Source organism: Pipistrellus hanaki, assembly GCF_964339955.1.
Source record: "Pipistrellus hanaki genome assembly, chromosome: 14".
In the NCBI taxonomy this organism is placed as follows: Eukaryota; Metazoa; Chordata; class Mammalia; order Chiroptera; family Vespertilionidae; genus Pipistrellus; species Pipistrellus hanaki.
In genome coordinates this window covers 30,070,062-30,195,102 of record NC_140516.1, presented here as the reverse complement: position 1 = coordinate 30,195,102, position 125,041 = coordinate 30,070,062, and the positions used below count along the sequence as shown (strand labels likewise).

At 41.0% G+C, this 125,041-nt stretch overlaps 2 protein-coding genes and 1 long non-coding RNA gene across 6 annotated transcripts; 1 reads left to right on the top strand and 2 right to left on the bottom strand.

Moving 5' to 3' along the window:
• Positions 1 to 6,607: 6,607 nt before the first annotated feature.
• On the bottom strand, positions 6,608 to 23,901 carry LOC311632254. 2 transcript variants are annotated; one of them, XR_014796747.1, is made up of 7 exons: positions 23,795 to 23,901; positions 23,189 to 23,294; positions 19,573 to 19,666; positions 11,278 to 11,332; positions 8,180 to 8,264; positions 7,160 to 7,256; positions 6,608 to 7,057 (listed from the first exon to the last, which is right to left on the bottom strand). It is a non-coding gene; the product is annotated as an uncharacterized lncRNA (long non-coding RNA). The 2 variants fall into 2 exon arrangements; XR_014796748.1 differs by lacking the exon at positions 11,278 to 11,332.
• A 43-nt stretch (positions 23,902 to 23,944) lies between these two features.
• Positions 23,945 to 59,837, top strand: ATAD1 (ATPase family AAA domain containing 1). 3 transcript variants are annotated; one of them, XM_084903465.1, is made up of 11 exons: positions 23,975 to 24,129; positions 28,067 to 28,242; positions 32,686 to 32,784; positions 33,942 to 34,062; positions 37,341 to 37,541; positions 40,747 to 40,853; positions 45,415 to 45,504; positions 49,168 to 49,218; positions 52,998 to 53,131; positions 55,198 to 55,339; positions 58,781 to 59,837. In XM_084903465.1, the coding sequence occupies exons 2-10, from the start codon at positions 28,081 to 28,083 to the stop codon at positions 55,316 to 55,318; spliced, it is 1,086 nt and encodes a 361-aa protein (XP_084759591.1). In that variant the 5' UTR covers positions 23,975 to 24,129; positions 28,067 to 28,080; the 3' UTR covers positions 55,319 to 55,339; positions 58,781 to 59,837. The 3 variants fall into 3 exon arrangements, with proteins under 3 accessions (XP_084759589.1, XP_084759591.1, XP_084759590.1); XM_084903464.1 differs by having other exon boundaries at positions 58,708 to 59,837; XM_084903463.1 differs by lacking the exon at positions 58,781 to 59,837 and having other exon boundaries at positions 23,945 to 24,129; positions 55,198 to 56,872.
• Positions 59,664 to 119,898, bottom strand: PAPSS2 (3'-phosphoadenosine 5'-phosphosulfate synthase 2). Its single transcript, XM_084903445.1, has 12 exons — positions 119,711 to 119,898; positions 84,214 to 84,331; positions 81,454 to 81,689; positions 80,572 to 80,710; positions 79,339 to 79,457; positions 79,094 to 79,207; positions 77,106 to 77,217; positions 68,362 to 68,567; positions 64,866 to 65,001; positions 63,326 to 63,594; positions 61,859 to 62,088; positions 59,664 to 61,479 (listed from the first exon to the last, which is right to left on the bottom strand). The coding sequence occupies exons 1-12, from the start codon at positions 119,735 to 119,737 to the stop codon at positions 61,338 to 61,340; spliced, it is 1,848 nt and encodes a 615-aa protein (XP_084759571.1). The 5' UTR covers positions 119,738 to 119,898; the 3' UTR covers positions 59,664 to 61,337.
• Between the last annotated feature and the right edge of the window lie 5,143 nt (positions 119,899 to 125,041).

The following is a 125,041-nucleotide window of genomic DNA, read 5'->3' as shown; positions in this document are numbered from 1 at the left end:
AATCCCCCTTCTCCTCCTCCTCCTCCCCCCGCCCCGTGTCCTCAAGGTGTCAGACTTAGCACAAAGCACAACCCCCTATTGTGTCTTCAGTGTGCACCCCCTTTCCCTACTCCACCTCCCGCTTCCCCGGCCGCTCGGCCCTTCTGCCCCCCAAAAATGAAAGCTCCCAGGGGAGCGCGCTGACTGTGAGCACATCCTCCCTGGATGTCTAGGTTCCCAAAGGACAGCTGTCGGGGGGGGGGACTGAAAGCGGATCCCTAGGGTAGCTGCACCCCGCCGCCCATGCATTGCCTCCAGGAGGGCCGAGCCCTTGCCCCCGATGGAGCTCGGGTTCGGTCCCCAGCTTCCGCGCCCCGCCCCTTCCCCTTAGGGCCGCGGTGGAAACGCGAGCGGGCGGACCGCCCCGGGGCCGGGCTCCGCGCCGGGGGCCGCGCCGGGCGGGCGGAGGGCGCCGGGGGCCGGGGCGGCGGGGCCGGAATGAGAAGTGCGCGGCGGCGGAGGCTGCAGCCCGGCCGGAGAGTGGGCGGGGCCGGGGAGGCCGCGGAGGGTTCAAAAGGAGGTGGAGGGATCCCCGGGCTGCGGCCGGGACTACTTTCAGGTCACGTGTGCTCCTAGTTGGGGAACTTTCCAAATTCCCACTCCCCTTAGAATAGCTGGGGTGGCGGGCGGTTCGCTTCCTCTGCCCGGGGTGCGCCCGCTGGTGCAGGCTGCGGGACCCCAGGGCCCCCTGGTTCCCGCGGGGGGGAAACTGGCTGGGAAGGGCCTCCCGCCGGAGCTCTGGGGGGTGGGGTGGTGTTTGACGGCTGGGAAGCTGGTTACACAAGCACCCACATCCAAGCACGTGCCCCCGCCTTCCTGCACCGCTGGCTGAGGCCGCTGCTTCTTGCAGACCTAGGAACGAGAGAGTTCCCAAGCTGCTCCCACCCTCCTAGCTCTGGATCGGCTAACCCTGCGCACTACCTAGTGCAGGGGAAGGGGCTGTGCCCCCGGAGGTCTGTGTCTGTCTCTGTCTGTTCCTCGCTAGTGCCCTGCCCCTGAGGGCGAACCTTCCTGGTGCCGTGCTCTCGGGCAAGAGGGTAACTTTTGCAGCGGCCTGCTGCTGCTGGGATACACCGATGTTGCAACAAACTTCCAGGCACTAACTCTGAGCTGGTGAGAGCGCCCCACCTACTGTAAACTCGGCAAGTGGCAAGTGACTTATCTGGTCGGAGGACCTAGTCAATGGCCGTCAGCCCAGAACAAACCTGTCAAGTCTGCTTACAGCCCCATTTGCAGACCTATCCCTGTGAGAGAGCTGGTTCTGGAAGCTTGAGAACTGGAGCACTTTTACCGGGACATGGATCAGCTGCAAAAACGAGTTGTCCACCTTCTGCCTGGAGAAAAGAGGCATCCATCAACACCAATCTAGGAAATGTCCTCCTTTCCTTTCCCCTGGGAAGTAGAACTCGAGGAGACAATTGCAGTCCAAAGATTGGGTTAAGATTTAGGCTGAGGGGCACTGGGAGAATGGAGATCCATTTGTATGTGTGTTGCAGTAATTGGGAGTAGGCGCCTAGGAAGGCCTAAGGAGATTTCTTCAGTGTATGAGAAAGAAGATTGTGTATGAGCACATCATAGTTGCAGGCAGCCCCTGAAGACTAGAAATCTCAAGAGACCTAGCTTAGAAGCCACGGGCCATTACCTAACTCCAAGGCTACTAATTAGACCTTACAATGTTCTTAGCAATCTCTGAGGCTCCATAAATCTGGTAATTTGAATACAACATCCTTTTAAGATGGGTCTACAAGAATTAGCATCCTGCTGAGCCTTTGGTGTTGATATTTACTGAAAGCTGGTTTGGTGCATGGTTCTGGTGGGCCTGGGGGGAGACAAGGATCTAAGTTAAAAGAGAATGGAGAACAACCTGGAAAGAGTGGGAGAAAAGACCACTCCTGCTTTGGTTTCCAAAGATGAAAATCCTGTCCACGCAGCCTAGTGTGAGCTAGAGACTTCTTCATTTTACAAATAACCAGGGACAAAGAGGCCCTGATTTCTAGATGTCCCGCTAGATTTCATTGTAAGAACCGGAGCTGTGCTCAGCTGAATATCCACCACTGCTTGGTGGGGAAAGGCAAAGTGAAAATGAAGCTAAATGAAGGGAAGTGAATTGGGGAGGAGTAAAATGTTCCACTTTAGTTTCTCAGGATGCTGAGCTTGTCCCCAGAGTCCCTGGCGCCTACTCGTTGTGAGGATGGCTTTTCCCGCATCTGAGAAGCTCTGAAATCCACACGTGGGAAGAAAATGGGTTCGTTTGTGCCCTGTTGGAGTTAGGCTTGAGGAGAGAGGATTCTTTTCAATCCCCACCAGTGATTCTGGTGCAGAGAGGGTGTGCATCACCAGCACTGAAGTGTGGGAATATGAGTGGCCTTCAAGCATTTCCATCAGCTAAAGGGAGAAAATGGGAAATATTTTAAACTCTAAGCACTGGGTCTCTGTTTTTCTTGAGGCATGAATGAAAGGATCACCAATGTTGGCAGATATTTGGTCAACCAGACAGCAATATCAGGTAGTTACTAGAAGTTGCTGAATAAAAATCTCCTCCCCTTCCCACCGTTAAGCAGGTTCCTGAAGGAAAATATTGATATATCCCTTCTCAAATTTTGTTTTTCTTCTTTTTTCTTCTACCCAATAAATCTCCTAACCCAAGTGGGAGGGTTGAAACCTCTATAGAGCTGACCCTATCTATCATGTACCGAAGTTGTTTTTTTTTTTATGATTTTAAAAATTCAATACCTGCTTGTCTGTACCTTATGTTAATTTCCTGGTTTTGATAATTAGTGTATGGCTCTATAAACTATTAAGATTAGGCCAGCTGGGTATCCGAAATGTTAGAAGAATATACATCAACTCTGGTTCATTTTTGCAAGTTTTTTGTAAGTCTAAAATTGTTTCAAAATAAAAATTTTAAAAGCTAATTTAACGGTGTGTGTGTGTTTTTTTTTTAAGTTAGAGTTCCCTCATCACCTTTCCAACTAATGCCCCAGTCCCATAGCCTGTACCACGTTTTAGATTTTTGTTATGCCACCATCTTACTGTATGCTACTACCAACTTTCACACATCAGTTTCTGTTACCTAGTGTGTATAACACACTAACCCAAAATGTAGAGCAACAGCCATTTCCTTGCTCACCATTCTATCATATAGACAGGACACCATAGTGACAGCTTGTCTCTGCTTCATGTGGTGTTGGTTGGGGATGGCTTAACTTGGGCTGGAGGATTCAACATGATTTCAGTTGCATCTCTAGTGTCGCAGCTGGAATGATGGGGATACTTGGAGGCTCGCTAAACCTAGCTCCTTCTTTAGTCCCTTTTCCTCCAGAAGCACTTCGCCCCTACCAGGCCTTTCTTTTCAGCAAGGCAGCCAAACTTCTTTACGTGATTATTCAATTCCAACAAGAGTCCATAAACTAGTCTCCAGGTCTAGGCCCAGAACTGTAACAGCATCACTTTTGCCTCATTCTATTGGCCAATCCAAACAACAGAGTCTGTCAAGATTCCAGGGAGGAGAAACAGGCTACATCTCTTGGTAGTAGCATACAGCAAGATGGAGGAATTATTGCTGGTCACCTACCACAATGACTGTAGCCCTCTCCCCTATCAATGACTATTCAAACATAATTTCCCATGGTCAATTCAGCCCAGTCTCTTTAGCATTTAAGAATCATCACTATTGGCCGGAACCGGTTTGGCTCAGCGGTAGAGCGTCGGTCTGCAGACTGAAAGGTCCCAGGTTCGATTCCGGTCAAGGGCATGATACATTGGTTGCGGGCACATCCTGGGTGTGCAAGAGGCAGCTGATCAATGTTTCTCTCTCATCGACGTTTCTAGCTCTCTAGCTCTCTCCCTTTATCTCTGTAAAAAATCAATAAAATATATTAAAAAAAAAAAAAAAAAAGAATCATCACTATTGGACGAAACCGGTTTGGCTCAGTGGATGGAGCGTCGGCCTGTGGACTGAGGGGTCCCGGGTTCGGTTCCAGTCAAGGGCATGTACCTTGGTTGCAGGCACGTCCCCTGTGGGGGGTATGCAGGAGGCAGCTGATTGATGATTCTCTCTCATAAATGTTAACACTCTATCACTCTCTCTTCCTCTCTGTAAAAAATCAATAAAATATATTTTAAAAAATCATCACTATCAGTTGACAATTTGATTGGCAGTAGAATGCTTTTAGTTTATTACTTGTTCTTCTTTTAAAGTATTTTTTAAATATTTTATTGATTTTTTACAGAGAGGAAGAGAGAGGGATAGAGAGTTAGAAACATTGACGAGAGAATCATTGATCAGCTGCCTCTTGCACACACACACACACACCCCCACTGGGGATGTGCCCACAACCAAGGTACATGCCCTTGACTGGAATTGAATCCAGGACCCTTCAGTCCGCAGGCCGATGCTCTATCCACTAAGCAAACCTGTTTCGGCTACTTATTATTTCTTAATCCTATAATTTTTTCATTTGCTCACTCATCTGTTTTATATGTATAATTCTACCCTAGGATTAATATATGTCACAAAAGAGTTCATTAAAATAGTGCAATAAAACAAAAGTGATAATACATACATGTGTATATGTGTTTGCATAAATACATGGAAAATATCTGGAAGAATAAACGAGAGAGAAGATAGCATGGGTTACCTCAGGATGGGAAGGGGGGGCTTCAGAAAGAAAAATTTCTCTTTTCATATATTGCTTTCTGTATGGTTTGAGAGTTCTCTACTATGATCACTTATTATTTTCTTAAGATAAAAAACTTATTTCATCCAGTAGAATCAATGCTAAATATAAATAAATGACAATTATCAAAAGAATATCAAGTAAACCAGGGTGAGAGCTCAACTCTTATACAATTTTTTAAATAAGTGAGCATACTAAGGAATTTCCAGTATTTAAGAATAAAGATCTGCTTGATGTCTCCTGCAAAAAGAATTACACTAGGGGTCCAGTGCAGGAATTCGTGCACCTTAAAAGGAACTGTGGGCTGTGAGGCTAGGGTGGGCACAGGGGCGGGTCTGGGCCCATCCTCCACACCCCCGCCCGGTCCCTCCCACCGGCAGCAGGTGTGAGCAAGCAGCAGCTCCAGCAGGAGCTTTAGGTGCAAGTGGGGCTAGCACAGGCAGTGAGTGCAGGTGAGCAAAGAATTTTCAGTAACCACCACCAGCGGCTCACCCCAATAACAGAGACTGGTGCCCTGCCTTGTCTGGGCCCGGCCCCTCCCCCCCCCCCTCCATCCCACTGTGGACTGTGGCTGATGTCCACCATATTCTGTGCACACCCGCTAGCAGTCAGCACATGTCACCGCGATGGGTTCTTCAGCTGTTCAGTCTATTTGCATATAAGCCTTTTATTATATAGGATAAGAATATCTGCCCTAAATTCCAGTTAGTAGAGATGGTGAGTAGTAGACCAGTTGTATAATATCTTACCCTGACTACCCTCTCTCCCTAAATCAACGGTCTCCACTAGATCTACTCTTCACTCTTTGTACTACAATATTTAAAGAAAGTTTCCTCCAGAAATAATCACATAGGGTCACTCATCACCACCACCATTCAGGACAATGGCAGACTACTTTATGATCCAAGAAACCGCAAAGATCCTTTAGTTCATTCATCCCTTTTTACAAATGGAGGAACTGAAGCCTGAAGGGTTTACATGTTTAGATTACGTAGTTATTTAGTAAGGAATTGTGGATTGGAGCCTGGGAAATTTCCTTGGCCTCTCTTCAGTGAATAAGGTTGGGAAGAAAACATTACTTTTATAGAAACCTAAGTAATTTAGAGAAAAAATTGACTAGAGAAGGCTTTTAATGGCATTTTCAAGACTTGGACAAGGATGATTGAAGGGAACAAGAAGACTGACTAAGTAGAAACAATAAGTAGGGAGTAGGGAAAGCCAGGGTTCAAGTAAACAATACATTTACTGATGTTTACACTCTGCCTTTAACTGTCCAGAAACTAGCCTCAAAGATCAAAAATGAAAACATAAATTGCTGCATGTTGCAAATGTCTCCTCCTCAGTTCCTATGATCAGTTGGAGAATATCTTCCAAACCAGGATGTAAAGGAGTTAGCCACTATATGTAGAGATAGAATCATGTAAAGAAGTTTGCTGAAGAGAAAGGCCTGATATGGGTGATGTGCTTCTGGACTGAAAAAAAAAAAAAAGGAGAAGGGACCATATTCTTTTGAAAAGAAGGGAACACCAAAGCCACTGGGAATAGAGGGGAACACTGCCACCTACTGAAGAGTTGAAGTCAATAAAAACGGTGCCATGCACAAAGCATCTTCAGCAGAGTTCAAAATCAGTTTATCTATTTGCAGTCTGAGCAGGTCGGTGCCAAAAATTTAATTCTAGACTCCTTCAGGCTAATTTATGCTGGAGAAAGGTAAGTATGCTTCTGGTATGGGGGCAGGGGAGAGAAGAGGGAGTGGGTATAGGCCCGCATCCCTATTTCCCTTTCTTACACGAGTAGTTGTGCCTATTGATTCTGAATTTCCCCCCCAAACCTAAATCTCAAAATAATAAAATATAATTGGTTAACACTAAATAAAAGTGATATGAGAAGAAGAAGCAATACAGAGAAGTTTATTCTTGTAATACATGCATGTGCTTTAAAATTCACAGGGGCTCACCACCACCTGTCCCCAGATAAATGTCTTTTTTTTTTTTTTCTCCCTCTTTCCATTTCTTCTTCTTCTATTCATTTACAAATATACATACAAACAAAGGACAATTATCACAAGAGAGGGCTAGGAGAAAGTTGCTAATCCTTTGTGTAAAACCTCAGTCTTTGGTTTGAAGGTTTGTGCCCCCTGCTTCCTCCAATTCTTGTGTTGAAACTTAACCCCCAAGGTGAAGATATTTGGAGATGGGGCCTTTAGGAGGTGATTAAGTCATGGGGCAGAGCTCTCAGGAATGGGATTAGCACCCCTTCCTCCACTCCGTAGGAGGCCCTCCCTAGACACAGAAACTGATGATGCAAGCACCTTGATCTCAGGTTTCCAGCCTCCAAACCTGTGAGAAATAAAATCCCAATTGTTTAATGCCACCCATGGTATTCTGTGACAGCGACCAGAATAAACAAAAACATTTCTGTTTTACCATCCTTCTACTTACCTTTCTCCTGTCCTCTTTCTTGCCATTTTCTTTCTTCGCATTCCCATGTTCCTCCTCTTCACCTCTATGTTTAAAGATTCTGCTTAAGGCCACATGGCTACGTAGAGTGAAAAAGCAAATGCATGGGTGTGTGCTGGTCACAAAGCAAGGGAGGAGCAAGAGAACAAGAGAGAGTAAACTCTTCATCTGGGCATTTTAACTTCCCAAGATTTCATGAATTTCTGATGGGGTCTAGTCCCTAGACCATCCACTGTTCTCCAGGCTAGGCTGACAGACCAGCACCTTCCCTAGTCACCCTGACTCCCCTGTATGTGAGCTCATCTCTCCCTTTGTTCGGTCCCTTCCCCCAGTGATCTGCAGAGAATGGAACTGAGTTTCCTGGGGAGCATGAAGCCGTAGCTTCCTGGAGAAGCTGCCCAGATGACCATGCTTGCAATGTCCGGCCTCCTCTTTGCTCTCTTCCTATATTAATATTAACTAGCTAATTATGACTATAGGAGGAAGACTGTTATTAAGATGTACCTTATTATTAATGTGTTCTTATGGACTTACTGTCAGATATTATATTTTATTATTAAGTCTTTATAATGATTTTTAAAATAACTTGTAACTGTAAAATAGGATTGTCTATGTTTCAAATCTTGTTTATTTCATAATGTTCAGGCAATCTGTCCTATTCACCAGTTAACTTTTCCTTATTTAAATTTAGCATATTAAATCTTTTCCGTCTTTAAAGGAGAATTCTCCTGCCTGAGAATGGCCATTATTCTATTTTTGAAATGTACTGTCCTTTTCAACTATACCCAGAAATTTCCAAACCAGAAAAATTTTTGCCCTAAGAGTAAGCTACCTAAGTATTTTACTTACCTTGGTAGCTTACTTGGCTTGGGCTTGCTATCAAAATCTAGGTCAAGCAATCCTGACTCCTAGTTTTCTCAAACTGAACAAACTACTTGTAATAATCTTCTCCACTAGACATCTGTTTGTTTTACAATTAACAGAAGTTTTAAGAGGCCTTACAGAGATTTTTGCTTCAGGTCACAGAATGCAAATCAAGTACAGTGCTATCTTTATGCCATCTTGGTTGATGTACACTAAGGATGCCCTTTAGAGAGAAAAAGTCATGAATGAAAATACTTCCAGAGATTGTCACAAAGCACATTATAGAACTAAATTAAGTATATCTTAAAACTCTGGTGGGTTACCACTCATTGGTCACCAATTATTTAAAGAAAGTGACCAAGGTCTTTTCCCAAATTTAAAAACCTCCCATGATTCACTTAGACGGACATTCAGAGGGACTTCTCCTGAGTCCTTGAGAGATAAAGCAATGTCATCAGTGATGCTGGTTCCATGAAAGAGGCACACAGCTTAGGAGACTCAACACTAGCAATTCTTTTACTTGAAAATGAACCTGAGTAGTGGTCATCAAACTGGAGAACTGAGGAACTCAGAGAGTGTTAAGGAGATCAATTCCAGGCCTTTAACTTCCATCTATACTCCCTCCTAAATCTCATTTACCTGAGAACCAGTGTAGTTTAGTGGCTTTCATGGTGGGGCTAATCCCCACCTTCTCTTCCACCGACTTTAAAAGAGAAAGGTATTGGTCTCTCCTTCTGAATGCTATTATAAAATAATTTACTGCTCCAAATTGTAAAAACCTGCAAGGAGCTAAAGAGAAAATCTGAAACAATGATATGACACTACTGAATAATAATCCCTTTTAAAAGTTAGATTGCTTAACATTACTAGTTTTCTAGTAAATTGAGGGAAAACCTATTCAAATGGTCCACTAATAACCACTGAAAGTGAGATCACTAAGAATTGTATAGTATATAACTTGGAAAGCTTTCAACTAAATAAATGACATCACTAAAACAATTCAATTGTCATCTACTTACTTCTGTAAACAATATTCCTCAGTGTTTACAATATAAAGCAAAAACTAGAGATAAATGGATGCTAGAAATAAGTAAAATTAGGGGGGGCAATGTTAAAATATGTACACAGATAATAATTTAATAAAAAAAAATAAAAAAATAAAAAAAATAAAAAAATAAAAAAAATAAATAAGTAAAATTAATTTATGATATGCAAACCAATTTCTTCAAAGCTCCATTGATGTTTTTATGTTAAACATTTGTCAATATTTAAAATTATTTAACTGATAAATTATGAACTAGGAATAATTGATGACAACTCTATTCAGAAGAATTGTTAGCAGGAGTAGTATGGTCAATGGATTTTACATAATTTAATTTAATTTTAATTTCTATATCAAATTTGTTGCAGAAAAATATGATAGAATGATTGACCAGACATTCACACATAATGTATGTTACATTTAGATAAAAATTTGTGGCAGAAGTGTGAAGAAAATTCAAGTCCAAAGAAAAAAGGGAGGGACAAAAATTTCTCACTGTAAGCGAAGAGCTCGTTTATGTTGTTAATATTTTGATGGATAATGGTGAGTCGCAAATCACTATGACATTTATATTCTGTAGGATGCCTTTAAGAATTCTACTTTTAAATGTTAATGTTTACATTATAAGGAAATTACTTCCTTAATAACTACTTAAGTTTATGATTCAAAAGTTTTATTCTAATTCTAAAATGTGTAAGGAGGAAAGGTCCTTCCAAATTGTTGCTAACAAAAAAGTTTAAAGTCCCCTGTGCTAGTGGAACTTCCATACGTGTGCATAAGAAAACATGCATATGAATGTTCATGGCAACAATATTTTCAATAGCAAAAAGTTAGAACTTAAATGTCTATCAATATGATGTATAAAGAAAATGTAATATTTTCATGTGGTGGAATATTATATACTACGTTGAAAGGAATAAATTTAGATCAATTTATCCACATGGAAATATCTGAAGATTTACCAGAGCCTAGTTAGAAATCTCATCCTCAGAATTATAGTGAGTTCATCTTTCTCCCTTATCTATCCTCTCACAACAAAGAAACCAGTTCAGGAAGCAGGAAGTCCACAGGCTGTGTGACATCATCCATACCTTGGCCCTGAAGCAGAGAACTTTGAATGGGTGTGTAATATGATCAAATCACAGTTATGACCATGAACACTCCACAGTCATCTGAGGCATTTTAATGACTACCCAAGCTGGGAGTGGAGGGGATATTAAAAAGTATAAGAGACCAACGAGAGGAAAACGATTTCCTCATTATCTTTTTGAAATCTCTACTTATGTAGAAAGAGGAATTAAGTATTTATTTACTTTTCTAGGAAGGATGGATAGAGGAAATAATGATCTAGCAAATATCCAATGCTGAGATAAGCAGAAGTGACTCTTAGAAAAAAATTAAGTCTATGATAAGTAAAATCAGAATTTAGGAATTTATTTCTACAGGAAAGCAAAATCCATAATGCCCAGTAAGGACAATTAAGTTTGTTGCCCATACATATGAATTTCATTCTTCTCTTTCTGTTTAGAGAAATCTACTTAAATATTTGAATACTTTGATGGTTAAATCCTATTTTGTTAATGACCCCAATATAAAAATTAGTGATAAAAAAAAAATGGAGAGGTAATAAGAGCAATGATGTTATCATTTCTGCAATTTTCCACCACCAGGAATTTTCTCCCTAAGTTCCCAGTATTCTGCAGGTACTTTCCCAGAAGACTCATCCCATCTGTTCACCAGACATGTCCTTACAGGCCCAAACTTCCCTGGTGATGCAGCCTTCATACAAGTGCTTCCACCAAAGGGAGAGAGGAAATGTTGTGGATGGGTTGCATTCATCGACCCCCATAATGTTTATGTCAAGGGAGGATGCAGGGTGGTAGCCCTGGACATAAAGTTAAATTTGACTACTATTAATTGATAAATATTTCCAACACTTTGCTTCATTTAATACTTTCCTGTTACTCCAGTCTTTTCTTTTGAGCACACATTAAAGCATTTCTTGAGTTTATTTATAAGAAACACTTAATCTGAGTCGCTTTAACTTCTCTATATGCTACTTCCCCACTGCCTTACCCTGAAAGAAAGGTAGTTCACATATGAATTATATTCAAATCATAAATTCCTAGAGAGGTTATTTAGCATGAAGTCTAGAGCCAGATTGTCTGCTTTCAAATTTTGCTCTGCCACTTACCAATTGTGAGGTCTTTAGCAAGTTATTTCATCTTTTTGTCTCAGAGTGTCCCCGTCTGTAAAATGAGGATAATAATAGTGCCTATCTCATGGAATTTGGGGATTGAGGATTATATTACTTAGAACAAGCCTGGCACATAGTAAGCACTATATAAGTACCAGCCGTTAGCTGTTTTTGAATGCAGATACTAAATCTTATTCAATTTTTCTTTCCTTGTTACCATCTCTGATACCTTGCATATTGTTCGACATATGGTAAGCTTTTAAGTAAATGTTGAATGAATACTGAAGCACTATCAACAACTGCAAGGTAGAAGATGGTAGGATAATAAGGATCTCCCAGTCCTTCAAGATGTCCCCAATAAACAGTAGTTTTTGAATAATTTTATGTCCTTTATGGATATAATCTTATGTCATACCAGTGTTTCAGTTAAGCATTTTAAAAAGCTGCAATAGCCTAGACTAGAGTCAAGACTTGGTAATGAAATGGCCCAATCACATTGACATGTTTCTCTTAAGTCACATGTCCAACATTGTGACATGGGCAAGAATGCACACAACCTTCCTTTCCCACCTAGTCAAAGTTCTCTGAGGGGCCAGGCTCAGGAGATGTCACCTCCCCCATGGACTAGATAGCTTCCTGGATAATGTCCCCTGCAAATTAGAAGGATGCTAGTCCCAACTGACCTCTACAAAGGGCAAATCTGTGCTGGCTTCTCAAGAACCAGCTTCATTCACCATTGTCAGAAGGTATGGTGACTCTTGGGATCAAAACTTCATCTAGACTCTCTGAACAACTCCTAACTATATCTCAGTCTTCGCTTAGTGAAGCTACATACACTTTCCCCTGAAATTTCTTAGCGGTTAAAAAAAAAACACTCCCCTTTGTCCTTTTCACAATGCCTAGCTGTTTTTTACATATCAGATAAACATTCAGTTAAGTATTCATAAACTCAATGACTAAAAGACTACACAAGCTTTCAAACACATTCTTAAATATACAAAGATAACTTACCAGCTGAAATAGTAATTCGGTCCTTAGATAATATCATACATATATTACATTACATTAACATGTCATGTTATATAATCCTTTTCTTTCTATACTTTGTTATGGGATATTATCTGGAAAGACTTTAATCACAATTTCCATCTTTTGTTTCCCAAAGAAAACATCAACAGAGGAAATGTCAAACTTAGTTCATATTCTGGGCTCTGAAGTGGGGGTTGGAGAGGTTAGGGGGTGGGGCTGGAAGAGTAAAGTGGGAGGGGGAGGAGGGGGTATCTAAGGCCTTTTTAATCACAAAGCAAAGACAAGATGTACCTTTTTCTCAGGAGTAGCATAAATAACCAAAATCCCCCAAAATGTGGACTCCTAATTTTAGATGAAGTGAACTTGTCTTTTTAAAACAAGTTTTGACGGGGTTATCATTTTCTAGTACTTCTCCTTTAATTTTCTCTAAGATGAAAATAGCCAAATCACCACTGAGGTTTAATTTCACAAATTATTCTTATTAACTCTGGGACAAAATGATGCTTTAATGAAACTCTAGTGTGGGAGGGGAAATTACTTATTCTAGAATAAGTAATATCCTTTTTATTCCTGAGTGAGCCAAGCAGCATTGAGCCATGTCTTCCGATCAACAGTAGCGGAACTATAATAAAGCACAGCTCTGAGGAGGATAATATGGAGAGATGTAACAGAAAAGGGAATGAAGCAAGCACACTAGGAAAAGATGGGAGACTGTGGTCCATAAAGGGATCAGCAGCTTCTTGAAATCTTGCTCTATTGATTAACCCAAGCTCATAGATGTTAAAAAAAAAAAAAAAAAAAATGTGAAGAAGGGAAAAAGAAAAAGGAATGGATGAGATGGAAAAGATTAGTGGGGGGAGGGGAAGAGAAAAAGAAATCCATTTGGTAGAGAGCAATAGAGCATAACACAAAATTGCCTTAGGTAATAAAGCTCACTGATCTATTCTAGAGTCTTCAGCCCACTTAAGACAATAGCCTAGTTCTAGTCTCATTCCACTCCAATTATGAGAACTTGTTCTTTTCTTAAAATTTCCAAGTACTTATTTACAGAAAGTACTCAGCTCTTATCTAAATCATTCAAATTATATATATATGTAATGCCACTCAACTTACGTGGGCATAAGCTATCACATTCTAATTATTTTAGAAAAGCTATTTAAAAAAAGCAGAATGACTTCAAACTCATATATTTGGCTAATGAAAATACCTTATTCTTTAAAAATTCATATTTTGCAGCAGAATAATTAAAGCATACTTCATGATGCTATCATGGTAGGCTATGAAGTTAGCTTTAGGTAAAACTGTCATACCCTTTCCTTGGCAAGCTGGGCTTTTGATCTTTCAATATGTTTCTTTTGAAACAAAAAGGGCTCCTTGCGTTTGCTGACACCAATAGTATCCAGATCAATCAGGTGGATGTGAGAGAACCCACTGAGCAAGAGGATCTTGAGGTGCTGAAAGCGGATGCCGCCCAGGCCCATCACCAGCACCCGGCCCAGCCAGCTCCCCACATCCTGAAGGCAGGATGACCACTTGTCCTTCATTTTTGGTGGTCAAGTATTAATAGTGGTTTTGTTTACTTTTGCATATGAATTTATTTAAAACCATTATCTGCAAAAGATAAGCAGCTCCTTTATTTTCCTTTTGGGCAATACTATTTACTCAGTACTACTCTCCTTTCATATATATATTTTTGTTTATTTGTTTTAGGATTTTTTGCCTTTAATATACTTTTATTGATTTCAGAGAAGAAGGGAGAAGAAGAGAGAGATAGAAACATCAATGATGAGAATCACTGATCACCTGCCTCCTGCACGCCCACACTGGGGATTGAGCCTGCAACCTGGGCATATGTCCTAACCGGAAATCAAACCGTGACCTCCTGGTTCTTAGGTTGATATTCAACCTCTGGGCTAATGCTGGCTGGACTCATTTCATATATTTAGCATGCTGTAAGTAAAAGAAATAGCTGTGGGCTTCTAACCATGTGTTTTATGAAGTAAGTCCCTCAAAGGCAAAAAAAAAAATTTTTTTTTTAAATAGCCCAAATAGAAGTTAGGTCACTTAGCCTTGAGATTTATGCAGTGAAACATTAAGAAAATTTAGTCAAGGGGACCAAGGACCAAACAATCAATTAGTAAATTAATTCAAAACATAGATATATCAAAAGATATATTGGAGGTGTCATAACTAAACATTATTTGGATTACTAAGGCTACCAGTCTAGTTTTGGGAGATTGTTTTTGTTGTTGTTGTTTTGGTCTGTGTATTTCAGCTAGTATAATTGTTAATAAGTCTTGTGGAAAATATATTCAGGTATAACTATAGGGGAAAGTGGTGATTGAATTGGAAATATGTAGTCATGAATTCTTTTCATGACTATTTTGGCAATTGTCTTTGTCTATGCCATATAATACCATAGACTTGGTGGCTTAACCATCAGAAATTTATTATCTCACAGTTCTGTAAAGTGTGAATTCCAAGATGAAGGTGCTAGCCTATTCAGTTCTTGGTAAGAGCTCTCTTTCTGGAGTCAGATGGCTACCTTCTCATTGTGTCCTCATGTGGCAAGAAGGGAAGTTGGGAGGGAGAGAGAGTGAGTGAGTGAGAGGACTTGTGTCTCTCTTTTTAAAAAAAAGTGTGTTTTTATTGATTTCAGAAAGAGGAAGGGAGAGGCAGGGAGGGATAGAAACATCAAGGATTAGAGAGAATAATTGGTCAGCTGCCTCTTGCAGGTCCCCTACTAGGGATAGAGTCTGCAACCCTGGTATGTGCCCTGACCAGGAATCAAACCATAACCTCCTGGCTTATAGGTTGATGCTCAACCACTGAACCACACCAACTGGGCACTGTGTCTCTTTTTATAAAGGCATTAATACTACCACAAGGGCCCATCTTCATGACCTCATTAACTCTAGTTACCTCCGAAAGGCTTCATTTCCAAATACCATCATATTAGAAGATAGGGCTTCAATGTTTGAATTTTGTCCATAATAGCAATTAAAACATGACATATTATTCTAGTTCTAGGTAAGATGATAAAAGCACACTCTACTCTGTCTTTCCCATTGAATGTAACTATAAAACTTGAATGAAACACATGGAACAGCCATGTGAGGAACCTGGAAGTAGCAGGTGGACTGGGGAAGATGAAGACCAAAACACCACTGAATCAGCAACGAGTTGTGTGTGTGTGTGTGTGTTTCTTTCCCACCAGCAACCCCTGGTCTAGGCTTAAGGTACCCTGAAACTCAGAATGAACATCAGGCCACAGACAGAGAAAGCTCCAAGAGAAGCCTTCCAGTTCTGGCTCAATGAATAGGGAAAGCATCTCCGAATGCTCAGAGAGGGTATCATGGAAATCTGATAGTTTCTGTTCTTTTCAAGAGAAAAGATGCATGTGTCTCTCCTTACTCAGTGTTGATTTGTTACTTCTCTGAGAGAGATTAGTTCCAAACTAATGAACTAGGATAGCAACAGACAATGAAATTAACAATAAATTGGACTAGGCAGAATACATATAGAGTCTCTTACTCCTGAATTTACTTCCCAGAGAGTAACATTAAAAAAAAAAAAAAAAAAAAGGTAAAATGTTTTTTCTCTTAATAAAAATAGCAAATAATCACATTAGTACCTCCCCATTCTTCCTTTTTGGATAACTCACAATTAAAACATGAGTCCTGGGAATCTATGTGAGTGTTTTCAGAATTTGTTACAGTAATCTCTCACCAACTGGGAGTAGTGTTGGTTACATTCCTGAAAAGTGCTGTGTTAGATAAAACCTTCATTGGCAAGTTCAAGGTTTCACAGAAAATAGGGAATTTACAAGAAAATAAAATTGCCAAGTAAACAGAAAAGAATAATTTCCCTCAGTTGTTCAAGAGCTCATGTTCTGAAAACTATCATCTGCTCTGGAAGATGGGGCTTATGTTATATTAACCACACTTCTTTTTGTCAAGTTCTTGATGCAGCCCTTTCTGTATTGGCAAATAATGCTTTCTTGCATTGCTTTCTCATTGGTATCATTTAAAAAAAAATTTTATTGATTTTTTTACAGAGAGGAAGGGAGAAGGATAGAGAGTGAGAAACATTGTTGAGACAGAAACATCAATCAGCTGGCTCCTGCACACCCCCTACTGGGGATGTGCCCACAATCAAGGTACATGCCCTTGACTAGAATCGAACCTGGAAACTTTCAGTCATCAGGCCGAAGCTTATCCATTGAGCCAAACTGGTTAGGGCATCTCACTGGTATCATTTTTGCAAACCTTGATATATTCTTAGTAGCCAGTTGATCTTTCCAGAAAAGAATGTCATGGTTTTTCTATGCCTGATCTCTGACTGGTACTCTTTTTTAAAAAAATATATTTTATTGATTTTACACAGAGAGCAATTGAGAGGGATAGAGAGTTAGAAATGTCGATGAGAGAGAAACATCAACCAGCTCCCTCTTACTACCCCCCCCCCCCCCCCACTGGGGATGTGCCTGCAACCAATGTACATGCCCTTGACCGGAATCAAACCTGGGACCCTTCAGTCCACAGGCCGACTCTCTATCCACTGAGCCAAACCGGTTTCGGCTGACTGGTACTCTTTATTTAGAATAGCAGACCTCCTCTACCATCTGATCATAAGATTTGCACAGGGGTGAAGATGAGGGTAGGGATAATTGTACTTAAGTCCTTTGAGATCACAAATTTTTAAATTTAGACATATAAATATGAAGCCACATAGTAACAAAACTATGATTGGCAAGATGGTAGTTGACAAGAGATTATATACAATAATAAAAGCATAATATGCTAATTAGACCAGATATCCTTCTGGACATCCTTCCAGAAGAGCTTCCTGACAAAGCTGAGGCTGCGAAGGAAGCCTGGGTCCTGGGTGTCAGAGGGAAGCCAGTGCCGGCAGCCTGGGAAGGCAGGCCTATTCTTGCATGAATTTCATGCGTCAGGCCTCTAATTACATATAAGTTCTTAGAGAGTGTTATACCTTTTTATTTTTTAAATATATTTTATTGATTTTAGAGAGGAAAGGAGCGGAAGAAAGATAGAAACATCAATGATAAGAGAGAATCATTGATTGGCTGCCTCCTGCACTCCCCCTCCTGGGGATCTAGTCCACAATCTGGGCATGAGCCCTTGGCCAGAATCAAACCTGGGACCCTTCAGTTCGCAGGCCCACGCTCTATCTATCCACTGAGCCAAACCAACCAGGGCGCTTTATACCTTTTTAATATTGTAATGTATGCTCCAAAACCTAGATTTCAAATTCAGCATTCATTAGTTGGATTCTAAAAGGAGGGGGGAAATCCAAAGTCCTCCTGTGCTCAAGTCAGAAAGAACAAGTCATAGAACCATGAAATTATGAAGTTGATAGAACTCTCCCAATCTCAGAGGAGGAAACCCAGAAAGGGCTGCCTAACATGTGACAGTCCCAGAGCTGACCTGCTCAATTAATACTGTCTTAAGTGTGTTTCTCACATACTGTCCTCAACTACTTCACAGAGGCTGTTTGTTCTTCACCTACTTGTCACGCTGTACTTGGCAACACTGTTGGTTACAGAAACAGAATTAGGGGATGATCCATAAAATGGAGTGTCATGGACCCCACCTTTCTATGGTGTGAGGAGGAAATGTTATCCCCCTGCAGAGGAGACTTTTAGTTGTCCTCCGTTGTTGGCCTATGAGTGTGAGTGAGTTCATGTGTTTGAAATTCTTATGATTCACTCAACTGAAGAAATACACTTATTCACTCTCTTCTCCCACATCCCTCCAAATAACAACATCCACACAGAACAAAACAGTCACTATATTTCATGACTTCAGACACCATTCACTTAAACTATTCCTTTTTACTTCCAAAATTCCCAAGGAAAGGGTAGGGGAGGGCACTTTGAATACTAAAGTGTGAGGACATCATGATAACAAAGTACAGAAAGCCAGTTTATCTAGCATTAAGTAGAAAGGAAGGATGTTAGAATTCTAATGCTGCTTTTATCTGGTTAAGAATCATTAGCATCTCCAGCTTTTTGCAAAACAGCGTAGGGAATGAAAACACCTCAAACTTTTTGTCTCCTTTTCTTTACCACCCCCTTTTTCTGAACCCTCCTTTACCTGAGAACTCAGAAGACATAAAGAAATGGGTGTGGAGCATGCCTCTGGCACTGGGCCTTATATGGCATTGAAAGCTCTCAGAATGGGTCTGCTATTTAAAGTTAATAAGCAGCAGACTAGAAAGTGGAAAGGTTTGTGAAACTCTATCACACATGCTATTGTGAAGTTGAATGGAACTTTGAGCACTGCCAACTTAGTATACTTGATTTGTTTCCTGCACCTCTGTAACTCAAGTTACTGGCTTTTCTTGTTCTTTTCTTTCTTCCTTCCATTTCTTTTTCTTTTTCTTTTTCTCTCCTCCTCCCCCACTCCCACTTTTGTTTTGCTTTTCTGTTTCCAAAAAAAACGGTAGGGAGAGTGATTTTAATGTTAGCTTGCTAGTGCACTACTTCCGGGCCTCTCTCTAAGGCGAAAGAAGATCTAATAGATATTTCATCCTTCACGACCTAAAAACAGCAAGTTTTGCTCTTGCCTTTGCCTTTGGAAGCCTGTGCTCAGTCTCTCAATGGGATATATCATTTCTTTGGCTCAGTAAAATTCCTTCAATGTTAGGAGCATTTCCGTGAGTGGCACATAGTCAATATTTTTAAAAATGTGTTGTGCTCAAATGAATTAAATCTTATAGGAGGAATTGTAGCTGATGTTCTGAGAGTCATGTGTTGCCCCTGTCATCACATGGAATCTATAGGAATGAGTCCTGAAAGACCCCATTAGATATGCCAGATTGGGGGGAGGGGTGTCAATTAATTAAAATATTTGTTAAGCCCCTCCTATGTCTGAGGCATCATCTTTTCTCAAGAAGTTCACATCTGATAGAGAGCAGAGAAACTTAGACCCCAATTATAATGCTGTGAGATGAGTACTATGCCAATGCTAAGTATCGTGAGTTATGGAAACTAACAGAATGGACACCGAGTTTAGTGTACTTTAGTGTGGTTAGAGAATAAAAGATCTCTACTTTTTATTGTACATTTTAGTTTTACTTATGCTTCAGGGTTACAAGTTATTCTGGTTACTAGAGAGACAGGCTTTCTGCAACCTCAATTTTTAAAATGTTAAGCACCAGCACACATCATTTTCCAAATACTTTCAAGGGCATTTTTCTAGAATCAGGTAAATGAGAGCAAGCAAGTGACCTACTTACAGTAAAAATGCTCCAGGTAATAAAGGTTGGGAAGCCAAGTGCATCCTGGAAACCACAGCATCTGGTCTTGTTTTATGCTTCATCTATCAATCTGCTGTTACAGGAATTGAGAATTAATGTTTCAACTACAGTACTGTTTCTTCTATTTCAGTTGATGAATTTATACCTTTCTTATTCTTACCCAATCCCTCCCATCTTCTCTCCCATTAAAAAAATAACAACAACAAAAACAAACCATTTGTGCCCTGCCTGGTTTGGCTCAGTGGATAGAGCGTCGGCCTGTGGACAAAGGGTCCTGGGTTCGATTCCAGTCAAGGGCACATGCCCGGGTTGCGGGGTCTGTCCCCAGTAGGGGGCTTGCAGGAGGCTGCCAATCAATGATTCTCATCATTGATGTTTCTATCTCTCTCTTCCTTTCCCTTCCTCTCTGAAATCAATAAAAACATAGTTAAAAAAACAACAAAAAACAACCATTTGTGAAGGTCCCAAACAAATCCTAGGGAGGTTACTCTTTACTCCTTAAAACTTCTTCTTCTTTTTTTTTTTTTTTTAATATATTTTATTGATTTTTCACAGAGAGGAAGAGAGAGGGATAGAGAGTCAGAAACATCGATGAGAGAGAATCATCGATCAGCTGCCTCTTGCACACCCCCTACTGGGGATGCGCCTGCAACCAAGGTACATGCCCCTGACCGGAATCGAACCCGGGACCTTTCAGTCCCCAGGTCAACGCTCTATCCACTGAGCCAAACCGGTCCCAGCAACTCCTTAAAACTTCTGATGATAAGCTACACTATAGTAAGGTTAGCAATTCCTTGTTTTGACCAATCCGGATTTTCCATAAATGTTATCATTTGAACAGTGTATTTTCAGTACTGTATTAAAGCTAAACAACAAAATAGTGCAGATTTAAAATAAATAAGTTAAAAAATATTTATTGGTAGCATTAACTGTAAAAAAAAAATAAAAAAAAAAATATATATACACACACATACACACACAATTGGCAGCAGTGCCTGAGAAAAGAATTATGTAGCATTGTAAGAGTGTGAATTAGTGCTGTCCCGATAACATGATAAAATTACATACATGCTCATTTTTACATAAGCATTTCAAATTATATGTAAAGTTGAAAAACATAAAAGCATGAAAAGTAGATTTATAACAGTATGTTCTTTGGACTTTGCTGTTGCATCTTTTGGCTCTCTGTGCTTTTTATAGACTGGAGCTATAATTCTTCTTTCACTTCTTTCAATCTGTTGAAATTTTAATTTTCCATTATTTTTGCCTTGTTTCATCTTATTTCAATGGGAGCTTCAAGCATTTAATCTTGGTCTTTCTTACTGCTTTCATGACTTCAGGTACAGCTTCATATTCTTGCTTTACTTTGTTCCTCCCATTCAATTTAATGACTTGTCAAAATACTAATTAAGGTTATTCTTTTCTGATGAAATATTTTAAAAAGAACCAAGGTTACCAAGTGACTATTATACTAACATAATTACTGCTATATAATTTTACCTATTTGTTGAAGTTCTATTCTTTCTAAATCACTGTCAAGCAGATCAGTTCTAAGGAGTAATAAATAGGGTCCAAAAATTTCAGATTTGTCTTTCCTTCCAGAGATTTTATTCCCATCATGAGTCTTCCATGCTTTTGAGTTCTAGATGAATCCCAGCTGACTTGATGGTTTAGCTGACCGGGTAGGCTTTGGAGCCTGAGGCAATAGAGATTTTTATGAAAATAACATCTGAAATTCACTGACTAGGGTAGGATTATTCGAAGTGTGGTCCAAAACTATCTTTATCCAAATCATCTCAGGGGCTTATTCAAAATGCAAATACCTAGGCCCAAACCTAGAGCAGTTAAATGGGAATCTCTAAGGCACGAACCTGGAGATTGGCCTTTTTCTAAGTTGTCCAAGTCTGTATAGATCCTTGGTGAAATTTGAGAACCCCTAAATCTAAGGAATCCTTTCCCATTCAGGGTCCAGTGCATTGAATGACCTTGGCTACAGAGTAAACTAACCACACTCTTAACCAACTAACAAAAGCAAAGAAGAATTTAGTTCTATGGGGAAGTAGGGGGTTGAGGACTGGGGAGAGAAACTTCCATAAACTGTTTTAAGAGGCATTCATTAAAAAAAAAAACTTTTTACAATAAATATAATAATTATTTTTAATATCTTGATTCTAACAATCACAAAGGGAAGGCCCAGAAAGTCTACCAAAAAAAAAAAAAAATCTGTTGTTATAATTTCCTGATTAATATTACACCTAATGAATTATTTATTGAGCCCCTACTGTGGGCCAAATATGTTGTTTTGTGCTGCCAGTGATTATATAAAGCTATCCTGGGATGAAAAGCATATGTTCACTCTGTTCTATTCTAAAAGAACCTACTTGACTTAGTGATTGCTGAAAATAAACATGTACGGTATGTGGAAAGGCAGTAATTTGATGTCTTTGGGCCTAGACAAAGGGGGCTTCCTAAGGATTTGCTAAATGAAAATTAGGTCCAAAAGGTATAGCTATAGGTATAAGACATCCTCCGAAAATAAGACCTAGCGCAACTTTGGGAGCAAAAATTAATATAAGACACTGTCTTATTTTCGGGGAAACAGGGTATATAGGCCCGTGGTTTTTCAAGCCACTGAAAAAGCAATGAGAAGCAGCATTTATATTGGGGACATGTAGACTATTTATGGTCAGTTTTTGATTACTTTATCCAACAATTTCCTTTCCTAAATAATCATACCCTAGTATTGGACAGATGAATAGGATATAAAACATGAACCACTTACAATAAATTCCATTCTGATTGTCAGTTTTTAAACTTTCACTTATCCATGTGGCCGGCCAGTGTGCCTCTGTGGTTGATCTATGGACCAGGAGGTCACACTTCAGTTTCCAGGTCAGGGCACATGTTCTGAGTTCCCGTCCCATCCCCAGTAGAGGATGTGCAGGAGGCAGCCTACCAGTGATTGTCTTTCATCATTGATGTTTCTATCTCCCTCTCCCTCTCCCTTCCTATCGGAGATCAATACAAATATTTTAAAAAATATAAACATTCACACATCCCTATCATTCCATCCTTTCCCTTTAAAGCCTCATAATTTCGTCAGTTCATTTTAACTCATCTAGATTTTAAATTTTAACAGGTATTAAATTACTGTCTCAAAGACAGTATATAAGTGTAGGGTTTGAATTAGACAAATCTAAGTTCCAATGAAAGTTTGCCCCTTTTTAGATACACACAAACTTTGGGAAGTTTATCTAAGTTTTAAAATTTGCTCATCTATAAAAGGAAGAAACTGATGGCTATTTTTAAAGGATTGTTTTGGAGAGATTTAGATTAGGGATGTGACTACTGCATGAGACCTAGTACTATCATTCAATAAACTGTAGCTATCATCCTCACTACAGTATCACAAGCTTGTAACAATGACAGCATTCACCAACTTCAACTATCAGGCTGCAGTATTGTAGCCATCAAAGGTGATACCTACAACTGAGAGGCACAAACTGCTTTTCTTAAGGGAGGGTAGGGAGAGGAAAGATCGGTCTCAACACTTCAGCCTCATGGCCTCTATCGGAACAAGTGATGCTTCTTATACCTGAGGACAGTGTCTAATGTCATTCCGCCCCCCGCTGGCAGTATGTTTAGGAAGCTCTGGCTTTCGGGTCTGCTCCCTGGGGACCTCTGGTGTCACGTCTCTCATTCTGGAAAGGGGAAGAAGGGGTGAAGAAAAAGGGAAGTCACCGAAATGCAAAACCGGTCACCAGATGCCCGGTTCTGCCCTGACTGCCGGGGCCTGCCTGGGTGGGCTGCACGGTCGTTCCGCTGAGAGGTTTACAGGCGCCACCCCCAGGTGCAGGAGGGTGAGCTCACCCCAGAAACCGAAAGGCAGATGGCGAGGGTTGGCCGAGCGCGTCGGCGCTTTGGCTCCAGCACAGCCCAGGGGCGTGCGGGTTTGCACGAGGGTGAGGAGGGGGGGGGAAAGACGGGCGGGAGTAAACGTTAAAGCAGGACTCGGGGAAGAACTTCTTTGAGGATGACACAGAGAGCATTTCTTTGCACGCTTCATGAAGGCTCCCCTCTTGGTCTGTGCTGCGCCCGGAGCCCGCGAGCGAGCAAGAGAAGGTCTTTATGGGACCAGCACCTTCCCCAGTTCCATAACCCAGACTCAATGGCTAAAAACGCAGCGCCTTGGCAGACACACCGGCTTCGCGGAAAGCCTCCGTCCGGCAGTTCGCGGGTTAAGCGGCACCTGCGCGACCTCGCCGCGGCCCGTTCCCAAACACCGGAAGCGCGCCCCTCCCGGCGGACGGCCCGGACTGCGCATGCTCGGCGCGAGGGGGCGGGCCGCGTCCTGCCGGAAGTGTTCTCTCCCCGGCGGCGTTTCCTTCCCGTGTGACACTAGCGGAGGGCCCGGGCTGCCGGTGTTCTTGCACTGGGGTTAGTAGCGGGTTCCGGCGGGGCCTCGTGGTGCGGACGCGGGATCCCATTAAGTTCCTTTCAAGGACCGGCTCGGAGCTGGGAAGCCCAGCAAGAAAGGTCAGCTCTCCTTCTCCCATGTCCCACCTCCGTGTCGCCCCCCGGGTCTCCAGCGGATTAACCTCCAAGGGCGTCCCCGGCCTCGCCTTGGCTTCCCGCCCGGCCTAGGCCCTCGGGTCTCTGCGGGAGCTGCTCCCAAGAGTTATGCCTTTTCCTGCGGGGAATTCTGTAAGGCATCGGGGTCACTGCCTGGGCTTGGGGTCGTCCCGGGCGACCTCAGATCCGGGGTCCTTAAAGGCAAAGGCGGCCGGAGTGAACGGGGTCTGCTTGTTGCAATGGCACTGATACCACCTAGCTATAGTGCAAAAGCGGAGGTGATTGATTCTTAGGGCCTGGGCACACTTTCGCTGAGGATGATGTTAATTATAACCTGTCCTTTTAGGTGAAGGTTGGCAGTCTTTCACTGACATAGCCATGTGCTCCTTGGACCTTGATGTCTGCGAAACTGGGACTTTGGGGTTGAGAAAAACTTTGTAAAACACCGCCCTGAATCGGGAGAGAAATACTATAGTGTGAACACTTATACCCAGTCCTCAACCTTGTCAGTAAACTGGTCATTGGTCAAGGTAGTGCGATTTCAAAAGGTTTCTACCCCGAAATGGAGAAGTCTTTAACATGAACAACTATCCGGTGCCATGTTTCCCTAGCAAATAACAGAATTACAGTGTTTTGCCATAGTTCTTAGTTGTACAGAGCACCATCTAGGTTTAGATACATGGATGTGTGTCATTGTCGTTGATCCTAGTGTTTATACAAGGTTGAAATACATTCCCTACGGCTGTATGCCTATGCAGCTTTTATTGTCAACTCTGCTGTAATGGTATTGTTACTATAATGGTATTGTTACTGTAGCGGTCTTACCTTGCAGGCATATCAATGTCATATGAATGATAGATCAGTGTGCAATAAAGTGTATACAGTTACAACCTACAAGTAGAAGTTTCAGTTTCATTTCAGGATTCTGAGGTCATTTTAAAAGATGGATGACTATTTTAGAAATGACCATAGGTCTGGACTACTGTATGACAGCTAATGATTTAATTATAGGAAATATGTAGATAACAGAGGTTTTGCATCTTAATGTTTTTTATAGGATTAAAATTGTTTCTATCTTGGTGATTGGGATTGTACTGATAACTGTAGTTATTCATGTAGTTCAGTGAACATCCAGTAGATGGCAGTTTTTTTCACTACTAAATTTAACTTGAAATAAATGAAAACCTCTTACTCAAACATCTTTAGTTTTCACAGATTGTTAAGTTAAAACCCTTCTTTTGCCTAGTGGTTTATTTTCATCAATGAATAGTGTCCTGCATAATGATACCACATATCCTATCCAACTGCATTTTCAAATTTACTGTTGGAATAAAGGCTAAAGAAGTCAAATTTTCACATCCTATAAGAAGGGGAATATTATTAGCCTATTTATAGAAATTTATCCTGATGGAAAAAAGCACACTTTATTATAAGAAGAGACATTTTAACTAGGTGGCTTCTCCCTAGCTCCATTAAAAAAACAATGAATATAATAAAACTGCGCGTTCCTTGAGTAAAGTAGTTGTAACTTATCTGTTATTATATGTCCAGTATGTAGTAGGCATTATATGTGTTTAATAATTGCTTTATTGTATGAATTAAATCATTTAACATTTCTAGGCCCTAGTTTCTTCCCCCACAATGAAGGCTTTCAATTATTTAGTTAAGTTTAAATGAAATAATGTCATATTGTAAAGTGAATGGCTTCTAGTAATGGAGAAGTTAAGTCAATGGAGCCCTTGGCTTCTCTTTGAAAGTCATTAAGAAATTGGGCAGCAACTGTGTTGGAATGATTGAATGGGAAGTTTTATGCAGTTGCAATTTATTGGTTAAGTAACTATTGAATAGCCTCTTGTTTTTGTATGTGACAGTTATTAAAATGGGTAAAATATAAATCTTGTTTATAAGGATTTAAACTCTAGCCGAAACCGGTTTAGCTCAGTGGTAGAGCATCGGTCTGCGGACTGAAAGGTCCCAGGTTCGATTCCGCTCAGGGGCACGTTGGTTGCGGGCACATCCCCGGTGGGGGGTGTGCAAGAGGCAGCTGGTCGATTTTTTCTCTCTCGTCGACATTTCTAGCTCTCTATCTCTCTCCCTTCCTCTCTGTGAAAAATCAATAAAATATATTTATATAAGGATTTAAACTCTAGTTGAGCAGACGCAATATCGCATAAGTTAAATAATACAACCAAATGATTAACATAGAGGATTAGTGTGATCTGAAAGCCTTCATGGAACATGTGAAGTTTTTAAAATTTGGATAGAATTTGACTAATCCTAGTTGAATGGGGAGAAATGGCCTATCCAGGGCAGATAGGCTGGAGGGATAATACTTGGGGCATTTTCAGATCCTATTGATACCGACTATTGAGAATTAAGAAGCGGTAAGAAGTAAAATGCTTAAGATAGTCTTTTGGGGCTGAGTTAGAATAGTCTTTAATAGTTGGTATTCCTGTAAATCAAGGGAAAGATTTTAGGTCTTTTTATTAGGGAGGAGTATATATACTCTTGAATGGAGGGAAGGTTTCTAAAAGGAATTTCAAAATTGTGGGCACTATTTTATTTATTTATTTTTATTTATTTATTTATTTAATATATTTTATTGATTTTTTTACAGAGAGGAAGGGAGAGAGATAGAGAGCTAGAAACGTCGATGAGAGAGAAACATCGACCAGCTGCCTCCTGCACACCCCCTACCGGGGATGTGCCCGCAACCAAGGTACATGCCCTTAACCGGAATCGAACCTGGGACCTTTCAGTCCGCAGACCGACGCTCTACCACTGAGCCAAACCGGCTTCGGCATGGGCACTATTTTAGAGGGAGCGACATGAAGTGGATTTTTAATTGAATAGTGATGATGAGAAGAGAAATAATTTTTAGAGCTGGAACGACTTGCATTACCTAATTTTTACCTGCGGCTGAGCCATTTGTACAAATTCTGATTTGTTCCCTTTCACATGAGTGCAAAATATATATTCTCTTTGTATTTTCCCCCCTGGCCATATAGCACTCAGCACATTTCTGTGCTATGAGGGTATAAAGCGTTATTTGAAGCTGAGATCCCATCTCCCAAAATGTGATAGTCACATTGTCCCCAAGGATATTCTTCTGGGTAGGCATTGCCTTTGACGGGTGTGCATGCCTTCTGTACTAGTAAGCCTGGCTATGACTGATGTAACTGTTCAGAGATACAAGTAAAAATAGGTCCATTGACCCCACCCTCCTGGGTTTGGGCTGTATTTTTTGTGGTTCAAAAATATTTGAAGATTCTGTTGCTTCAGATTTAGCTGGGTTGTAGGAAACAATAGTATATATAGCTTAAAAATTGACACTTATTAAGGAAATGGCATGTTTAAATTTAAGCAGGCCCTGAGGACCTTTAAAAGTAAATATTAGGAAGTAGTGAGCTCACAATTTGAATTTTACTCAAAAATTATCTGGTTTACATTATACTTAATGGAAGAAATTCTCACATTAAAGTATTTCATTTTTGTGCTGCCTTTCTATAGTTAGATTAGCGTTATAGTCATTATTTTTCTAGACTCTGAAATTATAGTTATTTTAAAGCTGTTTGAAGAATAAAAAACAAAGATATTTATTGTATTTTTCAAGTATAATTATTCTCTACTTAAATTATATAAGCTTTTAGGGAAGTTCATTAAAAATTCTAGTAAGTTAACCTCAGTTTCTAATTCGTCCCTTTAGTTTCCAAGGGGAGCTTAAAGTGTGTGTGTTTACCTAATATTTAAAAATCCATTTCTCCTTAAAACAAAACACTTTTTAAAGATAGGTAATGTTGAATTTGACTAGCAATTCTTGTTGCTCAATATAAGGTTCTTACCAGCCTCCCAGTTTTTATGACTAGTTATTATTTATTAAAATTTCTATTTGTTTTTTAAGGGTTAACTGTCAAGATGGTACATGCTGAAGCCTTTTCTCGTCCCTTGAGTCGGAATGAAGTTGTTGGATTAATTTTCCGTTTGACAATATTTGGTGCAGTAACATACTTTACAATCAAATGGATGGTAGATGCAATTGATCCAACCAGAAAGCAAAAAGTAGAAGCTCAGAAACAGGTATGAGCAAAATATTTGTAGATCATTTTTTGGTAGTTAACAAATATTTTTCCATAAGGCTAAGGATGTAGTAGAATTATAAGTTAAAGAGAAATTCTGTAAGATTGACATTAAAATGTTTTTGTCATATTTTGTTATTCCTAAAAATAATTTTCTCCAATACTTTTTGATATATAAGCAACTTTTGAACAGAAAATTATGAAGAATAAAAATATAGCATTTGGTTTTGAACATTCTCATTATATTATTTTATATCAGCTATTTATTTCCAAAGGAATCTATGTAAACATAACAGGTTAAACAAAATTTATCTTTAATAAGGTGTATATTTTGCTTTGTTTGACATTTGAAATGTGGAGAATACTGACAAGTATTCAGTCATAAATTTATAAACTACACTAATTTCTAATTAAAGAATTGCTTTAAAAATGTTAATATAAGTTATAATTTTATTTTTCACCTATTGCCTCTTGTGGTCCTTTTCTCATTATTATGATATATTTGTTTTGGTTCCTGTTTTTCTTTAAAAAACAAAACCTTCAAGGAGTCTTTCAAATTTTTCTTGCTGCTTGGGGGCAAGATGTTTTATTTATGAATTTTTAGATTTCTTCCGTGAATTTTTATCCCATTGCATTCAATAAATCTTTATTGAGCTTCTAGCAAATGCTTGGTGCCAAGGATAAAAGATGAATAAATCTTGTTCTTTCAAATGCTGTAGGCTGGTATGAGAAAATGGGATGCAAAGAAATTACTATTTCACAATGCTATGCATAGCTCTTAAATCAGTGAAAACTATACTTTTATAATTACTGTTTATTGTATGCTAGAGACCTGGTGCACAATATTTGTACACGGGGGAGGGTGTCTCTCAGCCCAGTCTGCACCCTCTCCAATCTGGGACATCCCTCACAATCCAGGACTACTGGCTCCCAACTACTTGCCTGCCTGCCTTCCTGATTGCCCCTAACCGCTTCTGCCTGCTGCAGAGGTTTCTCTCTTTTCCGCGTCCATCACAGAAAAGGAAACAGTCCGATTGCTGAGTGGAGGAGCTGGGGATTAAGAAATTAAAGAAAGAGAGCAAGATGTAGAAATAGATTTATAAAGCTGGGAGCTAGGTGGGCCGCCATTCTCTATTATGGAGCCATGCAGCAGGTTTATTTTATAGGATCAAAGCAGCTTATTTGCATTCTTAAGTAAGTCCTAGCATTACTGGATTTACATATCTAGACTCACCCCTGCCGGCCGACACCTGGACAAAGGTAAATCAACTGAATAACACCCCCACCTTCTTGGGTGTAACCGGGGACATGACTCTGCCAATGCCTTGGACTCAGCTGACAATTTAAAGAAATGTCCATTTGCCTTCCCAGGGGCCCTATACATCTCACCCTTTTTTGTTTTTTAAGCTACTATAATAAAAGTAAAATCTAAACATTAACCCTACCAGACCTGAGGCCCTGAACCTAACTGTCCCCTATACCTGGGCTCCTGAGCATTAAAGTGAAAAAATCAACATGATATAGAAAAATGTTAGTTACATGGAAACAAGTGGTTAGAATAAGATGGAACTTGGAGACATTGTAGAAAATAGGTCTGCCTTTCATCCAGCGCCAATATTCCACCAGCAGGATGAGCCTTGTCTCACACAGAGGTACTTCTTACAAAGTGAGCACCAGATGTTGCTCTTCACCTTTTTGTATGGATTGTCTTTGTAAGACACTCCAGGATTTTGCTTGTTGTACCTGGAGTGCTTTTCCATGCACACAACACAGATATGATTAGACGATGTCCCAGGGGGAATCTCAGGAAAATGATTGCCTGGGGTTATCCGTTGAGGGCAGGGTTCCTTTTGTGGGTGGTGGTGGGCTGATGTCCTGTATTCACAAATAAGTTTCAGGCACAGTTTCTGAATATATATGATGAAATAAACTAGCTTTTTTTTTTTGAAGCAGCTTGCTGCTTTGAAGCATACAAGATATAAGAATTATAACTGGCCCACATAAAAAATTTTATGAAAAGCCGCCAGGGCCAGTGGTAATGATGACGAGACCAGTGAAGGCAGGTCATCTGGTCATTTTTGTCACAGCCATCTATATATTTATTATAGTCCTTCATCAGCTGTGGCATCTGTATTTCTTGCACATTCATCTTTATTTCTTCTGTTTATTACTACATTTTGGGCTGGATTGTGATAATTCAAAATAAATGTGATGGGCTTTCTATCCTGCCAAACTAAACATGTTACACTTTCTTGACATAGATAGCGACTGTCACCCCTAGTAAGTTTTTTTTACACTTTCAGCGACTTAGGAAACTGCTTCCTGTTTTGCTGCAGGTTCCCACAATTCCTATGTGTAATTCTGACAGTGCATATTTAGCAAGGGTTACAGAGTTGTAGAACTGTTCCATGACAAGCACATGAGATTTATTTTCCATTGCACATGAGGTCTGGAGACGAATGACTATATTTCCTACTGCGCCCAAGTCTTTTATAGGCATTGATACAGCACCAGTGTAGATTTCTGCATTAAAACTGTAGCCAGTCCCACCTTCACAGAGAAGGAAAGACTTGAGCCCCACTTGGTGGGCTTATCCTTGGTATACTGCTTTATGGCCAAACGGTTTTTTGTCGGGATCATCCCCTCATCTAGGCTCAAATGTTGCTTTGGCAGATAGAAGTGGAGAAACTTGGGGATCAGACTTCTAAGAAAGGCCTAACTTTATATATTCTATCTGTCTTATCAATATCAATTATGTGTAAAAAACTCCAAAGGGCCAAAATCTGTCTCGAGTTATAACATTTTGAAATCCGGGAGTAAACCCAACAAAGTCAGAGCCTTCATTTGTCCAATAATCCTGATAGCTCGGCTTTATACATAAGTATTCCATATAGATCCTCAGTCCAAGAAAAGCCTTCATTTCTTCCATTGTGGCATCCTTGAAATTTTTAGCATTGTATGTAGGAGTTGGGCTTTGCTAAATGCAATTGGTGGGCCCGGAGGTTGGTTTTCTCTGTCAAATTTTGCCAGAAAATATCATCCAAAAACAAGGATAAAAAGTCAATCGGTTCACTCTCCTCTGTGTTAGATCCAGGAATGTTCACTGGTCCTTTTCCATCCTCCATACCTCTGTACTTCCGCAGCTCCTCTGAGTCTCAGTGTGTTTTTCTCTTTCCTTCTAGTTGTAGAATTTCCACTCTGCCAGCCTTCCTGTGGTTCTGGATGATGTCCATTTTGTCTTTTAGTTGTAGTTTTGAAGTTGTTGTGCGAGGCAGTAGTTCAGGTGTTTACCTATGCTGCCATTTTGGTTTCTCTGAAGCACATTGATTCATAGCACTTTAAAGAGTGCTGTTATTACTACGACATGATCAACACACATTTATACTAATCCTTTAACCACTCTATAACTAGAATGCTGTGTGATTTGGATTTCCTTGTAGAACAGCAATACCCCTGACAAACATCAAGATTTTATATAATCACAAGTGTTTTAGGAAAATGTAACAAAAATTTAGGTAAATTCATGACTTAGCAGAGCACCATCATTTCTAAAAATGTTAACTTACTTGAAATTTGAATATTATTTATAGATTATTTAAGACTCCTTAGTGATCATAAACTTTTATCATATAATTGGGGAAACCAAGGTAATATGTTTGGTGGTTAGAGTATGGGTTCTAGTGTTGGACTGCCAGGATTGGTATATTGCCTCTTTCATTGGCTCACTTTTAATCTAAGACAATTACTTAGTCTGAGCTAAATTTCAGTTTCTTTTTTCATTATGGGGAAAAATTGTGTCTATCCCATAGGCTCACTCTGAGGATTCAATGAGTTAATCTACCTGTGGTATTTTGACATAATATTTGGCACACTCAGTAAATGTTTAACTGGTTACCTACCATCAGGAATTGACATTATGGGAGAGCATCTCAGAACAGTTTAAAATTAGATATATTTGAACACCTATTGTCGATACTTGAGTAATTTGAAGGAAGTTAGGTACCTGTTTTTAGATATTCTGTTAATTTAAATAAATTCCAGTTTTTTTGATATTCTTAATTCCTCAGTCTTTCATCTTGAGGTTTCATCTGTACTTATCATGATCCTCCTACTAGGAACGAGATGTCAAGTTGGACCTTAGAGTCTCATTGAAGCAGTGTGAGGCCCTGTATATATATCTTTAATTATGTATTCTATTTTCTCACTTCCCCTCATTTTTCACAAGCTGGTTTAAATTGTTCTTGTTTCTGTGGAGTAGACCCTCAAATTTTTCTTTACCTAAGGACTTACAACAGGCCAGGATGAGGTCAAGGGGCCTAGAATATTCCTGGAAAATTCTTGTGTATCTGTTTATTGCCTTTTATATTTCACAGATGCCTCTTTTGAAGTGCCAGTGTCTAAAAATCAAACTAAAGAAGGTTGCTTGTCCCTCTTTTCCCCCCAGGCGGAGAAGTTAATGAAGCAAATTGGTGTGAAAAATGTGAAGCTTTCAGAATATGAAATGAGTATTGCTGCTCATCTTGTAGATCCTCTTAACATGCATGTATGTACCTTTAATTTTATTTAATATTTTTGGAGGGGTCTAGAATTTGTGTCAGTGGTCCCAAGGGCCATACTAGGTCTGATGATTCTGTAGGAGGAATCACAGCATTCAGCATAGTGGTACTCACAGACTGATCCATGCTGTCTGGGCAAACTGTGTCTATTTTGAAAGTATTTGTTCACTATTTACTATTTATAAAGATAAGTTTTAATACTATTTTACTTTCAGTTAATAAAATTCAGAAGTCCATTTGGGTGGTATAAGCCTTTTTTCTAAAATTCACTCCTATTATGCTTGACAGCATCATACTAGTATATGAATTAGGTACACTTCTGGTGAGCCCTTCCGGATCAACAGTGCTGAATTAACTGAGCTGGTTGTCAGTCTTCTCGGTAGGGTGAATTCAGCTTTTAAAGTCCCTGCAGAGTTTTGAGTGCCAGAGCTAGTGTTGTTGTTTTTTTTAATAGTAGGTAGTTGGGTATTAAATTCCTTTTTGCAGTGTCACACTACTTTAATTTCATTATTACTACGAAATGTCTTTACCCCCATTAATATGTAATTTTAATCTTTTATTATTTTGTGTAATTATCAGAATAAATGTTGCCATTTGGGGGAAAATTTTTTATTATTATTATATATTTTATTGATTTTTTACAGAGAGGAAGGGAGAGAGATAGAGAGCTAGAAACGTCGATGAAAGAGAAACATCGACCAGCTGCCTCTTGCACCACCCCCCACTGGGGATGTGCCCGCAACCAGTGTACATGCCCTTGACCGGAATCGAACCTGGGACCTTTCAGTCCGCAGACCGACGCTCTACCACTGAGCCAAACCGGTTTCGGCAATTTGGGGGAAATTTTAAAAAATATATATTTTTTATTGATTTCATAGAGAGGAAGGGAGAGGGAGAGAGAAAAATTAATGATGAGAGGAAAAAAAATCAGTCATTGATTGGCTGCCTCATGCACGCCCCCTTTTGGGGATCGAACCCACAACCTGGGCATGTGCGCTTTACTGGAACTGAACCAGGGACCTTTTGGTCCGCAGGCCAACAACACTATCCACTGAGCCAAATCAGCTAGGGCTGGTGGAATTTTTTTTTACTTCGGTGAGTAAACATCAGTTGTAAAATTCATGTTGATCTTACTTTTTACCAGGTTACTTGGAGTGATATAGCAGGTTTAGATGATGTCATTACGGATCTGAAAGATACTGTCATCTTACCTATCAAAAAGAAGCATTTGTTTGAAAATTCTAGGCTTCTGCAGCCTCCGAAAGGTAAAGTATATTTGCTACAGCATTAAAAATCTTAGAACCATTGAAACTTTGTCATTACAGAATTGGTGGATTTGAAGTTAGATATTTTGAGAGAATGCTGAGATCCAGTAAACTAAGTTTTCATATAATTGCTCATTCTGTGTGTGTGTGTGTGTGTGTGTGTGTGTGTTTTAATTTAATAAATCTATTCAAATTATTATAATTGTTCCTCTTTTCCCCCCCCATTGCTCCCCTTCACCCGGTTCCCACCCCACCCCTGCCCTTACCTCATCCATAGGACACTCATCCCAGTTCTTGAAAAACCTTATAACCGTGGTTTTGAACTCTATATCCAGTCGTTTGTTTTCTTCCATTTCTTTTGTTTGTGTTCTGTTTCTTTGTTTCTGCATTTTCGCTGCTTCCCTGCTTGGTAGGGTGGCTTTGTATGCTAGGTGTCCTATATGGCCCAGTGGGTTGGCCTCCCAGTTATCTGAGGTGGACACTCTTGATGTACCCCTTTGTGGTCTGTGTGTACAGCCTTGTTGTAGTTAAGTCTTGATTGTTGTTGGTGTCACTGGGAGGAATTGACCCCCAGGCCAATTGGCTGTGAGGACCCACTGTGTTTATAACGGAAGAAGTGCTGTGCTGGAGACATACTTATGGGGCAGGACATGTTTCAGTGGGGCTTTGGTGCTCACTGATTCTGCCTCTTGAATGTATCACTTAAGGATGTGAGTAGTTGAAATCTGGTGTCATCTCACACTGACCACTAGATACTCTAGCTTCTGGATCTCCAATGGGGTGCATGTCAGCTACTTTCTGAGGCGACCCAGCAGGAGCTACAGTTTTCTCCTCTTTGCTTGGGTCTGGAGGTTTTGTAGCTGTCTGGCCAGAGCTGCAGTTAGGTTAAGCTGTGATAGGGCAGGTCATTTATATGCAAAAGCCACTGTGTGGAGCTTGGGTGGATTTGTAGATTGTCACTAGGCTAGAGCGTGGCAAACAGTGATGGCTGCTAGTCAGCCATCTCTGCATTTCCATGTTTCCAAGTCCCTGCATCCCATGCCCCAGCGCAGAAAACAATTATTCCTGTGCATACCTCTGCAAAAAAGCCGCCTTCACTTTTCGACCTGATGGCAGACAGTCCAGCTTCTTCCCATAGGAGTTTGGGTCTCCAGCATCTCCCCAGAAACTGGAGTTCAGAGTAATCAGGAGCTTGTCTCCCTTCGGCTTGAAAAAAGCAGTGCACCCACCTAGTTGCCTGCCCCCAGCCCAATTCGTGTGCCTTGGTACCTCAGCTTTTCAGTGCTTGGGCACATCTCAATGATCTTTTTCTCTTTCCTTCTAGTTGTAGAACTTCCACTCAGCCAGCTTTCCTGTGGTTTTGGATGATAGACGTTTTGTCTTTTACAATAGTTGTAGTTTTGAAATTGCTGTGCGAGGCAGCAGTTTAGGTGTTTACCTATGCCACCATCTTGGTTTCTCTCTTAATTGCTCGTTCTTTTTTTTTTTTTTTTTAATATATATTTAATTGATATTTTACAGAGAGGAAGGGAGAGAGATAGAGAGCTAGAAATGTCAATGAGAGAGAAACATTGACCAGCTGCCTCTTGCACACCCCCTACTGGGGATTTGCCCTCAACCAATGTACATGCCCCTGACTGGAATCGAACCCGGGACCTTTCAGTCCACAGACCGACGCTCTACCACTGAGCCAAACCGGTTTCGGCTAATTGCTCATTCTTTTTGTGTGTGTTTTTCTTAATGTATTTAACACATTTATTCTCTTAGTGGGATGTTCTCTCATTCTCCTAGAGTACAGGTATTTAAAGATTAGAGCTCTGGGATAACATACTTCCCTTTGTGCTCTCAGGTAATTTCCTTAACTCCTCCATGTAGGTCTGATGCAGCTTCTCTGACTGCTCCATTGCTGGGTTCAGAGTGATGAATTGGGATTGGGTGGCTAACAGCAGTGTGAATAGGTTTTAGATATTAATTGCTCATTCTTTAGTTTCCCAAATTTAGATGATGTTAACATTGCAAAATAATCCTTTTATTTCTTTAAAAATTATATATATTTTATTGATTTTTTTACAGAGAGGAAGGGAGAGAGAGTTAGAAACATCGATGAGAAAGAAACATTGATCAGCTGCCTCCTGAACATCTCCCACTGGGGATGAGCCCGCAAACCAGGCACATGCCCCTGACTGGAATCGAATCTGGGAACCCTCAGTGTGCAGGCCAACACTCTATCCACTGAGCTAAACCAGTCAGGGCCTTTTATTTCAAACTCATTTATTATTTCCAAGTAAATGGAAATTGGGAAAATCAAGGTTAAAAAAAAAAATCCAAAGTCCCAATGTGGTGGTTTTTTGTTTTGTTTTGTTTTGTTTTCAAGATAAGACTTTTAAAAAAAATTAAATTTATTGGAGCAACATTGGTTAATAAAATTATGTAGGCTTCAAGTGTACAATAAGATTTTCTTTTTTGTTGTTTCACAATTCTAGCGACTTTTTTCCTTTTAATTATTTCCACTTAATTATTAAGTACACCTTATTTTTAAGGGAAATGTTTCCTTGTCCTTTGTTAGTAATTACTTTGAAAGTCTTGGAACTTAACAATTGAGTGAGATGCCCAGCTGTGTTGTGGCTCAGTGGTTGAGCATTAACCTATGAACCAGGAGGTCATCATTCAATTCCTAGTCAGTTTACATGCCTGCATTATGGGCTCCATCCCTAGTAGGGAACTTATAACTGCATCCTTAAATGTAATGCCTATTGGGAATTGGGCCTGCAACCCGGGCATGTGCCCTGACCTGGAATTGAACCGTGACCTCCTGGTTCATAGGTCGACGCTCATCTACTGAGCCATACCAGCAGGCAGAAAAAAATGCCCCTTTTAAATAATACTGCTAGAATCACTGATAACATGCCAGATGAGAAAATATGATTAGTGGAATGTAACATATATAAGGAAATGGGGATAAAATAGTTGAATGAGTAATTATAACGCTAACACTTATGTAATTATCACCCAGGTCAAAAAGTGAACATTACCTGACTGGACATTTTTATTGAAGAGAGGAGGCACAAGATGCTATAATCCAAAATACTTGTCATCACTGATATTGAATATAGAATATGGCTTCTTCCTTTTCTACTATTAAAAAATATGAATAAAAACAAGTGAATGTTGGGAAAAATTTTACTTTGGCTAGAATTAATATAATGTTGATTATCACAAACTAAAGCAAGTATCTTGTTCTCTTAAAGGAAATAATAAAAGTACATGTTTATTTCCAGGTGTTCTTCTCTATGGGCCTCCAGGCTGTGGTAAAACGTTGATTGCCAAGGCTACAGCCAAAGAAGCAGGCTGTCGATTTATTAACCTTCAGCCTTCAACACTGACAGATAAGTGGTATGGAGAATCTCAGAAATTAGCTGCTGCAGTTTTTTCTCTTGCCATAAAGCTACAGCCTTCCATCATCTTTATAGATGAAATAGGTATGCTATGTTTTTTATGGGAGCATTTTAAAATGCCATAGTTAAGGTTGGTATTTAGATGACCAAATTGAGTTTTGTTTTTGTGGGGTGTTTTTTCAATATATTTTTATTGATTTCAGAGATGAAGGGAGGGGAAGATAGAAACTTCAGTGATGAGAGAGAATCAGTGATCAGCTGCCTTCTACACGCCCCCCTTCCCCCCACTGGGTATCGAACCCAAGCATGCACCCTGACTGGTATCGAACCATGATCTCCTGGTTCACAGGTTGATGCTCAACCATGGAGCCATGCCAGCTGGGCCAAATTGAGTTTTTGACAATTTTTATGCCAAATTATTAAAAGCAAAAGCGATAACCATCCTATTATGCTATGCATATTTTTCTGTGTTGCAGAATGTGTCTGTTCATTATCCTACTGGATAGCTTTTTCTGTGTTTTCTCTCTTACAAACAGAATGCAGTAGACATCTATGTACATGTTGCCTTAAGCACATATGTTTGTCCAGGGTAGATAGCAACTAGTAGTTGAAACATTAGGCTGTGTGCTGTGTTTATCTTCAACCGCATGAGGATGACCAGTTCTTCAAAGTGGTTATACCTGTTTTCATTTTTCTGTAGTTTGTATCCCTAGATACTCCCTAAAAATTTTTTTGTCAGATATTATCATTACTTTTTGCCAACTTAAATAACATAAATTATCTCATTATTATTTTAATTTGAATTTTCCAGCTTACTGTTAAATTTGGGCATCTTTTAACATGTTGATAAGTCATTTGGATTTCTTCCCTTGTAAATTATTGGGTTTATGGGGTGATTTTTTTAAAATTATATTTTTATTGATCTCAGAAAGGATGGGAGACGGAGAGAGAGGTAGACATATCAGTGATGAGAGAGAATCATTGACCGGTTGCCTCCTGCACACCCAACACAGGATCAAGCCTGCAACCCAAGCATGTGCCCTTGACCAGAATTGAACCTGGGACCCTTCAGTCCACAGGCTGACGCTCTATCCACTGAGCCAAACCAGCTAGGGTTTTTTGGTTTCTTGTTGATTGTAGGGGCCTGATGTGACAGGGGCCAAACATGGCAGGGATCTCCCTTTCCGTGTCCAGTGCGGAAAGAGAGATGAATGAACTGGTTCTAAGTGGAGGAGGCCAGGGATTGAGAAATAATAGAAAGAAGATGCAGAAATAGATTTAAAGCTGGGAGCTGGGTGGGACGCCTTCCTTCCTCTCTGATGGAGAGGCTGTAGCAAAGACCCGAGCCACACAGCGCATTTATTTTTATAGGCCTAGATTTACATATCTACTCCCGCCCCTGCCGACACCTGGGCTGCTATGAAGTCAGAAATGATTAACATGTCCAGCCTTATTGGGGAAGCATGTTCCCAGGGCGTGGCTCTGCCTACACCCTGAGTTCAGCTGACAATAATTAAAGAAAATGCCCATGTGTCTACCCAGGCAGCCCTCTACAGTTGATGTTCATTATCATTGCTGGATTTTATGGTAAAACTATATTTAGCTTTGTAGGAAACTACCAAACTATCTTCCAAAGTGGCTATACCATTTTGCAGTTTCTTCAGTGATAAATAAAAATAATCTGTTGTTCTGCATCTTCTTCAGCAGTTTAATTGGATTGTATTATACAATAAGTTTTATTTATTTTAGCTATTCTAATAAGTTTGTAGCGGTGTCTTATTGTTCTATTAATTTGCAATTCCTTAATGACATGTTATTGAGCATCTTTTCATATGCTTATTTGCCATCTGTATCTCCTCTCTAGTGAGGTGAGGTGGGTATCTGATGAGATATTTTTGGGTTTTTCTATTTTTTAATTTTAAGAGTTTATTGTATATTTTGTCAAATATATGTTTCGTAAATACTTTCCCCCAGTCTGTACTTTGGCTTTTCTCTTAACAGTGTCTCCCACAAGGAAAGATTTTTAATTTTAATAGATTCCAACTTCACTATTTTTTCTTTGATGGATTGTTTTTGGTGTTGAATGTGAAAACTTATCATCATGCCTTGTATAGATTTCTCCTGTATTCTAGCTTTATAGTATTGTGTTTTACACTTAGATCTGTGATGCATTTTGAGTTAATTTTTATGAAAGGTATAAGGTTTGTTTCTAGATCTTTTTTTTAAGCATGTAAAAATTATTGTAGCAACATTTATCAGATATGCATTAAGTTTTTACAAAAATACTTTATCCAACTTTTTAAATAGTATTTACATATCTCTTTTGCCATCCTTTTCACCATTCTGAGCCCTTATATTTAAGTATATCTCTTGTAAGCACCACACAGTGGTGGTTAAGTAGGCAGCTGAACTTAAACAATTTAACTTTAAAAAACAAATTTTACTTTAAAAAATAAATAACTTTAAATGATTAGATTTTATCATTGTCTTTTTTTTTTTTTTTTTTTTTTGTGAGCTAGTTTGATACATCGTCCAACAATGGATAGATTATACAAAATTGGAACTGTATAAGAAAATCCAGGATTTACTTTTAATGTCTTGTTTATTCTTAGGATGTATGTTTTTTTTCATTCTAGGAGGAAAATGCTTCTCCGCTTCTTTAAAAAATGAACATTTCATGTTCATTGTAGATAATTTGGAAGACAAAATAATTCAAAACAGGAAATTAAAGTTGTCCTTAAGTATTTCACTGAGCAATAACCAAAGATACTTACATTTTGTTTAATTTTTTACCATGTATAACATCATATACATGTGTGCTAGCTTGTGTGGTTTAAACCATTTTCTGTCCTTCATTTTACCACTTAATAGTGTTTTGACATTTTCTAATGTCATTTTATTTATTACCAGGAAAAGGCTGTGACCCCATAATTAAGAGCACAAAGGTTACAGATAATCTGGAAATTTATGGCCAAACTACACAGATTTTCCTCTTAAGACACTACTTGATCTTTTTCTAGCCTCTCAGTACCAGATCCTTTACTTCTTTTATATATGTTAGCATAAATGTATTTTAAGGAAATAAATGAAGGTTGTGAATTGATTGTGTGTTTTTTAGTTTGTCCAATAATTTGCCAAAATTGTTATATCAGAATAATGTGTGAAAAAGCATAGTAACCCTTTTTCTTGTAATCTTTCAGGAAGTTATTAGCTTTTGGTTAAGTGATTTGAGATTATATAAAGAGTAAATAATAGTTAATTTCTAACACTCAGGACCTTTTCTTTCTAGACTCCTTTCTACGAAACCGTTCAAGTTCTGATCATGAAGCTACAGCCATGATGAAAGCTCAGTTTATGAGTCTCTGGGATGGATTGGATACTGATCACAGTTGCCAGGTATTTGAAGAAATGTGCCTTAAAGTTGCAGTGTTGAAGAGAAAAATCCCAGGTGAAGCCTCTCCTTGGAATTTTTAGGATCATGATGCCAAGAAAGAGGAAGTGACTAGTGGCTCTGGGTCTGTTTTTATCCTTGCTTAACTCCCTACTGCACTGTCTTCACTACTGGCCTCAGCCTAATTTCTTTAGCTTTTTTGCAGTTTGTCGATTAATTTATCTGAGTTTTGTAAATACTTTATTATTTATGTATGTTTTGTAAACAGAGGGGTAAAGGATCTCCTTTATCCACCATGTTACCATAGATCAAAAGAAAGAGAAGAAAACACAACAGGTGAATTTAGGTGACAGTAACAGAAACCATTTTTTAAAAAATATATACGTATTTTATTGATTTTTTACGGAGAGGAAGAGAGAGGGATAGAGTTAGAAACATCGATGAGAGAGAAACATAGATCAGCTGCCTCCTGCCCACCCCCCACCGGGGATGTGCCCGAAACCAAGGTACATGCCCCTGACCGGAATCGAACCTGGGACCTTTCAGTCCGCAGGCCGATGCTCTATCCTCTGAGCCAAACCGGTTTTGGCACCATTTTTATTAATAATTGGTTCTGATAAAACTCTTCAATGGAACTAGTTTACAGGTTTCCAAACTAGTATTCTCCTAAGCAACAGAATTTAAAGTACTTAGACAATTGAGTAGGTTAGGCCATGTAAGAGGAAGTAGCTTACTATCATATTCTATCCTATCATATTATAGTTTCAAAAGCCGTGGAAAGAGCGATTATTGGATGAATTTTATACTCCAGATGCACTTCAGAGCTCCACAGCCTGGTTCTGATATAGACAACTGAAACAGTTTTCAGAAGCAGGATTTCTGATCACACTAATAGTGCTTACTGTTTTCCTTATGCCAGATTTTTATTTGAGGGAGCAAATAAGGATGTTACTTTTTTATTTAACCCCAGCAACATTTTATTTAACCTTTTTAGTGTTGAGAGCATTAAAATTGATATTAATTTGAATAACAATTTTAAACATACTTTTATCTGAAACAGTTAGCCTTTCTCTAAAATTGTCTGTTCTATGACTATGGATGGAATTCAACACCTCACATAGCTTTTTATAAGTCTGAGATGGCCACAAATGAAACAAAAATATTGGGTCGGCAGCTAAGTAATTGCGGATTTTTTAAAGAAAATCAAAGACAATTTTTTCATGGAACTAAATAACTTTATTCTGTAATGTATTGCCCATTTTGATCAATGACCTTTTGCCATCTTTCAGGCAGCATCATAATCCCACGTTCAAAAAACTTCTGTTTTTTATTAGCAAAAAACTGAATCAGGTACGATTTGACATCATCATCATTATTGAAATTTTTACCATTCAAGGAGTTTTGTAAAGATCGAAACAAAAAGTAATCAGATGGTGCAAGGTCAGGACTATATGGTGGATGTGGCAAAACATCACAACCAAGCTCCATTAATTTTTGCCGAGTGACCAAAGATGTGTGTGGCCTTGCATTGTCATGATGGAATACAACACCTTTTCTATTTGTCAATTCGGGCCACTTTTCTTCAACTGCATTGTTTAATTTTGTTAGTTGTTCAATGTAGACATCAGAATTGATCGTTCGGTTGGGTGGTAAGAGTTCAAAGTAGACAATTCCTTTGTAATCCCACCAAACTGATAACAAAACCTTCTTTTGATGAATCTCAGCTTTTGATGTTGTTTGAGTTGGTTCACCTGGCCTGCTCCACGATCTTTTCCGCTTGATATTGTTGTAAACAACCCATTTTTCATCGCCAGTTATCAGTCGTTTTAAAAATGGATCATTTTCATTACGTTTCTTTAGCAAATCGCAGCTGCTAATGCGTTGCGTTAACTGTGATTCTTTCAGTTCGTGAGGAACCCATGTATCGAGTTTTTGAACATAGCCAAGTTGTTTTAAGTGATTTTCAATGCATGTATGTGATACATGAAGCTTCTCTGCAATCTCACGTGTTGTACTGTGACAGTCCGAATTGATTATTGCTTTGATTAGGGCCTCATCAACTTCAACTGGACGACCAGAGCGTCTTTCATCTTTGAGTGAAAAATCACCAGAACGAAATTTGGCAAACCAATTTTGACACTGCCGTTCTTTTAAGGCTTCGTCACCATAAACAGCACATAACTTTTTATGAGCTTGTGATGCGTTTTTCCCTTGCGGAAATAAAAAAGCAAAATATGACGAAAATGTTCCTTTTGATTTTCCATTTTTCAACGAACGCCAAACAAAAACTACAAAACAGATCAAAAAACTTTTTTTACTGATTAACAGCTGAATAGCCAACTATCAAATACAAAATGTGTTTTACATTTGTACTACGTCTGCAAACCTAAAAATTCAACTGAAGCCATATGTGTGTGAAACCCGCAATTACTTAGTTGCCGACCCAATAGTAGAATGACACCATACCAGAAATCCAAGTTAACTAATGATGTTCTTCATCTTAAGAGACATGAGACATAAAAGACTACAGTGTTTTGAGGATAGTCATTGACCTAAAGTTTTGAGGCATAAATTTAGATCTGATTATTTTAAATGTGAAATGATAAAAAATTTATCTTGCTATTTTGCCTTAAAGATTTTTAAAAGTCTTAACTAAATACCTAAAGGTGCATTAATTTTGTTGCTTAAATGCTAAAAAATTACTGTTGTTTGCCATTTTTTATTTTAATTCATTTACAATATATAATGGTAAGTGTAAAGGTTCCCTACCAGTTTTTGACGCTTAAAATTGCTCCTTAAAATTTGCTGCTTAAAGTGAAACTAAAAGTGGTTTCATTCACTCTTGCTTTTTCATCATGAATATTTGTTATTATTTTATAGGTATTTATTAGTCATGTTATATTAGAATTATTTGGATTCCTTGATCCTAATTTTAGCATTCCATCTTCTATGGGGTTTTTTGTTTCATATCTCTCTTTTAAGTATTTGAAATACTTAATACTGTATCTCAAAATGTACTTTCTTATATTCATCCTCTATCTTGTGCAATTAGTTTTTTTGATCACTCCAAGACTTTTTTTGTTTTACATGTAGTAAGAAATTTACCTTTCTTATTAAATTATAGAATTGTAGATAGGCAGTAAAAACAAACCACAAAATAAGAGCATTAATATTTTGTTTTTTTAAGACCTCTTAACCCAAATGCAATATTGCTTTGTAGAACTAACATTTCTCAAATTTGTATTTGTACTTATATTTTCCCCCTCTAGGTGGCAACCTCTCACAGTTAATTGAAAGTAATTTGGCTCTTAAATATAATTAAATGTAAAATATAAGATTTAATGGATTTTTCAACATGGTCTGGAGTTAGACTTGTAATTATTTCAGAAATCTAAAACCTCTTAGGCTGAAATAAAATAATATTAAATAAAACTTGCCATTAAAATACCAGTAAATTTCATTTTGGATAGCTAATGTGTGCTGTTATTAGATTATACAGAAATATCAACAGTATTGGTAATATTGAAGCCCTTCAGAAACGAACATTTATATATCTTTGTCTTTATTCATGTTGATTTTTCATCTCGACATCCTTTATAAATTAATGACATTGACCCAGAAGTTGGCAGGGCCACCAGCATTTTTTAAAAAAAATTCTACCCAGGCCCTAGCTGGTTTGGCTCAGTGGATAGAGCATTGGCCCGTGGACTAAAGGGTCCCAGGTTTGATTCCAGCCAAGGACACATACTTGGGTTTCCGGTTCCATCACCCCCACGCCCAGTAGAGGGCGGGTAGAAGTCAGCCAATCAATGATTCTCTCTCATCATTGAAGTTTCTATCTCTATATCCCTCTCCCTCTCTGAAATCAATAAAAATCTTTTTAAAAAATCCTACCCAGAATTTTGATATTTACTTTTATTCTGTTGCCCTTATTTAAGGTTGAATTGTTTGAGGTATTACTAGTATTGAAAAGCTGTCACCTGTAGTGCTTACATATGCCACGAGATAATGATGTGAAATATAGAAGAAAATGTTACTTTTACCAGTATACTTAGACTTAGGGGAAACGATTCTTTCCTTAATATTATTATTAATATCCCCTATATACTCCTATAATATAAATGGCTTTAACATAAATGGCTTTTAGTTATTCAACATGTAGCAATTGAGTAACCATATTTCATAAATACAGTAATTAAAAAAAACATTACCAGCTTTGTTATCTCCTGATCTGTTTAGGAATAACTTCAATTTGTATGTATAAATATTTGAGAAATACATACTGGATTAATGTCAGGTTTCTTACTGAATACTGATTTTTGTACAGAGAGGAAGGGAGAGAGATAGAAGTTAGAAACATCAATGAGAGAGAGTCATCGATCAGCTGCCTCTTGCACACCCCCTACTGGGGATATGCCCGCAACCAAGGTATATGCCCTTGACTGGAATCGAACCCAGCACCCTTCAGTCCCCAAGCCGACGCTCTATTCATTGAGCCAAACCGGTCCTGGCTTAAAAGCATTATTATTGGTGGGTTTAATACCTTTGCTTTCTTTATATATTTAGGTCATAGTGATGGGAGCGACTAACCGTCCTCAGGATCTTGACTCAGCTATAATGAGAAGAATGCCTACAAGATTTCATATCAACCAGCCAGTAGGTGCTTTTGATTGATGTTATGAACAGTTAAATATTCACTTTCTAAAGGTCTTTACCTGTGATTTCAAGAAAGGAATGATTTTTAAAAAATAACATTTATTTCTGACAGGCAGGGGAAGAGTAGGGCAACAATCCACATAATTGTTTCTTCTTTCTAGTCTTGCTTTCCTTTTCTTTCTGTCTTTCCTATGATCCATATGACTTGCTTCTGCTCAATGTGTGTAATTATCTTATGTTTGCCTAGATACGTTAGTGGTTTTCTTTAGACTGTTGCAAGTTATCTATGGAAGATACATACAAAAGTCTAAATTGTAGTTTTGGTTTTAGGGGTTGGGGTTAAAGAACTGTTCTGTTCAGAAGTCCTGACAGGATAACAACCAGGATTTATTTGATTAATTATTAGCAGCTGTAATAAGCGCTTTCCTTTGATAAGATTAATGGCTAACCAGTAGTTAAGATATTAGACTTTAACTTAATGGGAATATGTTGAAACAGTACTATATTCTTTTATATATATATATATATATATATATATATTTTTTTATTAACTTTTTTACAGAGAGGAAGGGAGAGAGATAGAGAGTTAAAAATATTGATGAGAGAGAAATATCTATCAGCTGCCTCCTGCACACTCCCCACTGGGGATTTGTCTGCAACTAAGGTACATGCCCTTGACCAGAATCGAACCTGGGACTCTTCAATCTGCAGGCCGACGCTCTATTTACTGAGCCAAACCGGTTAGAGCAGTACTATGTTCTTTCTAGCATTCTTTTGTTAAGAAGTACCCTCAAGTAGATAATAATTTATTGATACTCTGATTTTTGCACAGAATATTCAGAACCTGAATTTTCTCTGAATTTAGATCAAAGAAAAAAACAACTGTTAGTAACAGAAGATACGTACTATGCAATCGGCATCTTACATGTATAGCTATTCAGAGGAACTTTTATTCCTTTTAAATTTTGAAGTAAATAATAATTCACTTATAATCTTTGTCCCACTTTACATTCTGCAACTTAGCAGATCTGTATGTGGCAATAAACCTGTCTCCTAAAGATTGATGTTTGTAGCCTCTATAAATTTACTCTGCTTTGCTATGGCTACAACCTCTGGTACCTCTGAGCGTATGCATAATTTTATCCACTCTGGATAAATTTATCAGGAAATTTATCAGGAAATCTACCTGATAAATCAGTGAAGAGAATTTTTTTAACCTGATATAGGAGACTCTACCACTTACTTTGTATGACAGTATTCATTAAGCATTAAGATGTGTCAGACCCCCGCAAGAATCTGGTGAATGGAACATAGCTGCTGTCCTCAAATAACTCTGTGTTGCAGTGTAGTTAGACACGTAAATAAATAATGCAAAGTGTACTATACACGGGTATGTTTAAAGAACTGTGAGGACCTGAGATGATGAAGAATACTAATAATTCTGTCTGGGGAGTTGATGAAATGTGCAGACTTAGCCCTGGCCAGTAACTCATTTAGTTAGGCAACGGTCGCCAACCAGTGGTTCATGAGGTCTGAAAGGTTGGCGACCACTGGGTTAGATCATTGTCCAGATACTCCATGGTTGTGGTTTTGATCCTCCATCAAGGTACACATGAGAAGTAACCAATGCATGCATTAATAAGTGGAATAACAAAGCAATGTTTTCCCCTCTCTAAAAAATAAATAAATAATAAATAAGAATTAAAATTTACAGAATCCACCTGGGCATTGAAGGGTGGTAGGAAATTATGAAGTAAGAGAAGGCTTTCCTGCCCAAATGAATAAAGGCAAGAAATTTCTGTGTCGAAGCTCATGTTTAGCTGTGACTTCTGGGGTACTTCTGTTAGAGCATCAAGGAAAATAGATCATGAGACTGCTGCCAGGTTTAATAAACTTTGGATGTCACACATAATTTCTGTTTTATTTTGTTAGCTAGATATCCAAACCTTTTTTTTTTTTTAATTAGTTTACCTCAGTGGTTTGAAGACAGAGAGTATATTGATAGAATATCTACTTGTAGTCCAGTAGAAAATAAAGAATACAGTAGAATAGAACATAGGATACATAACATGGAAAGTAGACTCTACTAAAGTTAAATTCCCCCCCCCCCCAAGATTTATATATATATATATATATATATATATATATATATATATATATATATATTTATTTATTTTATCTTGGGGGGGGGGAGATAGAGAAATAAACATCATTCGGTTGCTTCTGTAGGCACCCTGACTGGGGATCAAATCTGAGACCTTCAGATGCACAGGACGTTGCTTCAACCAACTGAGCCATACCGACCAGGACTAACGTTATAAGTCTAATATATTGATTTTGTGAGTTATCAAAATGAGTCGTAATAGATTTACAAATTTGTTATAAATTCGAAGACTGATATTGTAGAAACTGGTATTTTATAACCCTCTTTCATTCTGTTTATAGAGAACTGGAGGCCTGGTGCACGAGAATTCGTGCACTGTTGTGGGGGGTGGTTTCCTCAGCCTGGCCTGTCCCCTCTTACACTACAGGAGTCCTCAGGGGATGTCCTACTGATGGCTTAGGCCTGCTTCCCTGCCTAAGCTGCAGTCTGGCCTCACTCTGCAGGAGGTGACCTGGCAGATCACGGGAAGGTGCCACCCCCATCACCCCACTGCTGCTGCCACTGCTGGCTGCCATGGCTGCTGGCCCTCCTCAGCCCTCGCAGTCACTGTGGCTTTGTCAGGAAGGACGTCCAGAAGACGTCTGGACTATCCAGTCTAATTAGCATATTACCCTTTTATTAGTATAGGTAGGGTAGTTTTTTTTATTGCATAACTATGACATCAAAGTGTATGATTAACCTTACCTTAAAACTCCTCTCCAAGTTAAATGTTTATTTTAAAATAAAAAAAAATAGTTTTTGGACATCACCTGACACACCAAGTTAACCCTCATACTTAACATCCTTGAATTACACAAACAGCAGGGTTAGTTTTTGCTTTTCAGGTAATTTGTTTTTATATTTATTGTCCTCAGGTCTGTTTTTTTCCAGTGGTTATGGGAATAGGGATGAGTTCAGCTATAATGATTCTTAAAAGCATTTATACTTTCAATATATAAGGTATTTTATACCACCTTTTATTCTCTGATATAATAGTAAGATGCATCGTTGGGGAGAGCATGCAGGCATATGAACGAATGTGCTATCATCACTAAATAAAAATTCACTCATGTAAATTAATAAAAATGGAAGTTATATGTTGAAATGGAGGAACTGAAGGGTTTTTGCTTGCCATCTCTTCAATTACTGGTAAAAATTTATGGCAGTGGTGTTTTCAGAAGTTTTCTAAATGAAGAAAATGAGATTTACAGAGTAATAGAGGAAAGTCATTGATAGTCATAGGTCATCTACTCAAGAAATATTTAAGGGCATGTTTCCTGCCAGACACTGTGCTAGGCAGTAGGGATTCAGAATAAGAAGATATAGTTGGGTAGGACAACCAAGATCTTGTTTTAATCAGTAGTTCCCATGACCTCTGTCAGAGTTTCTGTCATTTCCTATAGGGATTGTCAGGTAATTTACAGGGAAGAAATATTAGGAAAACTAGTTGATTTCCCCCTCATCCCCCCCTTTAAAAAAAACAAAAAACAAAAAACTAACTGGAAATTATCCTGTTTTAGGCTCTAAAACAAAGAGAAGCAATCCTGAAACTCATTTTGAAAAATGAAAATGTAAGTAAAAAATTACAATTTTTCTCTAGCCTATAAATAGCATGTTTACTAGGTGTACTGGTTAATAATGCGGATTTTTTTTCAATAGATGAAGTTACACATATGTTGATATATATGCGATTTGATACATATGCTATTTTGTTGTATTGACAACAAGCTTCAAAACTTCATCTGTCAAATTTGCTGAAGGTGTTAACATCATAGATATTTTTACACTTAAAAATGTCGATTTTCATGCCAATAAAAACAGCATTTGCAGGAAGTTATAATTCATTATTTTGAAAAGTGCTGCTGAATACTTCGGGGAGCTTATGGTGAACATCCTCCATCTCAAGATACTTGTGAACGCTGGTTTAAACAGTTTGAAAGTGATGATTTTGATGTAAAAGACAAAGAACGTCCAGGTCAACCAAAAAAGTTTGAAGACCAACAATTATAAGCATTATTGGATGAAGATGCGTGTCAAACTCAAAAACAACTTGCAGGAAAATGAAACATTGCTCAGCAAACAATTTCCTATCATTTACAAGCAATGGGAAAGATTTTAAAGGAAGGAAAATAGGTGCCACATCAACTGAACCAAAGACAAATGGAAAACCAAAAAGTCATCAGTAAAATGTTGCATCAATGGCACAAAAGTCTTTTTTACATCAAATTGTGACTGGCGATGAAAAGTGGACTTATTTTGAGAATCCCAGACCCACAGAATCAGAGGCTGATCCATCGACTGCAAGGCCAAATTGCTTCGGAAAGAAGACAATACTCTCCTTTGGTGGGATCAGGAAGGTGTGGTGTAGTATGAACTTCTAAAACTAGGTGAAACCATTAATACTGATCGCTACCGACGACAAATAATCAATTTGAACCATGTTTTGATCACGAAACGACCAGAATGTGCCAGAAGACATGGCAAAGTAATTTTGTTTCATGATGACACACCATCACACACTTCAAAACCAGTTAAAGACACGTTAAAGATCTTGCCTGGAAAGTATTAACCCGCCCACTGTATTCACCAGACCTTACTCCTTCAGATGACCACTTGTTCCTATCAATGGCACACACATTTTCTGAGCAGCACTTTAAAACATACAAAGAAATGGAAAATTGGGTCTGTGAATGGTTCAAAACAAGAAAAGGTCTATTGGGACGATATCCACAAATTACCTGAAAGATGGGGAAATGTGTAGCTAGCGATGGACATTACTTTGAATAAAGCACTTTTGATGTTTCTCTTAGAATTATCTTGTTTTCTTTGATTACAGAATCTATCATTATTAACTGGTACACCTAGTATATCCTTAAGTCATTTTAGAGAGAAATGAAAAAGAAAGCTGAAAATAATGTAGCTTTGAACTTGATATAAATTATTAAATAAACTCTTGGCTGATCATGTAACTCAATAATTATGGTATACTTGAACTACGGATTAAAATCCTCAAATATCTTTCACTGTTTTTCAGGTATACAAGATATGTTTATCTTTGTACAGAAATGTGGGGCTTTTGTTTTTTTAATTGTAATATATTTTTTTAAAAAATATTATTTTTTATTTCAGAGAGAGGAGAGGGAGAGAGGGAATAGAAACATCAATGATGAGAGAGAATTATTGACCAGCCACTTCTTACACGCCCCCCAGTGGGGATCGAACCTCATCCTGGGCACTTGCCCTGCCCTGGAATTAAACCATGACCTCCTGGTTCATGAGTCAGTGCTCAACCACTGAGCCATACTGGGCTACACTTTTTTTTTTTTTTTTTTTTTTTTTGGTATAGTCTAATCTTGTCTTTTGCCAATCTGGTTTAGTCTGTATTATGATTACTCAAAAATTTAGATTCATTTATTCTTTCCATGTATCATGCTTTTTTTTTTTTTTTTTTTTTTTAACTTTCCACCTAACACACCCCACCCTGTGCTCTTTAGTGTTGCCTTTATATTCTTTATTCCTCTTTTCCCCTTTTCTCTGCTGGTTTAGAAGTGACACATTCTCTTTGTGGCACCCTTCAATAGGTGTGTCCTCTTTTCAATATTATAATTTTAAGATTTCAGAATGCCTTAATGTAGATGTCACTTGTGTAATACATTTTCTTATTGTCTAGTATATTAGTTTTACATGGTTTCTTTACCACAAGTTATTATTATTACTGTTTATATAGTAAAACCTATATAGATTTATCTATATGCTTACTATTTTTTATTTTGCTTATTATTACTGTTTGCCTCCCACCTACCTTCTGAGTTCACTTTTTTTTAAATAAAAAATATGTGATTTCTCTTTATTTTTTTTTTTTTAAATATATTTTATTGATTTTTGTACAGAGAGGAAGGGAGAGAGATAGAGTTAGAAACATCGATGAGAGAGAGTCATCAATCAGCTGCCTCTTGCACACCCCCTACTGGGGATATGCCCGCAACCAAGGCACATGCCCTTGACCGGAATCGAACCCGGGGCCCTTCAGTCCCCAAGCCGACGCTCTATCCATTGAGCCAAACCGGTCCCGGCAGATTTCTCTTTATTTAACCCCCACCTTTAGAAATTAGAACACTGTCATGTGAGGTCACAGTTACAGGGCAGACAATAGACCCCATGTCCTCTCAACTCCAAGTCTCTTGGCCTTGTGTAAATTTGCTCTTCTTACTTAACACATTGCCGGCGGATCACAAGCATTCTCATGTTTTCATATTACACAGTGTTTTACATAAATGTTAAAGGCACACTTTAAATACCCATTGCATTTTGAAGTTATTTATTAAATGTTCTTACAAGCTACTATCTTTTTTATGATACTTTGTAAAAAAAATTTTTGTACTCATTCAATAGAAACTTATCTGGCCACTGGGTAAAGCTAGCAGTCAAACTACTGGTGCACAATGTGTTAACATTGGGTCTTCCACAAAAACAGATGGGAATTTAGTAACTAGCCAATGTAGCACTGCAATCAATGGGGAAAAGTAAATGTTAAGACAAATGGTTAGCTCTGTGGGGGGAAATATAGCTGGATCTCTGCTACATTGTGTTCAAATCTGGCTTTGGCAATGGTGTGACCTTGGGCAATTTATTTAACCTTTCCAGGTCTCACCTCTGAAAATGAATATGAGAATACTTAACCTGATAGGATTAAATGAGAATAATATATTTAAAGTGAATGACACATAATCATTTAATAGATGGTAATTATTATAACTTTCTTTGCTTTTCCCCCTCTTCATCTATATATACAGTTTGTATGATTATATTAATCCAAGTCTATTATGTGCCAATACAGCCCTTTAATTGGTTTGACTATATAAACTTCTGTTGGAGAGCAAAGACTGTGTTGAATTAATGGTGAGGTAATAGAATACCAAAGGATGTGAGAGTATTTCAATGGAATATGTTTTTTTGTAATGGACATGAGATTTAAATAACCCCCACCTTTAGAAATTAGATTGTTTGTTAACAAATCAGGTTGTTTGTTAAGTATGTTGTCTATATTATAGAAAAGTATTAACTTTGGACCTTTTAAGAGCTACTGAAGTGATTCCAACATTGTTTGAATGTTTTTTTTTTTCACTATCACACCATGATATATCTACTGAGACTTACTGGTCATAATGACACTTAATAAAAATTAGATTTCAAATTTTAAGCTTTTATAGTTAAAACTCGTTAGTGATTCTCTTTCCATGCTGTTCCAATATGCTTGCCATTATTTATTTCTAAGAAGAGTATTTGGCTACTCCTTTGCAGTATATTTTGTGTTTGTTTTCTAAGTGTGTTTTATACATATTGGTTTAAGGTGGACAGACATGTGAACCTGCTAGAAGTTGCCCAGGAAACTGATGGGTTTTCAGGAAGTGACCTAAAAGAGATGTGTAGAGATGCTGCCCTCCTCTGTGTCAGGGAATATGTTAATTCTACATCAGAGGAAAGGTATGTGTGTATAGAGTTGATCTCTAATATTTATCAAATCCTTTTAGAGTTTTTAGGTTAAGTTTTTTTATTTTTCTTTATAATACAAACTTTGTGTATGGAATAAAAGGTAAATTGGCATTAACGATCTCCCCAACTTTATTTATTGTCTTTTTTTTAAAGGTGAGTTCTGAAAATGGTTGTGAGGAAGGGGTGTTTTGAGGAGAGTCTAAAATGAAGAGGTAGAGATAAAAAGCCAAATTTATACTGAAAATCCATGGACTGGTCACAGAAAGCTGACAGAAACTTAGGTTTGCCCATCTCCACTAGGAAAGTAGGGTCCTCTAGTAATCCTGGATTACTTTGCATCTTAAAATCCTAAATTTCATTTTATATGATAATGAGTACCTTGTGTTACAGAAATTTTACATGTAAATGGGTGGGCCTTTTTGTGCACTAGATTTCCAAATAATAATATATTTACTAAACAAATAAACCATTTGCCATTGCAGCAAATTTCACTTGAAACCAGTTTCAAAGTATGAGCTTGAGAAACTAGTTTTGTACCAACCTTATTCAAGCAAAGATACTGCTGAACTGGAATAGCTCAGCTCTGATGAACTATGTCCCTTGGGAAGTTTTTCAAAAGGCTACTTGCCCTGAGCCAGTGTAACTCTGCATTCTAAACCCCTGTTCAAAGTATCAAACTTTTTTGTTTTTTTTCAGTTCTCAGTCAAGAATATCTTTCCATTGACTTTTAGAGTGTGGAAGGGAGAGGGAGAGACAGAGAGAGAGAAACATCAATGTGAGAGAGAGACACGTCAATTGACTGCCTCCCATAGATGCTCTGACCAGGGCTGGGGATTGAGCCTGCAATTAAGATACGTGTACTTGACTGGATTGGAACCTGGGACCCTTCGGTCCACAGGCTGAGACTAACTGGCCAGGGCCAAGTATCAACCTCTTCTTAACGAAGAATTTCTATGACTCTGGCAAGCTAGTGTACTTTGGGGCTTGTATTGAATCTCTTACCCTTTGTTTCTGTCTTTTTTCCTTGTGCCCCAGAGGCTTTCACTCTGAGTGACCTGGATTTACCTCTTGTATTCATGTGTTTAATTATAGTGCATTGCCATTGGGGGGTGGGGGGGAAGCTGCTCTTGGTATAGAAAGGTTTGCATGAGCTACCCTGTTAGCCCTAGCTAGGTATGCACTAATCCTGGACTTTTCTTCAGTGTTCCCTCAACACCTGTCATGCAGAGAGCAACTCCCATTTACTTATTTATTGTTCCAGCTGCTCGAGTGCTAAAGTTGGGAATACTTTTGACCCCTGTAGCCAATCTACATGCCAAAGATTTTTATTCTTGTAAATAAAATTAGGAGAAGAAAAAGAAAATAATATTAGTAAATTTTGCTTAAATAACATTACATCAATAATGAAAGTTTTTCTGTTGTCCTCAAAGCCGTGAAAAATTTTAATATTTCAATGTGAAAAATCTGACCAATAGATTTAGATTATCTCAAAAATTTTTCCCAAATGATTTTTCTTAAGTGTCCATAAATTACAAAGGAGACATTATATACTGTGTTTTTCTTATTTTTAAAGTTAGGAGGACTTAGATTAGTTGGTTTTTATCAATAGCAAGAATTTTAGTTTGTCAAAAGCCAAACATGCATGAATTATATCTGTAAGAAAGCTACTTTTTAATTTTAGTTTTGATGGAGTATGTTTGACTCCTTGATTGGAATTAATGTTTCCACTTAGGTAAATTGGCACACCTTTATAGAACTTTTTCACTGTATGCTAATATTCTCTACTGATATTCTTAGTGTGAAGTATTTGATTTTAGTTACCACAGCTATAATATTTATAGCCAGCCATTTTAGCTTTCTACCTTTTAGCAGTGCTTTTTTAAAAAGAGATTTGTAATGCATAGATAGCTCCTGAAAAAGTTCACATGAATTTTTAATTGTGTTTGTCTTTGGGGTCTTGGTTGGGAAAGAGATTATTTTTTAATCATCGTAAAATCTTTTAGGAAGGTTTATTCTAAAGTTTTTAAATATCTGGTGGGCTTGTATTTGCATTTTAGCCATGATGAAGATGAAATTCGGCCTGTGCAACAACAGGACCTGCATCGGGCAATTGAAAAGATGAAGAAGTCGAAGGATGCAGCATTTCAGAATGTTTTAACACATGTTTGTTTAGATTAAGAGTAAACGTCATTTGTGCAGGTCAGTGCAGCCTGGTTTGGTGTGCCCTGTTATCATTAGTGGAAATAGAATGGGAGGAGTGGTGTTCTTACACAGTGAGGGAGTTGAATGACACTGGTTTTATACTCTGACTTCTAAGTTATTGAGACATGGTTGTTATATAAATGGTATTACCACTTGTCAAAAATCATGAGGAGGAACAATTTAATCCAGCCTGCGTGTGGGTGCTTGTGTTTGGCCTCTTTAGCCATATATTGCAGCCTTATAACATCTAAGCTTGTTTTAAAGTGACAGGTGAGTCATTGAGTCATTAGTGAGAAATGGAGATGTGGTTAAGTGCTGCTTTCTAGATATGTGAGCGTGTGTGTATTGAATGTATATAGTCACACATTTTATATTGACATTCTGTAGATATGTTTGAATACAGAAACTTTTTTTTACCCCCAACTACTGAATCAAAAAGTGCTAAATGCTTTCTAGCGAAACTAAGATTGAGGGTTGTGTCTATAAGGTACAGCGATTCAGCCATTTTCAGTTGTCACTTGTTTCAGCTTTTTTTAAAGTTGAGCATTCTCTGCATTTGAACAGTTGGAGTCAGCCACATCTGAATACTTAGATGTGGCTCAATTATTATAGTTGTCAGGATAATCATATAATAATACTTGTTCAGAGATCAGCATTGAATGGTTTTCAGGCAGTTGCATAACCAACATCAATTTCACCTTTCCACAAGCACACCGAATAGAGACATTTATAAATTGATATACATAAAGGTGGTTGAAAGTCATTCAAAGGAATAGCTTAGAAAAAGCTCAGTGCCATACAATACATGTATGTGACTTTCCCTTTCTTCATCTAATGTTGCCTAGTTCTGTTGTAACCATGGTTTTTTAATGTTATTTTAAAGTTATGTGTTCTTTATTTATGGTCAAATCTAATTTGGTCATCAAAAATAAAATGATTTAAAACTAGTAGCTGTTGCTAAATATGCTAAAAATATTCATTTTATAACTGAAATTTAAAAAGTTTTCTTAGCATATTATAAATTGTGCCCCAGTTAGTACAAATATACACATCAAAATTCCAATATTGTACCTGCAGTCACTGAGGCTGTGTGTGCTAACAAGTCAGTGAACATTTTTTTTGTCCAAAATTTCATTAATTAGAATTCTGTTACGGCACTTAAACACGCAGCATGAGGAGCGTGGCACACTGTGACAGAGGAACCTTCTGAATCATCAGAAAAATTAAATTATGCTGTTTATGTTTTTGTTTTTATTGTATTTCTTTGAAAACTCAATCTTTATTTGTTGCGTTATTTGAGTAACTTTTTGATAAGTCTCTCATTAGAACCTGCTGAATAGTTGGTTCTTCAGTTGTGCTTTGGTGGGTGGGGTTGAAGTTCTAGGATAATAAAAATCAAGTTTTGAAAAATTGTGAAGATGATTAAAAAATTGAATGCAAAACACAGATACCAAAAAATATATAGTCTCCATTTTTAATAATTATACTATTATTTTATAAATGTGTAATAAAGAGGTCCCTCTTAATTGATTTTGCTCTACTGATGGCTGGTCTTTTTCAGTTACATAAAATTTTCTGGGGTGGTTTTGGTTTATAAAACATGCCCTCAGACTGACTGGTTTTATCTTGCTGTGTAGCATTCACACTTCTGTAGCTTACACACTAACTCATACTAGTAATTAGTAAGAATTTCAGTAATCATTTATTTTAATATTATAACTTATTGATAAAAAAATAAGGTGTGATATATTCCTTCTCAGGTCCTTTCTTTTTATCTTCTCTTCAATTCAGACTATCCAGTAGTAGTTATTAAATTTATCATAGTTTTAATCATCAAATGAAGTTAGAAAAATACACTAATCCCAGCAATTATGACTCATTGAGGCATCTTAATGCCTTAAAGTAATTGAGGGAACTTTATTATTATCATTATCATTACTACTACTACTACTACTACTACTATTACTACTACTGCTATTACTAGAGGCCCAGGGCATGAAATTTGTGCACGGTGGGTGTGGGAGTCCCTCAGCCCAGCCTGCACCCTCTCCAATCTAGGACCCCTTAAGGGATGTTTGACTGCCCAGTGGGATCGGGCCTAAACAGGCAGTCAGACATCCCTCTCACAATCCAGGACTGCTGGCTCCCAACTGATTGCCTGCCTTCCTGATTGCCCCTAACCACTTCTGCCTGCCAGCCTGATCATCCTCTAACCACTCTGCTGCCAGCCTGATTGATGCCTAACTGCTCCCCTGCCAGCCTGTTTGCCCCTAACTGCCCTCCTCTGCAGGCCTGGCCACTCCTAACTACCCTCCTTTGCAGGCCTGGTCCCTCCCAACTGCCCTCCCCTGCTGGCCATCTTATGTCCACATGGGGGCAGTCATCTTGTGTGTTATAGTGATGGTCAATTTGCATATTACGCTTTCATTAGATAGGATTATGCTTAGAGTTTCTGACTTGAGAAAATGCTTTTTCCCTAATTGGTAAACATTGGGAAAGACCTCTTTTTTATTAAAGTATAGTTGAGATGCAATACTATGAATTTTAGGGGTATAACACATTTAACATTTATACACATTACGAATTGATCACCATCACCATGACAAATCTAGTAACCATCTGTCACTGTACAGTTATTGCAATAGTCTGCATTCCCTTGTGCTGTACATTATATCCCCATAACTTATTTATAACTGGGAGTTTATACATCTTATTCCCCTTCACTTTTTCCCTCCCCCCCCCCCCCCCTCAAAAGTTAAAGCTCTCCTTACATGTGTGGGAGAAAATTCTAAGACCTGTTCATGAAATTGTATTAAGATGTAGAGCAAGTAGATGCAAATGAGATCTAAGCTACAAGAAACCATTTAACAATGGAAGTAAAACAAAAGGTCCTCAGTAACAGCGCTGTAAAATTTGCGCTTTTATGACTCAACTAGAGGCCTAGTGCACGAAATCGGTGCAAAAGGCTCAGCCCTCGCAGCTGCAGTGCCAGGCTTCATCTGCACTGTTGTTTTGTTCAGCCATCAGGTCTAATTAGCATGTTATGCTTTTATTTTTATAGTTCATAAAGGTCTCATTACTGAAACACTGAACTGGGAATGTTTTTTGATTGTCTAATATTTAGTTATCAATTTACTTGAGCACACTTTCCTTGTAAGCTTTTGTGCTTTGAAATACAGTTGCAATGAATGTGAATTCTGGTGTGGGCACCAAGGACACAGGTTGTGAATCATGGCAGCTCAGTTTTAAAACTCAAGCCAAACATATTGAAATAATAACTGTCATGCAAAACTTGGAACTGAAATGAACACAATGGTGTGTGCCTCACTAGCTAATGCTGCACTATTGTTCCTTCAAACCTTCAGATATAAGAACAATTGATTGATCTGGTGACCATCTCATTTCCTGATTATCTACTGTGCTTGACCTAAAATTCAGGTGACAAAAAGGAGGAAGATGAGGAAAAATGAACTCTGCTGTTCTCAAGTAGCCAAGAGTTGTTTCTTCTTACAAGGAATATGGTTGGAAAGAAATCTTGTGGCCTGATTCAAGTGTTGATAACATTTTTAAGTCCACCAATATCTGACTGAATGATTTATCCATGCCTTTCCAGGATTTTCACACTGCCCTTTACAGTTCAGTATACTCCCTTGGCACCACTTACATCTTCATGAACTTACACATTTCCTGCCCTACTTTGTCCTACTGATTGTCACTAGGAGCCAACAAGTAAGGATCTCGAAAGGAAAAGGAAGGGGTGACAAGTGATAGCTTTGAGTTGGCTATCGCACCAGTTTTATTGTAGTGAAGCTCAGTCATTTTCTTTAAGCTTTCAGGACCGAAAGGAGGCTAGGGGCTCAAGGAGGAAGGAAACCAAAATGCAAGCCTTCCTGGAGGCCCCTGAACGTACAGGTGGAAGCAAGCATCCTTTTTGTATACAGAAGTAGCAATTATTGAGGTTAGTGGAGATATGGGAGTTACTGCAGACAACACACAACTGCTTCCAGCCCCACTGGTAAAACTTCTTGCGAGCACTTTGAGAAAAAGGGAGCAAGTTAAAAAAAAAATCTCAGTTCGGATCCTCAGGTAATGAAATCCTGGGGAGAGGTCCCTAAGGAGCCCATGCGCCTCTGAAAACATCACTAGTGCTTATGTCACTGCCATCTAGAACGGTTCTTGAAATGACGTGGGTAAGAGCTAACAGCCTTGTAATTACGGTCTGAAAGAGTTGCTGCAGTTTCCAGTTACTTGAAGTCACCAAGACCTCAACAGTCATGTGGTCAACCCACATGGAGTGTTAAACAGGCAGAGAAAACCAGGCTTCATTTTGAGAAATTTATTAACATGAGGACAAGCATCAGTTGTACATACAAATAGCCATTTGCACTGTGTGGTATTAGAGCAGAAGAATCATTATAAATATATTTAAAAATCACAAACTATTTGGGTTAAGGCACTACTGTATCCGGTCTCATGTTTTCAATAAATACACTTTTTTAAAAAAAAAGGCAATTATAAGTACCTCTAATTAAATGAATACAGGCACTCTATTATTAAAGACAATTGGTTGCACTTTGCTGTGACTATTGTATATTATTCTCAAAAGAACTTTCATTACCTAAGATTAGCATTTAAGAAAATAACACATATTTTTTAAAAATCACAGTTTTCTCTTTCCAGTTTAAGTCTCTTCCAGAGAGACCCATGTACAAAAGGTACCGTTTCTTCATATATCCCTTAGCACAAGGAATTACACAAAGTATAAAAAGATTGCCTCCCAGGAAGTAAAGCCATCAGAGAGGCTGGATGTCTCAGAACCAGCAGTAAGTCTTTGGAAAAAGGTTTGTTTTTTTTGTTTTGTTTTTGTTTTTTTAACTGCAATAAAATCAGTTGAGTTTTAAAAACTCAACCTTTCAGCATCCAAGAAGGCTGCTTTGTAAGTGCCCTCTATTTACGGAGCTTTCCTAAGCAGTTGAGGGGAATCAGACCTTCTCTGTTGTACAGTACAGACTGAGTTCAGATAGGGGGTCACGTGGCCTTGGTGCTCATTGAGAACCACTGGTACTTCCTGATTATGCCAGATTTCTGTTTTTGCTGCCATGCTCAGCAGCATGTGCTCCTGCTTTGTCTTAGTTTGGTCACCTGTCGGGACAGGGCTGCATTCGATGGTCTCTGTGGTCTTTTCCAGTTTTAGCAGCTCCCTCATGGCACCAATGGTTTTCAGTTACAGCAGCTGCTGCTGTGAAGGCATAGCCTCTTCATAGAGGAGAAAAAGTAACTTCCCACAATGTTTCCTGTGTGGAAATCTCATCAAAGCACTCTTAATGGCAAGACACTGTTTCACTGGAGTTATATTATTCACGGAAGTGCATAAAGACTTCTCTTATTAGTTAATAGAACTTTCATGGCAGAAGTAGGTTGCATAGATCTCTGAGAGTAAATTCACATTTTCACACATTCTCCAGTCAGATTATGCTTCAGCACCTAAGAGATTGGACAGTCGGGCTGTATACGATATGAGAAATGTTAGGAAGAATCTTGCTGTGAGCCACACCTCCCTCAGGGTGAGAAATTATTTTGTTAGTTGTCTAGAAGAGGCTGCCCATTTGATTTATTCTTGTGTGGAACATTGGTAGAGGGTAGGTTGGTAAAACTTAAGCTGGAAAATACGCCTTCCTTTTTGGCAAGTAAACTAGACACATGATCAGAGCTTTAAGAAATCTAGGACCTACCTGTTCAGATGCAGTATAGACAATACAATTAATTTCATTCTAAAACGATGATACTATTGCTGTTAACCTGCTAAGATTTGGTCTTCAGTTTGACTTATTTCTTATATAATTGAAGTTGACTCTAAATTTTAGACACAATTATTATTACCTCATTATAAAACCCTAAAATCAGTCATTGAGAAACAATTGGATTCAAAGCATCTAATCACAAAAATAGGAAAGGGAATCAAAAAGCACTTGAGAAGGAAACGAGCCGAAGGCATTTAGCAGCTCTTCTCCAGGGACCGGTAATAATCTGTCAGGACTTTCCAAGCTTTGGGGGCCATGAAGCCGTCTGGCGGATTCTCTCCTTCCCGGGCCAGCTTCCTCATGCGGGTTCCAGAGATGAAGTCGAACTCGTTGTGCCTGTCACAGGGTAGGAACAAAGAACTCCATGTAGGTAAATAACATCTTCCTTAAAGACTCCTGGAGTAGCTTATGGGTTCCGAGAACATTTTTTTTTTCCTGTAAAATGCTGCACCTCCTAAAATGGCAATTCTTTAATTCTTCAGTTCAGTAAAGGAACTTGCAGAAGAAGGGGACACAATGCAGCTATCCATTCAATATGTACTGTGTCTACTCTGTTCATGGAAGTGTCTAGTGTTGCTCTACCTACTTCTGTGTGCTCTGAGTATGATTAGTGCATCATAATGCTCATTAAAAGGGGGGAGAGTAAAAAAGGGGACATTTGAAATACTCTCAACAATAAGGATTAAAAACAAACAATTTTCCTTTAAAGACCTACCTTTTGGGATCATAGAAGTCCATGGCTTTTTTGGCTTTGTTGTAGGCAGCCACGCGGAATGGAATGATTTCCACAGAGGTGAGGCCAGGGGCCATGCTCAGGACCTTGCCCCCGTGAGTGGGTTCATACAGGTCTTTCTTGGTCTCGGGGTGGGGCATTCCTGCAGGGTCCCGGCCCACAATGTAGAAGTTGGCCCCCGCAATCATCCGGGCCCTGCAGTGCCACTGGACCTGGGAAACATCATGTAAGGGAGATGCTGGTTATCCTTGGCCAATTCTGTGGGTCCCTTTTACACACCCTTATTCTGCCTTAAAAGTAATTCAGTAATGCTGGCCAACTAATAATTGCAAGAGAGTGAGTGAGATGTCCAAGATTCTACTCTCTGTCTGCTTGGTTACATTGGGTGGGACAGGAGCTTTAAAAATAAGAATTCCCCTCTTAGAACCTGAGTAACATTTCCTCATCTCTCCAAGGCTAGCAAACCAGGAACACTCAGATCTCACTGCTTTACAGAACTGTGGAGATTTTACCCTCCAGTCCTCTATTCAGAATAAATCACAGTTTAAAGGAAATTACAAGCTCCAGTGTCTCTTTGCTGACTGTCAAGAATGAGCCAATTACCTTTCATAGGCACTGACTCCAGTTCAACACAGCAATGGGATTTCAAAATGAACTGTCCTCTTTAAAGCTCAGATAGAAACATAGAGTGGAGAGGAGAACTAGGGGGCCTGGAACTTTCAAGGTTAAAGAGAATTAATTTGTTAAACTCTGGGACTTTCCAAAGGGTTGAGATCCTTTCAATTCATCATATTGCCTGCAAACTTGTTCAAATCCACTACACCGGTGGTGCCGTGGGACAGAGGTCTCCGATAGGCTGGCTGTGTGATGGGAGGGGCACTTCTATAGCTCACAGCGCATGGAGACTCAGAGCCACTAAAACTTCAGAAACTGAAGATTGGGTTAGACACAACTTGCCCTATAACCCTGTTAGGTTCACGATCTACCTTATTTACACGCCAACTTCCATATTCTCAAAGGTGGTGTATGACAGGTTTGATTTGATGTCTCTAGCATTTTGAAAATATATTTTATTGATTTTAGAGAGGAAGGGAGAGGGAGAAAAGAGAGAAACATCAATGATGAGAGAGAATCATTGATTGGCTGCCTCCTGCACACCCCCTACTGGGGACCAAGCCCGAAACCCAGGCATGTGCCCTTGGCCAGAATTGAACCTAGGACCCTTCAGTCCGCAGGCCAATGCTCTATTCATTGAGCCAAATCAGCTAGGGCTGTTTCTAACATTTTTATAAGCAATGCATGGAAACAGGTCAGTTGGATAAAGAAGAGAGATCAGAAGATTTTAGAATTTGCTCATGATGAAGGAAGATCACAGGGACTCATTTGCTCTTTAAGTTAAGTGTGAGCTGTACTTCTGAGTCCCATGGCCCAGCTCAGGGTCCCGCTCACCTCTGTGGGGCCAGCATACAGCATGGGAGATGGGAAGATGGCGACGATGGTTGACTTGGGATCCAGGACCCCTTCCTCGAGCACAGCGGCATGCTGCTTCATCCGCCAGTCCAGGGGCACGTCGTCATCCTTGGTCCAGCCACCCAGAGGGTGCAGCAGGAGGACCGGGTGCTTGTAGTCCCTCTGGAGGAGGCGGCGGCGGGTGTCCTGCATCAACAGAGCGTGGCCATTGTGCACAGGATTGCGCAACTGAAAGGCAAACACCGCATCTGGGCAAGAAAACAGAGGCCAAGGTCAGAGAAATGCAGTGTGGCTTGTTTGCAGGAACAGAAAGATGCAGCCGTTTGTAGTATTCAGTGCATTCGTTATAGCTACTTGTTTTTGTTTTGTTTAGTTTTTTAAATATATTTTATTGATTTTCCACAGCAAGGAAGGGAGAGGGATAGAGAGCTAGAAACGTCGATGAGAGAGAAACATCGACCAGCTGCCTCCTACACACCCCCTACCGGGGATGTGCCCGCAACTAATGTACATGCCCTTGACCGGAATCGAACCTGGGACCTTTCAGTCCGCAGACCGACGCTCTATATCCACTGAGCCAAACCAGTTTCGGAGCTACTTGTTTTTGATAATCAGCTGGAGAATCTACCTGGACCTCTAGGGGTGTTACTCCAAAGGTACCAAGGTCAGACTGTTTACACAGGGACAGGGCGCAGAGGCAGGAAGCCCGAGAGGGAGAGCCTGATGCAGAAATGAAAGCGTTTGTTGGCAGGACCTTTGCAGCAAACCAGGCTCAGGCAGTGCCCCCTGCAGTCATCAGTCCCTGCTCCAGTCTCACTCCCCTCCCCCCCTCCCCGGGGGGGAGGGCAGGGGGCAAATAATGAGAGACATTTCCTGGGGCCCCTGAAAGGTCTCAACAATCTAGCAATATAATTTCAAATCTTTTCTTTATGGGAATCTTCAAAACTATTCCACTTATTGATGGATACCTGAGAGCCTTACTTATTCTTTCTAGTTATGAAAAAATACATAGCCATTATGGAAAAGTTGGGAAATACAGAAAAGTCAAAAATATAAAAATCACCCATAACCTTATTATTTTTTTATCCCTCTTTTTTTCAAACTATGTGATGTGAAAACCTTCCCTCCCCTGGTCCAATTCCATCCCCAGAGGCGGCTGCTGTTGTCAGCAGGCAGCCTGGTGCTCGCTGTGGGACTGCTGCTTCCAGACACAGAAAGCGCTTCGGGTTTTAAGAACAATCATCATATCTTACTGTTTTTCAGAATGGTTTTGCAAGTTGGTTTTTCGCTTAATAAATACACTTTGGACATCTTTCCGTATCGGTGCATATTTTTAACAGCTGGTTAGTGTTCCAGTGTATGGATGTAGTTCAACTTTATAAACTGTTTCTGTATCAATACACATATCAGTAGATGTTTCCAGCTTTTTAAAACTATACACGTGCTGTTGCTGACATCCCTTAATTCGGCAATCAGAGGGTGGTAAGGAGTAGAAATGCATCCGAGCCGGCCTACGTACCAGCATTCATCTCTCTACATTTCTGCTTGAGCTCCAGAGGTGTCAGGCGGTACTGGTCCAGCCCATCGTTCCACTTTATTCTCTCCAGCACTTGAAGGTCTCCACCAACCAGCCAATCCCCGCTTTCCATCACCATCTAGAAAGGTGGTTATTAGAATTAGTCATTAATATGGACTTCTGTTTACCTGAAAATTTTTCTCTTCGTGGACCAATCTTGGGTTACCATTGACTCCTTGAACACGTCAGCAATTCTAGCATGGCATTTATCGAACTTGTGGGTCTCTCAATCCCTTTCTACTCTGAGAACCCCCAAAGGGTGTCTGTTTATTCGAGTTTTATCCAGCATTATTTTCCATGTTAGAAATTCACATAGAAACAAAATAGATAGACCAGAGGGCCACGATGACATGGGACTAAGCCAAGCATAGAAGAGACGGACCAGTCAGCTCTAGGCCAAGAGCCAGCTCTCCACACAACCACAGGCCAGCAGAACCAAGGTGCCTGAAATTGAATCTGGCCTTCCAGATTGTTATCAAAGCATAGTTGTCAAGGTAGAAAGGCAAAAGATATAAATTTATTGAATATGTAATTTTTAAAGGCGGTATGTGAGTTTATTTTGTATTTCTACTGTGGGACCCACAGCTGTGAGGTGTGAGAGAAGTGAAAGTAATGAAAAGAAAGCCATGATAGTGTTGGATGAAAGGAGCCATACAGGACTGAGCTCTGGGTGATTATCTAATGCAGTGTTGTCACCCTTCATGGTACAGTAAAATCGCAGGCAACTTTTACCCCCAATACCCAGAACTGACCCCAAGGCAACTAAAATCTGTGAGGGGGGATCCAGTCATGGGTAATTTGTAAAGCTCCCCAGGCGATTCTGTTGGTCGAATTGACCATTTGGTCTTCACTGCAAAGCTAAAGGGAAGTCATACTCTGTTCTCCTGGTACCCACATCTATAAAAGGGGAATACTTCACACGAGCATTGTGGGAAATAATTGCTGTCTAGAGCAGCTTTGAGAGCCATGCATGAAAGGCAACAGGGCTCCTCCCAGCACTATTTTTATAAGTTTCACCTGCTCCTCCTGATGATTTCATCTGAGACCATGTCACATGGTTCCATGTTAATGACTTGAGAGAGAGGGTGGGGATGACTTGAATGGAAGGTCAAGGTGACTTCAATGAGCAATGCGATAGAGGCAGACCATTTCCTCGGTGACTCGGACCATTTTCTATGTAAATATCACTCACATGGAAATGCAAGAAGACCTATGATTACTTTTTAGACGAAATTACTTTTGGAAGATTTGGTGTGTTTTTTTTGTTTTGTTTTTTTAAAAAAACCACATGTTTAAGTATTGCTGTGAATGTCAAGGTGCTAAAAAATACAATGCAGAGTTTCTTTCCCAATAAAACCCATGGGTTGTGTGTCTGGCAAACACGCCTTCAGCACTCCAAGTGTAGTGTATACAAGGTGAGTGTCTCTCTCTGTCTGGTTATCCATGGCCCATTTCTCACCATTAGCTAGCTCACTGGGAATGTTTACAGAGTTCCTCTAATAACCTAATGGTACAGAGTCACTGACTATAATGTCAAGGTCACAGTTTCATCACCACTCTCCCTGGCTTCTAAGAGATTCTGAGCTCCAACTGCCAACACATGTTGCAAGATAAGATGAAGAGAGATAATTCCTTAGGTTTTGTTTGGTTGGCTGGTTGGGTGTTGTTGTTTTTTTCCTTTTAAAGCTAATCACGTGTATGTGGATGTCAGGCCCAAAGCGCAGAATTATCTGAACAGGCAACTATTCCTTAGGTCACTGAGTGAAGATGAGATCACAAATCTATATGGTTACTATCAGGCATAATGAAGGCCCAGGACAGAATTCCTCAAACAGCTCAGTCTAGCAATTTACAGGACCGTCTGCCAGCCTCTGGGAGAAAAGCTGTTTGGGTGGCTTTGAGATGGATGTGCATTAAGTTTGAAGAGGATTGCCCTGGCTGACATGGCTCAGTGTCATCCCATGCACCGAGGCTGCCAGTTCGATTCCCCGTCAAGGCGCATGCCCAGATTTTGGGTTCAATCCCTGGCCAGAGTTTGTGTGAGAGGCAACCAATCAATGTTTTTCTCTCACATCGATGTTTCTCTCTTACATTGATGTTTCTCTTTCTCTCCTTTCCTCCCTCTCCCTTTCTCTCTCTCTCAAATCAATAAAAACATATTTTAAAAAGGATGAAACGTCAATAAAACTATTTTTAAAAATGATTAAAGATGCTTATCTGCAGTGTGGAGAGTTGGGTCCAACAAAGGAAAAGCTGCTTTGCGGCCAACTGACCTTGTCCATCAGAGGCTGCCGCCAGCGGCCTTGAAAAAGCCCTTCCTACCTTACAACATTTCAGGTAAAAAAATAAAAATAAAAACATAAGTTTTAAAGACAGATTCAAACAGATTTATTTAAACATTTTGCAGGGTCTTGGCGCTGAAAAGGATCTTGGAGTCATTTTGAGTCTGGGTCTCTCCTTTTATAAATGAGGAAACTGAGATCCAGAGAGAAGATGTGCTTTTTAAAGTCTCCTGGGCCTCAAACTGCTCTCTATTCTGTGAACTCTCTGAGAAGCAATAACCCCGGCTACAGAATTGGACAAGTTCAATCTTCTAAAATGTCAACCCTAGTATTTTATTATTGGATGAGGAATGCTTTTTTTGTATTCAATTTCACATATTTTTCCTTCATGGGAAATGAACCACCTCCAGCCATTCCAGAATACCCTCCACTCCCACCCATCCAATGGAAGTTGTGAGGGGTAATCAGAGGAGGTTTTTCTGTTTTTGCCTGTAGGTAGGAGAAACTTGAAATGATCCTAGTCGGATGAATACATTTTTCAATCTAAGAAATATCCGGTGACGAAAATGTGGTATCTTCCTCCGGAAACTCTGCCAATATCCGCACTGATTTTTGTTTACTGAGAGGATGTCTCTGACCTCCGCCCTAGCCACAGAGCGTGAACTCTGTGTCTCTTCCCAGGGATTGGCCGGACCCATTCTGTAGGAAGAAACGGACTTCCCCTGTGAACTTTGGTTTTGTGCACAGCTACAGTTGCTTGTGATGCTAGCAAGACTAAATTATCTACCCGGCCCAGTTGTTTCCCATTTAGCTGAGAAACCCAGACATCACAGGAGCCAAGGACTCAAGAGATCAGTTAGACCAGTGTTTCCCAAACTTCTCTCATGATGAGAATCACCTGGTGGATTTGTTAAACTACAGATTCCTGCACTAGTTAAGTATACAATTTTACCTATATGTTCCCAAAAATTCTAGTTTAGCACTTCTTAGTTGGGATTCAGGAATCTGTAGTTTAACAACTCCACCAGGTGATTCTCATCATGAGAGAAGTTTGGGAAACACTGATTTAGACCAAAGCCTGAAAACCTCCCTTGGAAATGCATTCTTCCATCTAACTTCGGTTTCTCTAAGTCCTTCGGGAAGGTTTGGCAACTTACTTTGATATGGGGATGTTTGGCACACGTGGTCCCCCACACACGGGCGCAGCGCTCCTCTTTTCTATGTTCGTAGAATTCGGGGTCTTGTAAGACGGCCACCCTCCGCCCGCCGTGCGTGAGGGCAATCTTGCTGCAGCCTTCCAGCCGCGTCTTGTCGTCCGCAGACACGGGCAGCACGATGGGAATGCTCAGGTTGATCACGCCATCTGCAGAGAGAGCCATGGGGGGCGTGAATATGGGATGAAAGCGTGCTGTCCTGTAAGGATGACTCAGATGTGCACCAGTTCCCTGCCAGACACGTTGCCTGCAATCGGCCTTAAGACCTAAATCCCACGTGGTTTGTGCTAGCTGCACCTGCTTCTCCACATTCTGTGATGAGACATCCTCGAGGGGCTTCTCAAGTCAGGAGGTGGGCACTTGTGAAAAGTGGGCTGAGTTTCAAACCCTGGAGGTTGTCTCAGTAATTGAGGGGACCAGGGAGGGGCGTCTCCCTTCTGAGTCCTCGTTTGAAAGCTCAGGCCTGACCTCAACGCACTAGGGAGCTTCAAAGCCCAACCAACCAAACAAAAAAACACACACAAAAGATCCCTCCGGTCTTCCTTGGAAATGAACCTTGTCATGACACCTGGCAAGTTTCGCTATCTATTTAGGCTCTAATTGCACTGCTAACACATTGAATTGGAAAGAAAAAAGGAAAAAAAAAAACAAAAAAAAAACCCAGACATTTAATATTAATGAACAGAACCCCCAAATAAACAGCCCTCTTGGTGTTGTTTGTTTACTGAGGTTCAGGGGCAGCATCACCCTTCAATACTTTTTAAAAATATATTTTATTGATTTTTACAGAGAGGAAGAGAGAGGGATAGAGAGTTAGAAACATTGATGAGAGAGAATCATCGATCAGCTGCCTCTTGCACACCCCCTACTGGGGATGTACCCGAAACCAAGGTACATGCCCTTGACCGGAATCGAACCTGGGACCTTTCAGTCCATAGGCCAACGCTCTATCCACTGAGCCAAACCAGTTTTGGCAACCTTCAATATTTTTGAAAAAACTAGCCGGAGAACCACAGGTCTTGCTAGCTCAACCACAATTGAGAACCATCTGTCAAAAACCAGGGAGGGGTGGAAAACAACACCACGTTTATTTACTAAAGCTCATGCCCTTTCTTTGGAGAGTGAGCACCCCTCATCTTGATGCTGAGTCTCTCACGTTAAGAGGTAATCAGGTAACCTGGGTGTACTGGTTTCTTAGCATACAGCATGGCAAGGTGGAAGGTGAGGAATGCGGTGTTCAGAAAATTTACATTTTCAGCTACAAGAAATGTCATATGATAGCTTGACCATTAAAGAAGAGACAGGAAAACTAGGTAAAAACAGACAGAAACGGGGATCGTTAATTTTATGTGTTCACTTGGCGAGGTCACAGTATCCAGATATTTGGTCAAACGTTATTCTAGATTTCAAAACCATTTCTCTAAAGGAATTTTTAGATGAGATTGACATTTTAAGTCAACAGATTTTTAAAAAAATATATATTTTTATTGACTTTTTTACAGAGAGGAAGGGAGAGAGACAGAGAGCTAGAAACGTCGATGAGAGAGAACCACCGACCAGCTGCCTCTTGCACACTCCCTACCGGGGATGTGCCCGCAACCAATGTACATGCCCTTTGACCGGAATCGAACCTGGGACCCTTCAGTCCGCAGGTTCGACCCTTCAGGACGCTCTACCACTGAACCAAACCGGTTTTGGCTTAAGTCAGCAGATTTTGAGGAAAGCAGATTACCCTCCATAATGTGGTGGGCCTCATCCAATCAGTTGAAGGCTTTCATAGGAAAAGTTAGACCTCCTAAGAAGAAGAGGAAATTCTGCTAGCAGACTGCCTTTTTTAAAAATTGAATTTACTGGAGTGACATTGGTTCATAAAATTATATAGGTTCCAGGTATACATTTCTATAATGCAGGCAGACTGCCTTTGGACTTGAACTGTAACTCTTGCCTGGGTCTACCGCTGGCCAGCCTGCCCTGCAGATTTTGGAATAGCCAGACCTCCACAACTGCCATAATTGATTCTTTAAAATATAAATCTCTGTCTCTTCCTCTTCCCTCCCTTCCTCCCTCCCTCTGGAAAACCAAATTCATACAGAAACAAAAAATACAGTGATGGGGAAGGGGGCGTTCCTTTAATGGGAGGCCAACAGTCCTAATTGTCTCCCAGTCCTCAGGGCACCATCACATTAGAACTCAGCACAATAACCGGCACAACTAGTGACGATGGAGTAATTTTTTAAAGTTTCCTTATGTTTAACACATTCTGTTATTTTTACTTTTTATTAATTTTTTTAGAGGGAGAGAAAGAAAAACAACGATGTTTCTCAGTTTGGGGCTTTTTAAAAGGATTCCCTTAGGCGCCCGGAAAACATCTGTTTTAATGGAGCTGACTAATTAATGCAAGAGAAATTGCACAACTGTTTTTCTCCATTTGTCATGGTGCTTAAGCATCCCAACGCATGTGTCCGTCTCCCTGTTGTACTCACAGGTAAGAAAACGGAGCCAGGAAAGAACATGAGGGAGATTTGTGGGGAGTTCCAAAGTTCAAGGCTCAGAAGGAAAGGAAAGGAAGGTAAATAAAACCTTGAACTCCAGAGAAAATAAATGCAGTTACTTAAGGATTTGAGGAAATGTACCATAGATGAATGAAGTCTTTTAAACCTAACTTCAAAAGCCAACATTTAGAATGCCTCCGACAGAATTAAAGATCTGAGATCTGAGTTCTGTTTTGAGGAGCAAAACACTCTCTCTAGCAGCTATGAAACCATAGTCCCCAGGCATCTCACTTTACTCCTATTAAGTTCTCTCCAGAAGTTTCTAGAATGTAAAGGATGTCAGAGAATATAGACAGCAACTGCCAGCAATAAAGAAATCCTGTCATAAAACCCTGTAACCTGCTCTGTGAACCCTTGTAAACCAAAAGGAAGACACTGTGCAGAGAAAGTAATGGGTTTTGTCACTCAAGTAACTCCCCTGTTTCAAAGTTCAGAGGCAATAAGAGCCAGCCAAGCCCTGTGCGGAGAACACTAAACTCAGTCATGAGTTCTCCTCTTACTCCTGTGCCATTCACCTTCTGTGCTCAATTTCCTACTTGGAAATAGGGATAATAAATAATTCGTTTTCCCCTGGGTTGCTGGGAGGAGGCATATTGTAAAGCATTGGATCAGCAGAAGTTTATGGGGAAAGATAATTAAACCCACTGCATAGTCTAATTGAGAAAACAGAGTGAGGTTAACAATAACACTTTCAAGGTTTCTGAAATCATGCTTTCTATGGATAAGCCACAAGTGAGTTAACCTTTCCAATACTTATTTCCTCATATGCACATCTTCACGGTGGTGTTATATGGATTAAATATGATGTCTTATGTCAAAAGCCACGGTCAGACCACATTAAGTGCTGAATAAATGCTGACGGAAGGAAAGCCCTTAAGCCAGTGTTTCCCAAACTTCTCTCATGATGAGAATCACCTGGTGGAGTTGTTAAAACACAGATTCCTGAATCCCAACTAAGAAGTGCTAAACTAGAATTTTTGGGAACATATAGGTAAAATTGTATACTTAACTAGTGCTCTAAGACAGATGTTATATACAGAGCACTAAGTTAGGTATGCAATTTTACCTATATGTTCTCAAAAATTCTAGTTTAGCACTTCTTAGTTGGGATTCAGGAATCTGTGTTTTAACAACTCCACCAGGTGATTCTCATCATGAGAGAAGTTTGGGAAACACTGCCTTAAGCCCTGCCTTGGGAACTCAGAGTCTCAGAAGACTTACTTTTAAAAATGATAGAGTCTCACAAAGCTGCCATGACTTGACCCAACCTGGTGTCACCAGTGAAGAACACAAACTTATAATGCCATTGTTAAGTTTAGACTTAACCCACAAACTTTATATATCCAGTGAGAAATAAATTGATATAGTATAATACATTGACATGAAAATAGATCTTTGAGGACAATAGGGAGTACCTCATTATACAATTATTAGAAACACTAAAAAAATTAAACTGAGCTAGTTCCTTTTTAATGTGGGGGGAGGGTGGGCATGTGAATCCTTGAGAAAAATAAAACTGACCAAATGTTTTTAGAAGATATGGTCAGAATAAAAGGTTGATTGCCTACAGACTAGGCGATTAAGAAATTTGTAATTCTTTGTCTATAGAAATTATTTTCGATGGTGGTGACTCAAATTTTCATCAACTAGTTAAAATGAAATGATATCCATATGAATGGTATCTTGCCCAACCTTCTTATAGGGGTGTCGAACTCAATCAGAGAAGGGGCCAAAATCTAAAATCCAGCCTAAATCGCGGGCTGAATGGTTTACTGAACAGTCATAAACTGACAATGTCATAAACTGACAGCGGAGTGCAGTGATGACAGCGCGGTGCGGGCCACATTGCAAGGCCTGGTGGGCTGGATTTGGCCCGCGGGCCTTGTGTTTGACACATGTAAGTCTAACACATAAATGTTAACCACCTTTTGGATTTGGATTCTGTCTACTTAGTCCAGAGGCCATCACGCCAGGCTCTGCCAGGAGGCTATCATGAAGTGGTACAGGGCAGGGTTGCAACTGGCTTCCTCAGATGCCTCTAGGGCGGCTGTCCAGGTAGAAGGGTGGCTGAGTCTGCCCCTCCCACAGGAGCAGCTCTATTTGAATCTGCTGTATAGATTGCCTCAGATTTCACTGAAATACAGTTCTTTGGGTTTAAAAAAAAATTTTTTTAATTGATTTCGGAGAGGGAGAGGGAAAGAAACATCATTGATGAGATAGAAGCATTGATCAGCTATCTCCTGCACACCCCACACTGGGGATCAAGCCTACAACCCGGAATCAAACCGTGACCTCCTGGTTCATAGGTGGACACTCAACCACTGAGCCATGCTAGCTGGGCTGGCTCAGTGGTGTGTGTGTGTGTGTGTGTGTGTGTGTGTGCGCTTTTTAATGTTTGACAATCACTCATGTGGTGATTGTCAAACATTAAAGAACCTACTGGACCAGGTTCGGACAATGAGCTGTACTGTCTGTCCCACCTAGGTCATACCTGTCTTCACTAACACTCTATCTCCAGCAGCCAGAACAAACCCTGGCATATGAGAACACTTAATATTTGTTGGAGAGCTGATGAACTTTTTTGTGTGCTACTTCAAACTGATATGCCTAGAGATAAGCCTTGGTCTCTTCAAGAGGTCAAGTTCCTTTACTTGCATGCCATGGAGGCTTGTTAATGTATAAAAACATTTACTATTAGACCAGGCATTCCTTTAAACTTTCAACACCCCAATGAGGTCGGTACTGATATTAATATCTCTTTTACAGATGAAGATACTGAGACCCAGAGAGTTGAAGTGATTTGCCCCAGTTCATAGTGAATCAAAAGGGCATATGAACCCAGACAGTTTGGCTCCACAGCTTACACTCTTATCCACTATGATATTCCATCTTTACTCTGGTAGAAGTGGGCAGCATATTATATCCCTGCTATCTGTTTTTATTAACTGATATCCATAGGCGTTGAGCAGGCTCCTGAAGGGCATGAGGCATTTAGGACCCTGACTATACCCAGGTTATGTCCAGTGGTTTCGGGTTGCAGGGGTAGATGGTGGAGCCAGCAGAGAATTCCCATGGGGCACAAAGGAGTCTTGCAGAAAGTCCCAGAAATAGGCTCTACAGGCTGGACTAGGGTAAGGATTATGGAAACAGCATGATACCTGATCTTATCCCCTTACCCAATATAGCCTTGCTGGAAGCCACAGGAGAATAAAGAGATATGCAAGATCACAAGAGTTGTTTCACTCAGTTCTCTAACACAGTGGGTCTCAAGCAACCTTCTAGAGCGTTCTTAAGTGAGGTCAACACAGAGGAAGGGAACACTCTCCTTCCCACTGGGTACAAGGACAGCAGTGGCTGGAGTAAGCGGAAAGATCTGCACCTTTGTGGGTGCAGAGAGACATAGATCCACATGGCAACTGGCGCATGGCAGGGGGCCTGACTCTGAAGCACAGCAACACCCTTTGAGAATCCCCACAAACAGTGGGGGAGACTTTGGAAAGAACCTGGACTTCTCCAGAAGCAGGCAGGAGTAAAAAACTAGTATTAATGGGAAAGTGACCTCATCCCAGACTATGGACTTGGGGGAGGAGAGAGATAGGCACCTGCATTACAAGGGAGGTCAGAGCAACAATGCTTCACTCACCTTGTGGTAGTAAGAACCAAATGAGAAAAAAGAAAAGCAACGTTGTTTTGCAGATTGAAGAGCATCATCGTGAAAGGCAACTGAAATGTTGTGAGAGGGAGGGAGAGAGATTTGGTTGAAATTATCCAGACGGGTTTTCTGCATTAGCTGTTCTTCATCTTCCTGGATTACAGACTCCTTTAAGAATCCATCAAAATCTAGGAAGCCCAAGAAAAATGCCTCCTCCCTCTTCTCCTTCTCAAAACAAACTACTTTGCCTACTCTAGGATTCTTTTTGCCCCCACACCCTGAAGTCTTAGACCCCAGGTTACCCTGATTTCCATTATTAACACTGGCTTTGCAACCACACCCATCGCCCTGGTATTTTCCTTTAAAGAACAAATCTTAGTCAAAGGTTACAGACTATGCCTGCAGTAAGGTCTCACTTCCAAGGTGCCTCACTTTCTTTCTGACCACAGCTCCGGTTCATATGCTCACGGTCAGCATCTCGTTCGTGGCTGACGGCTGAGTCCAGTGGCATTTACTCAATGAAGCCTGTGTTTAGCACGTGTTAAAATTAAGACATCGAGGCAAATGTCAGCCTGTAAATGTTTGCTGTACAAACTTTCTGAGCTCCTAGCTTCTGTAGGAAAGGACCCCTGGAGAGCAGAAGGTACAGAAAGAACAGCGGGCCAGGAGCCAGGACATTCTGGTTTCTGGTCTTGGGCCCCTCATTACCAATGTATGAACTTCAATAAGTACTTAACCCGAGGTCCGTCTCCTTATCTGTAAAGTAGAATGAAAATAGTTGCCTGTCTCCCAGGGCTTTCAAGAGGATCACATGAAATGATGCCTGAGAAAATGCTTTGCAAGTAGTGAAATGTACAGATATGCTTTATTATTATTAAGGCAAGCTATACATAAATTAAGTGCTTTTGGAATGTTATTGAATCTGACAAATGAAGGTCTCAAGTTTGGGGGCATTATCGGCCACCGCTTATAACGGAAGAGCTGATAAGAGGAGTGAGAGGAGAGGACTCATGTTGACCAGAGTCTTTTTTGGCTCTGATTCTGGCTTTTATGCTCCATTCCACAGGCAGAGGCACAAGAACATCTTTCCCAAGAAATAATATCTGATTTGAGTTTTCTTCCTAAAAGGTCTGAGCCCTGCTCAGTATTACAAATTCAGGGTGACTCTACCACCACCCATCCCACTTTAATCAGCCATTCTCTAGAGCACGTGTGTCAAACACAAGGCCCGCGGGCCAAATCCAGCCCGCCAGGCCTTGCAATGTGGCCCGCACCGCGCTGTCATCACTGCACTCCGCTGTCAGTTTATGACATTGTCAGTTTATGACTGTTCAGTAAACCATTCGGCCCGCGATTTAGGCTGGATTTTAGATCTTGGCCCCTTCTATGATTGAGTTCGACACCCCTACTCTAGAGTCTTGAGACAGATAAATTCCATTTGATAAGCTCTGGCAGTTTGAAAAAGGAAATGATCATAGAAAGGTCCAGAAGTTTTCTGAATTACACTTGCTTCTGACCTTGGCCAGATCAGTACTCTAAAAGCCACCAGCTTGTACCCGGAAAGCAGCTTCCACGTGCCCTTGTTAGCATTTAGTGGGTGAAACCATCCTGGTGTATTTCATGCATAGACATAGTACATACTGAGTCTTTAGCACACACCAACGAAAGCAGCTGTTGGAAGGAGGCTTGACAGAGCACCTGGAGGATGAGTGGTGCTGAGTTTATCCTGGTTGCCCAGAGGGTCCTAGCATCCAGCCACAGTGCTTCTGCCTGTCTGCTGCCCTCTGACCATCCGGCCAACAAAGGGCGGTTGAGGAGAAATAGGCTTAACCACCCCCCTTGGATTTGTGTGCAAGGAAAACCTTCAGTTCCATGGTTTTAAACAACCAATTACCCTTTGAGGATAAACAGAAAACTCCTTCAAACAGAAGCTTTTACAATGATAGAACTGGACGCACCATACGCGATCTATGTCCACAGTAAGATTTACAAGCCAACCATTAGCACTTCTTGCTCCTATGAAGACCCTGAGAAAGATTTTCTCTTTGATAATAAAGAGTGGCAAGAAAGGGAGTGCAGAGGCTTGGTATTGTGTACTGAAAAAGCTCTGGGGACCACGTGGAGATGGAAAGTTGACAGGAATGGGAGGAAATGAGCAAAACCAGTATTTGGAACTGTACAGAATCTAGAAATCTACTTAGAGAATCAATCTGTATTTATATAAGGGAGGGTAATGCTGATGCAAAACTAAAGTTTCCACAAGTTTAGTGACTTTTCCAAAGCCGAGAATACGTGGCCGAGGTAGGTCGTAAACGGTAGGGTTTCTGAGTCCAGGGCAAGTACCCTTTCCTAATGTCTGCCCATCAGCTGTGGTAGTAATACACTGATCAAGAAAATTTGTTCCGATTTGGGAAATTTCATTGTATTGATCAAATAACAACAACAACTAATAATAATAATAATAATGAAGCAAAAAACCATACCATTTAGCAGGGTGCCGAAGTGTATAACCTGCAAGTATTCCTTCTCCCGCATAAAACCTTTGAGGGGAGTGGCCCAGCCTTCACTCAGAACTTGGACCCACTGAAGATCCAGCTGCAAAACACGAAAGCAGGTGAACATTTCCATCAGCTCTGCTGTTCAGCCGTCTGGCCCCAGGGCAGCCCTTTCATATTTCGTTGACAGGAGGAAGGAAAAATCTTTTATGCTTTTAGTGTTCCCATGTGTTATGCTGACCCGTAATCTTGGGGCCACATACATTTGAATCTAGAACTCTCCTACAGGGGAGTGGTGAAAAGATTTCAAATTGAGATGATTTATTTGAACACTTCAGGCTGTATCTATCCTTATCGTGTGCGACTGCATTGAACATTCACAACTCATTCTCTTCGCTCACCCACCCCCCCTCCACAAAAATTCTGGCTTGGCTATATTTTTTTCACCAAATGCACTATTTAGTTGACTGAATTGGGCAAACCACTGACTCTGAAATAAAATTCCAAAATTCTTAGCATGATACTGAAAGCCCCTTAAGCTCTGGCTCCAGGGGCTCACTTCTTCCCATTGCCTGCTTGGGAGCCAGTTCACTAACAACACATAGTCTAAACACATATGTGGTTTCGGGCTTAACCTCCTTCCCGCATGAAAATTCCTGTTCAACCTTTAAAATCCAGCTCTTGGATCATTTCTCTGAAAACTTTCCTGTCATTCTTAGGACAAAAAAAAAAAAAAAAAAAAAAAAAAAAAAAAAAAAAAAAAAATCATTAGATTGAAGTTCTTTATGTTTTTTTTTTGTTTGTTTCTTTGTTTTTTACCTTGAAGCCCATTTTGTTATTGGAACTATGGTTTCACACTGTACTTATGTTTCTGATCTGCCTGGAACATTGGAATGTTCAGAATTTATTCTGGAGAGCAGTGTTTCCCAAAGTGTGGTACGCGTACCCCCACGGGTACGGGAAGAGTTTGGTGGGGGTACGCGTTGCACCGGAGTTTGGTGGGGATATGCACTGCACCGTGCTTAGCTGCGCCTAATTCTACGTTCTCATGAGTACGAGGGGTACTCAGCGTTACGAAAATGATAGAAGGGCTACACATATGTCAAAAGTTTGGGAAACACTGCTGTAGAGTAAGGGGTTCTGTGTATAAATCTGTCGTGAGTCATCATAGTACAGAGGCTTCATGAGCTGAAACAGGTTCCCAATGAATTACACTTGCTTCTGACCTTGGCCGGATCAGGACTCTAAAAGCCCCCAGCTTGTGCCAGATTAGTTGCAAAGTGGAATCGAAAAGATAAATGTATTCTGTTTCTTATAAAAAATATACAAGGTTTTAATAGACAACAAAAAGATACCAATGAAAACGTAGTCACCTTGGATGGACCAACTAACACTGACCCATACAAGGGCCAAGTCTGTGCAGAGCAGTCTGCGGGGGTTGCATCTGTGTCTCCCAGGCAGCAGAATAAATGCAACTACAGCTGCCTCCCTCTCTCCTCGGACCAGATGCTCCCTGATGAGGAAAGGGGAGAATTTGCAGAGAAGAAAAAGATGGGGGCATTCATACCACTTTAGTTCAGGGTTTGTTTTTTGTTTGTTTGTTTGTTTCCCCCCCCCCCCCCAAACTCTTTCTTGACTGCCCAAGAAGCACTTGTGTCCCTGACAAGCAATCTTCCAGCAGCTGCCAACGATTATTGCCTACTGCATACACTTTGGCATCACTGAAGAGATGAAGGCAACCAAGCAACACTGTCCTGCGGAAATTCAGTTCCCTGCCTCGTCTGCCTCTGGGCTCAGCTGCCCTGTGGCAATTCTTGGCAACAGATTTGATTGGAGAAGAGGTTAAAAACCATTTGACAAGATGAAACGTTTTTCTTTATGAACACCGTGTTTCCCTTATTATGAAGAGTAACAGTACATGGGTTATCATGACTGATAAAAGCGTAATTCCCCTTGGCCAGCCCGCACCCTCTTACCTTGGTAATTGGCAGGGATGGGAGAGCTTCCGCCTCAGCTCGGACTTGGTCTAGTTTGTTTTCCGGCACGAAGAGCTCATGGATGCCATTGATGACGGTGTGGGGTACAATGCTCTGAAATGAAGCAGAATGGGGGGCAGTTTGAAATGAAAGCTATAAAGAGAGTGCTTCAGTAAGTAGATGATCTTTCATGATCTTATTCAATTAAAAAAGAAAAAGAAAAGAAAGACAAGCAGGCCACCCACCTGCTCTTGCAGAAGCTCCACCACCTGCTGGACACAGTCGCTCACGGAGGCCGAGTCAGTTTTAAGCACCAGCTCCGGCGTCTCGGGTTTCTCATAATCAGAATCGATGCCCGTGAATCCTGCGAAGCAGAGGGTGGAAATCACATCTCCCCCAACAGAACCATCTTTTGAATCAATAAGACATAATATATGTATTCAGCTGAGAATTCAGACTATAACAGAAAAGGTCACCCAGCCATCCTGGGCCGCTAGCCATAGGAGAGAAAATACACAGCTGCATTTTCAATAGAGAAAGTCCCAAATGAGCCACAAAATCAGCCCAAGCCGCCTGCAGCTGATCAGAATAAAAAAGGAAGATGGAAAACCCAGGCACACTCCTAAGCACACGCTCATACTGACTCATCCTTTTTGGTTCCCTGCTCATCACTGAGGTGACAGTTCTTAAAAAACATGAACCCACAGCCCTTAGAGTGTGGTTTAGAGTGCCTGCCCGCAGACTGAAGGGTCCTGGATTTGATTCTAGGTCAATCCTCCGGCCCTAGTCAGGGCAGGTGTGGGAGGAAACCAATAGATGTGTCTCTCACATCAATGTTTTTCTCTCTCTGTGTCTCTCCCCCATCCTTCCAATTTCTCTAAAAAAAAAAAAAAAAAAAAAATCGATGGAAAAACATCTTCAAGTGAGGATTAACAAAAAACCAACTAACCGAACAAAAAGATTAGTTGCAATGTGGAATCTAAAATATAAAAAATATATAAAATAAAAAAAACTATTAAAAAATATGAACCCATGTTTTAATAAGCCCACGGATATCAGGGTGGGATAGAGATTGTGTATACCAGTGTTTTTCAACCTTTTTTGGGCAAAGGCACACTTGTTTCATGAAAAAAATCACGAGGCACACCACCATTAGAAAATGTTAAAAAAATTTAACTCTGTGCCTATATTGACTATATATAAAGTAATTCTCTTGAATAGGAATCAAATAAACACAAAGAAAGTATTTTATAATTACTTTATTATGAAATATTAAGTAAACAAAATAGTGAAAAATTATAAAATTCTTGTCTTGTCTGCACCTATGGCACACCAGGCAGCGTTGAAAAACGCTGGTGTATACTATATGCAGTTTTAGAAAACAGCTTCTGACACTTCCGACAGGTTTCCGGGGACAGACCAGGAAGGATGGGTGACACACGCAAGAGGCCAAGGTGTGGCTGAGCTGGTTCTCCTACCTTTGATCTCCCCGGCTCGGGCTTTCTTGTAGAGGCCTTTGACATCTCGGCTTTCACAAATGTTTAGAGGCGCATCTATAAATATTTCAAAGAAGGGCAGTCCGGCCAGTTCATGGATTTTGCGGGCATTCTCACGATCCTGGAAAGAAAATTTCACTTAGGAACATAAGAAGAGGTTTCCCAGTGAAATTCTTCATCCGGGAACATGGTGTGAAAGCAGCAGTGGGGTCTGGGCTCAGCAAAGGTGGCGGGAGCCTCCTCCTTCAGAGAAAGAGCAGAGGTCACTCCCGCAAACAGTCCTCTGGAGGACTTTCCGAGAAAACCCCAAGCAAACCCCGGGAAGGAATCTCTGCTAAAGTTCAGGGCTGGCAACGAGGGAGCATTTCATTCAAAGGACGTTGCAAGTACAAAGCTTCTTATTGGAAGCTCCCAGACAAACCAGGAGAGGGCCACTCCCCCTCCAAGAATTGAGTGAAATACACAGAACCTGAGGCTTGGGGAGAAGCAGCTGTTTCCTTGAAGTGAGCTAAGCCCTCGGAGTTTGGGGAGAAATGGAATTATAGAGCCTTGGAGTTCTTCTTGGTGAATGTTTTCTTCCTTTCGGCTCTGGCCAAGGGTGCCTTACAACTGTGTGTGTGTGTGTGGGTGTGTGTGTGTGTGTGTGTGGAAGGGTTTCTGTGGTCTGGTGCCCTGGCATCTGGAAATGAAGGACCTCTCTTTTCACCATATTAAATAGAGGAAATGAGGAAGCAAGGGAGGGGAGCAAGGGACAGGAGGGGAAATTGGAAGTCTAACACTCCTCCGGGCCCTCCCCCCTCCCAGCTCCTGTTCCTGGCAGGGAGAGCGCCGGGCTGGCAGTGTGTGGGAGCCAAATCAGTCTACCTTGGTGAAAGGAGAAATGAAGCTGGTGATGCAGACCAGGCCAGCGTCGGCGAACAGCTTGGCCACCTCGGCAATCCGGCGGATGTTTTCCTCCCTGTCCCCCGCGGAGAAGCCCAGGTTCTTGTTAAGGCCGTGACGGACGTTGTCCCCGTCCAGGGAGTAGCAGGGGATGCCGTGGGAGACCAGGTACTCCTCCAGAGCAAAGCTGATCGTCGTCTTCCCAGCACCGGAGAGACCTGTTCAGAGCAGGCAAGACCAGACAGGCACTGTCCCTGGTTGTTGAAGATGACAAATTGGAAGCTGATCCCAATCGTGACTTGACCCTAATTCTTACCTACTCTAAGTGTAACTTATGCCCTTATTGCAATCACTTGATTGACCTCAAATCAAAACCCTTAAAATCTAGAAAAAGTCTAGTGTGCTATATAAGTCCAACACTTGCATTTCTTTCAAATCTTGGGAGAACGATTTGTTCCTTATTAGATCGATAGCCTCTCTAAGCCAGGGAGGTTCACCCAGGGGAGACCACGTGGGGGCTGCATTTGGTTCCTGCTATGTTCTGTGTGGCCTGCAGAGTGTTGTTGTTTTTTGAAATATGTTTTATTGATTTTTTGCAGAGAGGAGGGAGAGGGATAGAGAGCTAGAAACATCCACGAGAGAGAAACATCCATCAGCTGCCTCCTGCACACCTCCTACTGGGGATGTGCTCGCAACCAAGGTACATGCCCTTGACCGGAATTGAACCTGGGACCTTTCAGTCCACAGGCCGACGCTCCATCCACTGAGCCAAACCAGTTAGGGCCTGCAGAGTGTTTTAAAGATTAGAAAGTTGCACATAAAATCCAGATTTTGGCTTATCTTGATAAAAACAGACAAACAAAAAAACAAGAAGATCTGGTGAGAGTGCTCTCACAGTCTCTTGGGACAGCAGTCAGCTAGAGGAGAGGGGACAGCCAGCCCACTGAGGCTGGGAGGTCACCTCCCTGTCGATGCCCCTGCACAAGCATCTGACCACAGAGCCCATAGTCTGTCCTTTATTTTCAAAACTTTTTTGACGATGACTCTTGAAACATCGAGGGTGGGAAGCGTCCTGAGCGAGGCTGTGGGTGTGTTGAGAACTGCCATACGCTCTTGGCCATTTGGAGTCTTTACATGAGAACAGTTACCATGTACCTCTGACCACGGTTTCAGAGCACAATGGCTGGGAACACACTTTATAATTTCAGTATGAAGGAAAACATCAGGAGAAAGGGAATTACATAAGTGATTTGAAAATTACTTAAAATCCTGGAAAAGTAGCACTCAACATATTCAATAATCCTAAAGATTTTGGAACCTGAAGAATATTTCATTGTGCAAAGCCACTGTCAGTCAGCACCCAGGTGCGGAAGAGGAAAAGTTAGGGGCAAAGAAAAGAAGGTCAAGAGGTCACTACAAAGACAGAGGGTGGAAAGAAGGAAAAGACAAAAAGTACAAGAAAAGTAGGGATGAAAGACAGAAAGCAAAGGAGACTTGATAAGAAAGATATTACATGGCCCTAGCTGGTGTGCTCAGTGGATAGAGCGTCGGCCTGCGGGCTGAAGGGTCCCGGGTTTGATTCCCATCAAGGGCATATGCCCAGGTTGCAGGCTTGATCCCCAGTAGGGGGCATGCAGGAGGCAGTCAATGATTCTCTCTCATCATTGATATTTCTATCTCTCTCTCCCTCTCCCTTCCTCCCTGAAATTAATAAAATATATTTTTAAAAAAAGGATATTACGTGAAAGGTAAACAAATAATTTCCATATTTTAGTCATCTTTTATCATGCATCTGGCCTTGAGATAGGATCATTAGGACAAGTGGCTATCTGAAGAATGTGTTTGCAATCTCTACAGATCACTGCTGACAACACCATCTGTTATGTAACTTTGTCTATTATGTAACTCATTGCCCATTAGAATTTGTCTGGTTGTAGGGTAGGAGAAATGGAACTCCTGAATCTCTGGCATGCTCTCTCCCGGCAGAAAATGAGAGAAATAATAGAACTTCCCTTTGATTTTGTTTCAGCTCTCAGGAAACTAAGAGCTAAAATCACAGTAATAGTTTTTTTTAACAACTGAATTTATTATAGAATCTGGATATTAATACATCAAGTAAGTGGTATTACTCTCATTTTTTATAAGATTAGGTCACTCATTCAAGTAAAGTATCTTGTCTTTGCCACTTTTATTGTAGAGCCATATCACAATTTATATCAGAGAGTAGATTCCTCATGTAGCCTATTTCAAAGAACATTATTTTTTCCTGTGGAACTACCATGGGTCATGCTAAGTGAATTTTTTTTTTTTTTATATCATCACCAGGTTTATTGAATTGACTGGACTTACTCCAAATTTCTACTCTAAAGTGAGATTAACTTTTTATTTGACTTTCTGAATCAGCTGCTCAAGTACCATTCCATCATTTCAAATAAGGGCTCAAAAATGGATGGTCAGAAAAAGAACTGAGCAATTTGAATCATGAATTTGACTTGCATTTCTTTCAAACCTTGAGATAACTATTTGTCCCATCAAGGGCATATGCCCAGGTTGCAGGCTTGATCCCCAGTAGGGGGCATGCAGGAGGCAGTCAATGATTCTCTCTCATCATTGATGTTTCTGTCTCTCTCTCTCCCTCTCCCTTCCTCTCTGAAATCAATAAAGATATATTTAAAAAATGTGTATATGTATATGTATATGTATATGTATACGTATATGTATATGTATATCAACACAGCATACCTGTCAGCCACACGGTACATCCTCGGAATCCGCCCCTTGTTCCAACTATCTGCCCTCTCTTATTCCTGCTCACGTGGTGGGCCTGATAGATGACATTGGTGGATTTGTGCTGGTTCTCCTACAAAGAAAGACAAGATCAAGTACAATAGTTAATAAGCTAATAAACATAAGATGTATAAACAAAATAAATTAACAGATTACATTAATAGTCCTCCAAAGGAAACTCCTCCTTTTTCATTGGCATACAGAGCACATTAATTAATTCTGCTATAGACACAGCCTTTAGAATACCTATCATGACTCTTTGAAAGTACAAGTTGAATGAGATAAATATTGATACAATGTAAGAATTCTGGTTCTATGAGATTTTAAAATGTGGCCGGTGTTTCTCAGTGGTTGGAGTGTCATCCTGTTCACCACAGGGTTTCAGTTCAACCCCTGGTCTGGGCATGTGGGTGAGACAGCCGATCAATGTTTCTCTCTCACATCGATGTCCCCCATACCCCTCATCCCTCTCCTCCTTTTCCTTCCTCTTTCTCTAGAATCAATGAAAAACATATCCTTGGGTGAGGATGAAAAAAATACATAAAATGTGCAGTTTTTTGGTGGAAGAAAAATTTAAATGATGGGATCCAAAGATGGTGGGGTGGTTAAGTTAAAAAGGCTGGGAACTGCCCATATGTATTTTTGGTGTGGAAATGAATTTCTTATGACATGTAATCCAAGTTCCTTAACTATAAAAATCTATGGAGACTTTTAAACACCACACATGTACACCTATCAGAACTTTAAAAAAAAAAAAAAGCACCAATATTCTTTGAGCAAGACCTAGAGAAGCTTAGAAAACTCTGGGACACATAAGCGCAGCTATTAAATTCTGGAGCAAATGAAATCACCGCTTTATGCCACCCCCTTGGGGAAAAACAAAGAGGGGTACGAGCAGGACGATTTGGAGGCTATATGAGATGAAGAATGTGAACATGCCTTTACTGGGAGCTCCTCTATAAATGTGGGTGCTGCTGCTGACGACTCCTAACAGGAAAGGCAGGCGGGAGCCAGCTGGACAAGGACCAGAAAAATAGCTTCAAGACCACAGGGAAGGAGCCCCCTGCTGGCCTTGGGTGGTGCAACCAGTGGGGGCAGGCCTGCTGGTGAGGCACAGAGCCCCCAGCAAAGGGGCCAGTCAGGCAGGGAATGAACAGTCATAGGGAGCCAGGAGGAAGATGCTGAAAGCCGGGATCAGCCAAAACCGGTTTGGCTCAGTGGATAGAGGGTTGACCTGTGGACTGAAAGGTCAAGGTTCAATTCCAGTCAAGGGCATGTACCTTGGTTGCAGCCATATCCCCAGTAGAGGGTGTGCAGGAGGCAGCTGATCGATGTTTCTCTCTCATCCATGTTTCTAGCTCTCTATCCCTCTCCTCTCTGTAAAAAATCAATAAAATATATATTTTTAAAAATGGGATCAGCTGGGTTGTCTGAAACCCTCCCCAGCTAGATGCTCGGATCACCTGTCAAACAAGCCTAATGAGAACCCAGGATGTGGAAGAGGCGGGATATGGTCCAGAATGCAGCAGGCCAGACAGCAGTGGCTTTATATATAAACGGGGACAAATTTCTAGACCATGAGACATTCTAGCAGTATTTCCCCTGGCGAGCCGATCCCCTAAAGGTGTCTGAGTCTTCTGTGCCAAGTGAACTTAATAGCTTAAGGACAACATTAATGTCTTTTTCTCTGTTTCCTTGTTAATCACCGCCACTAAATTCAAGAACATTGAGTCTAAATAGCAGGCCCAAAAGTCAGTTCACCTGTTCATTTACTGATCCTTTCCGTAGATTTTTATGTAAATGAGCTCTAACAAGAAAAAATTCCGTTATGTCCCAAGTTAAATTATAGCAGGTCCAAGGGTGGGCGGAAGAAGTAAGAGATGAATCAGTTAAGAGCCTCAGGCCAAAATCAGCAAAACACTGCTCTCATTCCTGATTATATGTTGAAATTTTGAATCAACTTCCAGGATGATATCTAAAAAAAAAAATGGCCAACTACCCTAGTCAGATTGGCTCAGTAGATAGAGCGCTAGCCCGAGGACTGAAGAGTCCTGGGTTTGAATCCACTCAAGTACCTCAGCTGCAGTTCGATCCCGGGCCTGGTCAGGGCACATGTGGAAGGCAACCAATCGATGTGCCTCTCCCTTCTACTCTCTCTAAAAATCAATGGAAAAAATATCCTTGGTGAGGATTAACAAAAAACAAAAACAATTTTTTTTTAAAAAAGGCCAATTGCCAGGTGCCACCATATCCTGTTTATGTATGAACTTTCCCACAACCAATCCTGAAATTGGAAGGATTTCTTCCTTAGAGACTAGCATCTACCCCAGAACTGCCCCCACTTCACCTTTTCCCACCCTCCCGCAGCCAATGTAAATTCTTTCAAAACAATTTACATCTTCTGTCCACAAGCCCAGTGTATAAAAGAGCCCGTCAGCTCCAGGACAGAGGGCATGCGCATCTTCTCCCTCTGGCCCTGCTGCTGCTGGTTCCCACTTCACGGACCACCAGTTGGTGACTGTTGGTTTGACAGTATGTCCCGGGACCTGGTCCTTTTTCTGACCAGCATATGGCTCAATAAACCCTTTCTTTCTGCCTCAAAGCTACAACTACAGGCCATGGGAATATGGTACTGTACTAAACAAAGCAGAGTCCCTGGCATCATTTTGGGGGCAAATACAGCTAAGAAGATAAGTATCTGGGACCCCACTCCCTGGAGGAGGGGGAGGGTCTCATATATATATATATGTGTGTACTACATGGAGATATAGAAACACCTACAGCTTAATAATATAAAGACAAGCCCATCTTTAAAAATGGACAAAAGATCTCAACAATCACTTCTCAAGGGAAGATGCACAAATGGTCAATAGCATAGGAAGAAGCACTCAATGTAATTAGTCATGCAAATTAAATGCAAATTCAAACCCAAATGAAATGTGACTGCTTCCATCTAATGGCAGCAAGTGATCTCAGATGTTGACAGTGGAGGTGTAAAATGGCCCACCATTTCGTTTCTTATTAAATGAAATATCTGCCAGCCCTATGACTCAGCGATGTCATAGATATTTGCTCAAGAGAAATGAAAACTTGTATCCTGAAAAAGACTTGTACAGTGTAGTCTCAGCAACTTTATTTGGATAAAAAACGGGAAATAACCAAGTATCCATCAATAGGAAAAACAGTTAACAAAAACAAAATCCACAGCTAAAAAAACCCCAAACACATACCCACACACACACACACACACAAAAAAAAAAAAAAAACAACAACAAAAAACCACACAAACAAACAAACAAACAAGCAAAAAAACCTTTAAAAAGCCCAAACTGTAGAATACTTTTATAACAGAACACTACACGGCAATAAAAAGGAATGGACTACTGATACATGCGACGAAAATGATAAATGAAAACGTTATGCGGAGTCGAAGAAGTCTTCCACACAAAAGAACTGCATGAGATTCCATCTATACGAAGTCCCCAAATAAGGAAAACTAGTGTGCTAACTCAGAACAGCCGTTGCTTGGGGGTGACAGTGTTGTATGTCTTGACAAGGGTTTGTTCACAGGTGTTTGCACTCTTGCTGGAACTCACTGAATGAACACACAAGATGGATTTTTCATTATATGAAAATTCTGCCACATGCAAAAACAAAACCACAGAGAGCCATTTAAAAAAGGAGGCAAGCCAGAAAACAGATAATAAGATTCAGATGGCGGAATTGTATTGTTCAGTACGGCTGCCTTTATGGAAAAGGGCTCTGATCCCAGTCACAGCATATTGAACTTAAGGGGCTACTGCCCACCTGTGCACATGAATGCCCATCAGAGCTTAATTTTCCACAGACATTTCTCCCTCCCTCCCTCCCTCCCTCCCTCCCTCCCTCCCTCCCTCCCTCCCTCCCTCCCTCTCTCTCTCTCTCTCTCTCTCTCTCTCTCTCTCTCTCTCATCTGTTTCTTCTCCCTATGGATGTTTCTTCTCCCTATAGAGAGAGGTCCAGAATAAACTCCAGGCTTTCTTGGTTTTCTGTGGAAACTTTGCTATGATCTTGTTAAATTGCCTCCCAACCAACTGCTTGGTTTTCAAAAACAATTCAGAAATCATCAGAAAGAACTACTCTAAAAGTGTTTAATAGTTAATCTCTGAACTTTTGGGTTTTATTAGCTGAATCTTTTTTATTTTATTTTATTTTATTTTATCCTCACCCGAGAAGATGTTTTTATTGATTTTTAGAGTGAGACAGAGGAAAGGGAAGAGAGAAAGGGAGAAACATCAATTGGTTGCCTCCTGTACGTGCCCCAACCTACACTCACAAACCCAGGCATGTGCTTGACCGGGAATCAAATCCACAACCTTTTGGTACGCCGGATGATGTCCAAACAATTGAGCCACACCGGCCAGGGCTATTAGCAGAATCTTAATCGTGGGTATTTGTACACCTTTTCTATCACTCTTATAATGTTTAAACAAAGTTTTTTTCAGATGTCCAAGTATGGGGCTTTTTGGGTTTAGGAAGATATTTTATCTCAAATTTACCCCTGATTTTCTTCAATAGGCAAACAAATAAAACAGAAGCAGATGTTTTGAATGATGTTTAAACTGCAAAGGGACCAGACAGCTGAAAACTTCTCTTTCCTGAGAACTTTACTTCCTTCTGAAGAGCATATGGTGTTCGAAGCTTTGGGAGGAAAGTGGCTGTCGGAAAAAGGATTTCTCCACGGAAAACAAAACACATGGTGAAGAAAATCCTTGCCTCCCTGAGTGTAGAAACAGCACACAGACATCCCTGGCACCTCATCCAACAGTGCCACTTGGTGGGAAGTGGCCCAGAAACCAAAAAGTGGGTGGTATACTTCCATTCCGCATCCCTAAGAACAATTTTGCAAAAATCCCTACCTTCTTCCAGCTCACTGGCCCAGGAAAATGCCCTTCACATGCACAGCAGCAGGATGAGTATGAGCTTTGTAGTCAAGCAAACCTGAGTTTAAAATCTGCTTTGCACCCTACTTGCTCTGTGGCCCTGGGCAAATATTTAACACCAGAGGCCTGGTGAATGGCATTCATGCAAGGAAGGTTGGGGGAGGAAGGGAAGTTCCTCAGCCTGGCCTGCACCCTCTCACAATCTGGGACCACTGGCTCTTAACCACTCGCCTGCCTGCCTGATCACCCCTAACCACTGTGCCTGGCTGCCTGATCACCCCTAAGCACCTCTGCTCAGCCCCCGTCTCCACAGCTTCTTCCAGAGGAAGTTCAGTTGTCCAGTCTAATTAGCATATTATGCTTTTATTATTATAAACTAGTGGCCTTTTGCATGAAATTTGTGCACATTAAAAGGGAATTAATTAGCCCTAGCCGCTTTGGCTCAACTGATAGAGTGTCAGCCTGCGGACTGAAGGGTCCCAGGTTCGATTCCAGACAAGGGCACATACCCAGGTTGCAGGCTCCATCCCCAGTGTGGGGTGTGCAGGAGGTAGCTGATCAATGGCTCTCCCTCATCATTGATGTTTCTATCTCTCTCTCTCTCCCTCTCCTTTCCTCTCAGAAATCAATTGAACAATTATTGTCAATTTAGCTTAAATAAATGCATAATTTTTTTTTACAGGTTTGGATGTTTCTTTCATCAATAGGTCTAAGAGTAGTTTCCTCACAGGGTTGCTGTTAGGATGAAATGAAATGATTTTCTATATAAAATATCAAAGAAAATATAAGACACACAGTAAGATGTTGAATCTGATGAGGCTCAGGCAGCATTCGATCTACTCAAGAGAATCATGGTACTTTGAGTCTAAGTTGCCCAAATTTAGAAGTGTCCTAGAAATTTGGTCCACTCAAATGGAAAGTTTGGAGAGGTGGGGCTCATGAACAATCAGACAACGTATAGAATAGCATTTGGTATGGGTGACAATTCACACACACACACACACACACACACTCACACATACATTGTTGCTGCTACTACAATTATTATCTTCTTTCAAAATATATTTATTGATTTCAGTGAGGAAGGAAGAGGGAGAGAGAGAGATAAAAACATCAATGATGAGACGGAATTGTTGATCGATTGACTCCTGCATATGCCCTGACAGGGAATCAAACCTCCTGGTTCGTAGGCTGGCACTCAACCACTGAGCCTTGCTGGACCGGCCCAATTATCAACATCTGTGGCCCAAAGCCCAGCCAGTATGTATGTGCACTCAGATGCACTAGTTTGAAACCTCCTCATTCTACCCCAAACTTACTGCCCTCCTACTGCCTCAATCATAAATAACCCTTAGTTACCAGTTCTCAGATGGCCTTTCTCCCAGGTGAGCCTCAAGAGCTATTAGAATTGGGACCTCAGCACACAGCCCAGGACCTGCCTCTCAGCCATACCTTCCCCATGAATGATGCAGACGGGGAGAGCTGGCGGAGCTTCTGGAACTCAGGATGGGGAAGGCCTAGTCAGGGTAGACACCCTGGACTTGATTTTTGCATGACTAGGAGAAAAGAATCGACATGGAGAAAAAAGTTCAGATGATTTCACAGAGGGGCGGGGCACCCCCAGAGCCAAATGCCAAATGTGAGCATATGTCACAGTGAGCAGTGTTATGAAAATGAGGAAACTGGAAGCTGGAAACCATGTGTCAGGTTATGAGTCTCCCAATGCTCCAAGGTTTTTTATTGGTTTTTTTTTTTTTACATGTGCATAATGCCTTCAATAAAAAAATGAACAAATAATAGATTTGAAATTACAGTACCCTGGCTCCTACTCAGTGCAAACAAATCCTCCTCTTTACTTAACAACTCTATTCTGTTCCCTTTGAACTCGGCCCTTATTGCTGTTGGACTGTTATTTTATTGCTCTCTTGCTGATTAAAAGTGTTCTAAACCTCCATGGCCTCCGTGTGCAGTCTGAAGATTCATTGAAAGATTCATTTTTAAAAAGCAGCCAACTTCAGTAACTGCTCTCTCAGCCTCTCAGTAGAAGCTCCGCTTTCACAGGTATTCTCTTGCCTGTTGCTCAAAACCTAGGAGCTAAGGAGGCCCGGCATTGTGAGTCATTTACAGATCCGAACGCTACTGGCTGAAGTCCCATCCTTGGAAGGTGCAGGATATGGAGCCAGGGTGCCTGGCTTAAGTGCTGGTCTTACTCCTGCCTGGGCTCAGCTCCCGGTCTCCACCCCCAGCTGGCGACCTTCGTCACAGCTTCCTCATTGTGGACTGAATGAAATCATGTATATGAAATGCAAACTAAAATAAAAATGTAAAAAATGTCTAAAAATGTAAACCAAAAAAATCATTATCCATTTTCATTAACACGAGTAGCTTACAATGATCAATCTTTCTTTATATTTCTTTCAGAGTATTTCTTTGGGTGTATAGCCCTAGGTGAAATAATTGAGCATTAAAAGTTATAAACTATTTAAAAGAGCTCATCATGTATCTCTAGTTCATTTTCCAAGTTACTAAGCTATACCAATCAAAATGCCTATCAATTAAATAGACTATGGCACCCTAGCTGATTTGGCTCAATGAATAGAGCATTGGCCTGAAAACTGAATGGTCCCAGGTTCAATTCCAGCCAAGGGCACATGCCTGAGTTGTGGGCTCGGTCCCCAGTGGGGGTGTGCAGTAGGCAGCCAATTAGTGATTCTCTCTCATCATTGATGTTTCTCTCTTTCTCCCTCTCCCTTCCTCTCTAAAATCAGTAAAATATATTAAAATAAATAAATAAATAAATAGACTATGGCACACCCATATGATAAATATGCACATCTATATTTATTGACCTAAAAATATATCATGATATAGACCCCAATGAGAAAACAGGTAACAAATTAATGTTGATTCCATTTTTTAAATATGTGTTTATATGTACAAAGATATGTGCTTATAAGGCTACAAAGATATGTATAAGACAATTATTTTTCTTCTTGTCTCTATATTCTGATTTTTCTATATAAACTGGGACATAAAGATATTTTTTAAATATGAAGAATTTCTCTCCGAAACCGGTTTGGCTCAGTGGATAGAGCGTCGGCTTGCGGACTGAAAGGTCCCAGGTTTGATTCCAGTCAGGGGCATGTACTTTGGTTGCGGGCACATCCCCCGTGGGGGGTGTGCAGGAGGCAGTTGATCGATTATTCTCTCTCATCGATGTTTCTGACTTTCTATATCTCTCTCTTCCTATCTGTAAAAGATCAATAAAATATATTAAAAAAAAACAAAAAACGAATTCTCAGCCAGAAAAGTGAGGCCAAAAGGTTTGATGCTCAAAGGGTAACAGAAGTGTGAACATAAGCGAGTCATGAGAGACATTACAACCAGCAGAACAATAACCGGACAATATCAACAAATTAAAAAACTATTAACTCGGATATCTTGAGAATAAATCTTTGAGACTACTAGTCACTCTGTTTACATCACTGAGTACAGAAAATTCTAGCGAACAACCTTTCAAGTATAGCCCCTGTCACTTGATCACAGTGGTTGTTGTTTTGGCATTGAGTTATTTCATGCAGAGAAAAATTGCCCGTGGAGAAGCTATTGTGGCTTTTGGAAGTGGATATCACACCTGGGAACCTTTGTTCTCTCTTCCCTATATTCTATTTAGGAAGCTAGTCGGAATCAGCTGGAGTCACCGCATAGGAACCTCTTAGAGAAAGTATCCTAACGATCTTAGTAAAATCTGTAAACAGCCAAACAGCTGGAAGGGCACCTGACTCCACTTTAATTTAATCACTACCCACTGGACATTTAAGGTTCAGCTCCAATCCTGTGGTTATTCCTTTTCCCGTCTCCCAAAGTTGAAGAAGTGTCACTTCGGTTAAACGTTATGCTAACCACACCTTCCTAAAAATGCCCAGCTTCAAGGATATACTTTGGCTAAACTACTCTTGAGTTATAAGGGAAAGAACCATATCAAGTAGCCAGTAACAAAATACCAGTTGTGAGAATTGAGACAAATGAGCTGGCAGATTTCTTCAAAAAGCAAATGAAATAGTTTGTCAAAAATAGTTATTGGACAATACAGAAATAACCCAAATCTGGAATTTATAAATTAAATGTGATTGCATGAAAAAAGTTTTAGGATGGATGTAAAATTTCTTTAAGACTAAAAATGAGCATTTTCCCACCCATTCCTACCACAGAAAGATTTATTAAATAGGCTAAACCTGTAAATAAGAAAATAATTTAAGTTGGTTTGACTTTTTGGACAAGCATTTGAATGCTGTGAAAAAATGACAATCAAAAAATACAAGGGAGGGACATAGTTAAGACATCTTTAACATTTTCACATGGCTCTGCTTATTAAAATCTTTTGAAGTGTTTACTTGTTTTTCAAAGCATCTGAAACACACGCAAATAGTTGAAAAACCTTGGATGGCAAATTCAAAGAGTTTGCACGCATCGTCCCAACGTTTGCCAAGGAAACGAAAGAGGCCCCTCTCTTCCCTGGATTGGGTCCTCTAGGTTCCGTGCTGTGGAGCAGGATGGTGGGAGATTTCAACACACCCCTCACTCAGAACTGTGTTCCATTTAAAAAAGTATGAATTGCTCAGCTGGTGTGACTCAGTGGTTGAGCGTCAACCAATGAACCAGGAGGTCACGGTTCAGAGCCCAGTCAGGGAATTTTCAGACTGTGGTAACTGAAACCACAAAAGCACTTACAGCTGCATTTCGCTCCTCGGACCCTCCTGATGCTAGTGAGCAGCTTCTAAGCTCTGGCCTTTGCTTGTCTCCTGGCCCATGGTTTGGAGTCTCCTTCTGGCTCTCGGTACATTTCCCCCGGCCTGATTCCTGAGCACAGTTCCTGGACTCTGCTCCTTCTGCGTCTGTGCTACACTGTAAAGCATCTGTCAAATGTTCTCTCTCCCTTGGCTCAGAACTCCATCAATGATCTCCAGTTTTATCACTTCCTCCCATGGACAATCAGATTACTTTTATATTCACAACTTTCAGTGGCTTCCTATTAACTAGAGAATAAAGTCCTGATTCTTAGGATATCCTTAAGCAACCTCCGGTCCTTATCAGCACATATGCTTTAGTATCAGTTCTCAGTAACACAGCATATTCCCAACTTCATCTACAGGCACCTTTGTGTCACGTGCTGAAGTCTTCTTAAAGTGCGACCTGCTGCATCCCAAGTCTTCTCACAGATGCCACTGCAGAGCATGCCGTCCGATCATTAAAATCAACAGAGCTGCCATTCACAAGTGCATGTGTGAGCTACTCTCTGAAATCTGCATCAAAGAACTACATATAACAATTTGTGATTATCATTTTTCATGAGTTCCCCATATTCTTTTGAGATTCAGTTAAGCTGATGTGACCCAATGCATTTCCATTAGTGCTGAAATTCAAGTCATCGGTTTTATTTTAAACTCGACACTTATAAAATACACTGCTTGAATGAGCCAATGAGCCACACACTAGTACTCTCTGAGCACATCCTCACATGAATTATTCCATTGCTTTTCCTTTCACAAATATGACATAAATGATCCAAAGAGAGCCAACTAACCTGTATAGCATTGTGAACGAAAGGAGTCCTTCAGTTTGGAAGAGTCTGAAATGTTTACATCAAAAAGCTGGCACATGCGAACATTGCTTATTTTCTGTTCAAGCACAACCAAATTAAAATGTATCTGCTACGCTGCCTATACCCCGTGCAAACTGGGGCGTATTCCTAAAGCAAAAAAGGGCACTAAACCCATCATACTCTGGAATAAACAGATTCACAGCATTCCTGCCCAGTTCAAAGGCCTCCTTCTATGTGTAATATTTTGGTGATTCAATTAGGAAACTTCAGGAAATGACATCTTGAGGATGTCATTTGCTTTCCCCCTGCACAGTTCCTAGTGACTCTCATCTGCTCCCAAGACTTTGTCTATTATCGATAAGCTATGGGTTGCTAAATCTTTATCTTCAGCTATTCAAATGTCTAGCATGTACGGTCCCCCAGAGCCCCTGAAAATCAGCATGACCAGGACAGAATTCACCTTGCCATCAGCCCTTGCTCCTCTTCCAATATTCCTCACCACTTGCAATGGCTCATACTTCTCTCCATTATCTAAAATAAGAGTCCTCCTACTGCCCCTTCCTCACTTAAAAAGAAAAGTCAATCTATCACCAAGTCCTGTCAATTTTAGCTAAGAAATACCTCTCAAACCATCCCACTATTGCTAGTTAGCTAATCGCTCATGAGCATTACTGTGACAGCCTTCAGACTGGACTCCCCCTGTCTCCCTCCCAGAGGGCCACCCCCCCTTTGCCACCTGCTTAAACTCTGTGTGGCTTCTGGAAAGTCCACAGACCTCATGTTTGGGCCATGATGTCCTCTTTCAGCTTTACCTTCTGCCCCTTTTGGCCTTAAATTCCATGCACCCATCACACAAATCCCACGTAGCATCCAGAGCAAACCGTTTCACCCACAGTCCCTTTGGTTGAACTCTCCTCTCTACTTATCTCCTTACTCATGAAGGAGTGGTTTACATATTGTTGTGGCGCTTTGGCTAATTTTCACAACCACAGACAGACCTAGCTTCCTCCTCTGCCCCCATAGGATCCTGTTTTTTTTTCCTGACCCAAAACTCAGAAATATAAGGCCTCGCCTCACATTTATTACACACATCAGCCATGGGAACACTGAAGATGTTGAGCTCCACAACTCATTTTTTTTTTATACCCCATTTCAAAAATTCTCCCTTTAGAAATTCCTTTCAAAGAAATGCCTTTAGGTGTCATCTCAAGAGACTAAAGTTTTACAACCAGTTCTGAAATTTCCGACACAAGAACTCTTCAAAGTTTAGGTAATTTTCCCAGCAAGCCCTAATACCCTAAATTAAGAACATGCAGCTTTCACACATCCCCTTGAAACCAGTGGTGAGCAGGTTCACTGGCGAGGGGGTGGCTGAGATAGAGTACAGAATCGGGTGTGTGGGGGGCCAGGGGTATGGGTGGAGCAGGAGGACCACATGAAGCATGAAGATGTTGGGGGTCGGGGGGTGGGGGGGGGGGGAGAAGGCAATTTCAGAGTCAAAGAAGACTGAACACAGACATTCCGACATGGCTAGCCTCACTCTCCCCCCTCTATCGACCAATGAGTAAAATAGCCTTTTTGTTGGAAAACTGCCACTCTCCTGGCTGGCAAGTCTCACAGATTCCACAGTGGAAAGAGTGTCTGGAAAAAAGGGATGAAGTTCGACAGAGGGCGGCCTGCACATTCAACTTTTCTAAAATGCCTTTAGAAAAAACAATTTTAACCTCTCTGCCCATATGTACACAACCAACTTTGTCATTAAATTAAAGAAAAAGCCTTCCATTCAGATGTTCCAGAGCAGGAAACGGTGTGTGACTTGCCTTGCGGCGGAGGGAGTCTCTGCTTCTGAGAGGAGACGTGGCCTCCTCCATACTCTCTCTGGTCCTCACAACAGAGACCCCCAGACTTCTGGGCTGTTCTAAGATGCTCAGGGAAACATGCAGGGGGAACCTCATCCCCCAGATAAGGGATTGGGGATGGCGGCCCTCCTTCCACAGCCTCATGCCCCTCCACTTCCATCGGGAGAGGCCAGAACTGACCTCCCTCGACTTGCTGGCATTGGGTTGCTGACACATAGCTAGGAAATTGATTTCTTTTTCGTGTTAATCTGTAGCCTCTACTTGAGCGGCTTTCAGGAAGCAATAGGCAGAAAGCTGCATTTGTGAACATTTTCTAAAAAACAGCATGTGAGTATTTCTTTTCTTACAGACAGCCTGGGAAGGCTCCAATATAGGGAAAAGAATTCCTCCGAACAGGAAAAAGTAAAAAGTAAAAAACTCCAAATAATCCTCAGGTGTTTTCATGTTCCACGTGACAAGAGTAGCACCTACCCAGTTAAAGCCAAAGCTGTACTAACAAAATCACGTGTTAAACTCTCAAGAGTCAATTTAGCTTTTAATCATGCTTTTGAAATTGGGCCCCCCTCCCCTCTCCACTTAAGCCTACACAGGATTTACCAGGGATTCAGACATGTCAGGTGAACTAAGGGGACCAAGCACAATAAACCTGACCTAGGAACAAAGCTACAGGGAGGGACGGGTCCATATTCAGCTGGTGAAAGAGATGCTTGTCTCATGGTCCAGCTCCCACAGCCTGGAATCCTTTAAAGGGATAGAAGAAAGGCAGAAACAGATCAAAGAGCTCAGTCAGGCGCTGAGTGATAATAGAGTGAGGGTGGAGAGCAGGAGTCCTCGAGTCAGGCTGCTTGGGCTCAAAGCCTGGCTAGACCACAATGACCTGTGTGACTTGAGGTAAAGGAATTCTAAAGCTGCACAAAGCCTCAGTCTGCTCACCCACAAAATGGACAAAAATAATGCCACCTACCTCATGGGATTGTTATAATTATTTAAAGACACCTAACTGTCCTTCAACAGTAGTCTGGTAATCATAGTGTCTCTACACAAAGGAATATGACTCAGCAATGAGAATAAACAAATCACTGCAAGACACAACAAGAATAGGTCTTACACACACAATGGAGAAAGAGGCCAGACATGAAAGGCGTACATACTGTATGATTCCATTCATCTAAAATTCAAAATCAGGCAAGCAAATAATCTATAGCATTCAAAGACAGGGCAAACATCCTGAATTAGCTGACTGTGCATTTGAATGTCACCATGAATGAGACTTTTTTTCCTGAGGACTTCACAGGGCATCAGAAGGCTGGGATGAGAGATGGGACACATGGCTTACCTTTGAACTACAGCTGGAAGGACAACAGGGTCTACATTTGGTCACATACTCCTTGGCTGCTTTCACACAGTTATCCATCTAGTCAAGAAAAACTCTAGATTCTGCTGGGCAATACTAGGATTTTTTTAAAATTTTAAGTCTTCTTTAATTTTATTAAAATTTTTTATTGATTTTAAAGAGGAAGGAAGAGGGATAGAGAGATAGAAACATCAATGAGAGAGAAACATTGATTGGTTGCCTCCCACATGCCCCCTACTAGGGGGGTGGAGGTGGGATCAAGCCATCAACCCGGGCATGTGTCCTTGGCTGGAATCAAACCTGGGACCCTTTAGTCCGCAGACCAACCAACATTCTATCCACTGAGCCAAACTAACAGGGCAGGACTTTTTTTTTTTTTTTTTTTTTTTTTTTTTTAAACAGAATTAACCTGTCAGTCTGGTTTCAATCTTCATTGATCATGCACTGCAATCACCGTGCAACTTTATCTTGCTGCATTTTCTAGTCAACATGTATTGACACAAAGCAACTATAAATAGATTAAAAAATGGCTATGCTGGTGGCATATCAATTCTCTACTTTTTCGTATACCATATGGTATATGCAAGACGTTTCCTCTGAATTAAGTAGAAGAAGCTCAGAATAGCTATTAGTGAGCCTGATTCTCGAACCATGGGTTTAAACCTTCATGACTCTACATGGAGACAAACTATTTCTGACCACAGTATGCAGGATGGTCCTGGAGCAATCTGGCACACTAATGCAACCTGGCACACCACCAAGCTCTGTTTGGTGATTGTTAGGTGATGGAAACAGGATGAACACAGGTACATACCCTCAGCCACTCACAAGGCTCACATTGTGGAAGTCACGTGGTTCTGGGCCCAGGATCTATGGGGAAAGTACAAATTGTACCTCAGGGCTCAAAACCATAAGCCTCACCTTGACTCTCAGCACTGCCACCGGGCTCAGCTCTACCTCCAAACCTCTCAATCTGACAATGAGTCCCTCTGTGCTCCTTTTTCTGACAGTACTCACTTCCCCTTACCTCTGTAGAGGAGGCTAAAGGGGGGCATTGCAGCCTCCCCACTTTAGTGTTCTGCGTAGTATCTTCTGATTCTACACTGTTGGAAGCAGCTTCATCTGATGCAGATGGCTTGACGTTGATGGTGGGACTATTCTTTATCATTTCATGCCTGTTTTTAGTATTTTCTTTCTCTTTCAAACATCTTGTAAATGCTGTGCTTCATAACTTTTCTCAACCACAAAGACTGTGTGTGACTATTATACATGTGCTTCCCATCTTTAGGACTTAATCTTAAATCTCTAACTCAAGAATGGAGAACAACTCCCATTGACTCAGGTGGTTTTATGGCCTAGGAAGTCCTCTCAGAGTACACATTATAAAAACGTATTGTTTGAATGTTAGTTATTAAATCTGTCAAAGGAAAGAAAAGTCTTCTTGGCTCAACTGGAAAAGTAAGCCTCAAGGCCATGCCAACTGGATCCTGTGGAGCCACCTAACAAGCTGTCGCTTTGTTGACTTGTGCCAGCAAGACTGGGGGGTGGGGGTAGGAGGAAGGCTATGCTTTGCTTTTCTATGTAGACCCGCAGGAAGAGCTAACCTAGTAAATGGAAAGCAAACGATCATTTATGGACATGACTATCAAAATGAAAACCTGGATCCGGTTTCCTCTCCCTTCTCCTCTCACCCAGCTCTCTCCTTTCTCTCTTTTCTCTCTCTCTCTCTCTCTCTCTCTCTCTCTCTCTCTCTCTCTCTCTCTCTCTCTCTCTCTCCTTTCTCTCTCTCTCTGCCTTCCTTTCTTCCTTCCTTCCTTCCTCCCTCCCTCTCTCCCTCCCTCCCTTTTTTATATAGGACATTTGTCGAACTTGGATAGAAATGTAAATTTGAATTTCTCTGAATTGACATGACAAAAATATGGTTTTAAAAACATGGGTGTCATTGACATTTTCCAATATTATACTTTAATATTTGCTGTTCTTTACATATAATTTCATGTTTTATGGCAGCCAGAGTGCCAGATGAAGTCTGAAGACACAAACACTAACATAAAAAACTATTCAACTAAAATTAGGCAATTCAAATGTTGAAGATAAGATTTTATGAAGAATAATTCATTCCGGTGCAGCAATATGGGCTGGTGAGTTGTGCCAGATGCCATGTTAGTTATGACCAGTGATAGAGACAGCCCGCCTCACCGAGGCACCACACAAATCTGATGGTTTGTTGAACAGGAATGAGGCGGCACTCATCTAGAATAATCCATCTGACTCTTATGAGAGGTCCGTCCATAATGGGAATAAGGAGGTAATCATAAATGAAGAAATTTGTATCAACATTTCATAGCTCTGTTTTTCAGACTATCCCTTGATTTAATATGGTTTTCTCTGGAGAAGGGAAATGGGGGAGGCATCAGCTAGATAAGCTTGGGAAACACTAAAAGGGTTGCCAACAATGTGGGCTTGACCTTCTGGTATGGTTTAGTTTCCTTTTCAGTAAAATGAAAAAACAAAACAAAACACACAAAAAAACCAAAAACATCAGAATAGAAGAATTTTTTGTTAGTTTTTAAAACAGTTCAGCTTCGTTTTGCCTACTGAGGATATGTTATACATGTAATACTATACAAAGAAACTCTTGAAAAGGATATCTTTTTGTAATGTGAAAATTCCTTTTTCTTGCTGATTCTATTGCAAAAAAAGAGATTTTTTTTTAATTATATAAAAAGGTTATCCTTAGAATAAGGAAGTGAGAAGGGAAGGAAAGGACAGTCAGTATAAGTGTGCTGACCCTCTCCATTCTCCCCCAGCTCCTCTCACCCACACCCACAACACAATTATTCTGATCTAATAAAATGGAAAACTTTCATTCCCTGAAGCTCCATGGTCCCACGTGGCTAACGAATAGGTTCCCACTCTCTGAACACCCTCACTAAAAGGGGAAAAAGGTTGAGTCTGGGGTTCACTGCTTCTGGGGCATCCCCTTCCACCAGTACTTGGCACAGGTTCACTTCCTGCAGAGGCAATTCTGCCTCTAGGTACCTAACTCCTTTGGCTCTCAGTGTCCAATTTCCATAGGAGAGGCCTCGGGACCTTTGCTTAGTAACAGTAGCCCTTACATCCGCCTAGAATGCCTTATGCTTTAAAGAGGGTGTATTTCCTGCTACTCCTGCATCCGATCTTCCCCATCTTATGAGAGGGGAGCCCTGACTTCTACCTGCGTGCCCTCTCTCTACATCTTCCTCTACTAAATGGATGTATTGGTCCCACATGTGTCTGTTCTTGCACGGTCTGTCCTTTTTGAGTTACTAATTATTTTATCATAAGATTACTAACGTGCAGCACATTTAACGACTTCTCTTAGTGCAACCAAACAATAATCTACTATCCTCCCTTTCAAGGCAGAGCTTTTCTACCCTGGAGCTTAGCCTTCTTGGTTACAAAATGCCTTCAGAAGTGTGAGGATCCGGATGGGTAAATATCAGACGTGTCCTTTCCCTGGAAGTCTAATATGCCTTATATCACTCTCTAGTCTTTTCCCTTTCCTATATATATTTTTTTAAATGACTCAAATTATCCTTGAAAATGAGATAGGTCATCTGACCCCAGAATCACATCCCTTCTTCAAAAGCCTATTTGTGTTTGCCATTTACCTAGCTGTGCTTCAAATTCCCCATGTTCATTCTCTCCCCCCCCACCCCACCCCATAACAGCCCCAAACAGCAAACCATGTAAATATCCATCAACTTGTAAATGGATGAAAAAAAATGTGAGCTATCCGTACAATGGAATAGTACTCAGCTATAAAGAAAAAAGAAGCAATGATACTGACTACAACATGGGTGAACCTTGAAAACATCATGTTACTGAAAGAAGCCAGTCACAAAAGATCACATATTTTGTGATTCCATTTGTAGGAAACATCCAGGAAAAGAAAATATTTAGAGACAGGAAGTAAATTGCTCATTTCTTGGGACGTGGGGTAGAAACAGGACTGACTGCACAAGGAGTCTTTTTGGTGTGGTGGAAATGTTCTACAATTAGATTTTGGTGATAGTTGCACAACTCTAATTTTACTAGGAATCTTTGAATTGTACAGTCAAATTGGGCCAATTTTATAATATGCAAATTATGCTTCCATCAAGCTGTTTTTAAGAACAGTCCTTCGTGAATTTATTCTTTAATGAAAATCTTGAGTTAGCCCATTTCATTCTCTCATTCAGAATCTCTTCAAATTCTTGTAGTGGTTCTAAAATATGTAATTTTTGTCTTTGACCACAGCTATACACAATAATTCATTTTACCTCTAACACTTATCTTAAATGTAAAAACACCCCTTGTTCGCTAGTTTTGTTATTTTCATGAGACTGTGGTAGGCATGGATTCAAGAATCTCAAAGCTGTGGCTGAGCTGCATAATGCTAACAAATGCCAACTTAAGTTGAGGCTCTAAGGAAGACGTGAGTAAATAAATGGTGGGATATTCACACAATGGACTACTACTATACAGCAGTATTTCTCAACCTCTACATGGGGGTGGGGAGGGTGGGCCTGTGAATTGTAGGATGGTTAGCAGCAACTCCCCCCCACCCCACCACCTTCTTGTGGCAACCAGCAAAGTCTCTAGACATTAACAAATGTCCCCTGAGGGGCAAAATGACCCCTGGCTGGCAACCACTGCTACGCAGCAACGACAAATGAACAGATTGTAGCCAAACACAACTCTACGGACAATATTGATGACTCTCACAAATATAACTTTGGCAAAAGAAACCGGATAGAAGAGTGTATTCACGGCTTTCATACAACATTCAGAACCAGGCAGAACTAATCTTCCTTGGGAGAGCGTGTCAATGACTAGAAGTGGCTTCTAGGGTCCAGGTATGATTGTGTGTCTTAGTGCGGGTGCTGGTTACACGAGTGTATTCCCTTTACGAAAATTCATTGGGCAGCCCACTGAAGACTTATATATTTTTATATGTATATATTAAACTCTAATAAACATGCTCCGTTGCTGCTGCTGCAGAAAGAGGGTATTCAAGGTGATTGGGGAGCGGCTCAGCACCTTTCTAACAGGATGCTCATTCATCCCCCCACAGTCACACCAGGGCTCCTCGGGCCCACCCTGCACCGTAAGACAGAATCCAGTGTGTTCCTATGATGAATGGAAGCTTGTTCCTGAGGAACTTTGTTATCCAGGTGCCAAAGCCAAGAAACCCCTCGCCCCAGCCCATTTTCAATTCACCCTTGCCAAGCCCAGGCCTAAAATTGATTTTGGTGTGAAACTGAACTAAATGAAGCCAAATAAAAGTAAAGCCCATGCCAAGGCTAAAGAAAATATGGGTCTAGTTCCCTAATCTGAGAGCACTACGAGTGCCCAACGCGGCAACTCCTGGTGTTCGTCGCAGAAGTGGAGAATGAATTGTGCTGGTTCGTTCATGTTCTCCCTCTCTTGGGGCCCCTCCTGACTAATCACTCGCCCTGGCAGAGAGTGGACTGGGTGCCAGAGTGGAGACTGTGGCCATAAAGACCTTTGATCTAGGCAGAGTTATGTGACTTCGGACCTAGGCCTCATCATCTAATGACCAATGAGTTCATGTTCCAAACAACTTAGCTGAAAGCCTCCAAGTATCAGGAGTTACTATTAACCTTCAAACCGTGTGTGTGTGTGTGTGTGTGTGTGTGTGTGTGTTTACAGATAAATAAGAGAGAGACAATTTTCCATGAGTCCTTTCTGAGTCAGGTACTAACTGCCATTTATTATCCCATATTAACTTTCAAGGATTTTTGAACAGCATTGGACAAAAGAGATAGTTTCCCTCCAGATTAAGGGCTAGCCTTCCTACTGCCCATTTTAAAAAATTTAGGTTCCCTAAGCTTAGAGTTCCTGTCCTGTAATGTAACTCAGTGCTTGTGTGTGTATCCGTCATGGAAGATGGGACCTAGGCCTAATCATCAAGAGAAACAAACACAAGCTAATGCTCTTGCTGCTTGTTGTGCTATAGATAATAAAGTCCTTTGTCCTGACCCAGGAGTCTCACGTTTTCATGCCAGCACCCATGAAACTATGGCAAGCTAATTTATTAGATTGCAAATGGAAGAAAATCACAGACCCTTCACAGTTCTTGACTATGTAATTGATTGACTGATTGATAGATAAGAGTTTTCTGTTTTTGAAAAGTAAATCTCCTACCCAGCCACACAGTTCTCTTAGTTTACCAGGTATACTTCCAGAGATAGTCTATGCATTAATAAATATATGTATCTTTTTTTCCTTTTCTCCCAAATATTACCAGGCTATAGACACTGTTTTGCACTTCGTCTTTTTTTTTACTTAACAAATGCTGGAGTTCTTTCCATCTTGGTATATTTTAACAGTTGCAAGTTAGCCCTTACTATGGATATATTATAACAACAAAATAGTACAGATAATGTACTTAAGCAATTCTCCTATTGGTATTCAGGTTGTTTCCAAGTCTTTGTTTCAAAATGCTGCCAAGAATAACTTTGCACATTCATCATCTTACCATTTGCAAGATTTGCGTAGAAAAAAACTCTAGAATTTGAATTGTTCGCTCAAAGAATATGTTCACTTTAATTTTGATATTTCCAAACATCTCTGTGGCGATGGTAGTAATATACATCTCCACTAGCAATGTGTGAGTGCTTGTTCTCTAATGTTGAGCACAACATATTGGCTTAAGTTTTTACTTATGCCAACCAATAGGTGAAAAATTGAACATTGAACTCATACTTTTAATTTGCATATCTTACAATGCTTTAGACTGAGCATTATTCATATGTTTAAGAGCCATTTGTATTTCCTTTTCTGTGAACTTCATATTCCTTCCCCACATGTTTTTGTTATTAGGTTGCTGATTTTTTACATTGATTTGTATAGAAACTCTATATATTTGGGAAAGCAGCCCTATGTCTTCTATAAGTTATAGAATTTCCCCCAGGTTGTTGTTTATCTTTTGTTTTAATTAAAAGGAGGTATTTTTCCCTGGCTGCTGTGGCTAGATTGGCTGGGTGTCATCATGGGCACAGATAGGTTGCCGGTTCAATTCCTGGTTAGGGTATATGTCTGTATTGTGGGCTCCATCCCCAATAGGGGTGTGCAGGAGGCAGCCAATTGATGTTCCACTCTCATATTGATGTTTCTCTCTCTCTCTCTCCCCCTCTCCCTTCCTCTCTCTAAATAAATAAATAAATAAATAAATACACACACACACACACACACACATATGTATGATATTTGGCATGTAATTTAAAAAGTGATTTTGTACTCAACTGTATTTTCTTTGTGTGTGGTATCTGAGTTTGTGTGACACTTAGAAAGGTGGTCTTCCTGATTGATTCTGAGATTATAAAAGATCCATGTTTTCTTCTTGTAGTTCTACGTTGTATTTTTTACAGCTTAACTCTTTGCTCCATCAAACCTCTTCTTTTCAAAATCAATTATTAAAACATACATTAAAATGCTTATCATTATTCATAAGGCTAAACATAGTTTTTTTTTTTTTTTATTTGTTTGTTTTTTAAAGATGGTTTTCTAAACTCCATAATCACTTTTTAAAAAAATCCCCATCCTGTGACAGGTATGGACCTAGATATAGATATAGAGTGGTTCAAAGTACAACCCACTGAGTATATGTAATAATGAACCTTATATAATTAATGTTGTTACCCTATAAAGAGATAGTGGATAGAGCTCTTCAGTAGTAACCTGGTAAAAGGATTCTATTCTTCAAAATTTTGCAATTATATTGCCTAAGAAAATGAAGACAGCCCAGAAGAGGCACACAGCGCTTCCTTGGGAAGGCAATTTACTTGACAGGTCTCTGCTGGTTCTACACTGGGCTGGTGAGAGAGCTTGCCAAGAATTCCCTTTTCTTATCCACCTGGTTACTAGAGGCCAAGCCGTTTTCTCTCTGATGTTTTCGGCCCCAAAATATACTGACCTGCTGCAGGTGAAATTTATTTTCCACCCTAATAGCCAGATAGAATTATAGAAAAAGAAAAAAAAATAATTTATTTTAGATTTAATATATACAATCAAAATAGCTGTGACCAAATTCACTTCAAAAAAGGCAGAAGGAAAAAATAAATAAATAAAAGAAAGCTGCTGTCCAAAGAAATCAATGTTAAATCAGAAAACCTGCTGCTAATTTAAGACCTACAATTAGCTTGAGTCAGATAATCCTTGTAGTCTTAAATACCTGCACTACATGCCTGCCTTTTCTTTTACTTACTACATTAATAATGAATAATCTGTGAACATAAGACAACGTATTATTTTAAAAATCCAACGGGATCAAAGTTAATCAGAACTCACAATCAGATAAACCACGGCAAGAAATCTATTAGCTTGGGTAGAAGAGGCATGATTATTTAATTTGATTTATTCTAAGTAATTTTAGATGATAGTTATGAAATACATATATATAGACAGCATTTCTGCCCAGGAAGTACTTATATACTTTCCTCAGAAATGCTAGAATTACACTAGCAATGTACCAGGAAAAGAAAGGCCCATTTTTGGAAGGCTCTTCCAATGGGGCTTCTTCATACCCATGGCCGCCAATGTGACAAAGGAATCCTTTTAGATTTATTCCCATTGGAACATACCAGGTTTAGTAGGGAGGTCCGGAGAATTACATTATCAAGAGTCACAAGCTACTTAAAAAGAAAATCATACTACCCTCTTGATTGTGATTGGAAGCAGGACAAATTTCCAGGAATAAATAGTCCCCACAGCCAAGAACAGCTGACTAAGAAGGAATGATCTCCAGATTTTTCCAGAAAGCTGTCTGCTCATTAGGTAATGGTAAAACAGCACAAGAATGGCAAGCTTTAAAATATTCCAGCTGGAATATTTCATTTTAAATATTCCATGAGGAATGCAACCATCAGAGAAGTCTGCATTAACTGGTAAACAGCCTAACATTTTTGAGAAGAAAAATAAATCTGAAAAAGGGTGAACAGTATCCTGAAGTAGAGAAAACCGTCTGTTACGAACTGCCAGGCAGCCCGGGGGCATGGCACAGTGCTCCATTTTGTGTGGTGAGGGAATCAGGGTAGGCCATGGCTCTCAAGCCACACGGAAGTGAAGCACCTCCGAGCCAGCTTTTAAAGAACCCAACACAGACCAACACAGCCGCATTATCTGGGAATGGGATTTAGGCACCAATACTGAGTGAAACTTAGCAAGGGACAAAAACTAGGCTCAATAATGTCTAAGGTCCCACTGAGATCTCAGTAATGAGGAAGCATTCAGGACACGTGTGATGTATGGAAAACAAGAAAGCATAATTCCCACACAGGTGTAAAGAGAATCCTAAGTAGGAACTCTATGAGATGTTAGCAGAGAATGATATTCCCAAATGAGCGTTGGGTCCCTACATATGAACAATAAATACTCTTGATTAATAAAAACAACAGCAGCCTGGATGGCATGGCTGAGTGGTTGAGCACCGACCTATGAACCAGGAGGTGGAGGCTCCATACCCAGTCAGGGCACATGCCTGGGGTTTCAGACTCGATCCCCAGTGTGGGACATGCAGGAAGCAGCAGATCAATGACTCTTTCTCATCATTGATGTTTCTATCTCTCTCTCCCTTTCCCTTCCTCTCTGAAATCAATAAAAATATTTTAAAAATTATAGCATAATAATAAATATGCTTCTTTATCCATATATTGAATAATAAGATCTAGCTACTTAGGTAGACAGTTATAATGACTACGGTATCTTAATTTTGTTGTAATAAAGAGCACAGATATTGTTGATATCAAGCTCTGTCTATATCAACTTTTTAAGGTAAATGACTATTTCTACATTTTTAAAAAATGAGAAACTTTTTCGCCGAAACCAGTTTGGCTCAGTGGATAGAGTCGGCCTGTGGACTGAAAGGTCCTAGGTTCGATTCCGGTCGGAGGCATTTGCCTTGGTTACAGGCACATTCCCAGTAGGGGGTGTGCAAGAGGCAGCTGACCGATGACTCTCTAGTCTGTATCTCTCTCCCTTCCTCTCTGTAAAAAATCAATAAAATATATTTAAAAAAAAAAAAAAAAAAAAAAAAGAGAGAGAGAGAAACTTTAAAAAAAATTCCCCAAGACAGCTTTTATTGATTTTGGGGAGAGGAAATAAAGGAGGGAGAGAGAGAGAAATATGGATGTAAGAGTGAAACTTAGATAGGTTTCCTCCCACACTCTCCCCGACCTGGAATAGAACCCACCACCTTTCAGTGTACGGGATCAGGCTTCAACCAACTGAGCCACACCAGCCAGGGTCTACTTTTACATTTTTTTATGCAACGATTCACAAAGCCAACCATGATGAGATCATGAAGACCTACACGGCTTCAGAATCTTTTGTTCCATGGACATAAAAAGGTAATCAGAATGAATTAGCAGAAAGGAATTAATTTAGTTCCCAGTCTCCTCGTTAAAATAAATGTATATCCACAAAGAGAAAAATTTGAAAGTATACACCTCTTCTATATCAAAGCTCAAGTGTTCATTTTTAGAAGTGTAGAAAAATAGAAAAATTAGCGGAATCACTTAAGTCATAGGTTATGGCATTTATAGTTCTAGAACTCCCAATGAAAAGGAGTATGTTTTGCAGCACACAGTTAACTTGGCATAACCCAAGAAAGAAACCCTTCATTCCAAACATCCTTCAGGTGACCTTGAGTTCCTGCCTGAGACAACACGAAGTACTAGGCCACTGAAATGGGCCAACTTGGGGTTGCCTCTACAATTATATTAGCTCACAAGAAGGCCCTAGAAATTTTACCTCATCTTTCTACGTTAGTGTCTTTGTTTATGAGTTGCAACACTTATAACTACCCATAGTGGGGAGCCGCTAGGGTAGATAAGAAGAATTTCTCAATAAGCTTTGATGAGCATGATGAGATAAAGGGAATGTGCATGCCTAGAGGAACCCCACTATAATTCATTACCTTCAAGGACACACCACCCGTATCAAATCAATTCTCCTAGAAGTGTGTTAACTACATGCAGAAGATGCTCTAAACCACACACTATTCCAGTGTTCAACTTAGGTCTCAGCCACCCTTCTCAATGTGGCCCTTTAAGTGGTCCACTGAAGGCTCTATTTTGTTACCCCTGTGTATTTTCTTACACATTTGCAACTCGTTCTACAAACGAGGCTGTCTGTGACACAGGCTTCTTGAACCATGAAAGATTAAGATTCCGTGCTGACCTGTGGAAATGCCAATGAAACCTCGAGTCCATCCAGAGAACAGGCCTGTAGCTTGTGGGGCTTTGGGAACTTGTAACTCATGAATGCCCGACTGTGCAGCGCTCGCATAATGAACAAGGCAAGGTCTAGAGTTACATGTAAGTCACTGCAATTATTTCTAAGGACACTTATTCTTGAGTGTATGCATTCACCCAGGACAACACTGAAGCTTTGTATCATTAAGGTGAAACGTTGGGTTCGATTCCAAGCACCACTGTTCCTTAAGCTGGCCACAGAGCCTCATCCAAACTAACATTTATTGCCTTTTCACGGCATTTGCTAAAATCCACATCTTATAAAGATTACACAATATTCCAAAAAGCCGCTGAGGAAAATTCCTCTGAAAGCAACATCAACTTTTTTGATTCTTCGCTGTGTTAATCTGCAACCACTCAAATGAAATGTAAATGTATACTGAAGTGAATATACTCTTTACTCTGACCATCTTCATAACAATTATATCTGTTACACGCATGGAAGGAAAAGAAGAATCAGACTTAGGAGGCAGTCAGCATTCAGACTTAGGAAGCAGTCATTTCCAACTCTGCCGCTAACGGTGGCACCCTAAGGTGCTCTTCAACCTCAATAAGCCTTCCAGTTCTCAACTATAACACGGGGATAAGAAAATCCTACTTCATAGGACGGGGTTAGATCCTGTAGGGAAAGTCCTGGGATACATGCTTGCCCCTTTCCCTTGGGGAACCCAGTAGGATCAACAAGGTACATTTCTGAAAGCCAAGACAGACTTATAATGTCACCAAGAACTAATACTGTGTGATATTTAAAAGGCTTTTTAGCTCTGGCCAGTGGGGCTCAGTTGGTTAGGCGTTGTCCCGTGCACCAAAAGATTGCTGGTTCGATTCCCAGTCTGGGCACATCCCTGGTAGGAGGCAGCTGATGGATGTTTTGATTTCATATCCATGTTTCTCTCTTCTCTCTCAAAACCGATTTAAAAAATCTTTTTAAGAAAAGGCTTAGTACATAAAAGCCTCAACACTGAGAAGAAAATGGAAGAAACCAGGTATTTATGATGAGCCAGATTTTTCCATTCAATAAATGTGGTTAGACAACATATTCTTGTTGTCTGTGCTGAGACATTTGACATTATTTTGACATTATTTGGTTTCCAAGGTGTCTTGCACTATGAGGAAATGGATTCTGTGATTTAATTTCTTTTTAAATTGATTTCAGAGAGGAAGAGATAGGGAGACAGAGACAGAAACATCAATGATGAGAGAGAATCATTGATGGGCCGCCTCCTGCATGCCTCATACTGAGGATGGAGCCCACAACCTGGGCATATGCCCTGAATGGGAACTGAACCATGACCTCCTGGTTCACAGGTCAACACTCAGCCATTAGCCACGTAGGTTGGGCAAGATTCTGTAATTTAATTTTATACGGTTACACTCCTCTCTTCATTCAAATAATGTAACCCCTCCTCAGCAAAGGACTTCAACCTCATGTCCGACAATTACACCCAGCCAATATGAGGCTCCTCCATGTGAGCTTGGGCTCTAGTCTCTTTCACAGTGGTCTCCTCAGAATCAGAACCCAGGCCTTCGAGGTGCCTAACGTTGAGGCTATGGCCCAGGACTGCTTTAAACATGGACCTACATTGGTAGAACTCATTCTATCAACTCCCTAGATGCTTTTTCCAAACTCCATGGAAGGTGCCTTCTACAACCTCACAATTTATAGGCACTCCTCACCGGTGCCCAGGGGAAGGGAGGCATTATCTGGTTGCCGACATCCTTCAGCCTTGATCTCCAGTTGGGTCAAGTTTTTATTGTGGGAAAAATACATTGGTGGCCTGGTTTCCTTTTATTATCTACAAATCACAGTTAAAACTTGGCTCAAGTATTAGCAGCTTTAGTGGAAACAAATCATTCCAATTATGCTGCAGAATCCTGACATGGTTGTAAGGCTAAGCAATAAAGACTATTACCTGTACTTGTTGGGTCTGAGAACAAAAAAAATTTATTTTCCAATTACATACTTTATGTCACCATAAGGAATGAAATGTGTGTGATGGTGAGGGTAACATGCATTTGCTAGTGTACATACCATTTACTCTTTTTTAAAAAGCACTGGGGAATGTCTCTAAATACAATTCATTATTATCATCTTGAGATATATTAGCAGTAGGCAGCTGCCAAAATGTTTTACAAATGAAGCAGTATTAACTTTAGTTTTTACCTAAGCCAGCTGTGTTTGCTACTTGGCATTAAGTCTCATTCCCTCTATGAAATCAACCGCTTATAACCACAGAGGAACTGATAAGATTTTAGCTTCATTTCAGTTAAATGAGTTCCCTTCTGAGGTCACAAATTTGCTTCATGAGATGGGGGAGGACTGCCTGAGTGACAGCACAGGAAACCCGGGAACAGAGCCTGCCACATAAGAAGTGCTCAGTGCTGGCCATGAACAAGTCACAATAGAGTAGGAATATTCTCACAAAACATACCTTAAAAAGGAAGCTCCTGATAAATACCCCAATTCCATAGGTGGGATTTTAGTGTGTAAGTTTACTAGATGTCTTCTTATTCTAGTTAACAATGGAAGAATATAGATTTTTATTTTTATTTTTTAGTAGCTACTTAGTGACTCAGTCAGTCAAGAATAGTAATTACTCATATAATTTAGGAAAAGACTCTCTATTGGGACTCAGCAATGTAGTGCAGACTCATCTGGCGGGACCACATAGTTATTGTCGTTGATGTGATGGCACATCATGCACTTCGGAAATGATGGAAATGGATGGATTTAGAGGTAAGCTGGGAATTCTCAGACCTACAGCAGGGACTGAGAGGCTTTAGTATATAACTAAACTTGGTTAACTTTCGCCTAGCATAGTTTTATCTGTATTGCACACTCTACAATCACTGGCATCTTTTTTAAAAATATATTTTTATTGATTTCAGAAAGTAGGGGAGAGAAAGGTAGAAACATCGATGAGAAAGGATCAGTGATCAGTTGCTTCCTGCACACCTCCTACTGAGGATTGAGCCCGCAACCCTGGTATGTGCCTTGACCAGGAATCCAACCATGAACTCCTGGTTCATAGGTTGATGCTCAGCGACTAAGCCACACCAGCTGGGATTTAAAAAAAAAAAAAATTATTTATTTAATAGGATTAAATCGTTTGAGAAGGCGTAAGGAAGAATAAGCAAGATTGGGATAGGGGGTTAATTTTCGAAAGAGAAATAGGCTAGCCAATCACAAAGTATTTCAAAATAGTGAAGTTGGCATTTTCCAAACACTGTTCTCTGGTCTGTATATTCCATCTCCAGAATGCCAAAACAAAATGCTAAAGTTAAATCACTGATAACCAACTTGGAAGTGGGGTTTGTTTAGTTTTTGGCTTTTGCTTTTAGTGGAGGGGAAATATTTCCCAGTTGTTGTTTTTTTGTTTGTTTGTTTGTTTTTAAAGAAAAGGAAACAAAGCTGTATAGAAAAGGGGCACGTGGTAGAAAGAAAAGTGCAGGGAGAGCAGTTAGGTGATGGACCTCTGGCTTAGTGGCAGCATCACCAACTAACTAGCCAGAAGGATGGCCAGGAGCTTTAGCAAAGCTCTTAAATGCTGTGTATCAACTGTAGTATAAAGAGCTTGAAGATGAGCTCTAAGTTTTCCTTCCAGAAATTAAACGATAAAAATACATTTTAAAGAGGAAGCAGCCTAAATAAAAAGCAAATAATGTAACATATTAACTTAGCAGCTTAAAAATGTATACAACATCAGTTGGGGATTTTATTGCTTTGGGCCCGAGGCCACTGTAAGACTGACTGGGCAGAAAGTTGAAAGAATATCAAGGTTCTGGGTAGGGTGGTGCAATTAGAAAAAGTAAATGCTGTGTTTAGAAGAGATTTAAAGACAGAGTTTGAAAGAACTAAAAAACTATAATTAAAGAATATAAAGGCTTTAGTAGCTATAGTTAATTATGGCAAGCACAGTTCCTGGTTGGACTATTCAATAAATATATGTCGAGTAGATGAAGTGAACAAGCACGTACGTGAGACCTTACAGAAACTAAAAAGGGAAAGAATTTTAGAGACTTTAGGAAAACAAAGTAATACACAATGGGACCACCACCAAAGGACCAAAAAGTTAATTCAGGATTTTAGCAGTACAAAAAATATATGCAAATAAAAATCATCACCAATGTTTTGAATAGCTGATTCTGCTAGAAGTTGGGAAGGCATGAATTATCCATAAGTAATGATTGGGGAAAGGTGGAGATGAATGAGGTAATGGGGAGAAACCTCAGACTTTATTATAGGCAGTTGGACTTGCTAAGTAAAGTCTGCAAATGATTTTTTTAAAGCACATATGGGGCATAAATTAAAAAGAAAAAAAGTAATTGTAGTAAAATTAGAGTGGATGTAGAAGCTTAGTGGGAGAAAACCTTTCTATTTAATAGATGGGATGCTGCCTGATTTATGAATCACTCAATAAAGCCAATTAGACCTTTAATTAAAAAAAAACACAACAATTTAATGGATAAAAAATAATGTTTTAAATAACAAAACATATAAAGCAGACGTAAACTAGATATTTATTTATTATTATTATTTTTTAATATATTTTATTGATTTTTCTTACAGAGAGGAAGGGAGAGAGATAGAGAGCTAGAAACGTCGATGAGAGAGAAACATCGACCAGCTGCCTCTTGCACACCCCCTACCGGGGATGTGTCCGCAACCAATGTACATGCCCTTGACCGGAATCGAACCTGGGACCTTTCAGTCTGCAGACCGACGCTCTACCGCTGAGCCAAACCGGTTTCAGCGTAAACTAGATATTTAAAGCAAATATAAACCTGCCTTAGAAATGATCAAGTTTAATGATGCAGCTTTTGACATATTTATGTGTTTTATAAAAGCTTACTTTTATTGTCAAAATTTAATATGTGGTGTTCAACGGGGCTTGTCATGTTTATGTTACAGTCGTGTTTCCACAGCACCAAAATCAACTTCAGTAGTAAGTCTGAAATGCAGAAAGAGTTGCTGATAAGATGTTAAAGGAAGTCACACCAACCAACTGATGGAAGTCATTTTACACACCACGTGTTATCAAAGGCAAGTTATATTTCAAGTGTTAACACAGTGGCCCTTTTGCAGAGAGAAAAAGTATTTCCATCTTGTGCACCAACTTGTTCTAAATCAAAACAAAATATTTGGTCATCAAAAAGGCAGAAGAAAATAAAAACCAAATTTTTAATAAACCCCGTATTTATGATCAACCAATGAACCTTCATGAAAAGCTTGATTTAATCTTTACCCAAAGAGAAGCAAAGGGAGCTTAGACACCGGTGTGAGCCTGAGGAAGGGATTGCCCCTGGACCTGGAGCTGGGCTTGGGTAGAGAGGGACCAGCGAGCATTAGGAGCTCTGAAAGCTGAGGGCACTGGGTGTGCTTCTGAGTTCAAACAGACCCCAGGGGAGAGGAGGCGTTAGACTCCCACAGCCCGCAGAGCCCCAGCACAGTCCCAGCAGGGGCCCTCCCAAGCCTCACGCCCCCCCTTACTGTACAGGAACAGCACAGTGACCTCGGGATCTCCAAAGAGCATGGAAGAAGCGAGGAGAGGTGCGGAAGCAGAAGGGACTTGCGGACAGGGAAACAAAAGCACATGTAGCCGAATCCGGTTTGGCTCAGTGGATAGAGTGTCAGCCTGTGGACTGAGGGTCCTGGGTTTGATTCCGGTCAAGGGCATGTACCTTGGTTGCAGGCACATCCCCAGTGGCGGGGGGAGGGGGGAGGAGGGTGCAAGAGGCAGCTTATCGATGTTTCTCTCTCATCCATGTTTCTAACTTTCTATCCCTCTCCCTTCTTCTCTGTAAAAAATCAATAAAATATATTTTTAAAACAACACACACACACACACACACACACACACACACACAAAGCAAATGTAAGGGGGAGGGGGTCGCGGGAGGCCATTCATCCTAAGCCTCGAAGAATCCCTGAGTAATTTTTCAGTGGTGATGACAAATACCCAACCAAAAATAAGCAAGCCCACAAGAACAGACAGATAATGGGGGGGGGGGGGGGGGGTTGGGGATCAAAGGAAAATCTAGATCCTAAAGCAAGATAAAAAAGAATTCTCTAATGAATTCTATAGCTGTTTATGCAACCAATATGTATTAAGCACCTACTCTGTGCCAGGCTCTATGCCAGGTTGCCGGGCATGCATGCCATTTTAGCTGTGATTAACCAATCACCCAGGGATGAAAGGTTAGTGGAACTGCCGTTATATTTATGTTTACTTACTGTTCATTTCTGTGTTTTCCTAAGACTTCCAAACGCAAGGGCCCCTGAGTGCCCATTATTTAGTGATAGGTTTTGAAACACACAGTAATCTCCTAGGACTGAGATTGACACTGTTGATTCCTTTCCCAGGCTCTCAGTCCCTAAAGGTTCCATGTTCGAGTTAAGCCTAATTATCCCCTAAGCAGGGCCACAGGGCCACGTGCAGAAGCAGAAAAGTGATGAAAGACAAGGAAAACTACCTCAGAGACTAAGTATCAGAGTTAAGTACATCTATCTTTACCTGTAAAAGTCCAAACAGATAATCTTAAGAAAAAGGTGTGAATTAGACATTAATTTTAAGGTAGATCTGGAAACAGCTGACGGCACAGGAGGGTGGAAAGAATTTAGTCCATAATTTACTTATACATAGATTGCCTTTCTTGGCCCGTGGTCCGCAAACTGCGGCTCAAGAGCCACATGTGGCTCTTTGGCCCCTTGAGTGGGCGAGTCTATTTTGAAGAAGTGGCATTAGAAGTTTAAGTTGAAAAAATTTGGCTCTCAAAGGAAATTTCAGTCATTGTACTGTTGATATTTGGCTCTGTTGACTGATGAGTTTGCCGACCACTGTTCTTGGCCAAGGTGGTTGGCAAACTCTTGCTAATATTTGGGTTACTCTGGTGCATTTTTACACTAATTATCAACCTTTGTCTCCTGACTAGCTTTTCACAGTAAGGATTTAAATAGCCTCCACCCTTCAACATTTGCTTATTCTTATTATATATTATATAAATATTCTGGTGGTTGTCACTTACTGAGCCTTCAGAATGGTATGACTTGTGCTTTCTTCGCCTTGTTTGCCAGACCACAGCAGTGTCATAATAATAATAACAATAACAACAACAACAACAGCTACTTACTCGTGGCCTGGAACTGTACAAGACACTGTGTAGGAGTTATTTACTCAGAACAATTGTAAGGGCTAAGTCCTTGCTACTACCTTTCTGTGCTCAAAGTTGGACAGACCTGAATTCAAATCCTGTCCTGCTTTTGTAACTTCTCCTCCCCTGAGAGATGAGGCTCAGTTTCCTGGATGAAGGCTACTCTGGGGATGCAATGAAATACAGTGAGGCTGAGGACCTGGCCTCTACAAGCTGCCATGGGGACTCTCCATCGTGACATTCATGTCTTGCCTTAGGCAGCAGCTTCAACTACTAGCTAGACAACCTCTCGCATTTCTGAAGAGTGTTACGCTGTCAATACCCCTTCACCTCCTTCCCAGCCACTGGCTTGTTTGATCCTCTGGAAAATATTTTAATACCTTAATATTGACTTTTTGAGATTGTCCAGTTACTTCAGGACATAGTAACTGTCTGTCAGCCTTGAAAAATGCTAATCCAGGAAATGATGCAAGAAGAAAGGACCAGGACTCGGCCTTCCTTTCCAGTCCTCTGAAGGCAGTCTGCCTCCTTCCTTCTCCTAGCTTTATGTGTGTCAGGGGTGTGGGGGTAGCCAGTGTTGGAGGTAAGTCAAGTGGGTGGGGGGGTAAGGAGGGATGTGATACGTAGGTGTCCTAGGTTTCCAAAAAAGAAATGTGCCACCTTCCCTTATGAAAGAACATGTCTCTTTTTCTTTTTCTCGAGCTTGTGAGAAAATCCTACTACTTTCCCTTATTTAAACAAAACGACGTACTTACAATCTTCTCACAGCAGTCTGGATCAAAAGGCTATATTCATCAGTGTGACAGAAAATCCTGGGAAAGATGTATTCACCCAGTATACCGCCCGGCACACAGTAGGGACTCAACAAATATGTGAAGTTACTGCAGTTACTGTAGTGTGTCCTCTGCTCGTAATGCAGAAAACAATGCAATGGTTCCTCACTTTTATTTTTATTTTATTTTTTTTAAATATATTTTATTGATTTTGTACAGAGAGGAAGGGAGAGAGATAGAGAGTTAGAAACATCAATGAGAGAGAGTCATTGATCAGCTGCCTCTTGCACACCCCCCAGCGGGGATATGCCCACAACCAAGGTACATGCCCTTGACCGGAATCGAACCCGGGACCCTTCAGTTCCCAAGCCGACGCTCTATCCCTTGAGCCAAACCGGTTTCGGCGGTTCCTCACTTTTAGATAGCCTCCTCTATCAGCAAGATTCACCTGTCAAATGATTAATTAGTTGAGAGGTCACACAGGTAGACAGATTTGTGTTTGGCCTGCAAGGTTTCAAAATTCATTTTGAAATACCATGTATTACATTTCATCCCCAGAGTAGCTTTCATACACATTCATAGACATTTATAGCTGGCTTGCTCTACCCAAGAGTATCTACCTGGTCCTTGTGCCGGTGCCTGGATTATAAATGTGTTCTCGAAATCAAAGTTCACAAGTCCTGTTAGCTATAGCAGGTGTTAATCTGATCCTTAGAAAGACTCCCCCCCCACACACACACACACCACCACCACCAAAACAAAAGCTAGAAGGTTCAAAATGTGTAAATACACAACCCAACCCCTCCAGCCCTCCAATTCTCTCTGAAAACTTGACTCTGCAGTTCCCACTATCAGTTTGTAAAGCCCTGTTCTCAAACCCTCCACTTCTCGGGTCCTTGCTAACCAGAGGCATGAAGAGGAAGGACCAGGGCCTCTTCTCTCCTGATGCCTGAAAAAGCCCTCCAACCCCCAGCAGAACTGGGAAGGAATTCTTGACACAAGCAGGGAAGAAGCTTTAAAACGCCACTGACATAAAAGGCTACTAAATGCCACAGTCGCTTGTCGTTTAGGAGGTGCCATTTAGAATGTTATAGAAATCAATCAAATTAAATAGGCCTAAAACGCAAGTGATTTTCATTCGACACTATTTTTTTTAAAAAAATATTACAATACTGAGAGTCTTCCCACTTTAAAATAAATATCATTCCTATAAAGGCAGATAGATCCTGACCATTCTCCCTTTTCACATGGATGCCACCTCCCTCCTGGACCCTCCTTTGCTGGCTCAGTGTGGTCCCCTGAAACCAGAGAGCCCCCTTTCCCTAGCCGCTCAAGCCCATGCTCTTAGCCCTGCATGCCCCCTACATTCTCCTTCCCCCAGTCTGGATTTTCCATCTCTCCTCAAACCCACCACAAATACTCCTTAAAGATATTTCAGTAACAAGCATTACATACTACTAATAGTTATGGCATGATTATACATTACTGATACATTACATTAATGATACATTACTACTTATAGTAATGAATATTTATTGAGCACCTACTATGTGCCAAGCACAAGTTTAACTATTTCAGAGCTACCCCCACCTTCACCCGAGGGTTGCAGTGTGGTAAAGATGAGTGCCCAGCAGCCAGACTGCCAGCTGGGGTCTCAAGAAGGCTTGCTGACCACCTCCGGTGTGGTCCAAACGCTATCTACAAGGCTCCTTGAGACTGTGATTACTGCTGTCACATGTAAGGATGTGACATTTACACAAGCCCCCATTGCTAAACGGAAAAGGAACTTCTGTCTTTGGCAAGCCCTCTGCTTCCCATCCAAGGGATGCCCCGGTGATTCCTGATAAAACGGAGCCTCCTCAAGACCATCCCCTCATCTGACTCCAAGGCGAAGGAGGCGTCTCCCCTGCCTGGACCTGAGGCGCCACTAGAGCTCACGGGGAGCTGCAGTAAGCGAAGGGTTCAATCCTGCCCGTGTAGACAAGCCATTTCCTCCAGTAAGCCTAGATCATTGCAGTTTCCTCTGTGCAAGTCCGTCCTCAGAGCCCCCGACGAAAAGGGTCAATGGACAAAGTTCCAGTGACCGTGGCCCGGGTGCGCCCCGAGGCCAGCCCCGGCAGAAGCCCTCCGCCCGCTCGCTATCGCCCGGGAGGAAAGGCGTCCGGAGAGGCTCCTGGGGAAGGAAGGACACGTCCCCCCGCGGTCCTGCCTCTGGACGGGGACCAGCTCTGCAGGCTCCGGGGCTGAGCCGGGGCGGGACCGCTGCGCGGCGCGGGGCTCCCGGAGGCTGGGGCGCGGGGGGCGAGGCTGCCCCGGGATCCCGGCCGCGCGCTCCCAGCCGCCCTCCTCCCGGCCCCCCGCTCCCTCCTCCGCTCCCTCCTCCTCCTCCCCCGGCCCCCAGCCTCCGCGCCCGGCTGCTCCTCCCGGGGAGGGTGGGATCCGGGGCCGCCCGGCTGGAGGGGAGAGGGAGGCGGGCGACTCGAAGCCTACCGTCCTCGGCTTCTTGACCCCCGACATGCCGGCGGCGCGCTGGCCTCGGAGCCGGTGCTGGGCGCGGAGACGGAGGGTGCACTGCTGCCGGCCTCCCGGGAAGGAGGAATAAAAAGGCTCCGCAGACACGTCGCACTTCCCTTGACCAGCCCCCTCCTCCTACTCCTCCTCCCGCCGCGCGCCTCTCCGCCCCGTCGGCTCCCTCCGCCGGCAGCGCCCAGCCCAGGGGACCGGCCGCCGCCTGGGCGGGGTCCGACCGCGCTCCCCACCCGCGGGAGCGGCTGGGCCGGCTCGGTCCGAAGCGGGACCTGGCAGCCCGAGGGGCAGACCCACAGGCCCTGCTCGGAGCCCGGGGTCAAGTTCAGCCTCTCCTTTCCCACTCCCAGCTGGTCCCAGAGCATCCCCGCCCCACCCCACTCCCACCCCAATCCCCATCCCCACCCCTGTCCCTATCCCCATCCCCATCCCATCCCCATCCCCACCCCCATCCCCCCCATTCCCACCCCAATCCCCATCCCCACATCCCCATCCCCATTCCCCTATCCCCATCCCCATTCCCACCCCACCCCCACCCTAATCCCCATCCCCATCCCATCCCCATCCCCATCCCCACCCCCATCCCCCCATCCCCATCCCAATCCCCATTCCCCCATCCCCATCCCCATTCCCCCATCCCTACCCTCACCCCCACCTTACCCCCATCCCCATTCCCATACCATCCCCATCCCCATCCCCACCCCCACCCCAATCCCCATCCCCATCCCCATCCCACCCCCACCCCCATCCCCATCCCCCCCCAATCCCTATCCCCATCCCCCCTATCCCCATCCCCACCCCCATCCCCATCCCCATTCCCATCCCCACCTCCACCCCTATCCCCACCCCCATCCCCTCCCCGAGCCTCTTCCTGCCTCTGGGACCCAGAGTTTATTTGGTTAAGGACAAGGATGCTTGAAATCTCCAGACTCCTTGGCACGGTCTTGGCATGGTCCTGGGTGGATTAGGGGATTGGAGGTGAGGGGCACGGATGCCCAGCTCGCGAGATCAACCCCCAGTTCTAACAGCGGTGACCAGCTTTGACCCATCCTCATTCTGCTGAGTTCTGCCTGCAGTCTCACGCGCACCCCCATTCCCTGTGAGGGGATTCCAAGCTGAGCTGCCAGCCTGGGCAGCCCAGGTTTTCTATGCCCGTGTCATACACAATGAGGATAATTCACTCAGTCGGGATGCTGGCCCGTGTGTTAAGAGCCAGGCGTGGTGCGAAGGGGGCTATATGCATGCCCTCCTTTGGAGCTCACACTTTCCTGTGTTACAGACCAGCGGGCTGAGGCTCTGCTCCATCTCACAAAGTCAAGCAAGCGAGGCCAGTGGCCCCAGAAGATGGCCAGTGGTAGCGCAGGGACTCCCCCAAATATTCCTATACTTGTTTCTATGTGTTTGGAAAGAGCAGAAGGATGTCCAAGGTGAGAAGGCTTAAGGCTAGACCCCAGGGCTCCAAGGTCTTATCAGAGGACAGCTTGAGGCCACTCTATTCAAGAGCTTGTCTGGGACAAGCTGAGGTAGGAGGAGAGGAGCTGGGATTAGTGACAGGCACCTTGAGGACAATAACTGGGCCTCATACTCCCCCTTTGTATCCGGGCTCCTGGCATTGTGTAACGCCACAAACAGAATAGGACGTTCCGGGAAAGAACAGTGAAGATATACAAGAGCCACACTGCTCGCTCCAACGTTGAGAGGACTGGAGAAGCTGACTCTATAGGGGTGAGGGATGGAACTTTTCTTTCATACCCAATTGTCTGTCTGGAAGGCCAGCTCTTCGGACAAACACCTGAAGATCTGAGTGTTCATTGTCTGCCCTTCTTCTCCATGGAAAGATGGGGAAGGAAAATAAATCGGGAGTCAAAAACTTAGAAGGCAGCCTACATGTTTTCACAGTGTCCAAATGTCAGTCCGTGTATTTATTTTCTTACTCATTTGGAGTAAGCTGCCACCACTCCCTTCAACTGCTAGAGGGGAAAAACCGGGTTTGAGTTTCTATACTGGATGCAAAGGAGCACGTTTTGAATTCATGCGATTTAAACAGTAATATCCCATTCTAATTTCATTGGAGAAACAAAAACAAAAACATTTGTATCAGTTCCAACCACATCTTGGACAGTGCCAGATCCTGCCCTAGGGGAAAAGGTAAATTACGTACCAATGGAGAAATAGTAATTTGCATAATTGGTTTTTTTTTAAACTTTGTCTTTAAAAAACCCCAGGTTCTTGAAAAGAAGGAAGTTAAAGGCAAATTCCTAGGACAGCTCCCCTGTAATTTATAGGAGGGCAATAACCTGGGTGCTGAGATAAGGGGGAATCTGAACTTAGCGTCTAGTTGGACAGAGTTGAGACTCAAACCCCAAATGCTCTGTGAATGGCACCCACAGCGTCTGGGTCAACTACTTCAAGACCCATGATCATTGTAAATGACCTTGCTTTAGATTTGATTAATTCTCAAGTAGTGCTTTCAGACAAGATATTGTTTTACTGCTTCCAAAGACGTGTGAAATAGCAGGCCTGAGCTCCCTTGGGCCTGAGCTGCGGGCTGTTTAACATCATCAGTGTAGTTGCAATGCAACATGGCAACTCACTGAGAAGCAAAATATTCTCTCTCTCTCTCTCTCTCTCTTTTTACTCTCCCAAGGTTTTTCTCTTAAAGGGATTGTCTTGAAATCTTTTTCATCTCACTACCTTAGGAGAGGACATTCCTTCAGAAACCATATGAGCAGCGAGCAGCTTCATTTTTGGAGTCTATGGTTCCAGAACCTCAGAAGTGGGAGAAGCCTCATTCAGGGTAGAGGAGGAAGGCTTGGGCTCATCCTTTTCTATGGACACACTCTGCTTAACTTTCTCAGGGATGTTCCCTTCAGACTCCACTGTGAAACTCTGCGGCCTACCCTGATTGTGCCAACTCATAATCCTTGAGACTACTCACAACATTTAACTAGATCCTTGAGACTTAGTCACAACATTTGCATGACGTTGTGGGTTTTGGTTTTTTTTTCCTTCCAGGAACTGCATGGGCTTTAATAATTAACTTAATGAGGTGGTGACTTTGTCCTTTTTGTGTAGAAAAGATGATATAAGTTATCTCACCCAAATAAGCAAGGGAAACACATACCGTATACAAAGAATGCCAGTGTTGATGAGATGTTTATGCCATAGGTTCTCCAACACATTTGGGGGTGAGAATGGGGGGACTCATCACATTTTAGGGAGACAGGCTTTGAGGCACTGCCCCCTCCATGATCATTCCAAAGAAATGCAGCTACATTGCCCCCTAGTGGCTGTGATCCTCGGAGACCTAATGATTGAAACCCGCTGTGCAAAAGTAAGTTCATCCGATCCCTTGGGTCAAGAAGCCCTTAGAGACTGGGCTAGGATCCACTCTTCCCAAGCACAGGAGACACCAAGACCAGCAAGATGGGGTCTCTGTCTTCAAGAAACTCACTATCGAGTGAAGGAGACAGACTGTGTTCCCCCAACCTGACCCCAATCATTTTAACTCAGTACACACTTGCACAGGAAAAAATGACATTTTATTTTGACACAAAAGACACTGATCTTTAATGTAGGGCTAAGGGCTTCTCTTGTGGTATGGGTATGCTGGTGGGAGTTCCAAAAATCGCTCATAAGGTGTCTTCAACAATTTCCAGTTGGGGATTTTATAAGGTGGAGTTAAAAGTCAAGAGCACTTAAATAATCTGAGAGGAGATGCCAAGATTTTTCTATACCCCTTCCTCGTCTTTCTCTGTTCTCTCGCCTACACCCAATTCACCAGTACTATTTTTTAGCAGCTTATCTTTCCAAAGGACCTGTTCATAGAAAACACAGTTCTTTTTTTTTCCCCCCACTCGTATACTATTTAGTTAAGTCACATCTACTAAATGACTTATTTACAGTCACAAGCACAACTGGCATTAATAGCGTTGGGAACAAACGCAATGGATCCCGGTGAGCACCCAGCTTAGGAGTGGAGTGAAGGAGTGTGTGGGCATTCCCGTGCCTCCTATTGTCAATAGCATTCAGTGTGCTGTGGGCACCAGTCATTATCTCTTCCAGAAGAAACTGAGAGCGTAGATTAAACTGGTCAGTTAAAAGAAACGACACTTTGGGAGCACAGAGGAGAGACAGCCAGTCAATTAATATCATCTCTGGAACTCTGGAAGGAGGGGCAATGGAGAGTGATGTCAGCCTTCCTTGGGGAAGATTTGATACATGAACTGAGACTTGAAAGAAGGCTTGGTTTTGCCAGTCCTCTTCCCAAAGTGAGGTGTATGTTAATTAGAAAATTTAAAGACAGAGCGCTATATGAAATCACCTGGTATGTTCAGAAAATTATAAGCATCTGCATTGCTGAGTGTAGGAGATGTAATAGAAGTTGGGGAGTTGTTAGAGAGGACCTGTCATATACAATCAGGCGGCTACCTGACTTTGTGTGCTCTCTTCTTCATGCCCGTCAGAATGTATTAGCTATACGGCTGGCCTTCCATTAGTCATGGGACACTTTTCATGTCCAAGGATGAGAAGCCACTGTCCATGGTCTGGTGAGGCAGGTGGACATGTACATAAATAATTCCAAGGGAACGTGATAAAGTGTCTGAATATAGGTATATTTGAAAGTACACACACCAAGGCAGTTGACTTAATTATGAAGAAAGTCCAATGGATGGTGACCATTTAACCTGAGTTTCAATGATAAAAGAAATACAATTTCCAGTTTGGGATTTTATAAGGTGGAGTTAAAAATCAAGAGCACTTAAATAATCTGAGAGGAGATTCCCCATCTTTGTCTGTTCTCGTTTCTATACCTAATTCACCAGCACAATTTTTTAGCAGCTTATCTTTCCACAGTACTCATTTGTCTTCATAGAAAACACAATTCTTTTTCCCCCCACTCGTATGCTATTTACTTAAGTCACATCTACTAAATGGCTTATTTACAGTCACAAGCACAACTGGCATTAATGGCATTGGGAACAAATGCAATGGATCCCGGTGAGCAATGGATAGGAGGGTGATCTGTCACCGTACTAACGGCTGTCCGGGCTGGTGTTCTTGGGTGCGTGAGTCATTCACTTCGTCCCCTGCCATTCCCTGTGCCACCCTGGAGTTGCCCCAGCCTGTCACTAATGACCCAGGTGGAGCACAGAGAAGCTGCTTAACGCCCCCCCCCCCCCCCCCCCCCCTGCACCGCATCGCTGGCCCTCTCACCAAAAGGCTGCAACCGAGCTTAGGCAGCCAGAGGCACAGCCCACACATCCAGGCCAGAGGAGTGCTCTTTTCCCACTT

Bases quoted from the DNA above. Each gene is read 5' to 3' on its own strand.
- PAPSS2 (XM_084903445.1), bottom strand. From the start codon at position 119,737: ATGTCGGGGGTCAAGAAGCCGAGGACG. The intron at 68,568-77,105 runs GTATGGTTTTTT...CTCTCTCTGCAG, and splicing joins CTTCGGCACCCTGCTAAATG to ATGGCGTGATCAACCTGAGC. The intron at 61,480-61,858 runs GTAGGTCTTTAA...ACCCTGTGACAG, and splicing joins GACTTCTATGATCCCAAAAG to GCACAACGAGTTCGACTTCA.
- ATAD1 (XM_084903465.1), top strand. From the start codon at position 28,081: ATGGTACATGCTGAAGCCTTTTCTCGTCCCTTGAGTCGGAATGAAGTT. The intron at 37,542-40,746 runs GTATGCTATGTT...TTTTCTTTCTAG, and splicing joins CATCTTTATAGATGAAATAG to ACTCCTTTCTACGAAACCGT. The intron at 49,219-52,997 runs GTAAGTAAAAAA...TATTGGTTTAAG, and splicing joins TCATTTTGAAAAATGAAAAT to GTGGACAGACATGTGAACCT.